We start from the raw sequence: 126,944 nt of genomic DNA, 5'->3' as shown, positions 1-126,944 counted from the left end.
AGTAGTAGAGCGCTTGCCTAGCTGGGTTTGATTCTCAGCACCGCATATAAATAAATTCTATTGACAACCAAAAAATAATTTAAGAAAAGGTAAATAATATTTTTAAAATTCAATAAGAAATTATTAGTGTACTGAAAAGGAGAAAAGTTAGGAAAAAAATTCTTTCCAAATGATTCTTTAAAATACTTTTCATAATTTTGTCTTAAGTGAATTGATAAGAGAAACAGAAAAAGAAAAAGGTCTCCATCCAGAGCTGATTCTCACTATTTCCAACAACAGAGATGATGGCATAGTAGGTTATGGACTCTTACTCACCTATGAAACAGGTAAGCTTTTTCCAAGAGATAAATGGTTCACAACCACAATATTTTGATTTGACTTCAACTGAAAATCAGATTCTTAAGTAAACACACAGAAGAGAAAAATTTGTCTATCTTAAGGGAACCTTTAAGAACTGACCTTGCCTTCCTGCTCAGGCCAGTTTACTGTAGCTTGAATGTGAAAGTGCCAAATGCCTATCTCCATTTTCATTTATGGACATACCAACCCTGATATACCTGTGGACCTCTGCTAGGCCTGGGCTGACCTGGATAAACAGGAGCAGCAGGCCTCAGCTGCACCCAGGTCTCCTAAGGAATCTCTTGCTTATTGGACACCTCCCCATATAGTGCCAAGCCACTGTTGTCCTTCCTAGCCACACACTTCCCATTTGCTGCAAATCCGGAGCTGGAGAAGGCACAGTTGTATAACTGATGTGGATCTTCCTCGCCTCTACTTGAATTTCAGGATCAAAGAAGCTGGCAGTTGTATATGCCACTGAAGTAAAAATAACAAAACTGTTACCAAGGTGTCCTATTGGTGGATTAAATAATGATAATACCATACTACCCTACATAATATTGCACAGAGCAACTCCTGGCAAAACTGGGATTCTTCAGTGTCTAGTCCAAACCGACTTTTTAAAAAACTTGCTTCCGTCAGTAAAAACTTCAATATACAGGTGGTTTCAAAACTATTTAATAACTTAGGAGCCACTGGCCTTAGTGCTTGCTTTCAATGCCTTAGAGCCCAGGCATTAACTATAATTGCTGGCTTATGGTGAGGTCCTAGGGAAATGAGGTGTTCAGAGATAACTTATGGGAGTTATTTCAGACTTTTTTTTTTTTTTTACAATTTTTAAAAATATTATTTTTAGTTGTTGATGGACCTTCATTTTATTCATTTATTTTTATTTATATGCGTTGCTGAAAATTGAACCCAATTCCTCAGCACATGCTAGGCAAGTGCTTTACCACTGAGCCACAAGCCAGCCACTATTTTATTCTAAATTACCAACATAGGCCTTGGATTCTCTTTGAATCATTTCCTTTACTCTACCTGGTCTTGTCTCTGACTGTTTGCATTCTAAATATAGGAGGAATAGGGCAGATTGCCCTAGAGCCTAGGCATTTGTGGTTAGGCAATGTCAAGTGTTATATTTACTGAAATTTCACTGCATCTCTCAGGCATTCATAAACACTCTTAAGACCCACCTTTATACTTTTATTGTGCCTGTGGTGCTGGGGATTGAACCCAGGGCCTTGTGTGTGCCGAGTTTACTCTACCGCTGAGACACCCACCCTGCTCTTATGCTCCTTAATACCTCATTATGTGCTATTTAACTAATTTAAATTTATTGAGTATCCACCATATAGTTGGGGATAAAAAAGGAGAAGCCTGCTACTGTGGCACACATCTATTATAGTGACTGAGGCAGGAGGATTGCAAGTTTGAAGCCAGCTTCAGCAACAGTGAGACCCTGTCTCAAAGTGGTAGTTCACCCCTGGGTTTAATCCCCAGCACTGTAAAAACTGAGTAAAGCAGACCTGGTCATGGTACCAGGGGTTTGGATTTTATACCCCGAACACCAGGAAGCTATTGGGAAACTTTAAGGAGAGTAATAAGATCTGATTTTTACTTTAACCAAGTTGTTCTGACTGCAACGTAGAAAATGAACCGGGATTGAGTGGGAGGGGAAGCATAGAGAGGGAAAGCAGGAAGGATAGTTGGAAAGCAATTGCATCAGCAATTAATCAAAACTGGTTTGGACTGGTCAAGTGCAGTGTTGTGTCTGTGTTCCCAGTGACTCAGGAAGCTGATGCAGGAGCATCCCAAGTTCAAGGCCAGCCTCAGCAATTTAGCAAGATCCTGTCTACAATAAAACAAAAAGGACTGGGGATGTGGCTTAGTGGGAGAGTGCCTCTGCTTCAATAACCAATACTAGCAAAACAAACATGTACGTGTGTGTCTTTTTCTAAGCAAACTTTAAAAATGTAAAAGTCATGTTTAACTAGACTGCAAATATGGTCTGTCATAATCTGGACCAGAATATCAGAAATGGAAATGGGAAGTGGTCAGATTTGCAATTTAAGACTGAGCAATGCTGTTTTACCAAGGAAGAAGCTGAAACCCCAAAATCAATATTATTCAGCCAGCAAATTATAGAAGTGGAAATTCCAGAAAAGTTTTGAATCCAGCATCATATGACTAATGGGATACCTGAAGATAGAAAAGCATTTAGGACAAATGGATGAGGCTTTAAGTGGATTTCAGCTGGGCATGGTGGTACATGCCTATGATCCTAGTGACTCTGGAGGCTGAGGCAGAGGGATCACAATTTCAAGGCCACCCTTAGCAATTTAGCGAGGCCCTAAGCAATTTAGAACATGTCTCGAAAATAAAACTCAGTTGGCTGAGTGCTTGCCTAGCATGGACAAGGCCCTGAGTTCAATCCCAGCACCACACCTAAGTAAATAAATATATAAATAATAAAAAGGAATCCGATGTAACAGTAGGAAAACACCCTGGGTTCAATCCCTAGGATGATCAAAAGGGGGAAAAAAAAGTTCCAGTATTCCCAAAGCAGAACCTGAGCTGGAGACTTAATCTGCCAAATGTTACTAAAATTTCCTTAACAGGTACTATAATGAAGGCACTATAGATCAATATAGGTTCACCTATAGCAGAATTTATACTCTCAGGCCAATTGACTTAGGATCTAGTGAGTGTTCTTTTTCTCCCTCCACAAACCCAGATTTGTAGTAGTGAATGCAGTATAGTGACGTACTTTTGTTGTTTTCTTAAAGATTCGGAATATATATGCGTCTGTGTGTGCGAGTGTGTGTGTGTGTGTTTATTTTCCAGTGCTAGAAATTGAACCTGGAGTTCTGCATATGCTAAACCCACACTGAGTTACACCCACCCAGCCACCTTTGGGTCTTTAATTCAGGCACTTTGTTTTAATCTGCTGGGGATTGAATCCTGAGACCTTGCAGGTGCTAGGCAAGCCCTGTAAAACTAACCTAAATTCATTGCCCAGCAGACCTACTTTCAAAGGAAGGAGAAAGCTATATTATCTAGAGCTGACTGGAACAGGATCATTAGAAATAGTCTGTTTGCCCAGTAAAAGGTGCCCAGTAAAAGAACTGTATTTGCTGGGCTGGAGATATAGTTCAATGGTAGAGCACTTGTCTAGCATGTTCAAGGCCCTGAGTTCCATACTCAATATCCCTGTGTGCCCCCTCCCCAAGACACACACACACACACACACACACACACACACGAATGCTATCACCAGAAGTGGCCCTTTGAACCATGGGTCAAAATAAGCCTTTTTTAAAATAAAATAATTTAAAAAGATGGTAGCCTCCAGAGAGGTCATGGGTGAGAGATGATCATCTTTTCACTGTATTTCCTTTTATAACTTGAATTTTGTGCCAGCTGTCAGTATTATCTATTTATCCCAAACCAAGGAGACTTTTTATTAAAGAAATTTTCAAATATACACAAAAGTAGAATAGGGTAAGTTCTTGGTTACCTATCTTGTATGTATCTTCCCCCATCTCCCCTTCCTCTACCTTTAACCCTTAGGGAGGTTTCAGCACTTCTCTCCCTTCCATTCTAGGGGTGTTTTGCCACTGACTATATCCCAAGCCCTTTTTACTTTTTAGTAAGTCAGGGTCTTAATACATTGCAGAGGCTGGCCTTGGACTTTTGATCTTCTTGCCAAGTCTTTGAAAGAATTTAAGAGTTCTGAGAAACTGCAAAAGTTGATTCTGACAAATTTTGCCATTGTTTTTGTTATTTTCATGGATTAGAAGAATTTAGCTGTATTTTCTCAACCTTTCTTGCTGATGTTGGTTGGAATCATTTAAAGCAGATGCCAGAGATCTTACATTACTTATGTATGCTAAACCCACATTATCACTGAGTTAAACACCCGCCAGCTACTTTTGGGTCTTTAATTCAGGCACTTTAGTTGCTTTATTCTGCTGGGGATTAAACCCCAAGACCTTGTAGGTTCTAGGTAAGCCCTTCATAACATATGTAAAGTCTTATCTGAGGGCTGGGATGTAGCTCAGTGAAGCATTCGCAAAGCCCTGGGTTCGATCCCCAGTTCCAAAAAAGACAAAAAAAAAAAAAAAAAAGAACCCCATCAAAAAAATAAAATAAAATTATAAAGTCTTATCTGAGCTACATTCCCTAACTTCCCTAACCCAGTGTATATATGTCTTGTTCATGCAAATTGAAAACACTGCTTTAAATAAAATAAAACTTTATTTGAGCCAAATATGCAAACCAAGGCTGAGGAATATGAACTCAAGTTAACCTGAGTGACATACATTCTCTGAAGCAGAAAAGGCTGCATAAGTGATTGTTTATAGACAAAGAGCAAGAAACCTGTGATCCCAGCTACTTGGGAGGCTGAGGTAAGATGGTTAAATTCAAGATCAGTCTGGGCAATTTGGGGGAATATGTCTCAAGTCAATCATTTGTGTTCTATAACTGGAATTGTTATCAATAAGATATGTAAAGTTCTATGTTACTTTTTACACTAAGATACAATCTAAATGTATTTTTAAGTTAATGAGAGCCTAATCTGTATAAATGTTTTATTGCAAAACACAAAAGTACTTTGCTACTTTTCTACAAAAGGTTAAAATCTTTCAGTCTTGGGCTGGGGATGTGGCTCAAGCGGTAGCGCGCTCGCCTGGCATGCGTGCGGCCCAGGTTCGATCCTCAGCACCACATACCAACAAAGATGTTGTGTCCGCCGAGAACTGAAAAATGAATATTAAAAAATTCTCTCTCTCTCTCTCTCTCCCTCTCTCTCTCTCTCTCTCTCTCCTCTCTCACTCTCTCTAAAAAAAATAAAATAAAAAAAATAAAAAGAATTAAAAAAAAAGAAAAAATAAAAAAAATTTTTCAGTCTTTCTTTAATTCATGTTTTAGATGTGATATTATATTGTGTTAGTAAATATTTTTGTAAACTTGAGCAACAATTTATGTAGGTTTTATAAAATAATGTCTAAAAAGCAAAGATCAGCTTCAGAACTATAGTACTTAAGGTTTATGAAGAGCCCCGCCTTACCTGAGAAAAGGTTCTGTGTCCCATCTCACTACATGTGAAAATGACTATGAAAGAAGTAGGCTAGATTTCAGTACATTTAAAGTTGTGTCCAAAAGTTGGTTTTTGTCAAGATTACTTGGATCTCAAACAGGGGATATAATGTATAACTCTGCAAAAATTCAAGGTAGCTATTACATGAACTAAATATGTTTTTACTCTTGATAATTTTATTTTGTAGTTTTCTTATAAATGGTCTAAAGATTGCCTGTTAATGTTTTGCAGAGATTTAAGAACACACAACCTGGGTTGATTTAAGATAATGAGTTATCACCTACAGGATAGAGAGAGACATTAAAGCCCAGTACTCTTAATATAAGGCTGTTGAAATTTATTTGCTGGATGTTTAAGATTAAGTTTTAAAATTAAAGTTAAATTAAAAGAGCCAAGAAAACCAATATTTGGCTCTTGCCCTCTGAGTTAGTCTGAATCCAGGGAGCAGGGGACTTCTCCAAAGAGCTTTGCAACTCTGGGCCACATAACCTCCTGATCAGGGAGATTAATGAGCCCACTGGAGAACAGAAAGCCAATCAGTGCATTTGCTATGAAGAGGAGGGTCATCAGAGAAGGGAGACGTCCCTAATGCTTCAGAGGGAAGCCACATGGTCAAGCAAGACCTGGACCCATCTAGCGCAAATGGCACTAGCAGAACTGAGAAGCCGCTCTCAAATTTCCCCAGGAATGACTCCCATTAAAAACTCAGCTGACTGTTAACAATAGATAGAAACAAAAGTCAGTTTGACTGCTTCATCTTAAACACTTAGCAAAGACAGTTAAAACCAAAACACAGCCATTCCTGGACATTTTTTTTTTTTTTTTTTTTAAAGAGAGAGGAGAGAGAGAGAGAGAGAGAGAGAGAGAGAGAGAAAGAGAATTTTCAATATTTATTTTCTAGTTCTCGGCGGACACAACATTCTTGTTGGTGTGTGTTGCTGAGGATTGAACCTGGGCCGCAGGCATGCCAGGCGAGCGCATGGACATTTTAAATAATAATAATAATAATATTTTAAGGTATACACTTTATGTTAGCCTCCCAAAATAAGTAAGACTGGAGGCTACAAAAAAGGATTCTCAGACAGAAATGCCTGATAACTATCAAAAGGAACTGCCAGAGTATTTTTTATTTTAAGGCCTACAGGTATTTCTAACCTACACAGGTAGGCTTGGTGTTTGCTAGTATGATTATCCAGCCCTAAGTAACAAGATTAAAGGTTTCTCTATTAGACACAGAGGTCATACTAGAAAAAAGATTTTGCAAGATCAGATGACATTAAATTATTAAACTGTATCTTAAGAAAAAGGACATCTATAACCCTAAAAGTTAAATGTTGTATTTACATTCCTGGCAATTCTGGCAATGTGACAAATATCCTTAAAAATTTATATGCTCAGATAGAAGCCATGTCCTCACCAACTTTGTCTTGGGAACAATATCTTAGCTCCTGGTTCTCTGTTACTTCCTGGTGGAAAACACTGTTAGTCTCTGTCTTTTGCATCATACTCATTGACATATTCCTGTGCTGTGGCATTTATTGCTGCATCAATCTGGTTCCAGTACTAATGAATTCTTGTTTCTCTTATAGATCACTCATCACTCAAATGGCCCTCCAGCCTATTACTTCTCAATCTGACTTCTATCATGGACCACTTGATAGATCCTATTTTTAAAGGGGACTCCAAACTGCTTGCCCAACATCATCCCCTTTCAGCCTGAAGAAGCCAGAACGATCTTCACCCCCTTTCCTTACAGCAGTAAGGAGTTCCCAAAATTAGAGGGGGGAATGAAGCCAGATTTAAAATTAGGCAGTCAGTATAGTTAGGTAAATCGAGTCTAATATTGAGTGAAATCTAAAATGGAATCTAATATGGAGGCCATGTTGAGAATGAATTTCCGGAAAAGTTGAGCAACTCTTGAAATGTTAATAAAGTCCCAAGAAAAGCCCTAGGCCCAAAGTCCATCCCAAAGAAATGTTAATGAACAGCCCCAGCAGATTTGAAGATAGCCCATCCCAAAGAAGTGTTAATGAAGTCCTTCCTGCCCAGATTACGTCTTTGGCCCACCTGTGTCCCACCCCTTGGCCTTCCAACCTACATTCCATCATTGAAAGAACTATAAAAAGGGGAAACAACTGCACTTCCACAGATTCCACCTCTTGGGTCCCCTTCTTCCTAGGGTGAAGTCTTTTCTGGTGTCCTTTAATAAAGTTATAATTTCTACTCTGACCTTGCCTTGGTGTGCTTCTCTGGTGTTATTCAACATTGGAGAAGCAAGGACTCGTCACCTGACAATAGCAGTAACAATGGGATTACAAGCATGTGCCACTATGCCCGTCTGTATTCTTTAGTATAAAAATGAAATTATAAGGGCTGGGGATATAGCTCAGTTAGAGTGCTTGCCTCGCATGCACAAGGCCTGGGTTCAATTCCCAGCACCACCACCAAAAACAAACAAACAAAGAAATCATAAACCAGGCAGAGGCTCCGGAGGCTGAGGCAGTAGGATCCAGAGTTCAAAGCCAGCCTCAGGGGCTGGGGATGTGGCTAAGTGGTAGCATGCTCGCCTAGAATGTGTGTGGCCCTCAGTACCACACATACAAAGATGTTGTGTCTGACGAAAACTAAAAAAATAAATATTAAAATTCTCTCTCTTCTCTCAAAAAAAAAAAAAAAAAAAAAAAAGCCAGCCTCAGCAAACACAATGTGCTGAGCAACTCAGTGAGACCCTGTCTCTAAATTAAAAATACAAAAAAGGGCTCAGCGGTTGAGTGCCTCTGAGTTCAATCCCTGGTACCAATAAGAAGAAAAAAAAAAAAGAAAAAAATTACACAGGATGCCTGAGTTAACAGTATGTCATGTTCATCAGCAATTCTTTCCTACTGACATCCAGAAATGTGCTGTAGGACTATACCACAATTCACCTATTCAACTATGCAAGGCAATTTGGGTTACCAGTTTTTTTTTTTTTTTTCTTTTTTAATATTTATTTTTTAGTTCTCGGCGGACACAACATCTTTGTTGGTATGTGGTGCTGAGGATCGAACCCGGGCCGCACGCATGCCAGGCGAGCGCGCTACCGCTTGAGCCACATCCCAGCCCCCCAGTTTTTGTTCATTAGGAATTAAGGTGTTATAAACGTTCTTGAAAATTCTTTGGTGGGTATATGGAATTTCTAGGTCGCAGGGTGAGCGTTCTAGCTTTAATTAGAACGATGAAATAAGTTCTCCAAAGTGGTTGTACCATAAGGCTGTTTTTCTCACGTGGCCTCCCGAGGAAATAAAGTAATCTGTAGCACAATTGGTATCAGGTAATGCATGAACACTAATTGTGTGCCTGATTCTGCTACATGTTTTCACGGTGAAACACAAGGACACAAAATTAGCAATTTTAAGCGCCTTGCCCATAATTTGACTCTTGGTAGGGCTGGCCAAATAGCTAAGGTATCCATCTCCGAACAAATATCGTGCTCAATTTTTGGAAAACGGAGTGTTTTTGAAAGCATCCGGGCTGGCTTACGACCTGAAACGTATTAGTACTGTGAAGGGCCGCCCCCATCATTCGTCCTCCGGCAACCAGCTCGAACCTCTCAGCCAAACAAAGAAAGCTCACACTAAGCCGCGTGGGTACTCAGCCAGGCTCTGCCCCTCACCTATGCACATGCGCAACTCCAGCAGTACAGAGTCCGCGGCTCAGGCGCACGTGACGTAGTGCCGTACGCTCGTGCGTGTTGACGTGCGCTCGGTGGCTCATTGGGGAAGATGGCGGCTGCACTTTTGGAGGAGAGGGATTGAGAGGGGAGGAGGAAGGAGACTGGAGAGTAGAGACGTTCCCAACTGTGAAGACGAACGCTTAGCTCGCCGTTAGGAGCTCTGCTCAACGCCAGACGGTGAGTGCAGTGGTGGCGCGGGACCGCTCGCCTGCAGTAGGCGGCGTACTCTCCGCCATTTTCAGGCTTGGCCGTTGCGTGCTTTGGGGGACTGGAGGGGCTCCCGGGGACAGGTTGGAGGAGCTAGGAGGACCAATATCGGGAGGGCTGATTGGGGCAAGTTTGAACCTTTGGGGCGGGGACTGGAGGCTTAAGGCCGGCGAGGAAAGGAGGGCATGGTGAAACTAAGGCCCTGCCTGGGGACCGGTGGCGATGGAGAAGACGTAGGTAAGGCGGGCATGAATAATACGTGATGTTTGGAGGAGGGAAGCGCGTTTAAACTGATATTTTGAACGGGACTGGAAGGAGATGGGCCGGGAGTTGAATGGAGTGTGGTTTGAGTCGTTGGTTGATGAAGATTCAGGAGAAGTTAATGTGCGGACAATAAAACAGCGGAAGGATTCGGTGTTTGTTACAGGGATAAGGGCCCCAGCTTGACAGGCAAAGCCCTGCTTCTTCAGAACGTTTATATTCCTATTTTGTTTGCTTTAGAAAATGCATCCTACGTATGTCCTTTTGGTAACTCCCTGTCTCTAATTTTAAGTTGCTTTTTGGCAACTTATTTACCCTAATTTAAGACCTTAGAAAGCATTCCTGTTTTTGCATTGTTTTGCATTTGAGACAGGGTTTTTCCCTGTGAAGCCCAGGCTGGTCCCCAAACTCGCGATTCTTAGCATCCCGAGTAGCTGGATTATAAGGCGCCTCTGTACCGGCTAGCCTGTTTTAAACAAACAAGCAAACAAACCAAAAGAAAACTAAAATAAATGTTGATATTTGGTTGTAACCCTTGTGGTTAGTGGCTCTTCTGGAGTACGGAGAAGGTATGTTCCTAGGGCATTCAGTGGTTATATCTGTTTAAATCAAATCAGAGGAGTAGAAAGCTTATCACGCATGTTTTAAAGTAGTTTCTACACAGATGTCATTAAGCTAACTGTTCAGGAACTTTGGAAGACTGCATAGAAACAAAAAGCTATGCTGAAAGTCACGCTTCTTGGAAGCATAGGTTTTACGTACACTCTGGAGTTCTATCATTTTATGTTTGTGAACGTGGTGTTGTGGTAGATCTATTTAATTCAAGCAAAACTGCTATTGACCGTTAGTTGAAAGAAAACGTTCCCCTGGTGGCATTTTTCTTTTTCAAATCTTAATTGCATTTGACACCCATCTTTCCCTTTTCTTTTGGCACTGGGGATTGAACGCAGGGACATTTAACCACTGGGCTGCTTCCCCAGCCCTTTTTACATTTAATTTTGTGACAGGGTATAGCTAAGTTGCTTTAAGGCCTCCCTAAGTTGCTGAGGATGTCTTTGAATTTGGGATCCTCCTGCCTCAGTTTCTGGAATGGCTGGGATTACCGGTGGGTGCAGCCATCTTGCCTGGCTGGACACCCATCTTTTAAAAGATACTTTTGCACTTTTAACTGGTCTCCTTACTCAGTAGAAGATTTGAGTTTGTGCTAAGATTTAAGGTTCCTTATTTAGCCTGTTTTCTAGTAATTTAGGGGAAATTTTAATTTTGTATACTCCTGGGAAGAATTTTGGTGGAAAGTTGGCTTAAAACACAGTTGTTTTTTTTTTTTAAAGAGAGAGAGAATTTTTTTAATGTTTATTTTTTAGTTTTGGGCGGATGCAACATCTTTGTTTTGTATGTGGTGCTGAGGATCGAACCTGGGCCGCACGCATGCCAGGCGAGCGCGCTACCGCTTGAGCCACATCCCCAGCCCCTTATTGTTAAGGAAGAATAAATCGTTATGTGTGAAACTAAAGTTCTAAATTATTTTCTTAAATATTTATTTTTATTTTTAGTTGTAGTTGGACATAATACCTTTGTTTTTAAAATTTACTTATTTTTATGTGGTGCTGAGGATCTAGGCAAGCGCTGTATCTCTGAGCCACAATCCCAGCCCAATTCTCTTCTTTAGTTCGTGAAAAATACCAAGTTATCAATTTTGCCATTACAGATTTATCTTGAGCTAAACCTTCAACCATATATATATACACATTTAAAAAATAATTTTTGTAGTTGTAGATACGACATCATGCCTTTATTTTTTATTTTTTAACACTGTGCTAAGGATCAAACTCAGTGCCTCAGATACATGCTAGGCAAGCACTTGCCTTTGAGCTGCAGCCCCAGCCCCTAACCATATTTTTATTAATGACTTAAGGTGCTTATTCAGAGCTTTCTTTGATTAGTAATAAGAAGTCCATGTTCTTTTTCTGTTACTTTTGGAGGAAAATGTTACTTGATTATTGCCAAGCTCAAACTATTTTATATTTCAGAATAAGAAAGTAAAGTTGTAAATAAAGCTTTATAACTACAACAGATATTTAAAAATTTTTTTCACTTATGAATGCATTTATGTAGTCTTTTTGAGGTTACTTAGAAAAATATTTGGAATGTTACAAATATTTTTAGGAAAGATAGTATTACTTAGTTGGGAGTCCCCATGTGAGCAATCTTCATTATAAAAATATTTAACTATCATAAATGTTATTTAAACAAGCATGGGTTCCAAACTTAGTTTTCTACAAAACTTTAAGAATTTCGTATGTGTTGAAACTTGCTGATAAGAAATGTTTTGTTGAAACAGTTACAAGTTTCTTTGTTGCTGAAATATGTTGTGTGACAAGTTGCCTGATGATAGTTTTAATACTTAGAAGTCTTGTCTTTGGCCAGGTGTGCAGGTGCTTGTCTTAATCCCAGAAGCTGGGGAGGCTGAGGCAGGAGGATTGCAAGTTCAAAGCCAGGCTCAGCAAGGCCCTCCCCTACTTAAGTGAGACCCTGTCTCAAAAACAAAAAGGGCTGGGGATGTGGCTCAGTGTTTGAGTGTCCCTGTACCAAAACCGAAAAGTATTGTCTTTTGTTATTATCAGTGGTTTAGATTTAAAAGTTTGCTTTTGAACATGTGTTTTCTTTGGTGACTTTTCTCTCCCCTTTATAAACTATTTATACTAATTCTAGACATAGAAGCTCTTTAGCACTTGACCCATAGAACATGATTCTTGTAGCTCATAAGCATTTTAATAACTTTCTAGTAGAGTTAACTGATTTCATAAAGTTTTTGTTATGCCTTATTTTCATAATTTGATTGCTTGTAAATCCCCAGTGCTGGGTAGCATTGAAAAAAAAGCATAATGGGGGAGGGGTTCTGGCTCAGCGCCAGAGTGCTTGCCTCCCATGCTTAAGGCACTGGGTTCCAGCCTCAGCACCACATAAAAATAAATAAACAAAATAAAACTTTAAAAGAAATAAAGAAAAATCTTTTTTTAAAAAAAGCAAAAAAGCATCATGGATTTCAGTAGCAGCCAACTACCTACTTTTTTCTGTTATTCCTATGGATTGAACCCAGGGCCTCACCCATGCTAAGTGTGAGATTTACTTGTTGAAATCATTTTCAATTTTTGAACATTAACACAAATATCTTTGAAAACTTATTGACAATTTCTTTAGGTAACATATTCCTTTCTCTGTGTTATGAAAGCCTTTTGAATGTATTTCTAATTAATGTGCTTAATGTGCTTTGACTCTGTTCTTTGTGAACTTTTTGTTTTTTGGTAGCCAGGGATTTAACCCAGGGGTGCTTTCCACTGAGCTATGTCCCCAACCTTTTTCTTATTTTTTAATTTTTGACCAGGTTTTTGCTAAGATGGTTAGGGCCTTGCTAAATTGCTGAGGCTGGCCTTGAACTTGGAATTCTCCTGCCTCACCCTCTGGAGTTACTGGGATTACAGACATTCGCCTCTGTGCCTGGCCTTCATGAACATTTTGAAGTCAGGTATCATAGTGACTTTTATTCTTGTATTTTGTATTTTTTATTTTTAAGGAAGATTGCAGGCTCAGCAACTTAGCAAGGCCCTCAGCTACTTAAGTGAGACCCTGCCATTACAAAAATTGAAGGATGAATGAGTTTTCTATAAAAATTCTCCTTGTGATTCTACAGGGATCCACATTTCAAACTGACCTGGTTTATTTCTGATTTATTGCTGTACTTTGACTTTTGCTTAGGCTAATCCTTGTTAATTGTCTCTCTTCTTTCAGACAATTTATTTATATCCTTTTTATTCTTCAAAATCCAGCTAAATCTCATTGCATTTACTTTTCCTTTATTTTTAACTTGTCTCTTTAGTCTAAGGTCTGTGTAAATGCCTTCCGTAGATTTGTGTTCTTACCAGAGTACTTACCATTTTTAGCTGGTCCTTGAATGGGTTAAATGCAAAACTGTACCTCAGACTGAATTTGTTATTAAAGGCACTTAATCTCTTTTCTGTTTGCTGTCCCACTTAGTAGGATATTTTATTTTTTAAGACAGGGTCTCACTAAATTGCCCAGTTGTCCTTGAACTTGTGATCCTTTTGTGAGCCTCCAGAGTAGCTGGAGTTTCTCCAGAGTAGCATACACCACAATGCCCAGTCATAGTAAGATACTTTCTTTGGGGGGGGGGGGGAAGCTGGGGATTGAACCCGGGCATTCAACCACTGAGCCACATCCCTAGCCCTATTTCCTATTTTATTTAGAGACATGATCTCACGGAGTTGCTTAGTGCTTCCCCATTGTTGAGACTGGCTTTGAACTCTTGATCCTCCTGCTTTAGCCTCCCCAGCTGCTGGGATTACAGGCGAGCACCACTGCACCTAGCCTAGTAAGATACTTAAAAAAAAACATTTATTTTAGTTGTAGTTGAACGTAATACCTTCATTTTATTTATTTATTTTTATGTGGTTCTGAGGATTGAACCCAGTGCCTCACACATGCTAGGTGAGCGCTCCATCACTGAGCCACAACCCCAGCCCTAGTAAGATACTTTTAAGGAGCAATTTTTTTCCTTTTTTTTTTTTAAACAAGCATCTGCTTTTTATTTATTTATTTATTTATTTATTGAGAGAGAATTTTTTTTTTTTTTTTTTTAGAAAGAGTGAGAGAGGAGAGAGAGAGAGAATTTTTAATATTTATTTTTTAGTTCTCGGCGGACACAACATCTTTGTTGGTATGTGGTGCTGAGGATCGAACCCGGGCCTCACGTATACCAGGCAAGCGTGCTACCACTTGAGCCACATCCCCAGCCCGAGAGAGAATTTTTTAATATTTATTTTTTAGTTCTCCGTGGACACAACATCTTTGTATGTGGTGCTGAGGATCGAACCCTGGCCGCACGCATGCCAGGCGAGCGCGCTACCGCTTGAGCCACATCCCTAGCCCCATTTTTTCTTTTTTTGTATGTGAAATATTATGGTAACTTTCCAATTTTATGTTATGAAAAATTTCAAACATGTATAAAAATGGATGAATAGTACAATGAACACCCATTACCTTATATTTATATTTAACTGTTAACTAACATTTAGCTCTTTTGCTTTAATTGTATATACCACTCCACCCCCACCATTTGAAATTAAATTCAGATATGCTGATTCTTTTTTTTTTTTTTAATTTATTTTTTTAGTTCTCGGCGGATACAACATCTTTGTTTGTATGTGGTGCTGAGGATCGAATCCGGGCCGCACGCATGCCAGGCAAGCGCGCTACCGCTTGAGCCACATCCCCAGCCCGCTGATTCTTAATTTAAAATCTTTTTTTTTTTTTTTTTTTAGAGAGAATTTTAACATTTTATTTCTTAGTTTTCGGCAGACACAACATCTTTGTTGGTATGTGGTGCTGAGGATCGAACCCGGGCCGCGTGCATGCTAGACGGGCGCGCTACCGCTTGAGCCACATCCCCAGCCCCTTAATTTAAAATCTTAGGAAACATTTCTTTGAGCTAATACTATTTCCTATACATTCATATATTTTTATTTCAAACCACACTCAAACTAAGAACATACATAATCATAATGTCTTTATCAGGTCTGTGGCAATTAGCACTAAATCTGCAGCATCCCTTTTCAGGCTAGGGCTGCTGGGGATTGAACCCAGGGTCTCCAGTATGCTAATCAGGTGATGTATCATTGAGCTACATCTCCAGCTCATATAGCAACATCTTTTTTTGTGTGTGTTTTTAGTTATGGATGGACACAACTTTGTTTATATTTTTATGTGGTGCTGAGATTGAACCCAGTGTCTCACATGCTAACCCCAATCCCCATCTTTTAAAAATATGTTCCAACTGGGTATGGTGAATGACACATGCCTTTAATCCCTGGGAATTGGGAGGCTGAGGCAGGAGGATTGCAAGTTTGAAACAACTTAGTGAGATCTAGTCTCAAAATAAAAAACTAAAAGTACTGGGGATGTGGCCCAGTGGTTAAGCACCCCTTGGTTCAATTCCCAGTACCAAATAAAAATTTAAAAATGTTCCACATCAGTAAGGCAAGGTGAAGTGCACTTGTAGTCTCACCTACTCAAAAACTAAGGCAGAAGATGACTGAACCTAGGAATTTGTGGGCAGCATGGTGTGATGCTGTTTCTTTCTTTCTTTCTTTTTTTTTTTAAAGAGAGAGTGAGAGAGGGAGAGAGAGAATTTTTAATATTTATTTTTTAGTTATCGGCGGACACAACATCGTTGTTTGTATGTGGTGCTGAGGATCGAACCCCCGGGTCGCACGCACGCCAGACAAGCGTGCTACCGCTTGAGCCACATCCCCAGCCCGTGATGCTGTTTCTTTAAAAAAAAAAAAAAAAAAAAGAGCGAGGCGGGGTTCTCTTGAATTTTCCTAGGCAGGCTTGGAACTTGTGTACCTCCTGCCTCAGCCTTATGAGTAGCTGAGATGATGATATAGAAAGGTTTGTTAAATTTAGCTCAGATGTTTTTAGCATTAAAAACTTACAGAGGATGAAGCTCAGATTTAAAGTGTTTGACTAGCAGGTATAAGGCCCTGGGTTCAATGCCTAGTACCACAAAAACAAACAAACTTTCCACAAACAATGAAAACCTTGTAGGTAGCTAGATGTGGTGGCTCACGCCCGCAATCTCAGCTACTGGGGCATTTGGCTCAATGGTAGCATGTCCCTTTGTTGGATCCCCAGTGTCACCACAAAGAAAAAAAAACCTTCACAGGTGATGATATGCAATTTACATTGCATTACATCAGGAAAGATAGAATGTCAGGTTCAACGTCTAGTGATCCCTTAAAAGGTGGCTAGGACTGCCAGTATTTATAGGGCTAAATTTACTTGGTTAATGTGGTGGCCACCAGTTTTCTTCATTGAACAAGTAGATTTTCCCCTTTGCAATTATACTTGATGTGTAGAGTGATAACACCGGCATCATACGAATACCCTGTTCCTCACATTTTTCACCTAATGTCTGATGATTGTTGGCTGAGCCATTTATGTCATTGGGGGTTTTCTAATTCTGTTATTTGCATACACTTATTAGCAGTTTTTTTTTTTTTTTTTTTTTTGCAAAGTAGCTTTTGGGCCTGGGGGCATAACTCAGTTGTAGGCTGAAGTCTTAATGCAGAAAACAAAAACAAAACAAAAAACAACAAAAACACATGAAAGCAGGGAAAGTTTTCTTTTTCTTTGGCAGTGCCCTGGATTCAACTCAGTTCTGCATATACTAGGCAAGTGGTTTATTACTGAGCCACGTCCCCAGATCTCACTCTACATGTGTGTGTTTTTTGTTTTTATTTTATTTTTTGGTACTGGAGATTGAATCTAGGGGCGCTTTACAACTGAGCTACATCTGCAGTCCTGTTTTATTTTTATTTTTTTGGTACTGGGGATTGAACTCAGGGGTACTCCACCACAGAGCCACATCCCTGGCCCTACTTTGTATTTTATTTTGAGACAGGGTCTCACTGAATTGCTTAGGGCCTCACTGAATTGCTTAGGGCCTCAGAGTTCCTGAGGCTGGCTTTGAACTCCTGATCCTCCTACCTTAGCCTCCCAAGCCGCTCTGTTTTATTTTTTGAGACAGGGTAATGCTAAATTGCCTAGGCTGGCCTTGAAGTTATAATCCTCCTGTCACAGACTTCAAGTCTCTGGAACTACAGGTGTGCACTGCCATGCATATATTCTTGATATGAAGCCCTTACCACATATATGATTTATGTATATGTTTTCCCATTTTGTAGGTTGCCTTTCACTATGTTGTGTCATTTGATGGACAAGCTTTTCTTTCTTTTTTGAGATTGGCTCTTACTATGTTTCCCAGGCTGGCCTGGAACTTCTGGACTCGAGTGATCCTTCTGACTTAAAACCTTTTCAATAGCTGGGACTATAGCATGCACCACTACACCTTGGTGATGCACAGGTTTTTAAGTTTGACATGCTCACGTGTGTATGACCCTTGTTTTTTTTAGCTTCATAATGTGTCAAGAAATCATTCCATGTCAGTTTTGAACGACTCCTCCTTTTTTAAAAAATTACAACAGCTTTACCTTTGAGGAACTGCATTTTATCATGTAACATAGTCTGTCGCCTGAGCTCCTATAATGATTCAAATAGAATGTATTTGAAGGTGAAAAGGAGATTTATTGTGCCAACAGGCATAAATGGGCATAAACTCTGAGTTCTAGAGGCTGATCATATAATCTCAGTGGTGGAGCAGGTACTTAGTATGCATGAGACCCAGGGTTCAGTTACTAGCATTTTAAAAAAAAGTGTTCTTGAGCAAATTTATTTATTTATTATTTTTTTAATATTTATTTTTTAGTTATAGGTGGACACAATATCTGTATTTTATATTTATTTGGTGCTGAGGATTGAACCCAGTGCCTCATGAATGCTAGGCGAGCACTGTATCTCTGTGCCACAACCCCAGCTCTTGAGCAGATTTAGACATAGTCACTCAACTATTAATGGAACTCCTCCTGTCTCCCCTGGAGATTTACCACTCGGCTATACTCCAGTCCTTCTTATTTTTGTCTTTTAAGACAGGGTCTTACTAAGTTGCTGAGGTTGGCCTTAATCTTTGGTTCAAGAACTTTTTAAAGATTTTTAGGGCTAGGGTGTTTTCAGAGAAGGGGGGACTTCACTTAGGACAAGCAGGGTTCTTGGCATTCATGATGGGAAAGAATTTCAATATATATCAGTAGAGTCACAGATTTATTTTAAAAATCAAGTAATATGCATTCAGGGGAGAATGCAGACTACCTGGTGGGTGAGAGACATATTTGGGGTTCCTGGCTTTTCTTTTAAAGTATACTTTATGAGGGCTGGACATGAGAAGGTATGTAGGGATGATATCAGTGTAGTGATCTCAGCATGACTTAACAGTTTTCAGAATCCATTATCTGGTTAGTAGATAACATTGGAAAGTTCTCAAAATTATAGGTGTATCAAAATATCATATCTCTTCTTTGCTTTATCTACTTATTGGTGGACTGATTAACAGTGCAAAAGGTAATTAACAATGCTGAGAGCCACAGCCAAGTCGGAATGGCCCCTGGCATTTTGCCAGAAGTAATGGTTGAGAGGTGAGCCGTTAAGATGATGATAATTAAGTTAAGCTGTGTATAATTGCTGTGACTGGATGATGCTGGATTGAAACAGGCTGTGTATTCAATTGTATATAGACTCCTGCTATCCGCCTAGCCTACTACTTTGGAGTTCTCCAGGGGATTCCTGGGGAGTTCCTGTTGGTTGGTTGGTGTAGTTCCAGTGGAGGGAGTTCCGGTTGGTGTGTGGTGTCCCTGAAAGGGCCGCGTGGGTGGCTTTCGGGGATTTCAGAAATAAAGTTTGTTCCTCCTTGAGTGGCTCGTGATTTGTGCCCAGCCAGACTTCGGCATTTCTGCGGCATAACATAAGTCAGTGAATATATGGTAACATACATAATATATGGTGAATATATGGTAATATGTGAGTAACAAGCCTCGGAGAGAGACTGGCTTAGGAAATGATAGCCTTGGAAAAGTATGCTGAACTTTAAATTAAAATTGTATTTCCTGGGACTGGGGTTGTGACTCAGTGGAAGAACACTTGCCTAGTATGTGCGAGGCACTGGGTTCAATTCTCAGTACCAAATATAAATAAATGAATAAAATAAAGGTTCATCAACATCTAAAAAATATTGTAAAAAATTGTATTTCCTTGTGTTGTCTTATGACTCCTTTCTACCTGGTTTTTATTTCTTCTATTCTACCCGAAGAGCATGTGCTTATGTAGGAGACCCTGGGTCAATCCCAGCACCGAAAAAAACGTTATGGTAAAACACACATGCACGACAACTTCTGATCATTGTTCTTTTCAACATATAAAATACACCCCCGCCCCCGTTTTTGGGTACTGGGGATTGAATTTAAGGGCATTGAGCCACATCCCCAGCCCTATTTTGTATTTCATTTAGAGAGAGGGTCTCACTGAGTTGCTTAGCACCTTGATTTTGCTGAGGTTGGCTTTTAACTCCTGATCCACCTGTCTTAGCCTCCAGAGACTGGGATTACAGGTATGTGATACCGTGCCCAATTTAGCTCCTGGTTGTAAGAATGCAGATGTGAAGCAAGGCAGTGGAACACTCCTGTAATCCCAGTTGTTTGGGAGGCTGAGGCAGGAGGATCCCAAAGTTCAAAGCCAGTCTCAGCAATTTAGCAAGGCCGCATGCAACTTAGTAAGATCCTTACTCAAAATAAATAAAAAGGGCTGACAGTGTAGCTCAATGGTTTTAAGTGCCCCTGGGGTTTAATCTTTAGTACCAAAAAGGGAGTGCAGATATGATTTGTTGTTTTCTTTTCATGACTTACTTTTTTTTTATAGACTTCTTTTTCCAGGTGGGTTTCAAACCCTATTTTGATAACTGCAGCTGTTTTTGTTTTATAATAAACTTCCTCTAAACCAGCACAGTGACTCATGCCTATAATCTCCGTGGTTTGGGAGGCTGAGGCAGGAGGCTCACTCTCGAGTTCAAAGCCAGCCTCTGCAACTTAGTGAGGCATTAAGCAACTCAGTGAGACCCTGTTTCTAAATAAAATAAAACATAGGGCTGGAGATGTGGCACAGTGGTTGAGTGCCCCGGGGCTTAATCCCTGGGGACCTCCCAAAAATTAGTAAAAAGAAACTTCTCATTTAAAAAATTTTACATAGTAGTATTTCATCGGTACAGATGTTAGTTGGGGGCTGGGGTTGTGGCTCAGTGGCAGAGCGTTTACCTTGCATGTGTGAGGTACTGGGTTGGATTCTCAGCACCACATAAAAATAAATAAAGGTATTGTGTCGGGTTCTGGGGGATATAGCTCAGTTGATAGAGTGCTTGCCTCACATGCACAAAGCCCCGGTTCAATTCCCAGCACCACACAAAACAAAACAAAAAAGAAAAGGTATTGCGTCTATCTACAGCTAAAAAATATTAAAAAAGAAAAAAGTTAGATATTGTCTAGGTGCCATGACACATGCCTGCGATCCCAACTACTTGGAAAGATGAGACAGGAGGATAGTAAAGTTGAGGCCAGCCTGGGCAACTTAGACCCTGCCTCAGAATAAGTAAGCCTGGCAATGTTGCTCAGTGGTAGAGCACCCCTGGGTTCAATCCTCATTATCCTGACCCAAGGGGGAAAAAAACCCAAAGGAAAACCGAATTAGATATTGAAGGTTCTGATGGTTTTACTAAAGACCTTTAACCAGTTACTTGTGGAAATTCTCTGTACACAATCATAGTTGTTTTTCAGTAGAAGGAGGAAGTTTCTATTAAGTAGGATGCCTAAAAAGAGCTTTAACAAAATTTCAGTTTCATATACAACAGGAGACTCAAACTAATTTTGCATCAGGTCAAATACAGTTTTAAAAAAATAAGCTTTATGAGTTCTTGAACTGAGTTCAAGTAGTTGCACTGAGACATTTGAATTTTTTCCCTTGTTTACATTACTGGGGATTGAACCCAGGGGTGCTCTAGCACTGAGTTTTATCCCCAGCCTTTTTGTTTTCATTTTTTGGTTTTTACCAATTAATGAATGCTGCTTTGAACATGAGTGTACAAGCTTTTATGTGGATATGATGCTTTTTATTCTCCTGAGAATATTTCTAGGAGTAAAATTGTTGGATCACATGGCAATTCTTTAACATTTGAAGAAATTTCAGGCTGTTTTCCCAAGAGGCTGCACCATTTTGCATTCCTACCAGTCCTGTATGAGGGCTCCAATTTGTTTATAAAATCCTAGGTTGAAGGGATGCTCCTGCTTCATCCCCTTGAGTACCTGGGACTACAGATAAGTGTTCCAGTGCACCTGACTTTCATTATGGTTTGTTTATTTATGTATATAGTTTAGAGATTGAACTTGAGGCTTCCTGCATGCTAGCACTTATATATGTCTATATGATGTTAAGCTGTACCTCAACATTCATGGTTTTGATTTGTGTTTTCCTAACAACTAATGGTGATGAACATCTTTTTCATATGTTTATTGGCATTTGTTTATCTTTTTAGACAAGTAACTTCAGACCATTTGCCCATTTAAAAAATTGGATTGTCCTTTAATTATTGAGTTGTAAGAGTTTATTTCATATTTTCAAGTCTCTTATCAAATATATGATTGCAGATATATTCTGTCATTTGTGGATTCTTTTTGCTTGTTTGCTTCTTTTTCCTCTCTTTTTTTCCGGTGTTGTGTAGTATAATGAACCCAGGCCCTTGAGCATGCTAGAGTTTAAGCTCTAACACTGAGCTATACTTTTTTCACCTTTTTATTGGTCATTGAAGTATAAAATTATAATTTTTGTAATGTTTGTATTATCTATTTAAGAATTGTTGATTGTACCTTTGGTGTCATGGAAGGCAGGTTTGCTATATTTAATACAGTTTACAATTGATTACACAGTTGATTTTTGCAGTCAGGAATGTGGATTGTTGGTTATGGATAAAAATACGAGTCCCCCCCCCCTTTTTTTTTCTGGCATTGAGAATCTAACCTAGGGCCTAATAATATAGGCCCATGCTAGGCAAGCACTCTACCATGGACATATATCCTCAGCCCCTAAATATAAATGTGAATTTGACTTTTTGACTAGAAGGCTATAGTGAGTTTGATTTTGTGGTTAGAAAGCTGTAGGCTTTCGTTTTTGGCTCTAATGAAAGGAATTTTCAATAACCATACTAAACCCTAACTAAGGTCAAGAAAAACGTAATGACATGATTTAATGGTGAGGTTTTGATTTACGTTATTTTAAAAATATTTGGTTGACATTGCATAAGCGTTTTTTAAAAATATTTTTTCAGTTGTTAATGTACTTTATTTTGTTTATTTGTATGTGGTGCAGAGAAGCGAACCCAGTGCTTCACATGTGCTAGGCAAGCACTCTACCACTGAGCCACAATCCCAGCCTGCATTGTTCTTTTGATAGCAAGGCAGATTTTTTTTTTTTTTGGTCACTAACTGGGACTGAACCCAGGGATGCAGTACCACTGAGCTACGTGTCTAGTCCTTTTTTTTTTTTTTTAAATTATTTTATTTATTTATTTTTAAATAACTATCCTTTAGAGCATTAAATTTTTTTTTCTACAGTTGTAATCATCTTTTTTAAAGAGAGAGAGGGAGGGAGGGAGAGAGAATTTTTTAACATTTCTTTTTTTCTTTTTCTTTTTTTTTTTAAAGAGAGAGTGTGTGAGAGAGAGAAAGAGAGAGAGAATTTTAATATTTATTTTTTAGTTTTTGGCCGACACAACATCTTTGTTTGTATGTGGTGCTGAGGATTGAACCCGGGCCGCCCGAATGCCAGGCGAGCACGCTACCGCTTGAGCCACATCCCCAGCCCTAGTCCTTTTTATTTTTGAGACAGGGTCTCAATAAGTTGCTGAGGCTGGCCTCAAATTTGAGATATGTCTAGCTTTAGCCTCCTGAGTACTTGGGATTATAGATGTGCCACTGTTCCCTTTTAAGACTTTTTAGAAGGGAATTATCCAATTGTTATGAACAGTATGTGTCATGAGGTAGTTAAAAGGCACCATGGGGTTGGGGTGTAGCTATGTGTACAGCCAAACTTAAGACCTTGAGTTTGATCCTGTACACTGCCCAAAACAAAAAGACGAAACAACAACAACAACAAAAAAAAAACTCAACAAGTATTCTGAAAAATTAGATTTTTAGGTCAATGTGGATAATAGAACTAGAAACTGAGAAATACTGTGTATCGATTGATCTCTTGTGGTACTGTGGATGGAACCTAGGCCTTTATTCATTTATTAAAGCCACTACTGAAGTGCCTTCTGGTTTCCATACTTGCTTTATTTTAAAAGATTGTGGTAAGTATATATAACATAAAATTTTAAATTTTAACAATTTTTCACTATAGATCAGTAGTGTTAATCACATTCACTTTGTTATGCAGTCTGTAGAACTCTTTTGCAACACCGAAACTCTTATTGTTAAACAGGAGCTCCTAGCCTTTGACAGTTACCATTCTATTTTTTTGTCTTATGAATTTGACTGTTCTAGGAATCTCAAGAGGAATGATAACCTTTTGTGACTGGCTTATTTTATTTAAGTTTAATATCTTATTTTATTGGCTTATTAGTTTAATATCCTTTTGTGACTGGCTTATTTTACTTAGTTTAATATGTTTAAGGTTCATCATGAATGTTGTAGCATGTGTCATAATTTCCTTTTTGGTACCAGGGATTGAACCTAGGGTTGCTTAACCACTGAGCCATGTCTCCAGCACGCGTCCCCCCCCCCCCTTTAATATTTATTTATTTTTTCTTTCTTTTTATTTTAATATTTATTTTTTAGTTATTTATTTTTTAGGCGGACACAACATCTTTGTTGGTATGTGGTGCTGAGGATCAAACCCGGGCCGCACGCATGCCAGACGAGCGCACTACCGCTTGAGCCACATCCCCAGCCCTAATATTTATTTTCTAGTTGTAGGTGGACACACAATATCTTTATTTCATCTTTATGTGGTGCTGAGGATTGAACCCAGTGCCTCATAGGTGCTAAGTGAACACTTTACCACTGAGCCACAACTCTAGCCTCCCAGTCCCCTTTTTGTATTTTATTTAGAGACAGGGTCTTGCTGAGTTGCTTAGGGCCTTGCTAAGTTGCTGAAGCTGGCTTTGAACTCAAAGCCACCTGTCCCAGCTTCCTAAATTGCTAGGATTACAGGCGTGTGCCACTGTGCCTGGCAGTCATAATTTCCTTTTTAAGGCTGAATAATATACCATTGTATGTATATGTCATTTTTTTTTTTTATATTGGGAATTAAACCCAGAGGTGCTTTACACATTGAGCTACATTCCCACCCCATTTTACTTTTTATTTTGAATTAGCATCTGACCAAGTTGCTTAGGGCCTTGCTAAGTTACTGGGGCTGATCTTGAACTTGCCATCCTTCTGCCTCAGCCTCTGGAGTCTCTGGGGCATGGACTACCATGCCTGGCATTATGACTTTTTGTTTACCCATTCACCTCTAAGTGTATATTTACATTTAGTTATTTTGTTATTTTAGTTATTTTGAATAATGCTGTGAAAATGCATGTGCAAATACCTTGTGGTGTATCCCCGTTTTCAGTTCTTCTAATATATGTTGAGAATTCTGTGGCATTTTGTACATACTTTGTCTCTTGCCATAGCATGTTATAAATATTTGCGTGTCTGAAGATTTTTTTTTTTTTTAAAGAGAGAGTGAGAGAGGAGAGAGAGAGAGAAAGAGAGAGGATTTTTAATATTTATTTTTTAGTTCTCGGCGGACACAACATCTTTGTTGGTATGTGGTGCTGAGGATCGAACCCGGGCCGCACGCATGCCAGGCGAGTGCGCTACCGCCTGAGCCACATCCCCAGCCCCGTGTCTGAAGATTTTAAGCAAAGGTATAGTGGTGGGAAACTTCAGGGGTAAAGAAATTTAATCAATTCCCCTGAGGGTTACTGTTTCCTCTAAAATTACCCTAGTGTCAACGTTAGTAGGACCCCTTGTGAACAAGCTAGTGGCTTCCATCAAGGACAGAGTTCAGATGATGGTTCTGTGTACGCACTATCAAACTGAGAAGGAGAATCCTACCAAGATGGGGCCTGGGGCTGGGGATGTGGCTTAAGCGGTAGCTCGCTTGCCTGGCATGCGTGCTGCCCGGGTTCGATCCTCAGCACCACGTACAAACAAAGATGTTGTGTCCGCGGATAACTAAAGAATAAATATTAAAATATTCTCTCTCTCTCTCTCTCTCTGTCTCTCTTTAAAAAAAAAAAAAAGATGGGGCCTGCCCATATAGACCCCCAACTGACAGAACCATTATTGGTCCCCAAGTTTCTAGACAAAGAGGGGAATGAGAAACTGATGTGACTCCATTTTTGAAAATAAATAAATAACAGTAACTTCTACCTCATTGCCTGTCCTAAGGAAGGGGAGGTAAGACCCTTGTCCTTGGAAAAACCCACAGAGCCTTTCCAGGCAGGTAAGCCACCCTGCTGAGTTGTTTGTCTGGAAAAAAAAAAAATATAATCAAGCTGTGTGTTGGTGGTATTTGTCTGTAATCCCAGAAATTTGCAAGACAGGCAGGAGGATTGGAGTTCCAGCCAACCTGGGCAATTTAGTGAGACCCCGTCTAAAAAAAAAAAAAAAAATCCAAACCACTCCTGGAACTAAAAGTGATTATAATGGTTTCAGAATACAAGGTAAATATATGGGGCTGGGGATGTGGCTCAAGCTGTAGTGCGCTCGCCTGGCATGTGTGCGGCCCGGGTTTGATCTTCAGCACCACATACAAACAAAGATGTTGTGTCTGCCCATAACTAAAGTAAATAAATAAATATTAAAAAATTCTCTCTCTCTCTCCCTCTCTCACTCTCTCTTTAAAAAAAAAGGTAAATAAGTCAATTTCTTATATATCAGCAGCAGACAATTGTGGTTTAAAACACTGCCATCTACATTGACATTAAAAAATACTTAAGATGTAAATTTAACAATGTGTACAAGAAAACTTCACAAAGAAGATCTAAATAAATGGAGTAATTTTGAATATACATGGATAGGAACATTCAGTGTCAAAATGGTAGTGCTTCCCAACTTATCTGTAGATTTTCATCCCAAACAGCATCCCTGTAAATTGTTTTGTAGATGTTGATAAACAAAGTTCCTTTACTTAGATAAGCATGGTCAATGCCTACTAAATAAATAGTTACTCACAGGATTCTTAGATATTATACAAATATATGAACAGTTTTTAGACATAAAGTTGAATGAATAGTACAGTTAACATTATGTACTTTCCTCCTAGATTCATCTTTAGTTACAATTTTGCTGCATTTGCTTTTTCTCTGTATTAGTTAGAGCTGCTATAATGAAATAACACAAACTGAGTAGTTTAAATAAGGGACATTTATAAGGAACATCTAGTACAATTTGTCTGATAGTGCTAGAGGCTAGGTGTTTGAGAATTGCAGGGATATGTTTTCTCTGAAGGGAGAAAAGAAGGATTAGTTAAAGGATTAGTTTTTGGTAGTTCTTTGACTTGTGTTAACTTAATTCTATTCTTTATATGTGTCCAAGTTTCCCTTTGTACACTGATGACTAGGAGCCACCTTAACCTTGTGTAACCCCATCTTTTTTCATTGTATTTCAAGGACTCTATTTACAGTTGAGATTCTAGGAGTTAGTGCGGCAGTCTGGCTGGGCACAAAATAACCAAGACACCATGAGGCACTTGTAGGTTCAAACAGGAACTCCTTTAATGCCCGAACTCCACTGGCACCCACGCGCACTCCCCGGGAACTCCCTCACCCTTCACCAGGCTCTGTGGAACTCAGGGAGAACTCCAAAGTAGCGGGAGCCGCCCTATTGCCAGAGCCCAGCCGCACCGCAGGGGTCTATGTACAATTGAATACACAGCCCGTTTCAATCCAGCATCATCCAGTCACAGCAATTATACACAGCTTAACTTAATTATCATCATCTTAATGGCTCACCGGCATCACCTCTCAACCATTACTTCTGGCAAAATGCCAGGGGCCATTCCAACTTGTTGAGAGCTGTGGCTCTCAACAAGTTAGGACTTCAGCATGTGAATTTTGATATGATATAATTCAACCATAACAATCATTATAAAACTGTCTCTATGTACTCCCACAACCCAAACACACAATAGTCTTTAACCATTTGAAATTAAATGCAGGGGCTGGCATTGTGGCTCAGTGGTAGAGCTCTCTACTAGCAAGCATGAGGCCCTGGGTTCAATCCTCAGCACCACATACAAACAAATAAAGGTATTGTGTCCATATAACTAAAAAATAAATATTTTTAAAAAATTAAATGCAAATATAGTGACACACAACCTGAATACTTCAGAATGTAGTGTCTTATCTAAAAATCTTAACAGTAATTCCTAAGTATTATATATAATATTATATAATATCTGGTTCACATTCAAAGGGTATTTGATAGTTGATTTATTCAAACCAGGATCTAATCAGAGTTCATGTGTTCATTTAGTTTTGTATTTTTGGTCTTCAATAACTTAGAACAATGTTTTGTTGTTTTGTTTATATATATACACATACATACACACACACTTTTTGAAGAGTTTTGTAAGGGTCTGGCGAAGCGTCGGAGAAAGAGACCACCAAGAGACCACTCATGCAATTGGCAGAAGGGGATTTATTGAACCAGCATGCTGGGGCTCCGTGCCCACTCAAGAAAGGAGAGCAGCCCAGAGTCCCGGGCAGGGGTTGAGCAGTGCTTAAGTACACTTTTTGGGGAGGGAGGAAGCTTTGCACACATCAGGACAAATCATCATGAGGCAGGAAAATCAAACAACAACTCTTAGACATGATTAGTACATTCATTGGCGGGAACAGGCTAGGCAGGGGTGATTGGTCATTTCTAAGCGGGGTACACATTCAAACTGATTGGTTTTGGGGCCTGGATGCTTACGTGCCGGGCTACACAGAGTCCTAAGTTATTAAACAATCAGATGGCCAGTAGGGCATTGTCTTAACTGCCCCAGGAATTTAACCCAGGCTTTGCAGTTTAGAAGCAGGTTTACAATGCCTGGTCCTTTACATTTTAACTCAGGCTTTGCAGCTTAGAAACTTTAGCCTTTCAGTTTCAACAATTTGTCTTGCAGATTATTCTTACATATTCTAGATATCCTTGATTGTTTTTAAGTTGTTAATTTTTTTTTAGTTGTCCATGGACCTTTTATTTATTTATTTATATGCAATGCTGGGAATCAAACCCAGTGCTTCACACATGCTAAGCAAGCGTTCTACCAGTGAACCACAACCGCAGCCCTAAATTGTTCTTTTTTTTCTTTTTTTTTTTTTAGAGAGAATTTTTAATATTTATTTTTAGTTCTCGGCGGACACAACATCTTTGTTGGTATGTGGTGCTGAGGATCGAACCCGGGTCGCACGCATACCAGGCGAGCGCGCTACCGCTTGAGCCACATCCCCAGCCCCTAAATTGTTCTTTTTAAGAAAAAAATTAAAAAAATTTTTTTTTTTATGGTAGTGCTGAGGATCAAACCCAGTGCCTCACGCGTGCTAGGCAAGTGCTCTACCACCGAGCCACAACCCCAACCCTCTGTTTTCTTGTCTTCTGTTTTCCCTATAAATTGAAGTTGGGAGACATTTATAGGAAAAAGAAAAGATAAAAGAACAATTTAGGGGCTGGTTGGGACTAGACGTGTTTGAATCAGATAAAAAATTTTTGACAAGAATATGTCATACTGGTGGTGTAGCTTAGCATGTGGGAGTCCCTTGGTTTAGTTCCTGACAGCAAAAAATAATTAAATAAATAAGGAATATATAATAAATGATGTGAAGTTATTTTGTAGTGTTTCATATCAGGAGGTATACAATGTCAAGTTTTTCCACTATTGATGACTCTTAAATTAGGTATGGTGGTAACAGCTTTCACCACTGTTTCCTTTTCAAATTAGCAAATTGAGGAGTAACTCTTTGAATCATTTGATAATCCTGCCTTGAGCTATCAATTATTTGGTAGGTATTGATGATACGTTAGGTTTTATTTATTTTGTTTTTGCCTTTCTCGGGTGTCGGAAGTGGTGGAGTACTGGAGATTGAACAGAGGGTAATTAGCTATATCCACAGACTATTATTTATTTTTTTTTTTTTTAAGTTTTTGAGACAGGGTCTTGCCAGGTTGCTGAAACTGATCTTGATTTGGTAATCATCAACCTCCCAATCCCTGGTATTACAAGTGTGTGTCACTGTGCCTGGCTCCCCAGTCCCTTTTTATTTTGAGAGAAGGTCTTGTGATATTGCCCAGTCTGGCATTAGCCTTCCTAATAGCTGGGATTACCTTGTATACCATTGGGACCAGCTCAATTCAAAGGCTTTTTAATTCTGTAGTTAGTTTTCCACTAGTTCTAGGACTGTGACTCAAGTGATGCTACTGAACATATACTCCACGGATATTAGTATCACCTTTGGAATATCTTAGGAATGTATCTTTTCAGGTCTTCCTTAAGGTCTGCTAAATAAAGTCTTTAGAGATGAGGCCCAGGAATCATAGTTTAACTACCTCTCAGGTGATTCTTAAGTGTATCAGTTTGAGGTACACTAGTTTGAGAAGAACTGCAGACTCCTGCTCCGCCCCACTTTATTTAGTCCATTCTAAACTGGAAGTTTGCTATAAATAATTCACCAATTCCACTTTTGTTTTTAAGAGACCCTTTATTTTTATATAAGTTAGATAATAGATCTTGTCTTTACATCTCTTCTGAGAACAGATTCTTAAAAGAACTTTGAAGATTTTGTTTTTCTTTTTATGTTTTTTGAGCTAGAGATTGAACCCAGCACTTTATGTCTGTATGTACATGCTCTACCATTGAGCTACACTGCCCTAGCTTCCTCCCCTTTCTTTAAATAAAAGATCTCTTGTACTTCTTAGTTTCATACTTATAATTTTCATTTTGCTGATGTATCTGGATTCAGAAGCAGAAGCAGACCATTCTGTTTTCTGTTTAGTTTATCATTTAAGCCTATCCATCCAAATTCTGGGTATTGGATAATATTTAAATAAATGAATTACTATTGCTTTTCTTGTCTTGCATTTTTTAGACTTGCCCATTGGAGAAGTATTGCAAATAAGTCTTAGTGCTTCTTAGACCTGACTTGGGACTAGTTGAAACTGTCGTTTGCTATTTTTATCCAACAGTGGTAATACATAAGTCTTTTTTTTTTTTTTTTAATTTTTGGATACTGGAGCTTGAAGTCGGGGATACTTCGACCACTGAGCCACATCCCCAGCCCTGGTTTGTATTTTATTTAGAGACAGGGTCTCTCTGAGTTGCTTAGTGGCTCCCTTTTGCTGAGGCTGGCTTTGAACTCGCTATCCTCCTCCCTCAGCCTCCCTAGTCTCCAGGATTACAGGCGTGTGCCACTGTGCATGGCAAGTCATGTATTTTTTTGTTTTGTTTCTTGAGATGGCATCGTCTGTGTTTTGCCTAGGCTGGTCTTGTACTTGTGGTTCAACTGTTCTTTCTGTTTCAGTCTCCCTGAGTAGTTGGGTCTGTAGGTGTGCTCAGGCCTCTCTCCCTCCCTTCCTCTCTCCCTCCCCCTCCCCTCCCCTCCCCTCCCCTCCCCTCCCCTCCCCCTCCCCTCCCCCTCCCCCTCCCCCTCCCCCTCCCCCTCCCCTCCCCTCCCCCTCCCCTCCCCCTCCCCCTCCCCTCCCCTCCCCTCCCCTCCCCCTCCCCTCCCCTCCCCCTCCCCTCCCCTCCCCCTCCCCCTCTCCCTCTCCCTCTCCCTCTCCCTCTTGATACTGGGGATTGAATTCAGGGGCACGCAACAACTGAGTCACACCTCCAGCCCTATTTTCTGTCTTATTTAGAGAGAGAGTCTGACTGAGTTGTTTAGCACTTCTCTTTTGCTGATGCTGGCTTTGAACTCTGTCTCAGCCTCCTGGAGCCATTGGGATTACAGCTCCTCTCTTGCTCTTGTTCTTACTTTTTTTTTTTTTTGAGGTGGTGGGGGTCAAACCCAGGAGTGTGTGGTCCCACTGAACTACACACTCAACCCCATGCCACATCTCCTTTTTTAAAATATTTTTTTAGTTGTAGATGGGCACAATACCTTTATTTATTTGTTCTTATTTACCTACCCAGTGCCTCATGCATGCTGAGCATGACTCAGGCCCCTGCATGTCACACCTCTTGATGGACTGATAAGTTTGTTTCACTAATTGTCTCTGTTATGTTTGTTCAAGAGTATGAACAACATACTCTGTATTTTAATTAGATTATCCTGAAATACTCTTATTGATTTGGTTAAAAACCTTAGCTTATTCCTTGTCATGTAGAAGCACAAACATTGCTATTCTGTCAGCAAATATTTTGTCTGTTGGACTCTCCACCATATAATTACTGTTCTTTTCTTTGTAATTAAATTAATAAGTATTGTGGGGGAGGTACTTGGGAACTGTGTTCTCAAACTTTTGCCCACTTATTTTTTTGGTATGGGGGATTGAACCTAGGGACCCTTAGCCACTGAGCCACATCCCCAGCCCTTTTTTTGTATTTTGTTTAGAGACAGTGTCTTACTGAGTTGCTTTGGGCCTCACTAAGTTGCTGAGGCTGCTTTTAAACTTGGGATCTTCCTGCCTCAGCCTATAGATGTACAGGCATGCACCACTGTGCCCAGCTGCCCTAAAATCTTAACATTAATTGGATGAGCCTGCTTGCAGCAATTTTTGAGTATTCCAAGAATGATTTCTGTTAGCATATATTTTAAAACACGTTTGTAAAAATTTTAATGTATGCTAGGATCTGTGCGAGGCGTGGGGAAATATAGATTCAAAACATTCAGTTTCTGCTGATAGGGATTTTATAGTTTCCACAAAAGTCATAGTTTTTACCAGTGTGATACTGCTTTGCTAGGATTTTACATGCTATAATTAAGGCTTATTTATAAGCAGTTTTACAAAGATATGTTTTGTAAAACTGCTTATAAATAAGCCTTAATTTACAAAAATAATTCGGAATTTTGTTATAAGACTGTACCAACAAAGGGTAGTAGGGATATGTGACAAGGTTAGTTTTAGAAATTTTTTGGGTTTTGTTTTGCAATACTAGGTATCCAACCCAGGGCCTCATGCATGTCAGTCAAGTGCTTTACAATTGAGTTACTATATCCCTACTCCTGAAAAAGTTCTATTTATTTATTTGGCATTGGGGGTTGAACCCAGGGGTGCTAAATCACTGAGCCACATCCCCAGGCCTTTTTCTTTGTTTTGATACTGGGTCTTGCTAGTTGCTTAGGGCCTCACCAAGTTGCTGAGGCTGGCCTTCGAATTTGTGATCCTCCTGCCTTAGCTTCCTGAGCCACTGGGATTATAGATTATTATTACCATGCCCAGCTGGAAAAGCATTTTTAAAAACAGATAAACAGTGGGATGCAGTGGTGTACAGCTATAATACCACCTTTTTGGGAGGCAGAGGCTGGAGCATTGAAAATTGAGACCAGCCCGTGCAATTTAGCGAGGCACTGTATCAAGATAAAATTAAATGAAAAAGGGCTGGGGAATGTAGCTGAGTGGTAGGACACTTGCCTAGGATGCCTGAGTCCCTAGGATCAATCCCTGGTATCACACAAGAAAAAAATACAAAATGAAACAACCCAGAAAAATACCATATCCTAATTCACTATAAAAACAATCCATATTTATTGCGACAACTTGGGGAAAAAAGAGAGCAGAAAGATTTTGCCATAATTCTCCACTCTTAATTTTTCACTATATTCCTTTTAATTTTTTGACTTATGCAGACAAGTACACATTTCTTTTTATTTATTTTCTTTTTTTTTTAATATTTATTTAGCTGTAGATGAACACAGAGTATTTTTATTTATTTTTATGTGGTGCTGAGGATTGAACCCAGTGCCTCACACATGCAAGGCAAGCACTTTACCACTGAGCTACAGCCTCAGTCCCTTTTTATTTATTTTCGATGATAAGATATGCCCACCAGGGGGCTGGGGATGTGGCTCAAGCGGTATCCCGCTCGCCTGGCATGCGTGCGGCCCGGGTTCGATCCTCAGCACCACATACCAACAAAGATGTTGTGTCCGCCGAAAACTAAAAAATAAATATTAAAAATTCTCTTAAAAAAAAGATATGCCCACCATGCTGGGTATGGTGGCATATGTCTGTAATCCATATGTCTGTTATCTTGGGAGACTGAGTATCGCAAATTCAAAGCCAGCCTCAACAATTTAGTGAGACCCTAAGCAACTCAGCAAGACCCAGTATCTAACCAAATATAAAAAAAGGGTGGAGAATGTGCCTCAGCAGTAATGCATCCCTGGGTTCAATCTCTAATACCAAAAAAGCAAAAGAAAAAAAAGAAAAAGAAAACAATAACTTACTTGGTATACTATATGAAAATGGAATTCTTCATTAGTGTACAAATGATAAATATTCATGAGAATGTAGAATAAGATGCATGCTTGCATATTCTATTTCTAAGTTCCTTAGATTAAAAAATGAAGAAAAATTCATATATCCTTTAATACCAGATACTCAGGAGGCTGAGACAGAAGAATCACAGTTCCAGGCTGTGCCCTGTTTTAAAGAGGACCAGGAATGTAGCTCAGTAGTAGAGCACTTGCCTAGCATACATGAGGCCCAGGTTCTAGGTCTGGTACTGTCCTTCCCAGTTTCAGAGGTTTTAGTCCATAGATGGCCAACTCCTTCCTCAGGGCCTGAATAAGGTAGGACATCATGGCTGAAGAATGTGGTGAAGGAAAGTAGCGCTGGTCATGATACCAGGATACAGAGAGAAAAGAGTTTCTAATTTTTGTTTGTTTTTTAAAAAATATTTTTAGCTGTAGATGGTTACAATATCTTTATTTTTTTATGTGGTGCTGAGAATTGAACCCAGTCCCTCACACATGCTAGGCAAGTGCTATGCCAGTGAGCCACAACCCCAGCACTAATTTGTAAATAGTTATTTTACAATCTGACTTTTTTCACTTACCATTGTTTAAAAATTTATAAGCATTTTTAATGATTATGTAAAAATCAAAATACATAGTGGTTTATGATCTAGAAATACTGAAGTAGTTTATTTAGTCAGTCTCCAGTGGTTGCTTATGCTCATGAACAGAACTCAAAGACCTTTTTGCAAAACAGAAGTTTTTAGATTATCTCTGGATCTCTGCTCAGTCTTTGGATGGTTTTTGGTAAGTTTATACATAGGTTAAGGTACTTCTGGAAATCACAGCCAGTTGTACCATGGTATATAAATTTTTGCCATTTAGCAAAAATTTCTTGAATGTCAAAAGATTTTAAGTCATTACCATTCTGTACTTGTGCTCTACAAATCTTTATTTATTTATTTATTTATTCATTTATTTATTTATTGAGAGAGAGAGAATTTTTTAATATTTATTTTTTTTAGTTTTCGGCGGACACAACATCTTTGTATGTGGTGCTGAATATAGAACCCGGGCCACACGCATGTCAGGCGAGCGCGCTACCGCTTGAGCCACATCCCCAGTCCTACAAATTTTAAATATTAAGCTATATTAAAGGTCCCGATCCTGTTCCCTCATTTTAGAGATTGAGGAAACAAAGAACCAGAGTTGTCAAAAATTTTCTTCAGTGTGGCAGAGAACCAGGGCTTTGAGCTTTAAGTAAAGCCTTAGATTCCCTCCTTTGCATTTCTTTGTATTCCAGTGATGTTAGGCTGTGTCCCCTTCTTTTGTTGCTTGGGGTTCTGTGGAGGAGTCAGGTGTAGTAAGTAGTAAAGAGTGGTCCAGCCATGTTCTCTATCTTGAACTTAATTCTAGAATAAGACTTGATGAAGGGGTTCTTCTGCTGAAGGGATTTTTTTAAATATTTATTTTTTAGCTGTAGTTGGATACAGTACCTTTATGAAGGAGGTTTTTTTTTTTTTTTGAATTTTTTAATATTTATTTTCTAGTTTTTGGCAGACACAACATCTTTGTTTGTATGTGGTGCTAAGGATCGAACCCGGGCCGCACGCATGCCAGGCGAGCGCGCTACCGCTTGAGCCACATCCCCAGCCCCTATTAAGGAGTTTTAAAAGAGAAAATTCTTGAAGATCTATCCAATTCTATTATTATTACTTGTGGATAGGAAGTACTGTCAAATCCAGTTAATTCTTGTTATTCCTAGCACTAAATTCTATAATGTCACTGTGAACATTTTTTGTAGAAAGGGTTTCATCATGCTGCCTACTGTGACCTTGGAATACTGCCCTGCCTCCCCAGTAGCTGGGACCACACAGTGCCACCATGCTTTCTTTTTCTTTCCCTCCCTCTCCCCCCTCACTCTCCCTTCCTTTCCTTCTTTCTTTTTTTTCTTTCTTAGCCTTGAGCTAAAGGGCACTCAACCACTGAGCCATATCCCAACCCTATTTTATATTTTATTTAGAGACAGGGTCTTTCTGAGTTGCTTAGCTCCTCAAAGTTGCTGAGGCGGAGACAAGATCCTCCTGTCTCAGCCTCCTGAGCTACTGGGATTACAGGTGCCCAGCATCCCCATGCTTTCTTAATGTGAACAGTGAATTAGCAAATGTTTCCCTCTTAGGGAAAATAGAGGGTTAGATTGCTGCAAGCTTCTAGTAACAAGAATATATAACCTTGTTGGGCTGGGACTGTGGCTTAGTGGCAGAGTGCTTGCCTTGCATATGTGAGGCACTAGGTTTGATTCTCAGCACCAACTATCAATAAATAAAATAAAGGTCCATTGACAACTAAAAAATATTAAAAAAATAAGACATTGTTTGTGTGTGCTTGTGTTTAAAGATACCTTATTTACTGTATATTATTGATCCATTAATATTGAACTCATGCTTAACAGCACTTTAACTCATGCCTGAACCAAGCTTATCTAACACACATATTTTATCCATAAAGCACATCACAGCCTTGTTGCTCTTGGTAATATTAGTATTTTAGCAGTAGCTGGGAGGGGCTTTTTAAAAAGCAAAATCACCAAGAAAAAAAAGATACACATTAGACTGCAAAAAGGATATTGTTTACAGAAAAAAGACCTGAAACAAGAAGGTGAAATGTTGTCTTGGTTGACCACTGACTTAGGCTCTGAGCAGCTCAAAGTTTTCACTGCTTTAGTAGATACTTGTGAACATGTGCTTTGTGTGGCAGAATGACTGCTCAAAAACACTGTGAGTGTTGATCTTAGAGTGACAGTTCAATTTTACTAGCAAGGAAAAAAATCTGTAAATTTAGAATCTGTGAATACTTAGGATCCACTGCCACTTGATCATAGAGAAACAATAAAGTAATTTTACTGTTAAACTTTTTTTTTTTTTTTAAGAGAGAGTGAGAGAGGAGAGAGAAAGAGAGAGAGTTTTTAATATTTATTTTTAGTTCTCGGCGGACACAACATCTTTGTTGGTATGTGGTGCTGAGGATCGAACCCGGGCCGCATGCATGACAGGCAAGCGCGCTACCGCCTGAGCCACATCCCCAGCCCACTGTTAAACTTTTAAAAAATATTTATTTGTTTATTTTTTAGTTGTAGTTGGACACAATACCTTTATTTATTTATTTTTATTTGGTGCTGAGGATCGAACCCCAGGCCTCGAACTTGCTAGGTGAGTGCTGTACTGCTGAGCCACAATCCCAGCTCTAAACTTTTTTTTTTTAAACATGAGAATTAAACAGATGCTTCATAAAATATACAGATGGACCAATAAACATGGAAAGGTGCTCAACCTCCTTTGGAATCAAAGATGTACAACTTATATCTTTAATTATTCTCTACAACAGCGTAACTAAAATTCAAGACTCGTAATAGCAATAAAATAAAGAATTTTTAGCAGTATTATTTTCATCATTGTGAATGAGAATTATTCCAAAGTCCTTCAGACATAATAAAATATAAATAATGTTATACTCATTGAGGGAATATTATATATTATATAGAGTGGTTAAAAAAACCTGTATCTGCATGCAATAACACTGGTAGGTCTAACCATTTTTGCTTGTGAATTCCAGAAGTATAAGAAGTCTGTTTTTAAAATTCAAAATCCAAACCTACTTTGAGCCTAATCAGATAAGAGACAAATGACAAAGACCTTATTTCAGATTGGTTCACCAAACCAGTGTACAAAAGAGGGCAGGGCTATACTAAGTGGTAAAACATGGAGCTCATGCTTAGCATGTGTAAGGCTCTGGGTGCACTTTCTATGTGGGTGCGATCACTATCCCTCTCTCCCTCCTTTGCCCCCCCCCCCCCCAAGTCCTCTCCCTGACCACACTCTCACACAGGAACATGAGAAGACAGTGCATGTAGTGATAGGAGTAAAATGATTTAAAAAAAATGGAAAATAATAAACATTCAGTCTTCTTGGTAAATCAAGAAAACTAAAAAGCAAAAGAAGAGATAATATATGTATATGTTTTAACCTGATAGCAATAGAGCAGATTCTTTGACTTTAACAGTTCTTCTTATTTATGATGGAAACATGGTTTTTCAGAAAAAGCTTTATGTACATAGTTCTATTTGATATTTTAGTAGGATATGGTTGAAAACAATTCAAATGTTTAACAAGGGAACATTAAATATGTTAAATCTAATTTGTGGAATATTTAGGAAGCTGTTTAAAACATTGCAAAGATTTGTACAATATGGAAATTTCCTTAAGCTGTACAAATATACATATAATTCACCATTGCAGATACAGTTAGCTAGTGGTGGCACAATATATTTTTTCTTTTCTTTATTTTCCCTGGTAACTTTGTCTTTTAAGTCAATAAACTCATGTTTACTTGCTGGCACTAAAACCTTACACAAAATACACTCAAGTGGCAAGCAGTTATAGTGCAAGGGCTTGTAGGGCAATCCAGATTTACTGAAATACCTGATGCTGAGTTATCCAAAATTGCACAATTAAAACATTTAGTTTACATTTGGCCACCTCAAAGGTGTTGTAACATTGATTCATTAGTTTAAGTACTGTGGCTCCCTGTTGAGTAGATCCAGTCTTTATACCCAAACTTTTAAGCATTTAAGCAACAATGCATTATTAAATAAAACAGCAGTGGTTATTGCGAGTTAGGTATTTTGATCAATTACATGATTAAAATTACCTTTTTTTTTGTACCCAGGAATTGAACAGGGGCACTTAACCACTGAGCCACACATAGCCTCATCCCCTTTTATATTTTATTTAGAGATAGGTTCTCACTAAGTTGCTTAAGGCTTTGCTAAATTGCTGAGGCTGGTTTGAACTCCCAATCCTCCTGTGCTGTATTACAGAAAACCTTTTAGAATGGAAATCTGTTATCTGCTTTAATACTTATTGGTGTTATTTTAATAAGAAAGAAAAGAAAACCTGAATAGTCTTTTCTCTCCTTGAGATGATGTCTTTCTGTGTTGCCCAGGTGGCCTCTAAATCCTGTGCTCAAGTGATCCTAACAGAGAATTACAGAAAGGTGACTTTTATTTGATTTGGCAACCACCCAGTAATGCATAAGTGGTTTATACTGGAACTGCTGGCCACACCAGCAGCCTCATAAGTAGCTGGGATAATAGGCATGTGCCACCATACCTGGCCTGTGATAAAAATTCATAGGAACTAGCAATAAAAGAGATTTTTGTTTTTTTGGCCTGAAAAGAGCACTTAAAAAAATTTGATAGCTATTACCATATAAGAACAAAACAAAACAAGAAAGAAATAAAATTGTCCCTGTTTACATATAATTGTCTTTGTAGAAAAATTGCAAGAAATCTGTAAGAAAGCTTCTAGAATTAATATGTGAGTTTAGCAAGGTTGTAGTGAATATGGACAATATGTAAGAATTAATTGCAGGGCTGGGGATGTGGCTCAAGCGGTAGCTCGCTCGCCTAGCATGCGTGCTGCCCGGGTTCGATCCTCAGCACCACATACAAACGAAGATGTGTCCGCCGAGAACTAAGAAAAAATAAATAAATGTTAAAATTCTCTCTCTCTCTCTCTGTCCCCCTCTCTCTCTCACTCTCTCTTTAAAAAAAAAAAAAAAAGAATTAATTGCAGCTGGGCGTGGTGTTGCATACCTGTAATCCCAGTGATTAGGGAAGCTGAGGCAGGAAGATCACAAGTTTGAGGCCAGCCTCAGCAATTTATTGAGGCCCTAAGCAACTTAGGCCCTGTCTTAAAAAATAAAAAGGATTGGGGGGGTGTGATGTAGTTACTAAGCACCCCTGGATTCAGTCCCCACTACAAAAACAAAAACCAGAAAAAGAATCTTGAAGTAATATTCTCTCGAAATAAAACATTTCTGGCTAACGAGTGGCATTTGTGGCCGATTCTTTAGGTATTAACATCATCTCATATGCAACCTGGTATTATTAAAAAAAAAAAGAATTAATTCCATCTCTGTGTACTGGCAATGAACAGTAGATCTAGAAGTAAGAAAAAAAAAAAAAACAGAACTGCAGATATAGCTCAGTGGTACAGTGCTTGCCTATATGTACGATGTCCTAGATTTGATTCCTAGTGCTACAAAGCGGAAAACTTTAGGTATACAGCTGACAAAATGTACAAAGGATTTAAAACATTGATGAAAGAAATAAGAGAAATCCTAAATAATTGTATAAGTTGTTTGTAAAAATGATGTAATATGTCAGAAAAATGAAGATCGCTGAGACACTGTTTTTTTTCTTTTTTCTTTTTTTTTTTTTGTGGTACCAGGGTTGAATCAAGGGGTGCTTAACCACTGAAACACTTACCAACCTTTTTATTTCTTATTTCTTTAAATTTTTGATAAATTTTTGATACAGGGTCTCACTAAGTTGCTTAGGTAAGCCTTGCTAAATTGCTGAGGCTGGCTTTGAACTTGGAAAATATCTTTTTAGCTTTGACTTCAATAAAGGTTTGTTTGTTTTTTAAAATGCTACCTGGGATTGAACCCAGGGATGCTAAACCACTGAGCCTCAACCCCAGCCCTTTTTATGTTTTATTTAGAGATGGGGTCTCTGAGTTGCTTAGGACCTTGCTAAGTTGCTGAGTCTGTCTTTGAACACAAAATCCTCCTGCCGGGCTGGGGATGTGGCTCAAGTGGTAGCACGCTCGCCTGGAATGCCTGCAGCCCGGGTTCGATCCTCAGCACCACATACCAACAAAGATGTGTCCGCCGAGAACTAAAAAAATAAATATTAAAAATTCTCTCTCTCCCTCTCCTCTCTCACTCTCTCTTTAAAAAAAAAAAAAAAAAAAAATCCTCCTGCCTCAGCATCCTGAGCCCCTGGGATTACATTACAGCATGTTCCACTGGCTGAAGATTTTTTTTTTTTAAAGAGATAATTAAAAGCACAAAATAACAAATTGATACATTGGAGTTCATCAAGATTAAAAATATCTGCTCTTCAGGATTGGCATGGAATGCTTGCTTAGCATACATAAAGCCCTGGCTTCTATCCCCAGCATGCACACAAAGCAAAACAACACAACAACAACAACAACAACAAACCAAACCAAATAAAAAAACTCTGCGCTTTAAAAGATACCAAGAAGAAACTGGGCATGGTAGTATAGGCCTGTAAACCCAGCCACTTGAGAGACTTGAGGCAGGAGGATGGCAAGTTCCAGTAAACACTTAGAAGATACACAATGTTACCTGAGTCTATGGAAAGATACCCAATATTGTATGTTATTAGGGAATTGCAAAATGAAACAACAGGCATGTTGTTTAGTGATACCCTGTTTCAAAATGAAAAATAAAAAAAGAAATTGGGGATGTGGCTCAGTGGTTAAACACCCCTGTGTTCAATCCCTCGTACATAAGTGGGGGAAGAAAAGATACCAAGAAGAGAATGAAAGAAGTGACAGACTGAGAGAAAATATTTGGAAATCACATACCTGACAAAGGGCAGATTACAGATAGAAATTAAAAACTCAACGATAAGAAAATAACAGGCCAGGCTCAGTGGCTCATGCCTGTAATCTCAGAGGCTCAGGGGGCATCGAGGATCTCAAGTTCAAACTCAGCCTCAGCAAATTATTGAGGCCCTAAGCAACATAGCAAGACCCTGTCTCTAAAGTACAAAAAAGGACTGAGGGTATGGCTCAGTGGTTGACTGCCCATGGGGGTTCCATTCCTGGTACAAAGAAAGCAACTCAGTAAAAAATTTGCAGAAGATTTTTGCCAAAAAACATATCCAGAAAGCAAATCAACACAAGAAAAGTTGCAAAAGAATGTGTGACTTTCTTTCTTTTTTTTTCTTGAGGTTCATTTTTTTTTTTTTTAGAGAGAGACAGAATTTTTTAAGAAAAATATTTATTTTTCAGTTTTTCAGCATCTTTGTTTGTATGTGGTGCTGAGGATTGAACCCGGACCGCACGCATGCCAGGCAAGTGCGCTACTGCTTGAGCCATATCCCCAGCCCGAATGTGTGACTTTCTTAAGTCATCAGGGAAATACAAAATGAAACCATGATGAGATCATTACTTGCCTATTAGAAAGGCCAAGAAACAAACAATGCTCTCCTCCCCAGAATGGACAATACCAGTTATTAGGTAACTGGAATTTTCAATTCCAGCTTGGCAGATTTCCATAAGATTAAACATGGAATTTATATGACCTAACAGTTTGAATCCTAGATTTTTCCCTGAGAGATTTATCCCAAACATTACTAAGAGATGTACCCAATACATTTACACCAAAATTAATCTCTTTGCATGTATGTATTTTGTTTTAAAAATATTTATTTTTCAATTGTAGTTGGACACAATACCTTTATTATTCAACAGTTTAATGAATCAATTATCTAGTTAATTTTTAAAAAATTTGTATTTTAGTTGTAGATGAACACATGCCTTTATTTAATTTATTTTATATGGTGCTGAGAATTGAATCCAGTGCCTCACACATACTAAGCAAGCTACAGCCCCAGCCCAATTAATTTATTTTTGACTGGAGATTGAACTCAGGGGTGCTTTCCCACTGAGCTGCACCCCAGTTTGTTCTTTTTTAAAATATTTTTTTAGTTGTAGATGGACACAATACCTGTATTTAATGTATTTATTTTATGTGGTACTGGGGATCGAACTCAGGGCTTCACACATGCGAGGCAAGTGCTCTACCACTGAGTCACAACCCCAGCCCCACCCCAGTTTTTTAAAAAAAATTTGAGACAGTACCTCACTAAGTTGCTGAGGCTAGCCTTGTACTTGGCAGTCCTGCCTCAAACTCCCGGGTTGCTGGGATTATAGGTGTGCATCACCATGGGCAGCACACACCAAAATCTATACACTAATGTTTATAGTAATTTTGTTGAAATTGCAAGACAGTGCAAATATTCTAAATGTCCCTGGTAAATAAATAATAAACTGTGGTAGCTCCACTGCATTCAGCAATAAAAGAAGGGATTTTGGGGGCAGGGCTACTGGAGATTGAACCCAGATATGTTTTACCACTGATCTATAGCCCCAGCTTTTTTTTTTTTTTTAATTTTAAAACAGGATCTCACTAAGTTGTGCTAACTTGCTGAAGCTGACATAGTACTTGCTATTCTCTTCCTCAGCCTCCTGAGCTGCTGGGGTTACAGGTATGTGCCAACCATCTGGCAAGAAAGGAATTATTATTAACAACATTGTGCTAAATGAAAAATGCTAATCTCAAAAGGCTACAGTATGCCGGGCTTGGTGGTGCATGCCTGTAATCCCAGTGGCTCGGGAGGCTGAGGCAGGAAAATCCAGAGTTTAGTGCCAGCCTTAGCAAAAGTGAGATGCTAAATAAAATACAAAATAGGGCTGGGGGTGTGGCTCAATGGTTGAATATCTCTGAGTTCAATCCCCAGTGCCCAACAAAACAAAACAAAACAAAAGGATGCAGTATGTGTGGTTTTATTTGTATGATATTTGATAAAAACAAACTTGATGGTAGGGAACAGGTTAGTGGTTGCTAGAGTTTAGGAATAGTCGTAGGAGATACTTTTCTGTTGAGTTATACCCCAGCCCTATTTATTTATTTATTTATTTTAGCTACACACGACATTATAATGATCTTGGCAATTCATACATTTGAATCATTGGGGTATAATTTCTCATTTTTTCTGATTGTAAGGATTGCAGAATCACACTGTTATACATACAGCTCAATATACATACACCTATATACATACAGCAATCATAATGTCTATTCTATTCTGCTGCCCTTCCTGTCCTTTTTATTTTTTTGAGACAGTGTCTTGCCACATTGCTGAGGCTGGTATCAAACTTTGTGATGCTCCTGCCTGGCTTCCTAAGAGTTAAGATTACAGGTGTGTGTCACCACCCTTGGCTTCTGTTCTGTATCTTTATTGTGGTTGTTCCATGATACTGTACAATTATCAAAATATACATGCACCTAGACATGAACTTAAAAGTGAATTTTATTACATATAAATTTAAATATTACTCAAGATTATGAACAGGCAAGCTATTATATGCAAGGAATGCTTAAAAATAGTCAGGTGCAGGGCTGGGGATATAGCTCAGTTGATAGAATGCTTGCTTCACATGCACAGGGCCCTGGGTTCAATCCCCAGCACCACACACAAAAAAAGTCAGGTGCAGCTGGGCGTGGTGGCACATGAGTGTAATCCCAGAGGCTCAGGAGGCTGAGTCAGGAGGATCCTGAGTTCAAAGCCAGGCTCAGCAATGGTGAGGCACTTAGCAACTCAGTGAGACCCTGTCTCTAAATAAAATACAAAATAGGGCTGGGAATGTGGCTTGGTAGTTGAGTGCCCTGAGTTCAATTTCTGGCGCACTCCCTCCACCCCCACCCCCCAAAAATCAGGTACTATGACACATAACTGTAAATCCAGCTAGCTACTCAGAAATGCTGAGGTAGGAGTTCACAAGTTCAAGGACAGTTTGACAGTTTACTGAGACAGACTCAAAATAAAAAGGGGTGGGGATGTAGATCAGTGGTAGAGTGTCCCTTGGTTTAAAATACAGGAAAGAAGCAAAGGAAAAAACTCTTTTGAACAATAAGAAAACAAATAACAAATAATACATGTCTGTATTTCCAGCAACTCAGGAGGCTGAGGCAGGAGAACCACAAGTTCAAAGCTAGCCTCAGTTACTTAGCCAGGCCCTAAGCAACTTATCAGGACTCTGTCTCAAAAACAAACAAGCAGGGCTGGGGATGTGCCTCAAGTGGTAGCGCGCTCCCCTGGCATGCATGTGGCCTGGGTTCAATCCTCAGCACCACATGTTAAAAAAAAAAAAAAAAGATGTTGTGTCCGCTGAAAAACCAAAAAGTAAATATTAAAATCCCCTCCCCCCTCTCTCCCTCCCTCCCCCCTCCCCCCTTAAAACAAGCAAAGAAAAACCAAAAACCAAAAAAAGGGTGAGGGGCGTTAGGTATGGCTCAATGGCTAAACATATCTTGGTCCAGTTCTCAGTCGAAAAGAAAGAAAAAGAAAGCAAATAAGTTGGTTGTAAAATGGATAAAGATTGAGTAAACACTTTTTTTAAGACAATTATTTTGCTTTGTTTATTTTTTTAAAGAGAGAGAGAGAGAGAGAGAGAGAGAGAATTTTTCAGTATTTATTTTCTAGTTTTCTGCGGACACAACATCTTCATTTGTATGTGGTGCTGAGGATTGAACCTGGGTCGCATGCATGCCAGGCAAGTACGCTACCACTTGAGCCACATCTCCAGCCCGAGTAAACACTTAGAAGATACACAATGTTACCTGAGTCTATGGAAAGATACCCAATATTGTATGTTATTAGGGAATTGCAAAATGAAACAACAGGCATGTAAAAGCCTGTAAGGTTAAATAAAATCTGAAGTACTGGCCACACCAAATCCTGTCAGTTATAAAGAGCAACACAAACCTTTACTTATTGCTTGTGAAAATGTAAAATGGTACAGCCATTTTGGAACACAATTTGGCAGTTTTTTTTTTTTTGTGGGGGGAGGGGGGAACATAACTGAGCATACTCACCATATGGTAGTAACTGTGTTTTTGGTATTTACCTAAAGGAGTTAAAAATAGCCTTCATACAGAAACCAGCACATGAATGTTTATAGCAGCTTGATTCATAACTGCCAGAACTTAGAAATAACCAAAAGGCCTTTCAGAGCTGTGTGTGGTGCTGCACACCTGTAATACCAAGGTGGAAGGATGGCAAGTTTGATGCCAGCATTGGCAGCTTATTGGCTCAAAGCAAATGGGCTGGGGTTGCTGCTCAGTGGTCGAGTGCTTGCCTAGCATGTATAAATTCTTTTGTTCAATCTGTAGTATTGCTGAAAAGCGAAAAAAGTCCTTTAGTAATTTAATGGATGAACAAATTCTGTCATATCCATAACATTGTAAAAGCCTAGAATCCTGGAGGAACCTTAAGAGCATAAGGCTAAGTGAAAGAAGCCAATCTGAAAAGGCTGCATACTGAATAGTTTTAATCCTATGGCTTTTTGGAAAGGGCAAAACTATGGAAACTGAAAAGTAGCCAGAGGTTTGGTGGAGGGAAGGAGGATAAACAGGTAGGGTGCGCAGGATTTAGTCTCCTCTCCTCTTACATACAGAAGAATTCTCCGTGGTAGTTGCCTTCATTTTCTTCTTCTTCATCATCATCATCATCATCATCATCATCATCATCTTCGTCTCCTCTTCTTCCTTTTTTTTTTTCCTCCTCCTCTTCTCCTTCTCTTCCTATTCCTCTTGTGCTGGGGATGGAATCTAGGGCCTCACACACATTAGGCAGGAGGTCTGTCTCTGATCTATACCCCCAGCTCTTTTACACAGGATTTTTAGAGCAGTGAATCTATGCTGTGTGATATCTTGTATGATATAGTAGATATATAGCATTATATACTTGTTAAAACTCAAGGAATGCACACCATGAGTGAACTGTAATGCACATTATGGATGCTGGGTGATAAACAATATATCAGTGTTGGTTCATGGATGATAACATGCACTACTCATGCAGGGATGTCTATTTTTTTGGGGAGAGTATATGGGAACTCTACTTTCTGCTCAGTTTTGCTATGAACCTAAAACTGCTCTAAAACATAGTCTTATGTTAAAAAAAAAAAAAGAAAGAAAAGAATGATAAATTATGTCATTTAGACCTGTTTGCATGACAAACATTTTTCTTGAAAATAAATGAAAGGATTCCATTGCTTCAAGGGAAACAACTGTCAGTATCTGCAGTTATTAAAAAAAAAAGTGAATTTTCAAGATTAGAGTTTTAGAAAGCTTGTTTCTGTCATTGTAAAGTTGATGTTCATAATAATTAATACATTTTATGATGAGTCTAGTGGTGGCTTTAGTCAAGATGATTGTATTTTATAAGAAATGTGCATAGTGGCACATGACACGCCTCTAATCGCAGTGGCTGGGGAGGCTGAGGCAGAAGGATCACGAGTTCAAAGCCAGCTTCAGCTAAAGCGAGAGGCTAAACAACTCAGTAGATCCTGTTTCTAAATGAAATACAAAATAGAGCTGGGGATGTGGCTCAATCCCAAGCTCAATCCCCAGTACCATAAATGAATGAATGAATGAATGAATAAGATGTGACCACAATTGAATGATAAGCGTAATTCTCAGAAATTAGTAAATAATAAATGCATTATGTGGGCTGGGGATGTGGCTCAAGCGGTAGTGCGCTTGCCTGGCATGCGTGTGGCCCGGGTTCGATTCTTAGCACCACATACAAACAAAGATGTTGTGTCCACCCATAACTAAAAAATAAATATTAAAAAAAAATAAAAAATAAATGCATTATGTTACAAAATCATGAGTGGGTAAAAAAGTTCTATTCAAATTATAAGATAAAGTAGTGTATTTTAATGTAACTATAAAAAGTTTATTAATAGGCTGGCGATGTGGCTCAAGCAGTAGCGCGCTTGCCTGGCATGCCTGTGGCCCGGGTTCGATCCTCAGCACCACGTACAAACTAAGATTTTATGTCTGCCGAAAACTAAAAATAAATAAATAAATAAATAAATAAATAAATATTAAAATTCTCTCTCTTTCTCAAAAAAAGCTTGTTAATAGAATTTCAGATGATATGATGTAGTTAATGTTTAATAATTATCACTTGTCAAGTTTTTTTTTTGAATAGCAAAGAGTTTCTACAATAACTTTACCACTGAGCCACATCCCTAGCCTTTTTTGTATTTTATGTCAGGACAGGGTCTCACTGAGTTACTTAGGGCCTCGATAAGTTGATGAGGCTTGTTTGAACTAGCAGTCTGAGCCACTGGGATTACAGGTGTGTACCACCATACCTGGCTTCGTATAGTTTTATGTGTCACAAATAATATTGCCAGTGGTGAAGCCAGTTGCGAGAAGGTAGCTGTTTTTAATTGAAGTAGATCTTAAAACATTTCACAAAAATGTGAAAAATAATGCTGATTTAATTGTTTTTAGGGAAGGGAAGATAGTCACTATAAGATTAAAATGGACTTACTATAAAAATTATAAAATGAATCAGTAACAATTTTATTTATTAACCATCGTTTTTTGAACTCAGTGTCACTTTATCACTGAGCTACATCCCCAGGGTTTTTTTTTTTTTTTTTTTTTTGGTACCAGGATTGAACTCAGGGGTACCCAACCACTGAGCCATATCCCTGGCCCTATTTTATATTTTATTTAGAGACAGGATCATGAGTTGGTTAGCACCTTGCTTTTGCTGAGGCTGGCTTTGAACTCAAAATCCTCCTGCCTCAGCTTCCCCAGCTGCTGGGAGGCCTGAATTACTGAGGCTGACCTTGAATTTGAGTCTCTTGCCTGAACTTCCTGAGTCTCTGGTGGTTCCAGGTGCATGCTACCATGCCCTGCTTATTACAATTTTAATTACTAATATGGCAAATATCTATAAATACCACAGTAAGCAAAAATTCGGCAGGGATTTTCAATTTTTAAGGGTGAAGGGAGCCTGGCTAGGATTATATCTCAGTAGTAGAGCACTTGCCTACCTTACTGGGGGCCCTGACTTCCAGGCCCCATCTTCACCCCCACTGGTGGGGGGGGGAAGAAGGGGGACCTAAGATGATACAAGTTTAATGACTTACTCTCATAGGGAAACTCTTTCAGAAGTAACCTAAAGTACTTAATCCAGAGGTTCCCAATTTTTTTTGCACTTTAAAATCACTTTGGAAGTCTTTAAAAAGTATCTGCTGCCCAGTTCATACCCCTTGTCATTAAATCAGAATGAAAATGGCTTGCTTTATTTACTTATTTATTAGATTGTGGTTTGATTGCAACTTGTAGCAAAATTTGGAGACTGCTGGCTTTGACTCAGACTTTTATGTTTGCATTTTTATTCCTGATTTTGGAGGTGACTTTATGGTTTAATTACCTTATTTAGAAAATATTACATAGTTTTTATCTGGTTTTTGCTGAGGCAAATTCAGAAATCCCTTGAGAATTAATTTGTCACTTTTTTTTTTAAACCTCTCAGCTACCTGTCCAGCCTCCCAGCCTCCTTTGCCCAGTTTTTATTGGCTAAAACAGGTGTTAAAATACAATCCAGTTAAGAAAAATAGTGTAAGATGGAAAACCTTGCTTTGCATGCTAATGAAAGGGAATAAAACCATACCCAGTAATCCACTGAAAACTGTTGGTGGTACAGATTTCTCTATTACAGAATTGCACTTGAAATACTGAGTTGTTACTTATATTTAAGAAGTCTGATTTATTATAAGTTGAGCTTTTGAAATGGCACATTAAAGTCATTGTTAAAGCCCAAGTTCAAAGTAACATGCAGAATATTGACATTCATTTGATGTACATATTATACAGACTTCCTTCAGTTTTACTTGTACTCGCTTGTATGTGTGCATACAGTTCTGTAGTTTTATCATATGGATTATATGTTCTGATTTGTTTTATTGTATATTTGTGTATCTGTTACCATAGTCTAGTTTAACAGTTCATTACTACAAGAGATCTTTTGTAACCACACCTGTGTACCATTTCTGACTCCTGGTGACCACTAGTCCTTCCCCCATTTCTGCCATTTCTTCATTTCATAAATGTCATATAAATGAAAGCATATGACTTTTGCATAGATTCATGTATCTACTATCACGATCAAGATATAGAATTGTAAAAACTTTTAAAGACTTAAACAGCTTCCTTGTTGTCATTTAAAAGACTAAATATTCTACTAATTTTTTCAGCCTCTATATTATTAAATGTTTGTACTTTGAAGAGAAAAAAATATTGATCATTTTGTTACTGGCCTAGTCCTAGTCATGTAGATCCCTCAATGTTCAGTGATATATTAGGCATCAGATTTCTTTTAGGAAAAAAATTTTAAAAAATCTCTTTTAGGTTAGATTCTCAGGCCAGAACCTAATGTACTGGAGATAATCTAAAACAGAGGTTCCTAGGCTGAGGTTCTAAAACTGGGGGCCAGGAATTTAATGTTAGTGTGAATGTCAAAACTTTCATCATTATTTTTTAAAAATATTATTTAGTTGTCAATGGATCTTTATTTTGTTTATTTATATGTGGTGCTGAAAATTTATATGTGGTGCTGAAAATCGAACCCAGTGCCTCACATAGGCAAGTTCGGTATCACTGAGCCACAACCACAGTCCAACTTTCATTGTTTTTAAGAGCACTACAGTGATTGTATTTGTTATCCTAGCAAGTTAATAAACTACTAATCTGGGCTGGGGTTGTGGCTCAGTGGCAGAGAGCTTGCCTCTCACATGTGAGGCACTGGGTTTGATCCTCAGCACCACACAAAAATTATATATATATATAAATAAAGATGTTGTCCATGTATAACTAAAAAATACTAAAAAAAATAAACTACGAATCTGCTTTCAGTTAAAACTCTGTTATCTTAGTTTTAGAAAACAAGCTTACTTGTGTTGACCAGATGCTTTGATTAGTAGAAATTTTGGATTTGATAACTGGTGTCATAGTTACTATGGGCTAGGCACTGTGCCCATACTAGATAGAGGTTATATGTGGTTTTCTTTGGCTTATTAATGTACAGTGGTAGCAGAAATTAAGAACAGTTCTTTTCTTTCAAATGTGCACTATTCATATATTCTATTTTTTTTAATCTTCAAGGTTGCTTGTCAACCCTTTTGATTTTAAGAACCACCAATAGGATATAATTTTTGGTTTAAAGAAAAATTGCTACTTTATACTTCAGGCCTGTTTATGATCCTTCAGGGTGTGGGGTTTTTGGCTTTGTTTTGTTTTTGAAGCCAGAGCCTCATCTCTAACCTCAATTTACTTGAAAGCTCATTGTACTAAATTGTATGAAGCAGTTAATAAGTTGATTTTGGATCACATTTGTGGAATTAGTTGATTTTTAGCTAGGTCATTTTACTATAAGAAATATACCGTATTCCTGTTTTTAGTTGGAGTGTATTCTAGCTCTAGTATATTTTGAAGTCAGATATTGTGATGCCTACAGCATTGCTTTGGCTTCTCTGGGTCTTTTATTCAAATAAATTTTAGGACTTTTTTTGTTATAGTTCTGTAATAATGTCATTGGTATTTTGATGGGAATTACATTGAATCTCTATATTGCTTTTGGCAGTATGGCCATTTTAACAGCATTAATTCTGCCTGTCCGTCAACATGGAAGATCTTTTCATTTTCTTGTGTCTTTTTCTAGTTTGAATTATCTTTGTTAAGAATACTTTCCTATTCAATCTAAGTTATCCCCAAAGTTGAGGTTTTGTTAGTCCTTGTATGTAGGTTTTGTTACCTTAACTAGATGTTTAGGTTCTATAAATGAGTGAATTGTTTAGCATTTTCTAAAATGTGAAAGTTGTCATGACTTTTTTTGAGGTGGCAGTGGTGCTTGTTTTTGATACTGGGAATTTAACCCAGGGGCACTTTTCCACTGAGCCATATCCCCAGCTCCCCGCCCCCCCTTTTGAGATAGGGTCTTGCTAAGTTTCTAAGGCTGGTCTTGAACGTGTGATCCTTCTATCTTAGCTTCTTGAGTTGTTGGGATTACATGCGTGTGCCGCTGTGCCCAGCTGTCCTAACTTTTCTTTTAAGAAAAGCATTTACATTTTTGCCCATCCAGTTTTATATTCAACTGTAAATCATAGTATATGACTGTGACTGTAAAAAGAAAAAAAAAGGTACTTTGTGAGTAGTTGGGACTAGAAGCAAAATTATAATGCAGACGTGGACTTGAGCACACGATCATGGATAATTAAGTGTGTTTTCCAATTTGTTCAGTAGATTAGTCACTAGATTGCCTAAAGGAATAAGTATTTCATACAAAACAGTATCTTTGAGTGAAAAGAGTCCTTGAGGTTATCTATAGTAGCCTCAGTTTTACAAATTTGCCCCATAACTTAATGGTTTGCACGGTGTGGAGCTGAAGCATATAAAGCATATATGAAGCCTGATCACTGTATGGTGAGGTGGTTTGTTTTTGTTTAATTTAGGGGTGACTCTTCATTTGAAATGCAATTGTATTTTTTTCTTTTCTTCATGCCGAATCTATTTCTGGAATACAAGTAGTACTTGGGTATTTAGGGAAAAGTTTTTCTGTATATGTTTATGTATTTATTTTTATGTGGTGCCCAGAATCTAACCTAGTGTCTCACACGAGCTAGGCAAGTGCTCTACCACTGAGCTACGATCCCAGCCCTCAAGAAAAAGTTAAAGGCCTTTTTTTTAGTACAGTTTTTCTGGTGGTGGTGGTGGGGGTCAGTACTGGGGATTGAATCCAGGAGCACTGAGCCACATCCCCAGCCCTATATATAGAGACAGGGTCTCACTGAGTTCTTAGTGCCTTGCTATCGCCGAAGCTGGCTTTGAACTCATAATCCTCCTGTCTCAGCTTCCTTAGTCACTGGGATTACAGGTGGGCACCACCTTGCCTGGCTCAATGCAAGTTTTACTCAACAAATTGTTTTGCATTTGACCTCAGTCATTTTCCTCATATTTGTACAGAAGAGGTTTTAATTGTATCTCTGTTTTATACCTAGTAACTGTTTTCAAATGTATAAGTGGTCTCTGCCACTCATTTCATATTTATTTTAAGTAGATTGATTGAAAAGTAAAGAAGATATATGTTATAAAAGGGGGAAAATCATTAAAAAATGTGCATTTAAAAATGTTTTCATGGGCTGAGGATGTTGCTCAGTGGTAGTGCTTGCCTAGCAAGTGCAAGGCCCTGGGTTTGATCCTTAGTACTTGCTGGAAGGAGATTGCTGATATTGAATGAAAGTACTTTTTTCCTGTCCTAGTGTACTAGAAGGAAAACATCACCATGGCCACAGAAATTGGTTCTCCTCCTCGTTTTTTCCACATGCCACGGTTCCAACACCAGGCACCTCGACAACTGTTTTATAAGCGACCTGACTTTGCACAGCAGCAAGCAATGCAGCAGCTTACCTTTGATGGAAAACGAATGAGAAAAGCTGTAAACCGAAAAACCATAGACTACAATCCATCCGTAATTAAGTATTTGGAGGTAAGATAACCAAATTTTGGTTTCTTGAAAGTTGCCTGAATGTAGAGAAGTAAGTATACTTGTATTGCTTGAATTAGTTGGGTGAACTGGAATTTCAGACGAAGCCACATAAAAAGGGCCTCACTTTACCTCAATTCACTTTTTTTTTTTTTTTTGAGAGAGAGAGAGAGAGAGAGAGAGAGAGAGAGAGAGAATTTTTAATATTTATTTTTTAGTTCTCGGCAGACACAACATCTTTGTTGGTATGTGGTGCTGAGGATCGAACCCGGGCCGAACGCATGCCAGGCGAGCGCACTACTGCTTGAGCCACATCCCCAGCCCTCAATTCACTTTTTAAAAAATTGGTGCATGAGTAATCTTTTGCAAAATTATTTAAGGTAGAACTTCACTTTAGAAATTGACTTTGTTCTCAGACTGGGGTTGTGGCCAAGTGGTAGAGTGTTCGCCTAGTATGCATGAGTCACTGGGTTGCATCCTCAGCACCACTTAAATATAAAGATATGATAAATATTGAGTTTGTTCTCAAAGTTCATAACAGATCAAAATAAGGTACTTTAATATTCAGGCCAACCTTAAAGCATTTGTTAAACCTCCAGTGTATATGAAATAATAAGAGACTTCTAGTTGTAAAAAGGACTCTAATTAAGGTTGAGATCCTATTATAGGGTGGAAGCAACTCTGAGATGGTAAATAAAAGCAAGGTAGGGGTCAGCCTAAACTTCTATCAGCCCTACTTTTTTTCTTATTCTTTATTTTCCTTAACTTTCTAACATTACTGTTAATATTGATTAGTTTTTGGTCTGCTCTGGATTCTGTTTTAGAAAATAACTTTTTTGGGGGCTGGGGATGTGGCTCAAGTGGTAGCGCGCTCGCCTGGCATGCGTGTGGCCCGGGTTCGATCCTCAGCACCACATACCAACAAAGATGTTGTGTCTGCCGAGAACTTAAAAAAAAAATATTAAAAATTCTCTCTCTCTCTCCCTCCCCCCCCCCCCAAAAAAAAAGAAAATAACTTTTTTTTTTTTTTTTTGGTGGTTCTGGGATTGAACCCATGGCCTCATACATGCTAGGCAAGCACTCTGCCACTGAGCTACACCCCCAGCCCTTAGAAAATAACATTTTTTGTTTTCTCCTCATTTAATATACCTTACATTTTGTTAATAATTAATTTCACATTGATAATGAGACCTATACTTATTAACTGATCTGTTTGTTTATTTTAACAGAATAGAATATGGCAAAGAGACCAGAGAGATATGAGGGCAATTCAGCCTGATGCAGGTTATTATAATGATGTAAGTATAAGACAGGTCATATAAGCTGAATAAAAATTTCTTTGCTTTGACATTTAAGCCTAAAAATAGGTGAATTCAAGTTCACAATGTTCTTTTCTTTCTGCATTTTTATAATTATACTAAAAGGTTTCTGAAAGGGTAATGTAACACATTTGTATGAATCATGGATTATATTTTGTCTCTATTTAAATATTTCTTTTATTAAAAGACATGATGGATGAACTGTTGATTTGGGATGTAAAGCACTGTTCAACAAAATATTGAACCAAAAGTCTTGTAATAGGAAAGTTAATTTAAGACTTGAAACTTAAAATTTCGAAATTTTAAACTTTAAACCAGTGTGAACATGTTTAATGGGGTTGACTTTAAGGAGTAATCAAGAACATCTGATAATCTGTGATGGGTTTTGTTTAATAATAACTGGTGTTTACCCTCCCATATCTCACTTTTCTTCTTTTAATTAACACAAACTAGTTATATTACAATAGTGGGGTTTTTCTGAGTACCAGGGATTGAGCTCAGGGGGTGCTCAACCACTGTGTAGCCACATCCCCAGTCCTTTTTTGAACTTTATTTAGAGACAAGGTCTCACTGAGTTGGTTAGTGCCTCCCATTTGCTGAGGCTGGCTTCGAACTCACAATCTTCCTTTTATTACAATAGTTTTTAAAAAGTCTTGTAGTCCTGAATTCATCCTTTACCCTCCCCTCCCACCTCTTCTTTCCCAAAAGTGTTTTACCACTGAGTTGCACCTCCAACTCATTTTATTTTTTAAATTTTGAGACAGGGTCCCCCTAAGTTGCCCAGGCTGCCCTAAGATTTGTGATCCTTTTGCCTCTCGGGCATTTGGAATTAAATGTGTGAGCCACCAAGCCTGCTCTGAATTTTAGATGCTGAAATTACCTTGCCATGGCATGGTTTCTGCCCTGAGTGTAATCAGGACTTCTGAAAACACAGTTTTCTTGTTTTGCAGCTGGTTCCACCTATAGGAATGTTAAATAATCCTATGAATGCAGTAACAACAAAATTTGTTCGGACATCAACAAATAAAGTAAAGTGTCCAGTATTTGTTGTCAGGGTAAGTATTCTGTTGGATATTTATTTATGTTTTGAAAAATTAATCCTGTGTTAGTCTGCGAATGTATTTGACAAAACAAAAATCAAACATTAACTTAAATGTGGGTCTGGGATAATAATTAGTTTATTTTACATAAATTTTATCTTGAAATAATTATTTATCCAAAGTGTCCACATTTAGTAAACTGACTTTTCAGTTTCAATTGTTTTTCTTCATATTGCAGTTTCCTTAGATATAAAGTTACAGACTTATCCTTCAATAAGAATGCTTTTGTTACTTTAGAAAAGCAGCACCCCGAGTAAATGAAAAATCCCTAGGTGTTAATAGTTACAAGGAAGGAAAATGCATGAATGTAACTGAAGAATTGTGTGGTTCATACTTGTCAGCTCCATGAAGGAATATAGTAGATGCTCAATACACTTTCACTGGAAAAAAATTAAAAAAAAAATTATTTTGTAGTTGTAGATGGACAGCATACCTTTATTTTATTTGTTTATTTTATGTGGTGCTGAGGATTGAACCCAGTGCCTCACACATACAAGGCAAGTGCTCTGCCACTGAGCTACAGCCCCAACAACGAAATTTTAAAATATAGTTTTACAGTCAGTCATTAATTCACATGGCTTAAAAATTTAAAATTTTGAGGGATTTGTAGTAAAACATTTTCTCATCTCCATTTTCCAGGCATTCAGTTAATATTCCTGTAGATGATAGCATAATAATATTCTTTGTATTTTGATTATTCCATTTCCTAAAAATGTACTTGTTGATTAGCTGTATTCAGAGTTGTACAATGATTAATAGTCAACATTGAGCAAACAACAATTGAAAAATAAAGTACGGGCGGGGGGAGAAGAAAAAAGAGTCATGACAGACATTAATGGCAAATTAAAAGAATAAGCAGATTTGATATAAGAGGTGTGCAGATAGAAAGGAGACCTGGGAGGGATTGAAAGATGCTATTTTGAGCTACATAGAAATTGTTGCAGTTGGTCTTAAGCCTCCTATTTGCTTTAGATACCATTATTATATCATTAAAGATCATTTTTGTGTAAGTAGAACCAACTAGTATATAGTATTTTTTTTTATCAAGAGATTTGGTCAGTGGGTTGTACTGTACAGCTAATTTTAATATCCTTCTTTTAAAAAGAAAATACAGAAAACCATCTTGAAATAAAATTCAAGCAGCCTAAAGATATTAAGAAATGAACACTGCAGTTTCTGTATCTAAAGTTTAGTTGTAAGCATTGTTGACTGATAGTAATGGGAAAGTAGGCAGATTTCATTCATAATAATCATAAATCTTGATTTATGATTTATATAGATAAGCAATAAAACCTCAAATTGTCACATATTTGTGTAATCTACCAAATAGTGTTCATTTTATGTATTTTGTCTTGCTATTTCTATAGGTTTACTTCTATTTTTCAAGTCCTTGACATACTTTTTGTTTTAAAAAATAGGATTGTTATTTTGAGATTTTATTTATTTACATCCTGTAAGGAAAATTAGTTTGTAATCCATTGTATAGACTGGGAAAAACAAAACAAAAAGAACATTGTGAATGTTTTGAGTTATGTAGCTCATCACAGATTTGGTTCAGTATGCATATTGTAAATTAAAACATTTGTAATATTAGTTGTGGTTTTAATGGTTTGGGAGTAGATCAGCATAAGATTTGGCACTGTGAATGGCAGAGAGCTTAACCCAATATTTTGAGTATGTTTATTTGTAGAAGACATTTGGTACCCTTAACTTGGTACTTACTATTATCTTGTTATTTAAAAAAAAAAATTTTTTTTAAAAATAAAATCTTGATAACTTTCTGCCTGCATTAGTTGTGTAGCAGTTCTAAGACATCAACTCTTTCATTAGTTGTTGAATTTTTTTGGTGACCAACAACCTTATTTATGTTAATCTACTATGTAGCCTAGGAATATGGTGCATTTTATTTTGAAATGCTTTTTAGAGTACATAGGTGCTTGTAATTTAGTGTGTATTTGTTTCTTCATAATGTACTTTCCCCGCATGGTGTCAATACAGATTCTTTTCTGACAAAATACTTGCTTATAAATGGAGCTCCACTAAGTGAAAGTATTGTCAACTTAATATTGATTACTTGATGTGTTAAAAAAAAAAAAAAAAACCTTTGTAAATTAAAAAAAAAAAAAATGAGTGAAGTTGCCCATGTGTAACCTGTCATTTTTTTCCTCCTCCACAGTGGACTCCAGAAGGAAGACGGTTGGTCACTGGAGCTTCTAGTGGAGAGTTCACATTGTGGAATGGACTCACTTTCAATTTTGAAACAATATTACAGGTAATACTAATCAGTTGGTAGCTCATGCTGTGGTACTGTAAGGAATCTGAGATTGGCACTTACTCGCATTGTGAAAGTTTACAGTTGGATGATTTATTGCTGAGTTAATACATGCTCCTATAAGCCTTTGGTCATATGTTATTTGAGATAGTAACTTACAGATATTTTCTTTTTTCCCAGGCTCATGATAGCCCAGTGAGGGCCATGACTTGGTCACATAATGACATGTGGATGTTGACAGCAGACCATGGAGGATATGTGAAATATTGGCAGTCGAACATGAACAACGTCAAGATGTTCCAGGCACATAAGGAGGCGATTAGAGAGGCCAGGTTTATACACAATATACCATTTTCTGTAGTCCCTATTGTCATGGTTAAATTATTCTCTAAGTGTATTCTGGGTGCAGAGATGCATGGGCTCTGTCAGATTCTGGGAAACTTTCTGCACCCTATAAACACAATATTTTTCCTTGTTTTCACACATTCACCATTTTGCTGGCACCTTTCTGAAGTAGTGTTGTCCTGGTATCAGCCTTTGCAATATGTTAGAGATGTATTGTCTGCCGCATTTTGCACTGGTTTTCTCTTTTCATTTATGGTTAATAATGTGTATACGTTATTCCTTTTTATTATCTACTGTGTAAGACAAGAATATTTCATTCCAAATAAAGAATTCAGTCTTTAATCATACAACTGAATAAAATCTAAAGCCTTCAGAAAACACCTTCAGAATTCACACAAATTACAAGAAAAAAAGGCTTAAGTGAAGACCTGGTTGGCTTGGCTATGCCATGACTTCAAAAGCGAAGTATAGGACTATAAACCCTCACAGATAACTCTCTGGATGTGGCAAACATTAATGGGTTAATGAATGGGTTCTTCAAGCTTTGCAGCTCTAAGCAGACCTTTGTCAAGAAGACTCTAGGACCTTTTCTTCTGATTCTCTGTTAACATCAGCTGTGCAAATGTATAATAAGTGGAGTTTAATATTTTCAGTGAGTTGTATGTTTTACATATCAATGAGATATGTATAGTAAAACTGGGGGAAAAAGTTACAAAAAGAAGCCTGAAGAATTGCTGCAGCCTCAGAATAAAGTTAAGCAGCATTCTTTAAGGTTGTGCCACCTATGTGTGAGAGGAGGTTGACTCTATGGAAACACCATCCACTGCAGTCACTTGTTTCTATTTTCAGAATCACAAAAATTGTTGGATATATGTGCTTCTGCTTTATAGATTTGACCTTAGTGTCATGCCCATAATTCGAGTTTTCCCAGTTGGTCCTTTCTTTAAGATTCAGAAGTTCAAGGGAATTCTTAGAGTTGAGATCAACTCGATGGTCTTTCACTACTGGGAAGTAAAACTGGCTTCCTTTTTTGCAACAGATTCTTTGGCTTTAAACACAAATTTGAATGTCCCTATTTTAAAGTTTTCCTCCAAGGGTACAACATTCATTTGCTAGCTTGGCAGGAAGATGTGAACATTTTTCCACAGCTCTTTTAAATAAACGAGAAACATTGTATGTAGGAATGTTTACAATTTGATCTTTAGTAGCTTGCTCTTAAGTTTATCATTCCACAAAGTGTCTGAGACAGAAACTGATATGATTTTTTTGAACAGTATTCCTGTGTGATTTAAATGACTATATGCAGGAATATTGTACAAATATTGAGTTTCAACACTTAAAACAGCTCCCTTTGTTTTGCTGGTATGGTTGGAAATACGCTAAGAGGAGCATGGGTAGCATTAGGACAATACACTGCTAAAATTATGTGAATATTGATGATTGAAAACTGAAACAACTACTCAGTTGAAGTCTTCTTTTGATGAGATGCGTGTGTTGTCAACATTCTCTTTAAGGGCTTCTTCACTGGATACTTCCTTTCCTTTTTATAATGCAGCACAGTGTTTTTATTTTTCCCTGTCTGAGAAGCACAGATAATCTGTTAAATGCTGACTTCTTTCCCCTGCTGTGTGTCTTCACGTAACAGTTTCTCACCCACGGATAATAAATTTGCTACATGCTCTGATGACGGCACTGTTAGAATCTGGGACTTTCTTCGTTGCCATGAGGAAAGAATTCTCCGAGGTATGTGTACTAACAGTACTGATTAGAATATTTAAATAGGGAAGGCATTTGTGGTTAAATCATCACAATACCACAATAACAGCTTACATCTCCATTCAAGTTTTTCACATGTACACCATCTTAGTCAGGCTCTTTAAAGAAACCCAAACTCACTTTCTCTAGTTCACAAACATTTTATAGATTTTTACTACTAATATCTTTGAATTCTTTCAGCTTTAAATTAAATACAAGAGTCCCCTCTCTATCATTTCTACCATTACTTGCTTGGTTGTGTGTGTGTTTTTTTCCTCCCAGTACTGGAAAGTGAATCCAAGACCTTATACATGCTATTCAAGTATTTTACCATTGATATACAGCCCCAGCCCACCTTGCTTGACTTTATGCCTCTTTTAGGGCTGTATTCCTTTTCTTGTCTTGTACTGAAGATAACTTTCTCAACATACTCACACTGTAGTCTTGTTCTTTCTTTTTCCTTTTCCCTCAGTACTAAGAAGTTAACCCCCAGGGGCACTCAGAACTGAACTGCATCCCTTAACCCTTTTTATTTTTTATGTAGCTGGAATTAAAGGCATGCACCACTGTACTTTCATCTCCTGGAAGTCTTATTGCAAAAATAAATTAGCCCCCAAAAGAGAGGTCTCAACAACTACACTTCTCAGTGTTGATTTATTTAGCGGAACATATATTTGTATGACATTGCCCATATGTAGATTGGGAAGGATTGCTTATTTACATTTATTGATTCCATAATTACAATAAACATATATGAATTGCTTTTACCCTATAAAAATATATATTTTCACCTGGGCCATTTTTCATTACTTTGTTAGTTTACTGGACTTTATAAAGTGGGACTTTTGTTAACAGTTTGCCAATGCCAAAATATTAGCATTTCATCAACATCATTTATATGAGTTCAGTAGTATTAGAGTTAGGGAATTATCTGTTACATATATGCAGTACAAACATCACAACAACAGTATTATCCTTCCAATTAAATCCTGTTAGTTTATTCTTTCCTAAAAAGGTAGTATTTTCAATTGCTTAGTTTAAATCCATACTGACCATATCCATGATTTCGGTGTGCCACAAAAGTAACATCTTCCTCTGATACATAATTGCCGAGTAGGAGAATAGGTGTTACAGATACTGGGTGTTAGGAAATTCCTATTCAAGAGATTCCCCTTTATGTTAAAGAGGCAGCAGAGTTAGTTGTCTTGATGGATTCATAAGTTTTTTTTTTTTAAACAACTTTTCGAGCTTTATTTGCAACATATGATAATGATTTCTAGATAAGAAAAGGACCTTAGTGATATTTTAACCCATATTCTGAGCCAGTGTTTTTGATCCCATTTACCTTTACTTTCCTGGCTTTGCATATTTGTATAGATTCATCCACAGGACTGTGTTACTATAGCTAGCATAAGGATATGGAACCTATCATATGCTCATGTGTATGATAGGTATGTGCCCATCACGTACTCAGCATGAATGTCATTTTATTGTATAACTTGAGAACAAGATGGATTATTTAAAGTCATCTCTTCTGAGTTATATTGTGGATGAGCTCCATGACCCAGAAGGTTTAAAGTGACATGTTGATAGTAAAATGGTTCAGATTCAGAGCTAGAATCTTTTGTCACTTAATTCTATCTTAATGCCATACTAATGTATATTTTCTTACTGTTACTTAACAATAACTCTTAGATGTTATAAAGAAATAAGACAAACAACATTTTCTACGTTTTGAATGTCTTTAGAAGTATAGAGGTAATAATTCTGTTTAATATAATTCTAAGGGATCAGAGCAGTTAATTTTATAATGGACTATTCTGACAGGTCTGATCTGAAGGTCCTCTGCTTTTACCAAAGTAGAAAATCTATTATATGATAACATTTTTCAGTTTTTTATGCCAGTGAAAAGTTATTCAATTTTGCAGCTGTTTTAAAATAGTGCTTAAGAATTTTCCCCTGAAATTTAGAGTATATTGGAAATATTAGCTAGTAATTAAAAATTTTCAGATTTTATTTCAGGTAAATTTAGATACAAGTTAAGAGGATACTGAATGATTACCTATTATAATATTTAGTGTAACTTAAAATATACTAATGTCTATATTAAAAGAGTGTTCAGTTTTGTATATAAGGACCCTTCCTTCTTTCCTTCTTTTCTTATTTGGTGTTACTAGGGATTGAACCCAGGGCCTTGTACATGCTAGGCAAGCTCTCTGTAGCTATTTTGCCAGCCAGCACCCATTTTCTCCTACATGCCTTTAAAAAAAAATAATTTTTTAGTTGTTAATGGACATTTATTTATTTATTTGTTTACCTACCTACCTACTTACTTACTTACTTATTTACTTATTTATATGTGAGGCTGAGTACCCAGGGCCTCACACATGGTAGGCAAGTGCTTATTGATGTCTTGCTTCCTTGAACAAAATATTCTACTGGCTTTATAATCATAATTGTTTGTTAATACCTCAAGGAGTGAGACAAATATGAATATACTAAACTAAGTTGATTGTATCATCAAATAGTTCTGATACCAAGTCTGCTGTAGAAGAGTTAGTAGAGTCCAGTTATCCATTTTCTTTCTTTCCTCCCATTTGTAAATTTTACAAATCTAAGAGATTTGCTGTCCTCCACTTGGTGGATTGGGAATCAGAGGGATGGTAGATATATAGTTGTCTCAAGGATGGCATGAAACTATTCAAATAAAGTTAGAGGAGAACTCTACTTAGCTCTACTTGGATAAAGAAAATTGGATCAAAGTCAAATAGTGACTGGGTGTTCTAACCTTTTGAAGTGTTAGCTTTCCAATATTAAGGGTGATGCTTGTTGTCCACATAGATTTTAGCATCTGGCAGGCAAGCATATCCTTTGCATTGTTCATTTGTACATCAGGCCCTAACTTTTAGGGTTAAGTATTTTAAAAATTCAAGAACACTCAAAGGGAGTTTTGGATTTATATAGTACAGCACTTTTTTTTTTATCACATACTTATGTTTTCTGCATCATCCGTAAAAACCAGTCTTGTACTTAAAAAAAAAAAAAAAACACACAAAAGAACAATTTGAGTGACATAGTATTCACAACCTCATACACCCCCCTCTTGGTTTTAGACAGCTCTAATTTTCAGAATGTTCTTCTCTTATATCAGAAATCAGCCTCTCACAACTTGTCTTGCCTTTGGAATACCAAAAAAAAAAAAAAAAAAGAAAAAGAAAGAATGAATCACACAGTCTCTTTTACAAGGAGCAGCACATGAAGCATTCAAATATAGCAGTCATGTCTTCTGTGCTGTATTTCAGCTTTAAGCATACAGTGTTCTTATACCAGAGCCATGGTTCCCATACTTTTGAGCTCAGAATTTACCATTGCTTTATAGTGTCATTTCTGAGATTGTTCTTAACACTTTTTGGAAAAGGAGGAAGTTATACAAGAGAAAAGTAATGTTTTCTATGTTTTAAAATGGACATAGTTGTATTGTTGAGAGATTTGCTATGCAAAAGGATTTGTTGGTTGATTTACAGATTGAAAAAAATAGACATTTATGAAATTGAATACACTGCAGCATGAGAACACCATGTGTATGTCCAGCACTATAGACACATGTGTAAATCACCAGAGTTTGCACATATTTGTCCTTCTCTCCTCCCACCCTCCCTCCCCCCATATAAATTAAGGCAGTCAGTTTGTGGACTGGGATTCAGAAACATAGGTTACTGATATTTGTGCATTTGTAATAGCATCATTAGACTATATACTTAGATATTATGAGCATATACTATATGCAAACTCTCTAGATAGAAGATTTTTTTGTATGGTATGGACCCCCCCACACACACTTCTTAAAGTTTTATAGGTAAAGTAAGAAATTATCACTAAGTTTGAAGATGTTGGATAAACATGGGAGAAGAGTTATGTTAGAGGTACACTGTTGCCAACTTAGGAGGGAAGCAGATCACTTCCTGCTAGAAGGTTGAAAATATGGAATCAGAATACTGAAAGCATTTTTTTTTTTTGCCAATTTAAAATACTATTTTATTTAAGGCATTGCATTTTCACTCAACTGTAAAGTGCGATGTTTTACTTCCTTTCTCTGTGCACATATTCCATATTCAAGTAGTGAGAGGGCCCGGTAATTTACCATAGCAGCTCAACTTTAAAACTGCCACGGAATGAGAGGCATTACACTCTTAAGAGTTTATACTTTTACCCACTTCCTGTTTGTGTGTTGGAATTGGGGGTGGGGGTTTGTTTTCAGTGCTGGGGATTGAACCCAGAGCCATGCTATTAGTGTGCTAGGCAAATGTTCTACCACTGACCTACATTCAGTGTTTTAAAAGGAATGTCAGCATGGATTTAGTGTCTCCCTGAGCTGTACCGACAGAATTATGAAATAAAAATTTTAATGGGGAAGAGAAGGTATGGGGCAGAGGGAACTGATTATGTCTTCCATTTAATAGTCTTCTATAAACCTGTCCATATAGGTTTAGAACATAGGACATACTTACTACGAAAACATTAAACCACAGTGAACTGTTCAAACTGCAAATGGGCTATAGGTATTTATTTGCTAGTTTATGTAAATACACTGAAGGACTTATTCAGGAGGTAAGGTTTGTTTTCATTTTTGAAATGTAGCACAGAGAAGAAACGAAGCCTGAGTACTCACTACACAGCTTAAAAAGTCTCTCTGCGCCCCTTCCTGATTATACTTGACTGTGATTTTTACTAAATAGGATAAATTCTGCTATAGAGATCTTTTGGTTCAGCAGTATGTTTTTGAACTGTTTAAAGTTACTTTCACACAACCTCCGTGTACTGAGAAACTGTGGTTGCTTTTCATTGGAAATAATTTTATTTATTGAAGTACTTATTTTTATAAGATCTTACAAAACATTCTCTTTAAGGTAAAAAACAAAAATTCTCTGCTTCCTTTAAAGTTTGGGTCATAGCAGAATAGCTCCATCCACAGACATGTCGCTTTTTAATATTAAAAGCATTTCAGGTACATCTCATTTAATCATACAGACAACCATGTGGATCCATTTTACATATAGAGACCTGTTTTCTTATCTGTAGTTCCTTATTTTGAGGAAGAGTTTATGTGACTCTTTCTTCTCTGCTCTCCTGAAAAGATTGGATCGTATTTGTGGTAGGTTCTCTTATGTAAATAATTACCTGGGTGTGTTATGGGGAGAAAGGCTTAAAATAGCTTCTAAAACCTTTGAGGAAATTGGTGTGGTAGGGTCCTGAAATATTTTGTATTACATTCATGTTTTTATAGGAATTGTTTTAAATTTTTATGTTGGGCTTTGTTTTTTCCATCTCTGGGCTTACTTAAAATCTGGTATATAATATGCCAAAAATGTGTTGAAGAGAAATATGTGGTTTTCTTGGGATCGCAGAGATGCCTGCTGCTACCATAGGATCCAGTGTTTTAATTAAGAGTTAGGAGCCAGTACCAGATACTGTTTTTTTTATAAAATAGTTAATTTTAATTGGGTTTATATGATAGCAGAATGCATTTTAATTCATGTACACAATTGCAGCACAACTTTTCATTTCTCTGGTTGTACGTCATGTAATATACATAAGTGCAGTCATACATTTACCTAGGATAATGATGTTTATCACATGCCACCATCTTTCCTGTCCCCATGCACCTTCCCCTTTTCTTCCTCTCCTTTCCCCAAAGTTCCTCCATTTTTCCCATGCCCCCCCCCCCATTTTGATATAAGGATTTTACTTTTGTGATAGCAACAAAATTCTGATTAATAATTGAAGCGGTTTTCAGCAAGAGCCTTTAGAGGTTCGCATCTATTAAATATCCTGTGGTCATCGTCTTCATTTTGACCAATTAGTTACCTTGTTATAGGTTCCTGATTGTTTTTAAAGTTGAAACTCTGACCTTTGGGAAGACTGATAAAATATATTAGGTAATATATACCGTGTGCTGGCTTTTTCATTTTTAATGGGTAGAGGAGCCTTTTATAAAATATATAATTAGAATATAGTAGGGTAGGGCTGGGGATGTGGCTCAAGCGGTAGCACGCTCGCCTGGCATGCGTGCGGCCCGGGTTCGATCCTCAGCACCACATACCAACAAGAATGTTGTGTCTGCCGAGAACTAGAAAATAAATATTGAAAATTCTATCTCTCTCTCTCTCTCTCCCTCTCTCTCTCTCTAAAAAAAAAAAAAATACTTCACCATAAACCCCACAAAAAAAAAAAAAAGAATATAGTAGGGTAAAAAATAAAGGTAAAAAATAGAGGAAGTGAAGTAATAAAATGAATGCTGTTTTTTTATTCAGTCACATTTTCCCCTCACTGAAAAAATTTTTTTTGGTGCCAGAGATTGCACATGCTAGGCTGGCACTCTATCACTGAGCTACACTTCTAGCCCTTCATGGTTTTTAGTACTGAATCAAAACAAACAAAAATTCAGCAATGCCTAAAAAGTACTTATAGTATGTGGTACTTTCAAAAAAGATGTGCACACACATAAGCACACACACACACAAAGACACATACAATAAAAAAGCTCTGAGAAAAAAATAGTCTTTTCATAATGCTCCCTAAGGCACATTAGTGCTTCCATTGAGATACAGTGGTTTGAAGTAAGTCATGCTAAAGTAGTTCTGTTTTATGGGATAACTGGAGGTGTCAAGGATAAAGTAGCTTGACCACAGCCAATCTTAAACTAATGAATAGATCATGAGGGAGGAATGTGGTTTTGTAGCTGCATAAGTGAAGGGTCATTTCCAAAGTAAGTCTCCACTGGATGTTTCTTTCCTGTGAGGCAAGTATACAGAGAGTGTGGTAAGATTCTTTTCTTGGCTATTGTGTGACATTTGTATAAATCTAAATGCCTTCCTTTGCATATTTATAACAAGCAAAAATTTACTAGTTTTCAGGATTTGAGAAGATTTCTTAATATTAAATTTAATGAATAGAAATTTAAAAACATAAAATGTAAAATTTAGGTATAAACGCAGAGTCCTGCATTTCAGTTTTTAACCACAGTTTAAGTCTGGCTTATTAGAGAGCATATTAAAACAATACTGGGTTTTAGATAATTGTTGTGGGCTCTTTTCTCCATTTAGTAGAAATAGGTGTTTAGAATAGTAAGGTTCATTTTTGAGGTGAGTTGATTAGAATGGGGAAGGATCTGGAAACCATGAGGAACAGTAAAGGGAAGTTTAGCATTCAATTTGGTCAAAATAGACTTCAGATTATTTTCAGATTTAAAGGGTTTGTATAGGTCTGGAACATGGAAGGATGCAGAAAATACAGGACATCATGCTTGGATGTAATTGTTTTCCTATAGAAAGAGAATGAACTGTTCTGTGAAATTGTGCCATGATTAGCTTATTGAAGTCATTACCTTTTTGGATGGGTAATTTGAATTAGGCTGTCTGTTAACACTAGTTTTGTTTTAGGGACCACCAATACCTGAATGTCAAGCATGTGGACACATTTATTACAGTAGATTAAATGGATAAGATTAGGGAGTTGTGGCCACCTTCTCTTTGTTGAAATATAAGATAACATTATTAACTCTTATTCTTCAAAATATAGTGAATGTGAGCCTCAAAATCCTAGTCTTTTTTTTTTTTAAAGAGAGAGGAGAGAGAGAGAGAGAGAATTTTTAATATTTATTTTTTAGTTCTCGGCGGACACAACATCTTTGTTGGTATGTGGTGCTGAGGATCGAACCCGGGTCGCACGCATGCCAGGTGAGCGTGCTACCGCTTGAGCCACATCCCCAGCCCCAAATCCTAGTCTTTAAAAATTTTTAAATATTTATATTTTAATCATTTATCTTAAATTTATTGCATAATATATTTATACACTTTTTTATTTAGAGAGACAGAGAAATTTTTTTTTATTGGTTGTTCAAAACCTTACAAAGCTCTTGACATATCATATTTCATACATTAGCTTCAAGTGGGTTATGAACTCCCATTTTTACCCCAAATACAGGTTGCAGAATCACATCGGTTACACATCCACATTTTTACATAATGCCATACTAGTAACTGTTGTATTCTGCTACCTTTCCTATCCTCTACTATCCTCCCTCTCCTCCCATCCCCTCCCCTCCCCTTCCTTTTTCTCTCTCTACCCCATCTACTGTAATTCATTTCTCTCCTTGTTTATTTTCCCATTCCCCTCACAACCTCTTATATGTAATTTTGTATAACAATGAGGGTCTCCATTTCTATGCAATTCCCCTTTGAGAGACACAATATCTTTTATTTTATGTGGTGCTGAGGATCGAACCCGGGCCACACGCATGCCAGGCAAGCGTGCTACCGCTTGAGCCACATCCCCAGCCCCTTATACACATTTATATAGCTATCTAACCACCTCTAGAGAAGATGTAGAATATCTTAAGTAACCCAAAGATTCCTTCATGCCCTTTTCCCACTCTAACATTTTATTAGGTAGTTTCCTTAGAATGAAAGATTTTTTTCATTAAATTATTTTTCATTTCTCTCTGTTGTTCTCCAAGTTGATTTTGTGTGGTCTGACCAAGGGATGCCAACAAATTAGGATGATATTAAAATTAAAGAATGGGGCTGGGCTGTGGTTCAGTGGCATAGTGCTTGCCGTGCACATTTGGCACTGGATCCAATCCGTAGACCACATAAAAAGAAATAAGTGTATTCTGTCCACTACAAACAAGCTTTAAAAAAAATAATAACATTTTTTAGTTTAATGATTTTTTAATTTAAATCCTGGTTCCTTCTTGAAGTCATATGGCATAGTATGCAGTTTTAAATATCTTTTTTGTAGGCCGTAAATGTTAAGTAAGTACTTCTAAGGTTTGGTTATTAATACTTCATAATTTTTTCTAATGGTGTAATCAGATCTTGTTTTTTCTTTTTTTTAGTACGAGGTATTGAACTTGGGGGACACTCGACCACTGAGTCACATCCCTAGCTCTATTTTGTATTTTATTTACAGATAGGGTCTCACTGAGTTGATTAGTGCTACTGGGATTACCATGTCTGGCTAATCACATCATTTTGTTTTCAGAAATTTATATAGACTATATCATGTACTTTATTATTGTTATTATTTTTGGTACCAGGGATTGAACCTAGAGGTGCTTAACCAGTGAGCCACATCCCACGAGTGTGGGATCCCTATGGATTGGATCCAGATTTTATTTAGAGACAGGGTCTCACTGAGTTACTTTAGCACCTTGTTAAGTTTGCTGAGGCTGGCTTTGAACTCATGATCCTCTTGCCTCAGCCTTTCAGCCCCTGGGATTACAGGCATGTACCACCATGCCTAGCATGTACATCTTTTTTTCAAGTGTATTATCAGTCTGACTTTTGAGGATATTATTAGTCTCACAGTTTGAATACTTTTTAAAAGTTTTTTGTTATATATGACAGCAGAATGTATTACAATTCATATTACACATATAGAGCACAATTTTTCATATCTCTGGTTGTACACAAAATAGAGTCACACCATTTGTGTCTTCCTACATGTACTTAGAGTAATGATATCTATCTCATTCTACCATTTTTCCTACCCCCATGCTCCCTCCCTTCCCCTTTGCCCTATCTAGAGTTCATCTAATTCTCCCATATTCCCCCACCCAACCCCATTATGAATTAGTATTCTTAGAGAAACATTCTGCATTTGTTTTTTTGGGATTGGCTAACTTCACTTAGCATGATATTCTCCAACTTCATTTACCTGCAAATGCCATGATTTTACTCTCTTTTAATGCTGAAAAATACTCCATTGTGTACATATACCACATTTTCTTTATTCATTCATCTAAAGGGCACCTAGGTTGGTTCCACAATTTAGCTATTGTGAATTGTGCTGCTATAAACATTGATGTGGCTGTGTCCCTGTAGCATGTTGTTTTTAAGTTCTTTGGGTTTAGACCAAGGAGTGGGATAGCTGGGTCAAAAGGTGGTTCCATTCCCAGTTTTCCAATGATTACAGTTTGAATATTTTTTATGTGAATGTAAATTACCAAAGATCTTCTGGGTCAAGATGAAATATTTATTTAAACAGATTCAAGAATATTTATTAGGCATTTTATTTGGTTTATTCAGTTCTAGCAGAGGAATCACTAAGTCAATTGTTACAAAAGACCTTAATGAAGTTGGACACAGTGGTGCACACTAGTCTCAAATATTTGGGAAGGAGAATTGTAAGTCTGAAGTCAGTCTGGGTGAACTTAGCAACACTCTGTCTCAAAATTTTAAAAAAGTAGCTCAGGTGTAGCTCAGTGATAAAGAATGTGCCTAGCATACATGAGTCTGTGGGTTTCATCCTTAGTACTGCAGAAAACAAGAAACCCTTTAAAATTGATTTGTGGGGTTTTGTGTTGTTTTGATACTGGTAATTGAATGTAGATTGCTTTATCACTAAGCCACATTCGCATCCCTTTTTATTTTATATTTTGAGACAGGTTCTTACTAAGTTGCCAAGGCTGCCTTGAACTCCTGTCTCAGCCTCCTGAGGAGCTGGGATTACAGGCGTGAGCCACTGTGCTCTGCCAGAATTGTTTTTTAAAAAATTAATTTATTTAATTTTTTGATGGGGATGTGGTACTGGGGATTAAGCTCAGGGGCATTTGGCCACTGAGCCAAATCCCCAGCCCTATTTTGTATTTTTATTAGAGACAGGGTCTCACTGAGTTGCTAGCGCCTTGCTTTTGCTGAGGCTGGGTTTGAACTTGCAATCCTCCACTGGGATTACTGGCGTGTACCACAGTGCCTGGTTTATTTAATTTTTATGTGGTGCTGAGGATTGAACCTAGTACTTCACACATACTGGGCAAGCATTATACCACTGAGGCACATCACAGCCCTAAATATAGTTTTTGACTTTTCGTCTTAGACTTTTAAACAGTTTGAAATAAGATTATACTTAAAATTTTTTTTCTCTTAGTTGTTGATAGATCTTTATTTTATTTATATGTGGTGCTGAGAATCGAACTCAGTGCCTCACACATGCCAGGCAAATGTGCTACTGTTGAGCCACAGTTCCAGCCCATGATTATGTGTTTTTTATTTAGGAAGCATGTATTAGAAATTAAACCCAGTGAAATGGGAAAAATTTGAAAGACAGTGTGAAGGAAGAGAGTTGCAGTCTTTGATAATAGAAGCAGGCTGAGAACTGTCATTGTTACAAATGGCAAAGTTTATCATTTTTTTAAATTTAGTCTTTTTAAAAAATATTTTATTAGCTGTAGTTGGTCACAATACCTTTATTTTTATGTGGTGCTGAGGATCGAACCCAGCGCCTCACTTGTGCTAGGCGAATGCTCTACCGCTGAGCCACAACCTCATCCCCTAAATGTAGTCTTTAGGGAGAGAATATATGCAACATTATATTGTAGTGTCTCCATCATAATATTAGAATCACATTTGAATTAAATGTGCCAAATTAAATATGTGTGAAATAATTCTACATTTCTAAAATTTAAAAATTGAGAGATTTAGAGGTGAGATTGAATTTAGTAGAAGGCTCGGTTTTCCTGTTAGTTTACTTGTAGTAGCTTAATGCAAGTACAGCTGAAAGAAAGAAACATTTTAAAATGGATCTTATGAATACTAGACCTTAATACCCTAATTCACCATATAGGATAAGTGAGACCCACCACTTCCTTTTCGCATCATGAGTTACACAGACGTTATTTGTATAAATATCTTCTTTTGAACAAACTTGTAAACATTTTTTTTTCAACTGGTTTTCATTACATCAAAGTCAGGGTTTTGAACTTAATGAAAGCATCAGAACATGAGTTTAAATCATTTCTCCTTCTGCTTGTTTAAGTTACCAAGTCTTCATGATCCATAAAAATTTAGTGGTAATGGCAATCTTAACAAGAGACATCAGCTTGTAATATATGCAACTCCAATAAAGGGGAGTGAAGGTGACAGTTTTCTGTCTCAGCCCAAACTCCCATATGTGTCAGTTCTTGAAAAATGAAACGTTGAAGACAGCATTTGGGATCTTAGACTGAAGCTCCAAACTCATCTCTCTCAAGGCCTGGGAAGGAAGCATAAGGATTTTGGCACAACAGGCTCATAATTTTTAACCAGTGCTCCCATACCCTAGGAGTGAAACCTTTCTGTTGTTTGAGAGGTAGGAAATGGTGATTTTTTTTTTCTGTACCTCCACCCCTAGGCTTTTAAAAGCTCATCTTAGAGTTTGCAAAATGTGTTTTTGGCCTTTTTGTTTTTCAAATAGAGAGGCCTTCTTTTGGATTACCATTTCCCTGAGCGTTAAAACCTCCAGGGTTGTGGTTTTTTTTTTTTTTTTGGTGCTGGTGATTGAATCCAGATTGTCACTAAGCAAGTGCCCTCCCAGTGAGCTAAGTTCATAGCCCTAGACCTCTAGGTTCCCCCCTGCTGTGTGTGTATGTGTGTGTGTATAAAACAAATAGTTATGAATTGAATATCTTTAAAAAGTCTGTGTGTATGATTGATATATTTTTGTAGGAATAATCAAGAAGTATAGTTTATTAGTTTCCTGTGTACTTGGCTTCATTGATATGAGCCTGTGTAATATCAACTGCTTGTTTGTTTATGTATGTCTGTCTGTATCTATCTATCTATCTATCTATCTATCTATCTATCTATCTATCTATCTATGAGATGGAATCTCACTGTGTTTCCCAGCTGATTTTGAACTCTGAGGCTCAAGCACTCTTGCCTTAGCTTCCTGAGTGCTTGGACTGTAGAAACACAGCTCTGCTCCTAAGTCTAAAATGTGTATTTTTGGCCAAATGCTTGCTTAGTGTCTATAATAGACTAAATTTGTATTATAGAAACTTGGTATTTGGGCTAAGTTAGCATTTTGGTTTTTGTACCTCTGTCTAGATGTTATTGATACTTATAGAGGTAACATTGAGCCAGGAATACAGTGTAATCCCGGTGGCTGGGGAGACTGAGTCAGGAGGATTTTGAATTCAAGCAATTTAGCAAGGTCTTAAGCAACTCAGTGAGACCCTGCCTCTAAGGAAAATACGCAAAAGGGCTGGGAATGTGACTCCATGGTTAAACATCCCTGGGTTCAACTCCTGATACCAAAAAAAAAAAAAAGAGAGAGAGAGAGAGAGAGAGAGAGAGAGAGAGAGAGAGAGAGAAAGAAATAACATTGAAGTGCCGAATGAGAGATTTGCATGTTTAAAATATCGGGGTGAGGGCTTAGGTTGTCCCTCAGTGGTATAGCACTTGCCTCACACATTTTAGGCACAGGATTCCATTCTCAGCACTCCATACAAATAAATGAATAAAATAAGGGTCCATCAACACTTAAAAAAAAAAAAAAATCAGGGGTTGGGGGTGTTCCTCAGTAATAGAGTGGTTACTTAGTATGTGCAAGGTCTTGTGTGTTTTAGTTCTTAGCAACAATAGCAACAATAAAAATCGTTCAATGAAAAAAAAAAACAAAAAAAAAACAAAAAGAAAAAAAATCGTTCAATGAAAGAGTATCGATACTTCATTTTCTTCTCAAAGCTAACATATTATCCAAATATTTCAGTATTTAAGGTGATCACTTTAATTTTTTGTCTTACCTTGTGATTTTCAGTAACACTTTTATGCTTCTTCTGAATGATTCATAATGTTTAGTATGGTATTGACATTAAAATCAAAATGGAAGATGAATAGTATATCAGAATCATCCAGAGGGCTGGGATTGTGGCTTAGAGGTAGAGCTCTCACCTAGTACACATGAAGCACTGGGTTTGATCCTTAGCACCACATAAAATAAAGATTGTGTGTCCACCTATAACTAAAAACTAAATATTAAAAAATCATCTAGAGGGGCTGGAGATGTGGCTCAGGCGGTAGCGCGCTTGCCTGGCATGCGTGCGGCCCGGGTTTGATCCTCAGTACCACATATAAACAAAGATGTTGTGTCCACTGAAATCTAAAGAATAAATGTTAAACAAAAATTCTCTCTCTCTCTCTCTCTCTCTCTCTCTCTCTCTCACACACTCACACACACACACACACACACACACACACACAAAATCATCTAGCACTACTCTCCTTGTGAATTATGAGACGTATATTAATAAGCCAAGTTTTTTAAAAACCATGTTTTAGAGTCATTTTGTAAGTCTAGAATATGTAGTCAAACTTTATTCTACCATTAGTATACACTAATGTCAATATCCTTTAGCAAAAGACAACCAGGAATACACTTGAAAAGGTTGATTTTATTACTCATTGCAGCAAATAACATAGACCATAGGAAACCACAGAGTGTTTCAATATTAGGGTTTATAAAGAATCTGTTATAGGATATGGGCTTTTAACTGGGTAATTTGGGGATGGCCTAAGGGAGTAGAGAGTTTGTATTGGGAGCTCTCAGAAAACAGAGGCTCTATGATTGGGTATCAATAAGCCTTATAAGGTGAGGCCAGACTAGAGTTAGGATAAAATTTTAATTGATAAAGAACTAGCTGCTATTTGGTAATTGGGGAGTTCAAATTCTGTGGGTTGTGCGGTTACTTTAAAGTCTTTCTTTATCATGATCTCAGTATGACTACATTTGATTTCAGAAGTTCAATGAGATTGTCCAACAGGAGAAAGTGATTAAACTGTAAATGTCAAATCAGTATGTAATAACTATGCGACTTGGCTGTGAACATAAAGGTTGGTTTTAAGAGGTTGGAAGTTTTTTTCCTTTCTCAAAAATAAATTCATTGGTCTCTTACTAAGTAGACTGGCCAAGATTAGTAGGAGTAACATGTTGGATATATATATAGATTGGAATGAACTGCAACAATGCTGATAGTTAATGTTCTTACAAAACAGTGAGGTGGCCTATCATCCAGCGGAAGCCTTATTTCAGCTGGCTATGAGAAGTTTAGTTGTCAGAATATGAACACGTTCTTCTTAAAAAATAAGATGAATTAGTTTTCCTGCATTAACCTCTGTTCCTCCTAGTGTTTACCCCGCTAAGATTAATGTCTAAGAATTAGTTTTTAGAGTTGTTTAGAATAAGGTGTAAAGAATTAGCTTTAAGAGTTGTTTCTTTCATATGTTATATATTTTAGTTATAGGTGGACACAATATCTTTATTTTTATGTGGGGCTGAGGATCGAGCCCGGTGTGTCATGCACGCGAGATGAGCACTCTCCCTCTGAGCCACAATCCCAGACCCAAGAGTTGTTTCTTTATAGTTGGGTAGAGTCACCTGTTCATTTTCTATGTGGTCTAAAATAATATAAAATATTAGAAAAATTTAAATGCCATCAAGATATGAACTGGCAAATACCTTACAATAATAATTGTAAAATTCTTTATAAACTGTAAGGATAAATGTAGGCAAAGAAAGAAACATTTTCCCCCACTTCTTGGTGCTAGGAATTGTATTCAGGGTCTTCCTTAAATGCACATGCTGGGCGAGCATTCTACCACTGAGCTACACCCCTAACCTGAAAGAACCTTATTTTTACAATTTCACTCTTTATTAATTTATTTATTTGTAGTTGTAGATGGAAAGAATGCCTTGATTTTGTTGTTACGTAGTGCTAAGGATCGAAGTCAGTTCCTCACATGTGGTAGGCACATCCTCTGCTACTGAGCCACAACCCTTGCCTCTACAATTTCACTCCTAAGTTCACTTGTGTGCATCAAAGATCACAGAAGGGATTTTAATGTTTATTCTTGTTTTTTTTTTTTTTCTCTTTCTCTCTCCTCTCTCTCTTTTTTTTTTTTTTTGAGAGAGAGAATTTTTTAAATATTTATTTATTTTTTTTTTAAAGTTATTGGCGGACACAACATCTTTGTTGGTATGTGGTGCTGAGGATCGAACCCGGGCCGCATGCATGCCAGGCGAGTGCGCTACCGCTTGAGCCACATCCCCAGCCCCTGTTTATTCTTATATTCAGATTATTTGTATGTTCTGTGCCCCACAAGTTGCCACTCTTAGGATTGGTGGGAGTGGAATGGGATATCCATTCCGTTCTTCATGAGCAGTGCAAATGACAACTGGAGATAGAAGTATTCAGATTATCACATGTGTTAATTTCACACAACCTGTATTCTAAAATATGCACTGCATAATTGTATTATAGGATAGAAAAGACTATCCCTATGATTAGTGAGATCATTTTGTTTTTGTGACTTTAGAAGTGGTAAATGGGCTAGAGGTTGTGGCTCAATGTAGTGTGCTTGCCTAAAATGAACGTTCAAGACCATGGACTCACTTCTTAACACTGCAAAGAATAAAGTTATTAAAATAAATATGAAAAAGGTAAATTTAAAAAGATCACGTATTTATTGAGCATTTGCTCATGTAAGTCTGTTGAAGTCCTAAAACATAGAGTACTTAAGATGAGTGCATTGTCACACACCTGTCATCCCAGCAGCTTGGAAGGCTGAGGTAGGAGGATGGGGAATTCAAAGCCAGCTCAGCAACTTAGTGAGAGGTTAACCAACTCAGACCCTGTCTCTAAATAAAACATAAGAAAGGGCCAAGAATGAGGCTCAGTGGTTAAGTGCCTCTGGGTTCAATCCCTGATACTAAGAACAAAACAAAAAAACATGGATGTCTTCAAAACAAATTTGTTTTCTAGCAAATTCCTGAGATAGGCTTCTTCCATTTAATCTTTACCTTGGATGATAGATTGGGGCTTTCTTTTTTTTTTTAGCACTGAATCTCTTTTTGTATGAGAGAGAGAGAGAGAGAGAGAGAGAGTGTGTGTGTGTGTGTGTGAGAGAGAGTGTGTATTTATTTAAGTTGTAAGTAGATATAATACCTTTATTTAATTTTTATGTGGTGCTGTGAATCGAACCTAATGCCTCATGTGGGCTAGGTGAACACTCTACCACTCAGCCCCAGCCCCAAAAGCTGGGTAAGTTTTAAAACAAAAAAGTTTGGTTTGTAGGTAAGCATTAATCATGAGTTTTCATTAAAAGACTAGAACACATTTGGGTAGTGTCACATGATTAGGGCATTCAACGTATCTAGTTATGTTAGATGGGCAAGAAGTTAGGCTTCTTAGAGTTGTACCATAGTTTTGTTATTGATTTACAGAGTTTCCCCAAGGAATAATATTGTTAATGGTTTGTCATTGAAATCCTCCCTATCCCACCACCCCTGGGTACCAGGGATTGAACTCATGGCACTCAACCACTGAGCAGCATCCCCAGTCTTATTCTGTATTTTATTTAGAGACAGGGTCTCACTGAGTTGCTTAGAGCCTCACTTTTGCTGAGGCTTTGAACTCATAATCCTCTTATCTCAGCCTCTCATTGAAATCTTAATCTCTTACACACTCTCTCTCTTTTCTCCTTTCTTATACTAGCAGTTGAACCCAGAATTGTTTTACCACTGAGCTACATTCCCAGCCCTTTTTATTTTTTCTTTCAGTCTCCTGCCCCATACTCCTGAGGTGCTGGGTTTACAAGCAGCATGCACCACTGTGCCCAGTTTCATAGTTTCGTTCCTTTGCTCTCCTCTCCTTCTTTCTTAGTTTCTTTTTATAAGTACTTTTAAAGCTTTTAACAATTTATTTAGATTATGAAAACTGCTTTCCTTTAATTCAAGCAGTATAACCGTAAAATAGTGTTGATTTGGAACGAAGTAAGAATGTAAACTTAGCAGATCAAGATTTTTCTCCTAATGACTATTCCACAGTGAAAAATGTGTTGATTTTAGGTTGTATTTTGTTTTTATCTTTTGTGGTATTGAGGTTGAGGCCTCACACATGCTAGACTAACACTCTACCTCTGAGCTTACAATATCAGCTTGTTTTAGGCTTAAAACACTGTGTAATTATCACCTAAAGTTTTATTTACTAAGCACAGTACATAATTTTACATGGAAAAGGCATTAGTGTATTCCAGACTTACTACAGATTTCAGGATTGGTAGGGAAATTATTACATGATCATTTTTGTCTGTCTAAATTATATGTGTTTGCCAGAATATATCAGAATACTTTTTCATATAGTCCAGACACACAGGGGTGAGAATATAGTTCAGTGATCAAGATCTTGAGTTTGATCCCCAGCACTGCAAAAACAAAACTAAACAAGAAAGGAAAAAAATAGGTACAAAGTTTTGTAGTATTTCCTTGGTTAAAGTGGGTTGATAACAAATTTTGTATTTTGAAATGAAAACTGTTTGAGCGGAAACCCACTTTGATGACCCCACTGGTCCTATCATCTAATGTAAAGTATACATTTACATTTATGTTTTTCTCTTCTTTTTTGTTGCTAGATATTAAACCCAAAACCTGTGCATGCTAAGCATGCCCCCTACCACTGAGCTACTCCTGCAACCCTTATGTGTTTTTTATGTAACTCAACCAGTTTACTATATCTTTTCATAGTCAGAGATGAATGAAGTATATTCCTTCTGTCTTTTTCTTTGTGTACAAAAGAAAGGATAAACTAATTGACATGTTGTTACCATGTTGCTACCTTTAAAATTGAGTATAGTGTAACTAATTACTGTTTTCAGTGGCTAAATGGCAAGGGAAAATAAAATCTTAATATTGTGCTCTTCTTGTTCAAAATTCTAGGTACATAATTTATGCTTGGCAATCTTTGTTCTTCCTCTGGGATATTTTAGCAGTACTCGTCTGAAAGTCAACAGTTGGCTTTGAATCCTAGCTTTTTAACTGGGCAAATTTTCCGTTTGTCCTCTCATTTATAAAGTAGGCTAATGATACCTACTTTACAGAGCTGTTGCGAAGTTATAAACATGCAGAGAAGACACTTACACAGTGTAGGGTGAACCAGGTATGTTTTATATGTCAAGGAAAGGTACAAAAAAGGCAGGACCAATTAAGAAATATATATTATAGTTAATTTAAGAGGAAGTTGGAATTATTAGGAAAAGTGCTGAAGGTTTTATTTAAAGGAGGAGGTTATTGAACCAAGAGTTTAGATGACATATGATTATCCTATTTAGTAGTGATTATTAGGTTTACAAGTATCATCCAGAGCTGGCGGTTTGGCTCAGTGGTAGAGCACTTGCCTAGCATGTGCAAGGCCCTGGGTTCCATCCCCAGCACCGCCCAAAGGGGGGAAAAATAGAGATGTCATTGATAAAATTAATTGTATTGTAAGCCACACTTAAATAAATAACATTGTATTGAAATGAACTATGACTTATTTTTTTAAATGTTCTTCACGTAAATTCTTATACAAGCTCCACTATCATCTGAGAACCACAGGCTTACTGGAAAATTTTCACTCCTCACATTCTCCATGAATCTGTCCCAATGTTTGTTGCTTGCTCACTTGCTTATATATTTGAATTTTTTCTGGGAACCACTAGCTGATTGTTTTGAGGTCTAGTTAAGTAAACTCACATTTGGTGGATTTATTTTATACTGAGTTACACAATAGATTTATAGCATAATATTCTTACCATTGCTTCATTTTTATAGGTTTACAATGTCTTAAAAACATGAAGGCCAAAAATAGTGATATATCTTTGTGGTGTGAGTTGTTTATTTGAACAAGTTGGATTAAAATCAAATATTCATTGTTATGAATATTTATAAAACTTTGGTTACATTATATATCCTCATGTAGTCTATTTTTCTTTAGTCTTTGGTTTCCTCCTTTTATCCTTGCCGTTTCAAAATGTCTAGTGAAAGAAAAATCATTCTTGAAGCACAATGAAAGGTGAGAAGCCTTCAATCTGCTGTAATGCTTTGATTTTATGTTCAGTGTGATGACTGAAGATGAGAAGTTCATACCAGAAACTGGGAACTTCGTGGCCCACATATGTCGACGTCACACTGTTCCCCAAAGCAGAGTGTCATTGCTGCTACATATATCTGGTTAGCCAGCATTTTCTCATTGAGAAGAATTGATAGCATGACTATGTGATTCTTCTCTGCAGGCCTGGCTAAAGAAATGTTTACTCTGATCATAGGTATACACAAATATGTTCTTCAGAATGCAACAACCATGCCATTAAAGTCCACCCTCAGTATGTATTTTACAAAAGTGTTCCCACTGCCTCAATAGATTTATTTTGATCTTTCCCTGTCTTGTTCTGTGATAGGGAAGATGACAGATGATGAATATAAAGGCAGGCTGACTGGAAAACAATTACTGACCTATATGGTGATCTTACTTACAACCTGGCTTCAAATAGCAGCATCATTCCTTGACCAACAAAGGTGAAGACCAAATGAAACACTCAGATGCATTTTTTCCATCAGTCACGCATGTCAACAGTATATTCTATGTGTAACATGGAAGTAAGAATTGGAGAGTTTTAAGGTGGATTCACACTGTGTCATCCGAAAGGCTGTGATCAACATTGTTGGGGGATTGAAGGGGTGGAAAGGTAAGGAAAGGATTGGGTTGGACCAACATACAAGTTTTTTTCTTGAGAATTTCTACCTTTTTTTTTTTTTTTTTTTTTGGGTTCTGGGTTTGAACCCAGGGGCACTCAACCACTGAGCCACATCCCCAGCCCTGTTTTATATTTTATTTAGAGACAGGGTCTCTCACTGAGTTGCTTAGTGTTTCACCAGTGCTGAGACTGGCTTTGAACTTGGGATCCTCCTGTCTCGGCCTCAAGAGCCACTGGGATTACAGGCTTTTGCCACTACGCCTGGCAGAATTTCTGCCTTTTAACAAAGGTAATTAATGTTGATTTAAAAGTTCACACAATTAAAATAAAAGTCAATATTTTCCCCACCCCTTTCCCAGTCTCACATCCAGAGGTAAGCATCATTCTACTAAGTTTTTTTTGGTATCTTTCCAGAATTCCTATGTACATACAAAACTATTTTTAAAAATTATGACAAAAAGGGGATTATACTGCACATGTTCTATTTGCTTTTTCTTACTACATGCTATATGTCATGGTCATCTTTTTGTATAATTACTCCCCAGCCTTTTTGATGGTTCAGTAACATTTCTTAGCACAATTTATTTAACCATTCCTCATTAATAGGTATTTAGGATTTGCAAAATATTTTTGCCAAGACCAAAGTTGTGCACTAAACTTCCTTGTAGCGTCGTATTTGTGTCCACATGTAAAATTTTCCTTTATTGTAGACTTTTGACAATAAATTCAGTGAACCAAAGGGTCTGAACACTTAAAAATTTGGAAGATGAGTTGTTCTCACTGTTCCAGAAATATTAACAATGAAGTTTTAAGAAAGCTACTGTTTTAGGGAATTTTTTAACCTTTTAAAAGCCTAATCTTAATTTTAAAAAAATTACAAGTAATAAACATTGTAAAGTCTTGTCTCTGACACCACAGAGGGGTGGAATTTGAAATGTAAAAAATCTGTCAATCCTTTATCTGTCAATTTCCTTATCTTTTATTGTGATTACCATCAGACCTGTAAACGATATACTTCCCTATTTTCTTGTTGCCTGGCACAGTATATCTGTTTCTTGCTATGCAAGGTGAGGAGTTTAATGGTCTTATACCGCCAGCCATGCTTGTAGTTATTTCAGTTTGGGGGGGGGTCACCAATTTTAGGCAGTATTTCACCACTTACCATGAGGTTTCAGAAGGAAACACGTGCCACTTAGCATTTTACCACTTTTCTGCTTTATAACTGCCTTTACTTACATACATTGTCAAAGGTTTTAGGATATTTTTCTTCTATTCTACAACTATAATTATCTTATTTTCTTTTTTTATTTTTAAATTTTAATTTGTTATATATGACAGCAGAATGTATTACAATTCATATCACACAGAGCACAATTTTTCATATCTCTGGTTGTACACAAAGTAGAGTCAACACCATTCGTATCTTCATACATATACTTAGGGTAACGATGTCCCTCCCCTTTTCCCTATCCAGAGTTCATCTGATCTCCCATGCCCCCTCCCCCAAACCACATGGTGAATCAGCATCCTTAAATCAGAAAACATTCAGCATTTGGTATCTTATGTTCTTGAAGAAACAAAAACCAAAAATAAAAGTTTTCTTCTATGAAGGATACTTTAATCACTGAACAAAGAAGTACAATCAGGTCCTAGAGAGGGAATGATAATCTTGTGGCAGTTGAAACAAAGGTGAAGTCAAGATCAAGTAAGAGTCTGTTTTTCTTAAGTCTTGCTCTATCAGCTGTTGACATGATGACACAATTTATTTTGATGTAGTTTTTTTTTTTTTCACCTTAATTTCACTAAATCCTTTGTCCTGGAAGAGTGTTAGATTTTTTAAATTTTGCAATTTGAATAAATGGTTTTTTTTTTTTAAAGGCATCATCAAGTTCTCAAACTTATGGCCTTATTTTGGACTGTTTTCTATACTTCAGTCATTCTGGGATTTCTTGGCTTCTTCCAAGTCCACTCATTTTTGCAGTTCAGTTAGAAAACATTTTCAAAAAGTTTTCTCAAAACTGGTGCTTGGGAGGTCAATTTCAAAATTATTTTGTCTGGAAATGTCTTCAGTGTTTTGCCATCAAACTTAAACTGCCTCCTGGTTTTTCTGGGGAGTGAATTCTTGATTTGAAGTCCTTTTTCCCTCAGAACTTTGAAAGCTTCTGATTGTCTTCCAGCAGTTTGTCTGTCAAGAAGTCACATGTGGACCTAATTTTCCTGGTTTTCCTATGTGAATGTTTAAATGATCTCTTTGTTTCCATGGATGACGACTTTTTTTTTTTTTAAGAGTAGGTCCTAGATGCAAATATTATAAAATATATTTTTCTTGGCATTGTTTAATCTGCAGTCATTGTTTTTCATTCATTCTTTGTTTCCCATTTCTCTATGGAACTCATAGATTCTCAACTATATTGTTGGGTGTCTAGGTACTGTCTACCCTTTGTTACTTGTGTTACTTTTTTCTTCCATATTCAAGAGATTTCTAATTTATCTTCCAGAATACTAATTTAGTCTTTAGTCATGCCCAATCTGTTATTTATCCCTTCTTATGAATTTTTTATATTATCAACTGCATGTTTAATTTCTAAGAACTAATGGTTCTTTGTTTTGTTTGTTTGTAGTGGCCTGTTCTTTTGTTAATGTGCCCCCTTCTGTACCCAGTCTGGCCTCAAACTTGTGATCTTCCTCCTTTAGCCTTTGGAGTAGCTGGGATTACAGTCATGAACAACACCTGGCTTTTTTTTTTTTTTTTAAATAATAATTTTAGCCCTTAATTCTTTGCATAGTGACTTAAGAATGTAGCTCAGTGGAAGAGCTCTTGCTTAGCATACATGAGGCCCTGGGTTTGATCTCTAGCACTGGACAGAGGAAGTAGGTAAATTGAAGTGTTTGTGTGTATATTGTTTGGTTTGATGTCCTGTTCCTATTTGTTTTTATCGAGGCCACTTAAACTGTTTCTTTTTCCTGATCTTTCCCTTACTTGCTATTTTCTCAAATCTCCAGTGATCCACATATTTGACTAGTAGTTTGTTTTGGTTAATATTTGCATTTATTTTGCAGGTATACTTAAATGTCTACTTATATAAAAGTCTGCTCTTCTGGATGATAGATCTCCTAGACACGTGTGTGTGTGTGTGTGTGTGTGTGTGTGTGTGTGTGTGTGTGTGTGTAGTGAGGATGGGGAAGGGCAACCTTGGAATAAATTGCTAAAGTAAGTGGGTTGTATTCTGAGGCAGAGTGCCCTAGTTTGTTCCAAACTGCATTCTCTTTCACCCTTCCCTTTCTCTCCTCCTCTCTCCTTTCTGTTTTCCTACTTCTTTCTTTTTTTCTTTTTTTTTTCCCCATCTTTCAGGGTCATAGTGTGGCATTCCTGTAAGCTCCCCCCACCCCACTTATTTTTGCTTTATTAATAAAACAGTTGTCTGGCTGTAACTGAGGTCACTTGTTCTATATATAAATGGCTCACATTTGAGTTGAAAGTTTTTAAAAATTAAAACAATTTTTTTTTTTTGGTCAAGGTACATGAATTTTGGAAATAAGGCCATCCTCTGCAAACCTTTGAAAGCAAGAATGAGCCTGATTGTGACTTGATTCCAAAGCCCAGTCCCTTTTCACATTTGTGACCTTGAAACACTTCCCTCTTGATGTTGTCTTTCCATTATTTTTCCATTTCTGAAGAAATCTCAAATATTAAAATTTAATCATATACTTAAGTTTGAGGCAATCCATGGCATTGGAGTATTTGGAGGTAAGTCATTAACTGAAAGACAGTTTGCTAAACTTAGTACTTTCCTTTGAGGTTTTTCCCCCCCTAGAAATGCATTTATATTCTTCAGAAATAGAGAAAATACGAAGAAAATTGTCAAATTTTCATACCCTAAATCAGAAGTATTGGAATCATGTTCTCAGTGGGGGATGGCATTTTAGTCCAGTAGAATGTATCTTTACATCAAAAGTATTATCAGTCTTTATTTTATGTGTGTATATATGTGTTTGTGGCACTGGGGATTGAAACCAGTGCCTTGCTCATGCTAGGCAAACCCTCTTTCAATGAACTACATTGCCAGTGTCCTTTCTTAAGTTATTTAAAATACAATGAAGGTAACAGTGGCCTCTAATTTTAGGTTTTCCAGCTTTGAGATATAATGGACATTATATCAAGTCTAATGCTTGAGTTGGATGTTGGTAATTGGAACTCACTGTCTTTGATACATGGGTCACTTTGCAAACTGAAATTTAAGTCTTACAAAATCTTACTTTGTATAAGATTTCTCAAGTTGAGCCATTTTCTGCCTGCCTTATTATATTCAAAGTGGTAGCAGTTATTGCTGAATAACTAAGTCTGTCTGCCTGGTGAGCTCTTTCAGGGCAGAGGTTGGATCAAAGTGGAAGGTTTTGTTTATCAATTGTTCAGAATGTATTCTGGAGCCAGGTGCAGTGGGGTGGGGTGAGGGTTACTATAGTCCCAGCTACTTAGTAGGCAGAGGTAGGAGGATCGCTTGAGCCCACTTTGAGACTAACTTGGGCAACAAAGCAAGACTCTTGTCTAAAAAAAAAAAAAGTACTAGACATGATCCCAAATGCTTCACATATTTCATCTAATTCCCGAAATAATCCAGTAATTGAGTAGTAATCTCCACTTTACATATAAAAGTATTAAAGGTTAGGTAAATTACATGAGAAAACCAGTAAGTGATACCTGGTTTATTAATAATTATTACATGAACTCTGAACCCTATATCAATTGGACTTAAATTGTATTAACATGTTCTTTTCTAGATTCCAGTGGAACTGATTTGATTTGATACTGTACTTGCATTCCTATTGGACAAAGCTAATGTCATCTGGGTTATTGCCTTTCATAGTAGGTTGTGAATGCGAATCAGAATTCTTATGATTCATGTCCTTTTTTCCCCCCATTATTGGGGAGTAAACCCAGGCCTACCTACCACTGAGCTACTTTCCCAGCCCTTTTTAAGGGCTCATTAAGTTGCCTAGGGTGGCCTTGAATTTGCCATCCTACTGTCTTAGCCTCCCAAGTCACTGGGATTACACATGCACTACCAAGTTCGGGTTTTTCAGATGCTTTTCTCATGGTTAGACTTGGGTTATGGATCTTTGGGACAGAAGGTAAAAATATCATTTTTAACACATTGTATCAAGGGTATATACTACCAGCATGATTTGGTATTTACCTTCACCTGCTTGAAGTAGTGTTTGTCAGATTTCCCTAGCCTAACACTATTTTTCCTTCCTTCTCTGGACTGTACTTTTTGAAATGAAATTATGATGCACTGCCCACACTTAGCAGGTTGAGAAATAATCTACCTCCCTCAGGATATAGTAGTGACATTAAGCTGCATGGGATTTTTATGCATGGGAGATTTGACTCTTCACCCCCACTTATTTATGCAATTTTTTCTTTTTGGTACCAGGTATTGAATTCAGGGGCACTTTACCACAGAGCCACATCCCTAGTGCTTTTTTTTTTTTCCCCCTCCACTTTTTTATTTTGAGACAGGTTCTTAGTTGCTTAGGGCCTTCCTAAGTTGTTGAGGCTGGCTTTGAACTTGTGATCCTCCTACCTCAACCTCCTGAGTTGCTGGGATTATAGGTGTGTACCACCATGTCTGATTTATGCAGTTATTTAAATCAGTAGGGCTTAAGTATGTAGTTATTTTGTTGAGATACACTATTGATATTAAGGAAATTAATTAGTATAATCATCTCCCAGTTCAGGTTTTTCTCAGTTATCGGATTTCTTCTTTGAAACAGAAATGAGTGTATTTGTCAAAATTCCATTAGAGGGTATCTCGTCCCAGATTACTCATTTATAAACCAAAACAAACAAACAAACAAAAAATCTAGTGATAGCTGTAAATTGCAGTCTCTTAGGAATCATGTGATAGACACTTACCCCCAATCAAATTTAAGGATTCATGTAACCTTATTCTGATGTAGGTACATTTTTGTCACTGCCATTGTTACCTTTCTTTCAAGATGTGTGTAGCAGTATTAGGTGGAAAAGATTACAGGGAGTCACATTTACCAAAAATGTGCAAATATGCCCAAGAAGATTTTGGCAAAACAAATTCCAAGTACAGTGGATGCTATAAATGGCTATGATTGCCATGGGGTTAATTAAATACTTCTTCTTTGGCTAGGATTATTTGTTACTTTCATTTACATAAACTTTAAACTTAAAAGAAATGTAGTCATTTTTTCGCCAACTGAAAATGAACCTGTTCACCTTTTTAATTTGCTTTCAGGAGGAAGGTTTATCCCAGGAAGTTTTGGTATAGCATTTGAAATTTCCTTCTTGGTTCTGTTTTTTTCTTCCTTATTAGAGGATTCAGTCATGGTTTCTCTTGGCTCAGCTTATCCACTGACATTAATAACTATTACTAATGTGGCATAGGTACAGTTCTTTCTGGTAATCTTATTGCCAGGCTTCTATCAATCTTATAAATGTTTTTTTTTGGGGGGTTTCATAATTTTTTAGTTTTTCAAATGATGATTATATGCTTCTTTTCTTGACTCTGTATGTTATTACCGAGATGTGAGTCATGTCTATAAAAATGTTTACTGGACAACATTTGACTATTGAATTATACACATGTGCACATACAAACTCAACCAATGCATCTCCTTGTATCCTTTCTTCTAAAGAACTTTGTGCTTTTTCCTGAATGCCTGCGTTTGGGACAAAAATATCTGCCATCTCAGACAAATGGCTGAAGTGTCTTATGATATTAGTATTACCATCTAGGAATCAGAAGAGAACAACAGCAGTGAAGTTGAGAATATTTGTTACATTCCTTCCCTTTAAGCTGCTATCCAAATAGCCTTTAAAATTAAAATGATTTCAACTTTTAAACAGCTATCACAGGAAAATTTGCTTTGGCACAAAACACTGCAAAATTGCTTCTTCTTGGTCATTGTAAGTGAAAAATACAGAGGACTGATACATTTTAAATACTGTCAGGCAGTAATATGGAAAAGTATTACAGGTTTTCTTATTGTATCAATCTTACTGTATTTCTCCATAATCCTGAAGGTTTTTCTAAAAGCGGTCTTTAAAATTTACTCAGATGGAAATTGTTCTTTTTCCTGTTTATACCTTCCCCTCATGTTATTGTATAAAGATCTAAGCAGTCCTCCATGTAAGTTTCAGCATTACTTATGCCTGTATGTTCCTTGACTCACATATATATTTCAGCATACATTCATAAGAATTTGTTCACTTTGATGCTTAAAGTACTTAAATAGTTTTACGGCATTATCTTATGCTTTGTATGCTTAATTTCAGTTTCTAACCTACTTGACAGTTTGTTTTAGGCCAGCCCTTGTCAATTTTCCATGTACATGGTAGAAGTCAACAAATCATTTTAACTTATTATGCAAATTAAATGTGGAATTTAAGTAGGAATATTGGCAAGTTTATAATGCAAGTATCTCTTTTTTTTCCATTGAGTTTGCAGTGTTAACGTTTGCATATTGCTTGCTTTTCTGACATCTCAAGATTTTTACAACTTGGAAAACACTTCTGTGCTACCTACCCCTCATTTCTAATTTGTTTTCGAAGAAAACATTTCTGAATTTGTTTTCGAAGAAATACACGTTACAAGTGTGGTTGAAGGCCCCTTGGTGTTTCTCTCCCTAGTCCCTTCTTTTTTCTTACTCAGAGGTGTCCAGTCCCTGAATTGAGGTTCATCATTGTCAAACATACAGAGCTAGTGTTTCACATTTGCCGAATCAGTCTCCTAATAAACAGAAGTAATCTGAGAAATGATTAAATTCTCCCACAGAATTATAATATATATTGCAAGCATCAAAGGCTCTCAGACTTGGGGGGGATGAAACTCGTCCATTTAAAAAATTCAGCATTGACCAATCTACTTGATCACCAAAACCCTTCACCCACGATTTTGTGTGCTGTTGTTGCTTGGAACACTTTGAACACTGCTAGAGTTGTACCCATTCTGGAATTGATGTAGCATTGAATTTTGTAGTTTTTCACTAATATAACTTTCTAGATTGGAATGACAAAGATTCTAATAGTAGTCACTCACATTTGATGTTAATTATGAAATCATGATGAAAACCTTTGAAAGGTGAGATCTTTTCAAAAAAAGGTAAAATGCTCATAAATCGCACATTTATTGATGGATGAACAAGTTACACTCCTTAATTTTTTCAATTCTTGAGTTCTTTGATCTTCTAAACTGTCTTGCTATGGACCTTGGCTTTACTTACCCCTTTGCCTTAAATTTATCTGTTTATGTTTTTGTGGCCAAAAGTAGCCTGAGTTTGCTGTTAATGTTTAACACATTTTCTTGAGTGGCAGTTCTTAAACTGTTAATATTGTACAAGATGATACTTGAATTCTTTGTTTGCTTTTTCCTTCCTGTATTAGAACATCTTGGTGCTTTTTATGAGTTATGTATAAAAGAAATTTTTCTTAACATTTGTTCATATAATGACCTGATCCAGGAAAATAAAATGGGAAAATGGACACTATTTCTGACCTTCAAATAAAACTTATTTATTGGTTTTCAGACTTTTCACCGAGCCTTGGGTCATATGCATTGTCTTAGGGCAGAGTTGTGCCGTGTGACAGGTCCTTTAGGATCTGATGAGGCTGTGGAAGAGGGGTGAAATCCTGGGAAAATGCACAGGGACACAAAATTTGCATACAGTTTCACAAAAGCCAGGGAACCTCCTCCTCTAAAGGAAGCCTCACAAAACAGTTCTTTCCCTTACTCACCACACTCCACTTTGTGCTTCTGGGATAGGTAATAAAGAGCAGGAAATTTCCACTATCTACAAAAGTAAGTCTAGCACATCTGTTTACCAAAATATCTAAAGCCTAGAACATTTATTGTATTGTTCTTATAATTTAAGGGTTAATTAAGGTGAGTCTGTTTTGTTTTCCTTAAATCTTTTAAGCACACGAATGAATTTTTCATTAGTTGGGAAGATCATCTTGTTTACACTCTGCACTTCACTTATTTCAGGCATGATTTTGTAGCATATTTTAAAGTGGGGGGATTTTTCTATCTTGTGGAACAGCCTCAAAAATTTACATTTAAAAAATAAGTTTCAGTTTTAATTCAGAAACCTTTTAAATTATTAACTATCTTGGGAAAGTTAATGTTCCAGGGCCACATAATCCCACAGATGTTACCCCAGAGTTCAGCCCTTGTTATATTTGGTGACTACATTTCGGAGGTTGGCACTCATACAGGAACCTAATAAATGTTGGTATCATGCACACTTATTTTGAATTAATGAATGAGTGGAGGAGTACATAAATGAATGTGTGAAAGAATGATCAAGTGGAATAAATGAAATCATTTACTTCCTATTTAACTGTAAACTTTAGTGCACAGTTAGTGGTTGCTTTTGCAAGTGATTTGTTCAACACTATCTCTAGCCTGTTAGACACAGTTAATACCCAAACCTGTGTCACATGTCTCCAAGAGATACCAAATTGATAATTATGCTGGTAGGACCCTGAGGAAAAGTTTAGCTAGCTGACTTTGTACAAAGAAATGGTACAGAATTCATGGACCTCAAGGCTTGACCCCTAAACATAACCCAGTGTGGTTAGATTAATCTGTAATTTCTTTTGGTGGACTTAGGTAACAGACACTGGCCTTCATAATCAATCCAGTTACTTATTTTAAAAGAAAAAAAAAGTTATTTTAAAAGAAGTAATTCTTGGTTGTATATTTATTTTTAGATTTTTATCCTTAACTAGCTTTGAGAGATGAGAACAAATGTCACAGAGTCTCCTCAGTTACAGTTGAGCAAGTTGAAGTTGATTTAGAATTTCAACAACCAGTTGGAACTATTGTGCCTCTTCATTTGGATATTACATTTAGTAAGGTGAAGGATTGAATCAGAAAGAAGAAAACACGTGCCAACTCCTACCACAGGTTAACCCTTCTAGGTTGCAGTGTTTTATAGGTCTTTTCTAGCTCTGGTATAATTAAAGATAACTTTTTTTGTTGCTAGTTTTCATTGTGTAGCTGAGATAGTGAATAAAAATAATATGACTATGGAAACTTAAAGAGAAACTTTGATTAAGGCTGATAATTATCTTAAGAGTCCTTTTTGTGAGGATGGGAATATTCTGTTACCTGATCTGTTCATTGTGCTAGCCACTAGTCACATGTAACTTGAGTACTTGACTAGTATGAGTGAGGAACTAAACTTTTAACTTTAAATAATTACATGTAGCTAAGAGCTACCACATTGGATCATGCAGGTTAAGTTCCTAAATATTTGTGTTCAAAGGGAATTCCACACATAGATTTATGTCAGTCTAGTTCTTTATATAATGATTGACAACTGGAATTTCTAAATTTAATAAATTTACAATTGTACTCTAGTCTAATCATAGGAATCTTTCTTCAAGGATATCCTCTGTTTATAGTTGCAGTCCAGAATGTATAAGGTTATGACCTTTCCCAGTCATCCTGGATTCTTTACTTGGTAACCATGTGCCTATATTACTGGCTTCTTAAAAGTTCTGCCATCCTTTTGAGGATCATCTGTGTACACTATGGCCTACTTGTAGATTATTGTCAGTCCCCTCTTGGGCCAAACTTTGTCCCTGTAGTAGGGACAAAGTAGTAGGCTTTGTAGTGCTAGAGCAAGTTTAGTGTTGTTCAGAGTCTGACCTTTATTTTTTACATGTTTGATTCTGATAAATTTTATTAAATTCCATTTTAAAAAATAGTCCTTTGTTGGCGAGAAGTTTTTTGTCCTAAAAACTTCAACCATTAGCAAGATATTTTTAGTCTGAGACTGCTCTATCACTAAGCTATAAAAACAGTTACCATCTGAATGAATTCAGCATTGGATATACTCCATTCTTGGAATTTTCATGTTTGGGGTTCACAGTGAGCACTGTTCAAATTTTAGTGTTGAGGCATTCTTCATGGGTGATGTTTGAAATTGATAGACCATGTGTTTGGTACTCAGTCATTTTTTCTATCAGATATTAACTTACATAAGATCATTTTTTATACGTGACTTGCCAGTTCACAAATATCTTCGAAACTTGATTCAGCTGTGTTGACCTGAGGTCTGTCATTGAAAATTCTGCAGCCCTGCTGAGGATCTGAAGCACATCTTCCTGGGACTACAGGTGCTGGTTAGCTCTGTATTGCAGAGCAAAGTCAATAATTGATTTTTGAGTAGGGGAGACCAAAGGCAATGGTCATTAAATAAATAATAAAAGCATATGAAACATAAAGCAGCACAGAAATAGTAGTAAATGCCTTCTTACTCCCTTACTGTTTCTTCTCTCTAATATGTTATTACCATTTAAGTTTTCTGTTATACACATGGGATAAAAATACCTTGGTTTTCTGTCTGTATTATTTTTTTTTTTACAAGACAGGCTTATTGAGATATCATTTACTAAGATACAGAAAATTTCCAGCACCCCGGAAGGTACCTATTTCTGCCTCAGTTTTAATAACCATATTATATTCATTATGTCAGTTTAATTTTCCTTAGTAACCCCTCATTAATTCATATTTAGATTATTTCCAGTCTTGGTGATTCAAACACAGTGCAGTAAATATCTTTGAACATAAATTCTGGTATGCTTTTCAGTTACAGCATGAATTTCTATCCGACGATTTATAGGATCTAAGATTTTGGTAGCTACAGCCAAATGGCCTCCCCCCAAAATATTTAGCAATTTACTTTCCAACCAGTTACAAATGAGAGTACCTCTTACTCTCTCTAACACCAAGGGACACCACACATGATTTTTGTAATTTGGTAGGGAAAGTACGAACTGGCAAAATTAACTTGCATTTTTTTGGTTTTTCTCATATTAAAAAAATACCAAAAGGTTAAGACACAAACCACAATATCGCACTAGAGGAAATATGAATAGAAACACTTTTATGTTTCTACTAGCCCAATATAATTTTCACTTTTGTTTATCTGCATCTGCAATTTTATAATCGTGTATTTTTATAACCATCCTCTCAACATATTAATCCATGTGTTGTTGTGCATGTGTTGTTCCATTTGTTTTTAGTGTACATTTATTTTACTTTTAGTTTGCTTTTTAAAAGTATTTTGATAGTTATTCATGTATCTTTATTTATTTATATGTGGTGCTGAGAATTGAACCCAGTGCCTCACACATGTTATAGGCAAATGCTTTACCATTGAGGTACAACCCCAACTTTTAGTTGCTTTTATTTCATGGATTTTATGAGCTTTTTTCTTTGTTTTTCATTTTAATAGATATATGATTATTTAATATTTGAGTTATGGCAAGTTTTATCTGTCTTTATACTTAAAAAATTGGTTGCCTAGTTTTCGCTATTATAAACAAGGCTTCAGATACTAGCATATGAAAGTTTTCCCTCCTCCATCCCTCCCTTGCCACCACCTCTTTTTCCCTCCTCTTCTTCCTCTTTTTAATATATTTTTTTTAGTTGTAGATGGACACATAGCTTTATTTATTTATTTGTCAGTGGACCTTTATTTATTTTTATGTGGTGCTAAAGATCGAACCCAGTGCCTCACACATGTGAGGCAAGTGCTCTACCACTGAGCTACAGCCCAGGCCCTGCCCCCTTTTTAATTAAAAGAGGCCTGGTTTTGCTATTTCCTAAGCTGGTCTTGAACTGCTGGACTCAAATGATCTGTGTATCTCAGTCTCCGAGGTAGCTGCAAGTACAGGTGTGAACCATTACACCTGCATGTATGCAAGTTTTAAAAATTATGTTCTTAGGATGTGTTTCCTACTAGTCTTACTTTTCTTGACCTAAATGTATTGTATCAGCATTGGCATGGCATGGTAGCTTTTTATATTTGAAATAGTTTTTGTCAGTGCAGAAGAAGTTTATTTCAATTTTTTCCTCCCTGAAGGAAACAGTTACATATCAATTTGCTTCTATGGTAGCTTAAACTATTTTTTTTTAATTTTAAAAGTTTTTTTTAAAAAGTATAAAAGATTTCACACCTACTTTCCCAAGGTAATTTCCTGTTACTTAATTCAGTTTTTGATTGAAATTTTCTCCCAGTAGGTTATGTGTTTTAAAATTTAAAACTTACAAAATAGTATATATGTTGAGTATCCTTTATCTGAAATGCTTATAAACAGAAGTGTTTCAAATTTCTTTTTCTTCCTTCCTTACAACCCCCCCCCCACCATTTTGGAATGTTTGCATATATGTAATGAGATATCTTGGGGATAGGTCCTAGGCTAAACACAAAATTTATTTTTATTTTATACACACCTTATACATATAGCCTGAAGATATATTTTTTTAAAATATTTATTTATTTATTTTTAGTTCTCGGCGGACACAACATCTTTGTTCGTATGTGGTGCTGAGGATCGAACCCGGGCCGCACACATGCCAGGCGAGCGTGCTACCGCTTGAGCCACATCCCCAGCCCCAGCCTGAAGATATTTTTATACAATTTTTTTGTGTGTGTGTACACCAGGGATTGAATCCAGTGGTGCTCAACCATTGAGCCACATCCCCAGCCCCCCTTTTTTAAAATTTTGAGACAGGGTCTTGCTAAGTTGCTTAGGGCCTTGCTAAATTGCTGAGGCTGGCCTTCAACTTGCAGTTGTCCTACCTCAGCCTCCCAAGTGACTGGGATTGCAGGCTCGCACCATCATGCCTTTTAATAATTTCTCCACACTAAGTTTTGTAGTATGAAGTTTTATGCCTAAGGCATTGTTTGAGATTTTGAAGCATTTTGGAGTTTGGATTAGGAATGTTCAATTTGTATAGTGAAATCTTTCTTACCTTTTTTCCCCAAGCCTTCCTGTTTCCCTCTCTTGGAGGCCGTTAGTAGGAGATTCTTGTGCATACTTTAAGATACATTTTATGCATTTTCGAACAAGTGTTAGTTTGTTCTTTGTGTGGACGTGTGACCCTTTTGAAGCCACAAATGTTAGTATATTGCACATATTTTATTTTATTTTTTATTTTGTAGTTGGACAGAATACCTTTATTTTATTCATTTATTTTTATATGGTGCTGAGGATTGAACCCAGAGCTTCGCACGTGCTAGGAGAACGCTCTACCGATGAGCCACAACCCCAGCCCTGCACATATTTTCTTAGGTGACTTTATTTGTACTTAATTTTTAAAAATATAGATGATACAGGCACAAGGCTCAGAAATAAAACAGTGAATACAAAGGCTGAAGAATGAATAATCTCTCTCCCAATTTTCTATCTGCTAAGTACCATCCTTTAGGAGTCTTTGTGCAGATAGAAGCAAATAGGAAAGTACATGTTGTTGTCAACCCTTTCCCCTTTTGCAACTCTGAAACTGACCTTTTTATGTCTAAAAAGGCAATTAGTCCTTAAGAGCAGAGACTCTGGAACTAGCTTTCTACATTCAACTCCCTGAATTTATTTTGTAATACATTCAAAATATATTAGAAATGTGCATATATCCTGAGTGCTTCCCTCATGCAGATTTCTGCTCTGCCACCTATCACCTGTGTGATCAAGAACCAGTTCTTTCATCTGTGTTGTAAAGTATTCATTGTAAAACTATGAGTTAGCATATTGGAGATTCTTCATTTAATATAGTACCATATGTAAACATATGTTTTCTAGTATGATTTAAGAATAGTGACCAAAAGTAATACTTGAGAATCAATACCTATTAGTTTGACTTATATCTATGATGTGGATGGGTGTGAGTATATTCATGGCATTCTGTCCTTGTTTCAATTTTGCCCAAATAAATTATAGAGAAATTCAGAAAACAAAGCAACCAAAATATATTTTATATGTTTTTATAGTTTGATAGTGTTTTAATTTTTACATATGCTTTACACTAAGTAGGTATACTTTCTCTATGTAATAAAGATATTCCAGAAAAGGCAAAGGTAGAATTGAGTCCAAAGAGTATATTTTTTACATAGTGCATCATCATTAGAAAGTGCTTTCTCATACATTTGCCAGAAATTCCAATTTGTTTGGTTAAGATTCATATAGTGCTGGGCACAGTGGTGTATGCCTGTAATCCCAGTGGCTCAGAAGACTGAGACCGGAGGATTGCGAATTTAAAGCCAGCCTCAGCAAAAGCACGGTGCTAAGCAACTCAGTGAGACCTTATCTCTAAATTTTAAAAAAAAGATAGAGCTGGGGATATAGCTCAGTAGTTGAGTGCCCCTGAGTTTAATCCCAGGTATCCTTTGCCCCCCCCCAAAAAAATGTGTACATAGCTATACACCTTATTCATAAAGTGGGCCATAAAGGTTTTTTTGTTTTTTATTTATTTATTTATTTATATCTGATGCTGAGGATTGAACCCAGTGCCTCACACATGCTAAGGCAAGCTCTCTATCACTGAGCTACAACCCCAGTCCTGCCATAAAGGTTTTAAATTCCTCGATCACATCTTTTCAGTGTTAGATTGGTAATAATATTAAAGATTTTTAAGGCAAGGAAGGGGCCAGAAGGACCGAATTGTGTTTCTGTTTCAATTTTTCCATCTTTTGTTTTTAATAAAATATCTGGCAACAGCAAAACCTGCCGTCCCTTTTCCCATCCTCAGCTTCACCCTCATGGAATGGGAGTTAGGAAATAGGTTTCTCGAAGTAGAGCACTTGCCTAGCATTTGTGAGATACTGAGTTCAATCTTCAGCACCATAAGGGAAAAAGAAAAAGTTCATGGAAGAAAATCTAAAGACACAAGGAAAAGGAATCTCTATAATACCACCTCCCAGCTTTATGGTATTTGTTTACGACTGGGTATCTAATCTTCTTGCTATTTTTCTCTGCACAGATATACACATGCAATCACTTATGTTGTTGAATTGTTTGCCTTTTACAGTAAGAATATACACTAATTTGTTGAAAAATAAATTTAGTATAATGGATGTTTTAATCACTTTATTAAATCATCCATGAGATCATTTGTAATAGGTGCATCATATTCCTTAGAGTACATGTGCCATGCTGCAAGTATTTCCTTGTAGAAAAATCCCTTTGGACATCCATTATTTCCTGACAATAGAATCTTCCAAACTGTTCTCCGTATGATTAGCCCACCCCTCCGTGCTTGCCAGTGTGGGCTATTGTGTTGGGATAAGCCTAGCCCTATGTGAGATGTGTTTCTCCTTTTCTGAACGGGTATAGATCGCTTCCACTTCCTGGAGACCATCTCTTCCTTCTGTTTCCCTTTGTATCTTTTATTCAAAATTTTTTCCTTCCATCTAAAATTTTCTGAAGCTGTTTCATATGTGTTCTTACTTTTCACCTGCCTCCCGTGCATCTGCTTCATAAATCCCTACTCCCAGCTTTTTTTTTTTCCTTTGGGGTGTGTGTGTATGTGCACGTGCACATGCGTGTGTGTAAATGTTTTGCTAGGGATTGAACTCAGGTCTTGGTGTATGCAAGGCAAGTCTCTGCCAGTGAGCTACATTCCCTTTTAAATTTTCAGATAGGCTCTTGCTAAATTGCCCAGGCTGGCCTTGAACTTTTGATCCTCCTGCTTTAGCCTCCTGATTTGTAAAATATTAAGACTATACTACACCATGTTTTTTTTAAAAAACAATACTTATTTCTTTGTTAATCCTGATTTTCACATTTGTAATATTTTAGTAACTCAATTTATTGTGATTACATGTTAATCTACATATGAATTTGGCACAAATAATTTTTCTCCTGTACTTCAATAAATAAGTAAAAAGCTGGAATACTTTTTCCTCTCCTCATTCTATGTACCAAGGAGTTTTGAACTATAACAAATACCACAAAGTAGGAAAACCAAAGTTTGCTATTTGTGGGCTTGAGGGGTGCAACTTCCAAAAGGACTTGGCTCACCTGCCAGCAAGTAGGCTGGGAGATATACTTAGTTTCAGGAGGAGGGGACTGGTTTTTGTGCATCCTAGCATGAGAAGAAAGCTTGATGTATCTATCAAAAGACTTCCAGACACAGACCAAAGAGTCTTTTAAAAAAAATTTAGGTTGACTGAGCAATGAGATCAAGACATTTAATACATTTCTCTACTTCCGTTAAATTACAATGAAGTCCTGCTTGAATGCACAAGATTGAAGAGGTTTTATCCTAACTTGTTTCAACAGGGCATGGTGCTGATGTGAAATGTGTAGACTGGCATCCAACCAAAGGGTTAGTTGTTTCAGGAAGTAAAGATAGTCAACAGCCAATCAAGTTCTGGGATCCCAAGACTGGACAGAGTCTTGCAACACTGTAAGTGATAGGAGCCCCACCTTATTCCCCCAACAGAGGGGAACAAAGCAGCCTATATTCTTTAACTTTTAGCTTTCTCTTCTTATATATTCCTGTAAACGTGGTTTAGATACCAGATGGACTTGGATCTGTAGACTTTTTATTAATTATGTTTTGTCCATAAATCCCTAATGAAATATGCTTGATATTTGTTCTGCCACATATGCCTAAATTTAATTTGGTGAGCTTAGCGGGGGAGCAGGAAGAGGAAATCATTATTACCGTTTTTTCTCACTGTCCATCCTCATCAGAGTACCTTTTGGCACTGTATAAAGTTGATGTATGTGCCTCTTAGAGGTCATAGCTCAGCCTTCTCCATATAATCTATTTATACAGAAGATCCTCCTTACCCCCCCCCCACCGCCGAGTAAAATAAAAGAATAAGCTAACTTTTTGAGCTAACTTGCATTTTTTCCCTCTCATGCTTACAATGCAACTTCATAATACAATTTTTTTCTTTGAATTCTTTGTAAATGTTCACAGTTCTATGAATATGTTCACCTTTTTGGCTGAACTCTGCATCCTGTTCCTTCATTTGGAAAGTAAACCACCCCCAAGTGAATTGGTTAGAGCAAGGCTGCCTTATTGCATATTCTAGTGGCAGTGACCAATGCTGCATCTTGTGACTGATGTCCCTTCAAGTTGTACATTGCACAGGCCTTAAGGCATTGTCTTTAGTTCAAATTAACCTTCACATTATTCAGTGCCTATTTTTATGCTTTGTCGTAATAAGAAGAATGTCATTAACCTTTTAAAATTGAATGACCTTTACTGAATATTGGTTTATGTATTCCAAATGCTTACCCTGATTCACAGATAAAACTTTCCTGTACAATTGAAGCTCTGCTGCTATTTTATCTGGGTAGTGAGAGCAGCACTTTGGTAATGGATATTACTTCTGTTGACCTAATTCTTTCAAGTGTGCTTTGATGTTATATTCTTATTACATTACCCCATATTGTTATATGCTTATTACTTCTAGGCCACACCTCTTGCTATCTTGATCCATGGTGCTTTCAACCAAAATGGTCATTATATTGATTGATGCTTGTTTTTGAATTCCGACCATTATTTTCTTGGTGCTCTGTTTCTAGTCATGCCCATAAAAACACTGTAATGGAAGTGAAATTAAACCTCAATGGCAATTGGCTACTCACGGCATCACGTGATCATCTCTGTAAACTTTTTGACATCCGAAACCTGAAAGAAGAGCTTCAAGTCTTCCGTGGTCATAAGAAAGAAGCCACAGGTCCGTGACTGTTATGCTTGATTTTTTTATGACTGCTACCTGTAGCATTCACAGACCCAAACAATTTTGTCTTTTCCCTTGTTTCTGTTTTACAGCAGTGGCCTGGCATCCTGTGCACGAAGGGCTTTTTGCCAGTGGAGGATCAGATGGTTCTTTGTTATTCTGGCATGTTGGGTGTGTAACGTTTATGTATGTATGCAAGGGCTGGGGATGTAGCTCAGTGGTAGAGCTCGTGCAGCACCGCAAAAGAAAGAAGTATCACACAAAATTATTATATTTTTCATGGATAAAAGTGGCATTTGGGGCTGGGGCTATAGCTTAGTGGCAGAGCCTTTGTTTAGGATGCACAGGGCATTGGGTTCGATCCTCAGCATGCATAAAAATAAACAAAATAAAGGCGTTCTGTCCATCTACAACTACAAAAACAATTTTTAGCAACAAAAGTGGCATTTTATTCTAGAAGTTAGGGATTTGGTGGTTCAGGACTTTGGACACGGCACAGCAGGGATGGTTCCTCTGCTTCTTTGTGTTTGAAGCCCCTGCTGGGATGACATGAAGGCCAGGCTGTACTTGGGCACTGTGTACTAGAGTACATGGCCTCTCTGTGATAGAGGCTTCTGGAAGTATGAGCTCTTGGAGAAAGAGTGTATTCAGAGACTCAGGTAGAAAGTGGGTGATCTTTTCTGGTCTCTGAATCATACACTGTAAATTTTGCCACATTCTGTTGATTATCAGTAAGTCCAGGAAACAGTATATTTCTATGAAGAGAGCACTTGAATGTGTAAAGTTTCCTATTTTTTCTGAGTGTTAGTATGTACTGTATTAGCCTGCCTGCAGTTTTAAATTCTGTAAATCCAGCTTAGAATAAAAAATGTAGCACTTCTACTTTTGGCTGTGGAAGTTGTTAAGGGAGAATGAAATAGCATTCTCAGTCTCTTATTGGTAAAATAATTTTTGAAGCATTTACCCTTCTGCTTCTTTTGTCTTTGAATAAAAGAAGGTATTTTTGATGACAAGTCAGTACCTCTGAAACATCTAGAATTGACTAGATTTAAAGTAACAGGCATTGATAGCTTTGTTTTAAGGCTAAAAGAAAATTAGACTTTCTTCATTAACTTTTGTGAAAAGGACTTCTTTCTTTGTGCTGTTACAGAGTAGAGAAGGAAGTGGGTGGGATGGAGATGGCCCATGAAGGAATGATCTGGAGTCTGGCTTGGCATCCTCTTGGACATATTCTCTGCTCAGGCTCAAATGACCACACTAGGTAAGCTTTATAGTGAAAACATCTAGGGATTATTGTACTTATAGAGCAGTGAGAAATAAATATTACATGTTTATTTTCGTTTATTGATGGATGTACTAATTTGTATTTCAACTTGTCTTTAAAACATTTTTATAGTGTTTTATAAATATTTTTGTTGCAATATGGAGATTGTATATTGTACATGACTTTGGTTGTTTGAATCAATTTTTTGCCTTATTAAAATTTTTGTTTTGCCTTCTTATTAAAAATTTTTTTTCCCATATTTTAAAGTTTGAGAAGGAAAGAATTGTAAAAAATCTGTTGTGTGTACCAAGGAACTGGTATATACCACACTATTAATTTTCCATAACAACACTGAAACTATGTTCCTTCTCTCTTCCCATTACTTTTATTTTTTTATTAATTTTTAAATTTGTTTTAATTAGTTAAACATGATAGTAGAATGCATTTATGCATTTTGATATATCATACATAGATGGGATATAATTTCTCATTTTTCTGAGTGTACATGTTGCAGAATCATATTGGTCATGCAGTCATATATATACATAAAGTAATAGTGTCTGTTTCATTCTACTATCTTTCCTATCCCCACATCCCCTCTCCACCTACCCCCCCTTCACTTCCCTCTACCTAATCTAAGGTAACGCAATTCTTCTCTAATGTCCCCTGCCTTATTATGAATTAACAGCCGCCTATTAGAGAAAACATTCGGCCTTTTTAACTTAGCATGATATTCTCCAACTCCATCTATTTACTGGCGAATGCCATAATTTCACTCTTCTTTAAAGCTGAGTAATATTCCATTGAGTATATATATCTCATTTTCTTTATTCATTTATCTATTGAAGGACACCTAAGTTCCAAAGTTTAGCTGTTGGGAATTGAGCTGCTATAAACATTGACGTGGCTGCATTACTGTAGTATGCTGATTTTAAGTCCTTTGGGCCATTACTTTTATTTTGACAGCAAATTCTGGACTCGAAACCGACCAGGTGATAAAATGCGAGATCGGTATAATCTAAACCTATTACCTGGAATGTCTGAAGATGGAGTAGAATATGGTGAGGCTTGTATATTCATATTTGAAATGTTGATATTCTGTTATAACAGTGTTAGTATTGGCAATATTATGCAAAACTGACTTTAATATTTATTGGATTATAAATCACCAGAGGCATGATCTATTTTTATAAAGTATTAATTTTTATTGGCCACTGCTTTCATACAATCTCTGTTTACAAATGAGTATATTATTCTTTGTAGATGACCTTGAACCTAACAGCCTGGCAGTGATTCCAGGGATGGGAATACCAGAACAACTAAAATTAGCTATGGAACAGGAGCAGATGGGTAAGAGTAGTTACAGTAGTTGCGTTCATTTATTATAAAATTTTTGTGGCCCTTTTTTCTTATCTTCAAGACTATTTGTATTGAATGTCACATGATATATGTTGAGAAATGCTGATAAAAGTGATGCAAATTGCATAGTATTTAAAATCTTCCAAAAATATGTTCATTGATCAGGTGGCCAATTACTTTCATTTAAGGGGCTAACTACTTCTCTTTGTGGTTATAGGGAAGGATGAATCGAACGAAATTGAAATGACAATTCCAGGTTTAGATTGGGGAATGGAGGAGGTGATGCAAAAGGATCAGAAAAAAGTACCTCAGAAGAAAGTTCCTTATGCAAAACCTATTCCTGCTCAGTTCCAGCAGGTAACTAACTAAAAATGACCCCTTCCTCACCCACTTTCTCATTGTGAAATTGTGGTTAGTTTGTTTAATTGACATTGAAAATTAGGTCTCTCTTGGATCATCTCATCTATGGAACGTGTTTGTGTACTGTGGACTCTTCTCCTTCACATATTCCTATATTCCCAAACTTAGTTCTCATCTGCTGCCTTGCAGAGTTACTTTGTTTACCATGAATCTTCTCTCATTCTTTTTTCCTCATCTACCTATTTTACTAAGTTGTCAGGAATAAGAGGTGTGGGTCAGAAAGTATATTGACTATTTTCTCTATTGTCTGTCTTACATGTCTTGTGCTTTGCAATGTGCCCTTTTGAAGAGAATGGCAAGCTTTTCTTTTTTGAGAACAGGTCTTGCTACATTGCCCAGGCTAGTCTTAAACTCTTGGGCTCAAGCAGTCCTCCTGCCTCAGCCCCCTGAGTGGTGGAACTATAGTTGCAGGCCCCAATACCTAGCTAAGCTTTTCATTCTTACTAACTGGGATCTTTCAGTTTTTATCATCTTGGTAATTTCCATCTAGTAATGCACTGGTCTTATTCCATTCCTGAGTCACTAAGAATTTGCATTAGAAATAAGAACAGTTTAGCAGGTTGGGTTGAGCAGATGACATCACAGAATGGTTTTCTCATCCTATTATTATAATTTTCATATTTGAGTATATTTTAATGCTTCTTTTCCAAGGCCTGGATGCAAAATAAAGTTCCAATCCCTGCTCCAAATGAGGTGCTGAATGACAGAAAAGAGGACATTAAATTGGAAGAGAAGAAAAAAACACAAGCGGAAATTGAGCAAGAAATGGCCACGTTACAGTATACCAATCCACAGCTTTTGGAGGTGTGTGAAGCTTTTTATTGAGGTGCTAGGTGATCTAAGAAAGCAGTGACAAATGTTTTTATTGATGTGCTCTTAAAGAAAGGGAAGGGTCTCAGGTGGGTCTGACAAGCTCCGTGATTTCTTACTGCTGTATTAGGAAGCTAGTTTCTAAAAGAATCCTTTTTCTTAGACTTTTAAAACCATCAGTGAGGAACAAGTACACCCAAGTTAAATACACCTTTTTAACAGAAAAGATAAGGACAACATGATTTTAATTTGGATTCTTTTATTTACTGTAGGTAAACGAATTTTTCCTTTTTTTTCAACTGGCAGTACAGATGGCTCGTTCTTACTTTCCCACCTATGACAGCTATCAGGATGACAAAACAGTAATAAATTATTGGGCTTTTCCTGCTCAAGATAAATATAAATAATCCTAAAAGGAAGTAGTCTGAGGGAGACTGCAGCCTCAATACTGGATCATCATGAGTGGCCTCTGGACATTTGAGTGTTGCAGTGGACTCTGGTTACCACTGGGCCATTAAGAAGTTAAGAAGTTTGTATATTTTAAGGCTTCCTTGATGAAGTACTTGATAGCAGTATTGTCATCTTGGAGGGTTCTGGCTTAATTCTTTTTTCTTTCTTTCTTTCTAGCAACTTAAAATTGAAAGACTTGCGCAGAAACAGGCTGAGCAAATTCAGCCCCCTCCCTCATCTGGCACTCCTCTCCTTGGACCCCAGCCCTTTCCAGGACAAGGTCCAATGTCTCAGATTCCTCAAGGTTTTCAGCAGCCCCATCCATCTCAGCAGATGCCAATGAACATGGCTCAGATGGGGCCTCCAGGTCCACAGGGACAGTTTAGACCCCCTGGACCTCAGGGACAAATGGGACCACAAGGTCCTCCACTGCATCAGGGAGGTGGGGGGCCACAAGGATTCATGGGACCACAAGGGCCCCAGGGCCCACCCCAGGGGCTACCAAGGCCTCAGGACATGCATGGGCCCCAAGGAATGCAGAGGCACCCTGGACCTCATGGCCCTTTGGGACCTCAGGGGCCACCTGGACCACAGGGTAGTTCTGGTCCTCAAGGTCATATGGGTCCTCAGGGTCCACCAGGCCCACAAGGTCACATAGGACCTCAAGGTCCACCTGGTCCCCAGGGCCACTTAGGCCCACAGGGGCCTCCTGGTACTCAAGGAATGCAGGGACCACCTGGTCCCAGAGGAATGCAAGGACCTCCGCATCCTCATGGAATACAAGGTGGGCCAGGGTCTCAAGGAATCCAAGGTCCTGTTTCTCAGGGGCCTCTGATGGGATTGAATCCAAGAGGAATGCAGGGGCCTCCAGGTCCCCGAGAGAATCAAGGTCCTGCTCCCCAAGGGATGATGATGGGCCATCCACCTCAAGAGATGAGAGGACCTCACCCTCCAAGTGGACTGCTGGGACATGGCCCTCAGGAAATGAGAGGTCCTCAGGAGATGAGAGGCATGCAGGGGCCTCCACCTCAAGGATCAATGCTGGGCCCTCCCCAGGAACTTCGAGGTCCTCCAGGCTCACAAGGTCAGCAGGGGCCGCCCCAGGGCTCTTTGGGACCTCCACCCCAGGGTGGCATGCAAGGGCCCCCTGGACCTCAGGGACAGCAGAACCCGGCAAGAGGGCCACATCCATCTCAAGGGCCAATACCATTCCAGCAGCAGAAAACACCTCTGTTAGGTGATGGGCCCCGCGCCCCCTTCAATCAGGTACTATTTATTTCTAACTTGTAGGCATTAATAACACATTGGGAAAATATACTCTGCACTTGAAGCAGTATTGCTGAGAACAGTGAAAAGTAGTCAGAGCTAGGTGTAGCCATTTCTCTGCAAGTGATGGTGGTGTAAAATAATAGCATCCTGGCTAAAGAAGGAAGTAATGTCTGAAGAATTAGGATATACTAGAGATTATTCAAGAAAAGATCAACTTTGAATTGAATACAGTTTATTGTCCCAGGGAACCCAGAGCTATGGCTTTGAGGAGGAGACATGTTATGTTGTACATATCTCAGGTTGTCCTGCTCCGCTTTTTGCATTCTTTACTTTGTAGCCCAGAGTTCCATGGGCCTGCAAGCAACCAACCCATGCCTGACCTGTCTTCCTGCTTTTCTTTTAAAGAAAGTGTGGGATATTTATATACTGTAGACTGTGTATCTCACTATTTTTATCTTAGTGAATGCTTTCACAGATCTACAGTTCCAGAATGGACCATTCCAAAATGGTGACCCTTTGGATGAAATTCTGTTCAAGTTGTTTGCAGCTCTTTTTCTTATTTTTGGTACCAGGGATTGAACCCAGGGGCACTTAGCCACTGAACCATATCCCCAGCCCTTTTTAATATTTTATTTAGAAACAGGGTCTCCCTGAATTTCTTAGGGCCTCACTAAGTTGCTGAGACTGGCTTGAACTCAGAATTCTTCTGCCTCAGCCAGCCTCTGGCACCACTACACCCATCTGTTTTCAGCTTTCATATTAAAGTATTTACAGGGAAGTGTATTTCTGTAAATATTTTCTTGGTCCATTTTCAAGAGCTCTTATATTTTGTTTTGTTTTTTTCTTTTTGGAATAGGGGATTGAACCCAGAGGTATGTTACCATTGAGTTACATTCCCAGCCCTTTTTGTTTTTTTTATTTTAAAACAGGGTTTCACTAAGTTACTGAGGGCGTCATTAAGTTACTGAGGCTGATCTTGAATTTGTGATCTTCCTGTCTCAGCTGGGATTATAAGCATGCACCACTGTGCCTGGCAAGGAGGACTGCTTTTGTCAACCGCATTTTATTTCTCATTTGCTGATGAGAAATGAGGAGAGTTGTGAGGAGAGTTGCTTGGGGAATATTATAAATCTGCTTGGCGTGAATGGATTCAATACTGTTTGGCTATGTGCATTCTGAAGCTCTTAGTCTGAAGGCATTATTTGGAGCAGACAACTAGGTTTTGTCCCTGAAGTCAGATATGGGAAAAAAGTGAGCGAGCTAATGTTGACTCCCCGAGTTGTCATTGGAAGCCACTGAATTACCAGGGAGAGGGGATGTTACAGATACTTCATGTAGGAAATGTGGTCATTTTTTTTCCTTCAAACATCACTGAGAATCTATAATCTAAAGATAGCCATCAGATTTATTGAACTAGGTAAATAAATAAATTATATGGTATTATTCAGATCTTCCAGAACTTAAAAATGTCAGATTTTTATTAGGCATTTTTCAGAATTTAGGATGAGTTCAATAAAAATCTAAGATTGCAATATGACCTAAATTGCCCTAAAACTTGATGTTTTTAAAATTCATTGAGTATTTGTGTGTGTGTATGTAACATTTACTTTCTAGGTTATTTTCCTTTTTTTTTTTTTTTTTTTTTTGATGGTCAATTAACAGTTTTCATTTAGAAGGATTTTAAAAAATGAAATTTAACTAGTATATTATGACTGAAATTATAAACATGTCAGATTTAAGAGGATAGGCCCAAATTTCTGGAATAGTTCAGTAAGAGTTTTCATTGTCCATATATTAAGATTTTTATATGTGAAAAGCATGGCAATTCTAAAATTTTAGTTGACCTATAGAACTGGTAGAGTGAATCAGAAGATTTGACATTGGTATAGGTATTTCAAATCTCAGAAGTTGCCTGATCAAAAATCTTTGCTTATATTTTTCATATGCTGAAATCTGTTTTTCTTCACTTTGACTAGGCCAATTATTTAAACCAGTTGTTTCCGTGGTCTAATTTAGTGGACTTGCTTTCAAGGCTTTTAAGTAGCAGCATGAAAGATGTTAATTAGAGCTGTCCTGGGCCAAAAGTGGGCAGGCAATGAAGCAGTATACTAATTACTGGCATTCCGTTACTGATGGCCATTTTTTTTTTTTTGACAATGAATATTTTTTTATTTGTTGATTTTAGATGTACTTGACAGTAGAGTATCTTTTGACATATTATATGTACATGGAGTACAACCCATTCCAATTAGGATCCCATTCTTATGATTGTACATGATGTGGAGTTATACTGGTAGTGTATTCATATATGAGCAAAGGAAAGTTATGTCTGATTCATTTTCCTTTCCCTTCATTCCCCTTTGTCTAATCCAATGAACTTCTATTCTTCCCCTTTTCACCCTCCCTTGTTTGGGGTAAGCATTCACATATCAGAGAGAACATTTGGCTTTTGTTTTTTTGGGGGACTGGCTTATTTCACTTAGCATGATAGTCTCCAGCTCTATCCATTTACTTGCAAATACCATAATTTCATTCTTTATGGCTGAGTAATATTCTATTGTATGTGTGTGTGTCACATTTTCTTTATCCGTCCATCTGATGAAGGACACCTAGGTTGGTTCCATAGTTTAGCTATTGTGAATTGAGCTGCTATAAACATTGATGTGGCTGCATCACTGTAGTATGCTGATTTTAGGTCCTTTGGTATAAACAGAGGAGTGGGATAACTGGGCCAAATTATGGTTCCCTTTCAAGTTTTCTAAGGAATCTCTATACTGCTTTTCATAATGCAGTTTACAATCCTACCAGCAATGTGTGAGTGAACCTTTTCCCCCACATCCTTGCCAACATTTATTGTTACTAGTATTTTTTTTATTTATTTTTTGGTGGTGCTGGGGATTGAAGCCAGGGCTTTGTGCGTGCAAGACAGCATTCTACCAGCTGAGCTATCCCCAGCCTCTAATGTCCATTTTTAACTGCCAGCGATAGCCCTCCTAGTAGGGCTGCTAGTAGATTGGGACCTGAAAGCAATTTTGCTATTAGTTTTTTTGAAACTGTGCTTTCATAGTGGGTTCAGTCACTAAATGGTTTTTTTTTTTTTTTTTTAAATGAAGGAATGACTAGGTGTATTTTTATTTACTTATGTATTTGTTTTGTCAAGAGACTTGATCCATGGGGCTGGGGTTGTGGTTCAGTGGTAGAGTGCTTGCCTGGCACCTGTGAGGCACTGGGTTCGATCCTCAGCACCACATAAATTTAAATAAATAAATTGTGTCCATCTACAACTAAAAAAAATAAAAAAGAGACTTGATCCAAGGTTATTGGGCTAGGCAATCAGATATGGCTAGATAAAAATAGAGAATATTAGGACTAGGGACAAGGTGGGATTGAGCTCCAAATCATAAGCAATGAGACTATGAAAATAAGAGCTGCAGGTCTGTATCAAACAGAAGCTGGAGGAACCAAATGAATCCAGCATGATGGATGAAGGTGCTGTACCTAGCATGAGCAGTAGGTGTTGAGCAATGGGGTTGTTGGAGAGCAGAGATAAGAGGAAAGCAAAAGAGAAGCCAGGAAGAATGCCTTTCTAATATGTGTATTCCTAGGGTAGGAGAGCCCAGTCCTGATGTTACTTAGACATTCCTTACTTTCTGTCACAGGTAGGATTTATGGGTGTCACAGCAGAATTTGATTGTCCTGGCAGATTGGTAGACCTTTACTTTTGCCAGAAGTTAAGAAGACCTTTTCAGAGTGGTGTATTGTTTTCTAACTTTCCATTAAAGTTCTTACTTGGCATTACAAAAAACAAACAAACAAACAAACAAAAAAAACTGGCTCTAAATAAACCTGTTAGCAGGTTTAAAATACAAGTGCTTTCTTTTATTACGGCATGAAAAGTATCTTCTTTCTCCCATTTTAGGGACAATTTTATTCTAGTGTCACTAAATATTTAGTGCTGCAGGCTTTGGGGCAACCTAGTATTTTTATCTTGTTACATGATAATGCATTTGAAGCACATTCCCATGATTTCACATTCCCACTTTGAAAACATCTTTTCAGGAAGGACAAAGTACAGGCCCCCCGCCCCTCATACCAGGCTTAGGACAACAGGGAGCACAAGGTCGCATCCCCCCTCTGAACCCCGGACAAGGACCTGGCCCTAACAAAGGTAAATATCTGCTTGGCTGAATAAGAGATTGTTTTCTACATCTAGCATATACATTTTATAGTTAATAGATGTTTTTGTTTGTAAGTAATTAATAGAATGGTCTTTTGAACTGCTGGGGGAAATAAGGGTATGGCCATTTCAGATAATAGCTGTATCTTATGTTGTTTTTATATGTGTGTTTAGTTAGGCAACAATGCTGGCCAAAGGATCTGAGTTCCTCATCACCAGATGCTGGTGGTGTCACCACCGGACAGGTTTTGGCAGGAACATGTGTGCTGTAGGCTGGCCTGTCCCCTGCCTGGAGTGGAAGTGGCTCCTGAGCTCATGAAATGCAAGTGCACATTCATCATCCTCAAGAGCTCAACTGTTTCTACTTAATTTTTTTGTCAGGGTAAAGGAGTCAGGATTTTAACAGTGTTTATCACCCCAAATTATGTCTTATGGTAAATTCTTTAACTATTTTCATTGTCCTATACCATTTGAAAAGAAGAAAGCGATGTATTATGTGTGGTGCCTCAGGTTGTTGATATATAAAGTGAAGGGATGAGAATTGTCAGCAATAGCTGTGGGGCTTATGAGCTGATCCCCAAAACTGAAAGAGGTATGCCAGCACCAATGGCCCTGGTTGGGCTGACCTACTGCATGTTGCACCCTTTCACCCCACCACCTCAGAGCTGGAGGGCAAAATGGGGCAGTTCTGTTAAGAGAGTTGGGGTTAGGGATGATACTGAGGAGTGTGGACCAAGGGCAGTTAGGAAACAGAATTTTATCAGATTAAGAGAAGTCTTTGTTGGCATTTGTAGCCCTGGAACTTTGGAAATTTAGAGCTCAGCCTTGAGTTTTTGTGAGATTCAGAGGTAGGATAGGGTGAGGTCAAGGAATTGGAGAGTGTTTATTTCTAACTCATTACATGAAAGTGGTAGTGGAGGATATTCAGGAGAGAGGTGACTCCTAGGGAGAGAATGAAAACACTGAGAGCCATCTCTGAGACTTGGGGACCCTAAGAAAGTCTAATCCCCCAAATACTGTCATCCACAAACTGAGAGCTGCTTCTCTTCCTTTCCCTACCCTGTGTCTGTCTCCACTAGTCTCCTTCTCCTTGCTCTTCCCCTTTCTCTCTACTCTTCCCACCCCCACACCCCCTTTTCCTCCTCTTTCTCTTCCCAGGGACCAAAGGTTGAAGGGAGAGCTGAGAAAGTGGCCCTTCCATCCCCTACTGGATTAACCTCCATTGCCACCCATCGCCAGTGCCACATCCCTTCTTATTTGTAGTGGTGGGTTTCTTTTCTTGGAAGCAGGGTACTTTAAACAAGTAGAGGTAATGGGGGGATTAATAATCATAGGTAAGTCCAAATGGGAACATTTGCAGCTTTCTCATACCAGAGGAAGGCCATGTCTAATAAGTTGAGGTAACATCAAGTCAGAGAAGGCCTTAGCTGCAGGAACACACAGAATTGAGTTTCCTGTATTCCAGAGGGAAGTGGATCAAAGATATTTGCAAACTGACTGAACAGAGAGCACCTTAGGAAAGGGCTTGCCTCAGCATGGAGAAGACAGACAAGGGAAAGAAGGGACAGACTGAGCTAAAGAGAGACTCTTTCTAATGGCATATTTTTATACTGAGATGTTTAAGCTTTTATTCATGTTGAACGGTGAGGAAGAATTGAAATGACCAAGAAAAAGTGAAAGGGAGGGAGATTGCAAAGAATTACTGTGTTACACTGAGAGGGTCATCTTATTGCCAGCGAACATCAGTAAAAAGCATGAGTTGGGCAAGTAGAAGGATTTCATTCTTAAACTTAAGGTTTGAATTGTTTTTCCTATACATATGTTTAAACCTGGGGCCTTATACACGCTAGGCAAGTGCTCCACCAGTAAACTATATCCCCAGTTCATAAAAACTTAATTGTTTTAGCAGAGTGCTTGCCTCGCATGGATGAGGCCCTGTGTTTTCTTGCAGGCCCTAGTACTGCAAGGAAAAAAAAACACTCTTGTTTCAGAAGCAAGAATCTCTTTGCTACCTCCTTTTAAAAAATGTTTTATTTAAATTGTATGTTGGCAGAAAGTAGGTGTACATTTGCAGTGGCTACTGTAGTTAGCTCAGTAGACAGAAAAACAGTTCCTTCAGAATCAGGAGATAGACTAATTTAACCAGTACATATTCATTTCATTGGACTTTCCCTTTTTTATTAAGCTCTGCTCCCCCACTCCTCCCTTGCTGGAAGTCAAACCCAGAGTCTGGCGTGTGCTAGGTAGGTGCTATCTTTAGTGGATTCCCAAACTCTGCCTTCAAAGAATGGTGCTAATATTGTAAATGAGGGACATTTTTGCTAAAATGGGGCGGAAAAGGTGTTCTTGTAAATTCAAACAAGCACAGCAAAGCTGTGTGGTCACCAGGCAGTTATTAGAGGTGCCCATGGTTCCATGAACCTCAAAGAGCAATGTGTTGAGATTTCTCATATTAATGAAGGGATCAAGTTAAATGAGTCAGGGATTAAAGGGGTGGAATTTTGGGTGGTAGCAGTGTAGACCTGGAAACTTATAATGACCTTGGTAGCTTTCTGAAGTACAAAGGAGTAATTACTTTTCTCTGATGTGCCCTCTTGAGTGTGGAGCCACTGACCCTAATGAAATCATTGAAAGAATAGGTATGGGGAAGGGAAGCTCATTCTCAGGTTCCGGAGGCTCTCTCAGATGTTTTCTAGTATATACTGGGAGGTAGATACTGCTGGTCTCATTTGATATTGTTTGCCTGAGGTCAATCTACTTAGCTACTGAGAGGTGAAGCTGAATTCTGTACCCAAAGCCCATGGACTTTCCATTATATGGTGCCTCAGGGATACTGTCTTCTAAGTACGCTGAGAACCCAGAGGGAAAACATTCTAATACATCCTGAAACCTCGAGATGCTGCAGGTCAGACCTGTGTTGGCAGGCTTTCTGGATGTCATGGTAATGGTCAGCTTTGTTTCCTTCAGGTGACTCCCGTGGCCCTCCAAACCATCACCTAGGCCCGATGTCAGAGAGGCGGCATGAGCAGAGTGGTGGCCCTGAGCATGGGCCTGAGAGAGGGCCTTTTCGGGGTGGCCAGGACTGCAGGGGTCCCCCTGACAGGCGTGGCCCTCACCCTGACTTCCCTGATGACTTCAGCAGACCTGACGACTTCCACCCCGACAAGCGCTTTGGCCACCGCTTACGTGAATTTGAGGGGCGAGGAGGACCTTTGCCACAGGAAGAGAAATGGAGGCGAGGGGGCCCTGGGCCTCCGTTTCCTCCTGATCACAGGGAATTCAGCGAGGGAGATGGCCGGGGTGCTGCCCGAGGCCCTCCAGGGGCATGGGAAGGCCGCAGACCTGGAGAGGAGCGCTTCCCTCGGGAGCCTGAGGACCCACGTTTTCGAGGGCGCAGAGAAGAAAGGTGGGACACATACTGCACAAGTCCACCGCCTCTTCCCTGGGGCCTTTTATCAGTTCTCTCCACAAAGGTGTCTTTCCTCTTTCACTGGGCGAGAATACTACACTGGTTACTAATCCTGTCTTCTCTAGGTTTTGCATTTAGGCTTAAACAACATTATGCTTTGTGCTTTTGTTTTTTTTAGTCTTTACAGTTTAGAGATCTTTCTCTTTATATATTTTTTAAAATTCTTTTTTAAAAAGAGATGGTGATCAGTATACTATGAGAGGGTCTTGGATCTGTATAAATTTCCAGGTTCACATTGATTAAATGATGAAATGAGAGCCAGATACCTAAATTGAGACTGTGAAATAGATGCAATTCTTATGAAATTGCTAAGTTAAATGGAACTGAAAAGTAAACTTCCTGTTAAGCTTAGATCCGGCTTGAATAACCTTGTAGATGATAAAAGGAATAGAAAAAAAAAACAAAACAAGAATTGGGATAATCTCAAGTAAGACTCAGAATAATCAGTGATGATGTTGAATTTTGCTCTGTGTCAGGCACTGTCACTTCATCTGATTGGTACATGGAATCCATGAGCTAGGTGTTACTTTGAGCATCCTAAACAAGGGATCAGACAGAATCAGGCGGGGCTAGACTTTCTGGGTCTTGTAAGTGTGAAGGTTGAGAGTCAGGCCTCTGTGTCCAGCAATTCTGTCTCTACTGTCCTTCAGGCATTGTCCCTTGTCCTCTTACTCTGTGGCGTTTTGTTTTCTTTTTGTGCACAGTAGCCAGTGGTGCTTTTATCACTGAGCTATATCCCAAATCCTTTTCATTTTATAAGTTTGAGATGGAGTCTCACTAAGTTGTCCAGGCTGGCCTCAAACTTTTTATCCTCCTGCCTCAGCCTTCTGAGTTGCTGGGATTATAAGTGTACACCACTGTGAAGTATTGGCCACCTTCATGCTTTGGGGATATGTTAGAAAAGAATTGCTGATAATAATTTGGCCAGGAAGGGTAAAATAGCAAGGGCTAAGGGAAACAGCTATTGGGTTAAAACAAACAAACAAACAAACTTTTTTTTTGTGGTGGTGGGGTGTGGACCTGGGATTGAACTGAAGGGCACTTAACCACTGAGCCACATCCCCAGTCTTTTTGTATTTTATTTTGAGACAGGGTCTCAATGAGTTGCCTGTGCCCTCACTAAATTGCTGAGGCTGGCTTTGAACTCGTGATTATACCTGTAATCCCAGTCTCCTGAGCCTCTGGGATTACAGGTGTGTACCACTGCATCTGGCCCTTTTTAAAAATAATATTCTCTTTGAAATAAGAACTTGGCATCTGCATAACTTCCATGATTTCTTGACTTTCTGATCTTGGCCAGAATTTCACATTATTATTTTTTTGCTCAATTTATGTCATATTTCTTCTGTCAGTGACAGACCCACAACCTATACCCTTTCACAGCTTTGTGCTGCTCTTCAAACATGCCAGATATGTTCCTACCCCCAGATTTCTGTACTAACTCTTCCCTATTCCAGGAACACACTTCAGATATTTGTGGTTTACTTCAGGTTTCTGCCCACCTTTATATTTCATTGTAACTCATGGCACTGCTTGACATTAAGTCATACACACTTTGTCCTCCAATATCTGAGGGGTATTGGTTTCCCGATGCATGCCATTTACATCCTTCCAAATACTTTTAAATCATTTCTAGATTGCTTCTAATACCTAATACAATATAAGTACTGTGTAAATAGTTGCTGTATATTTATTTAAGGATCAATAACAAGAAAAAGTGGTCTGTAGATATTTAGTATAGACACAATTTTTTTTTTAATTGCAGTATATGATTTGTTTAATCCCAGTTGTGGATACAGAGGGTGGAATGTATTTCTTTATTGCATGTTTCTCCTGTAAGCACATCAACTTCCCACTATCTCCTCAGCCCCTAGAGCAGTAGTGGCAGCATGATGTAGGTGCTCAGTGATCATCTTCAATAAATGGACCTGTTTGTTAATCAGGAGAGTGATTTGAGTTGGTCAGTCCATTAGAATGTATATTTTTCTGCTTTGACTACCATAACAAAATACCACAGGCTGTGTGGCTTACATGGCAGGAATTATTTTCTCACATTTCTGGAGCCTGGAAGTTTTAGATCAAGGTGCAGTAGGGTTGGTTTCTGGTTAGAGTCCTCTTCCTGACTTGGAATCTCACATATCTTCACATTAGGGGGTTGGGGAGCTCTGACTTTTATCTCTCCTTATGAGCGTTCTATTCCCATTACCAGGGCTCCACACACATCATTTGATACAGATGTAATTACTTCCAAATACCATCATGCTGGGGATGAGAGCTTCAGCATATGAATTTTGTGGGAACAAATATTTAATCCACAACAGAAGGTATTTTCTGGTAAGGGGAATTAGACCCTCTGAATCCCTTTGTAACTAGGGCAATGGTACAGCAGATGCCTACACATAAGAAGAATCCTGCTGAATTTCAAGGAAACAATGCCCCTACTGTGACTTGTTTTAGCCCACTTACCTCTCCTCATCTTGTCTAGTCACATCCTCACCCTGGTTTATTATCTTTGCCAGTGTCCTAGGCACACCTTCAGGAAGCATGATTTGGTAAAGTCAACTCAGGCCAAAAAGGTTATTAAAAACAAAGCTGGAGGGAAAGGTGGAGGGCAAGAGAAAGCTGCTCCCTCGCCTTTTATTTTTTTTAAATTTGAGATGGAGGTGGATCTCAAAAGTTGCTGGGGCTGACCTTGAATTTATAATCCTCCTACCTCAGCCTCTGGAGTCACTGGGATCATGGGCATGCTCCACAGTGCCTGTCTCTAGAGAAACCTCTTTTAAGCAGAGTGCCAGGGATCAACTGAGGAGTAATGGAATTAGAAAATCACCTCTGTTAGGAACAATCAGTGTCATAACTGATATAAGCAAGGATCGGCATTGGGTGTCAAGACCTTTGGGGAAAAGATTGTGGGGAAGCAAGATCACCCCACAGATTACTTATCAATTGCAAAGGAGAAGATGTACCTTTGTAGCAACAAAATCTGGTTGCCACCACACCTTTGCATTATCAACAAGGAGACAAACTGGTATCCTGAGGTCTAAGCAGCCATTGCCAAAAGTGTATAACCTGGATCTAGTCATGAGAAAATAATCAGGTAGATTCAGATTGTGGGGTGTTCTATAAAACATCTGGACAGACCCTCACAAACCCCTAGGTCATTAAAGACAAGATATCGGAGACAAAATTAGAGGAGATCAAAGAGACATGACTACTAAAATAACAATGTGTAGTCATGACTGAATTCTACTGAGAAACAATTGGCTCTAATTGATGTTTTGGGGACAGCTGGGGAAGTTACATTTGGACTGTATGTTAAATAATATCACATATTACTGAGAATGACAATGATATTATGGTTAGGCAGAAGAAAGTTCCTGCTCTTGAAAGAAACACTGAAGTATTTAGAGTTGAAGCATCATGTAGTTGGCCTCTGATTTTCAGACGGTTTAGAAAACACATTTGTAAGTAGACAATATAAAGCACCCATAGCAAAATGATGAATCTAGGTAAAGGGTCTATGTGTGTTCATTGGACTATTTCAACTTTACTGTTAGTATGGAAACTTTAAAAGCAAAAGATAACTGAATGGAAACGAAATAACTGAATGGATAAGATAACTGAATGGAAAAGAAAGAGCAGAAGGCATGGTTGAAAGGAGGCCACACACAGGGAGGACAGCACATGCAGACAGGCCTGTGCCCAGCTCCTTCCAGCCCTTTCGGCAGTGACTGTGACCTCTCTTGGTATTCTTGCACACCTTTTTCTGGTTGCAGGTCACTTTCTCTGTTCTCCCCTAGGCTTCCTTATAACCTTTCTGCTTCAGCAGTATTCTCAGCCAATTCTCCCAATTGCAAGGTTCCTGAGAGTAAAAGGAAAGTTGTCCACCCACTAGGGCACCAGATTGCTAGCCAACCAGTTCATGGGCCATCTGAAGCCCAGGTGCCCCCTGCATGCCAGTCAACAGTAGACTGGGGCCACTGGGACAGCTCATGTCAGTTGGGCCTGCCCCAGGTGGAGGCTGTGGACAGGTTACAGAGCACACACTCTGAACCATGTGCAGGACAGTTGGCTAGCATAATCTGCACCCCCTTTTTCCTGATTATATAAGTAACACATGTTCATCATAAAAACACAGATGATCACTAGGCACAGTGGGAGGAGGCTGAGCCCAGGTGTTGGAGACCAACCTAGGCAACATAGTAAGACCCCGTCTCAAAAATGTAGATGATAATGAAAAGCACTTGGGAGGCAGTGACAGAGAGCCTGGGCTGAGCATCCAGACTGTCTTGAATTCATATCATAGCCTTTATTTCCTGTGTGTCCCTAAATGACTTTAGTTCTCTGGGCCTTAGTGTGCTCATCAGAAGAACAGAGCCAGAGGAGAGGCACCACAGTGGTTGTTGTCAGGAGGAACTGCAACCAAGTAATACGTGGAAGGCACTTGGTATGACATAGGCACCTACGAAGTGCCGATCACTCTTACTATTCCTAAAAGCAACCTGAAGTAACCCCACATTCTGCAATGTTTTTTTCCTGTCTGCTTTGGCCTCTGATATTAGGATTTGTAAAATGAATATTTTAAAAAAATATGCTTGCAATTTGTTTTTCTCCCCACTGATGTTGTATATAACACATCTCCAACATACGTAGAGGGTATTCCAGGAGATGGATGTTCTGTTTTTTCTTTATAGCTTCAGAAGAGGAGCACCCCCAAGACATGAGGGTCGTGCCCCACCCAGAGGAAGGGATGGTTTTCCTGGTCCTGAAGACTTTGGTCCAGAGGAGAATTTTGATGCCTCTGATGAGGCAGCCAGAGCACGAGATCTCAGAGGCCGAGGTCGAGGTGCCCCACGAGGTGAGCAGTGTGGAGGACACCTGGTCTGGAGGGACAGGTGGTTGTGAGCACAGCTGGACAGTCTGTGAGCACAGTATTGTTTGCTCTGCTTTGTAGGAGGAAGGAAAGGTTTACTTCCCACCCCTGACGAGTTCCCTCGCTTTGAAGGAGGACGGAAGCCAGACTCCTGGGATGGAAACCGAGAGCCAGGTGGGGAAGAAGTGCTTGTTGAATGTCTCGGGCTTACACTAGACCAACAGTTCACAAAGTGGGGCCCAGGAGCCCTCCACATCCTGTCTTTTCCAACTTGCATCTCCATGGTGGCCGAGTTGCCTTCCTGTCTTTCCAACACGACATTTTATCTTAGTAGATAGAATGTAGAAGTATTGGGAGAATCCAGCCTTTTTTCTCTTAAGCCAAACAGGAAAGGGACTTGTTTAAATATAAAATAATACCACTCTTTTCACTGAGTTTTCTTGTTTTGGAGAATAAAGTTAAATGAATTGAAAATTGGTTTTAATTGCTAACACTGTAAATATAAGTCTCATTAAGGGAATCTGTTTGGGTCCCTCAACAGTTTTTAAGATTGTAGGATGTTCTGAGGCTAAACATCTGAGAATCACTTACCTGAACTATATTTTCCTTCAGGTGCATTGATTTCTAATCTTGGCCTTTCTTATGTAGTTATGGTGTGACTTACACCTGGCCTATTAAGCATATGTTTCCTGTGTGAAACGAATGGTGGTTCTCAAGTTCCTCTGTGTCTTCTGTGGTATCATTTCCATCGGCTTTTGGTCACAGCTTACTATAATGTCATTATCAGATTCTTAGCCTCATGGATCTATGTTCTTATTTCAGGACCAGGTCATGAACATTTCCGTGATGCTCCCCGCCCTGATCATCCCCCTCATGACGGTCATTCCCCAGCCAGCAGAGAGCGCTCTTCTTCTCTACAAGGCATGGACATGGCATCCCTGCCACCCCGAAAGCGCCCCTGGCATGATGGGCCAGGCACTTCTGAGCACAGAGAGATGGAGGCCCCAGGGGGCCCTTCTGAGGACCGAGGAGGCAAAGGTAAAGAGAGGCTAGTGATTCCAGTTCAGGAGTTGCAGTGGGAGGGAGGCCTGGTCTGTGCCTGTCCCATGTACTCCTCCTAGGGTACCTCGGGTCTGTTCTCCATTCTGACCTCTGGGGCTAGGCTCTGAGGAGGCATATGCTCCCAAATGTGGTGCAGATGAAGGTTTGCTTGGGTTCACATCACAGATGGATGGAGCAGCCTCTGGTGACTGCAAACTCAATCCTGCAGTCTCTGGTTACTTCTGGGAATCTCTGGTTTGTCACGGTTTCCACTTCAGCTCTTTGCTGAAGGGTCTCCACACTCTCCCTCTGCCAGACTTGCTTTCTGGAGACTCCTCATCTGATTGGCCTCCACTCATGCCTGCTTGGAGCCCTCATGTGTGTCCTCAGCAGAAGGGGATGAGTTATCCTCTTCCAGCTTCAGTGTTGCTTTTTTCAGCTTGAGCCAGAGAGGACATCGCTTACGCTCAAATCACAAGACTTGGAGGAACATGGCCTGCAGGAGGTTTTTCCAGGACGGCAACAGATTCTCTTTACACCTCAAAACATTGAATCTTTATCTTAAAGAAGGTGGTGATATCTTAAGCCAGGAGCAGTAGTTATGGAATGTTAACCACAAGTCTGGCTTCAGGTTGAGCTGGGCAGTGGCATATGTGGTGTGGTTTGGGAAAGACAGCTGCTTAGTGTCCTAACATCATGTGCTTCCTGCCCCAAGTTCATTTGCCTTATGTTTGCAGTCCCCCCATTACAAAGTTCTGCCTTCTTTCTTTTCTTTTCCTTTCTTTTCTTTCCTTTCCTTTCCCTTCCTTCCTTTCCCTCCCTTCCTTCCTCCCTTCCTTCCTCCCTCCCTCCCTCCCTCCCATTTTTTGGTGCTGGGTTTTGAACCCAGTGACACTTAGTCTCTGAGCCACATTCCCAGACTTGTTTTGTATTTTATTTAGAGATGGGGTCTCGCTGATTTGTTTTAGCACCTTGCTAAATTGTTGAGGCTAGATTTGAACTTGTGATCCTCCTGCCTCAGCCTTCAGAGCTGCTGGAATTATAAGTGTGCGCCACTGTGTCTGGCTGCCTTTTGTTCTTGACAGTTGTTTGGGTCTTCTCAGAGCAAAACCCTCAGAAATTACTTATATAGCCAAGTGTAGTGGTGCATCTGTCAATCCCAGCAGCTTGGGAGGCTTGACACAGGAGGATCGCAAATTCAAATCCAGCCTCAGCAATTTAGTGAACTTAGTGGGGTCCTAAGCAACTCAGTGAGACCCTGTCTTTCAATAAAATACAAAAAAGGGCTAGGGATGTTCAGTGGTTAAGGCCCCTTGGTTCTACCCCTGGTAACCCCACCCCCACCCGCCCAAAATACAATGAGTCATGTATCACCAGATCTTGCCCACTCAAATAGATATCTTGTTACTAGTCTTGGATGAATTCTTGGGCACTCAGGACATCTTTGCATGTTCCCTGGCTAAGGACATGTAGCTGGTGTGGAAATGATATACATGATGGCATCTCTGCCCAGCTACCCTCCAGTCAGCCTGTGCTGCTTTGTGAGAAGAGAAGCCATAATATTTGGTCAGCTCCCTTGATCTTGCATCTCAGCTACATTCAGCTTCTGTTCAAAATTTCAAGATAAAGTTGGCATTAGTGATCTGAGAGCACATTATGGGAGAGATGGGACCAAATACTATCATTTCATGAGAAAAGTTTTTTTAAAGACAATTTTAGGGCTGGAGTTGTGGCTCATTGGTAGAGCACTTATCTGGCATGCATGAATGAGGCCCTGGATTCTGCCCTCAGCACTGTATATAAATAAATAAATAAACAAACAAATAAATAATCAATCCATTGACAACTTAAAAATATATTAAAAAAGAGAGAAAATTTTAATAATACCTAACATTTTTGTGTCTGAGTCTGAAACAAGCCCATCCCTAGGAGAAATAATTTTGAGAGGCAGTGTTTTTCTTTTTATTTTTCAAGAAACATTCTATTTTATAAACTGTGTAAAAGGAAGCCAAAGCACCAAATGTTATGGGACAATCAGAGTCAACGCTGAGTCTAGCTGGAATCTTGTTATTAAGAGCAGCAGTGGTTTGTGTATCTTAGTTGCTTCCAGAGTTTAGTCACTACTTTTGAAACCTTTCCTCAAACACCCCAATGCACAAGAGAGTGAAGATACACTTCCCATAGTTTGGGCACCTGGCCCAGTGTATTATGAATTTCCCTGGGGTGCTCCATACTTATCTCTTGGCTTCCTGTCATCTGCAGCACAGCTTTGGGGGACCGTGGCCTCGAGCCAGGATGGGATGAAGTAGTGGTCAGGAAGAGGCAGAGGCATATCCATTAGACATTCCTGAAGTGGTCCACTGTCATTATACAGTGAAGTTTGTGCTAGAGTTATTGATAAGCAATCTCTAATGTAAAAAGTCACGTTTGATATCAATGTTTCATTTCAGGCCGAGGAGGCCCGGGACCTTCTCAGAGAGTGCCAAAATCTGGGCGTTCCAGCTCTTTGGATGGAGACCACCATGATGGATACCATAGAGACGAACCTTTTGGGGGTCCTCCAGGCAGTGGCACCCCTTCTCGAGGGGGCCGGAGTGGCAGTAACTGGGGTAGAGGGAGCAACATGAACTCTGGCCCACCAAGGCGAGGTGCTTCAAGGGGTGGTGGAAGGGGTCGGTAGAAGTGGGTACTAGGCCTCTCTGGACAGTATTTAAGAACTTGTGGACTTACCAAGTGAAACACAAGGAAGCCCGCACTATTGTAGCCCTGAACTCTTCTGGGGTAGCTGAGTCCCAGGAGCTCCTCATGAGGTCTTCAAGATGAAGAGACTGCTGCCAGCTACCCAGAGTAGCTAGACTTGTTTTGTCCTGTCCACCCTCATTGCCCTAACTCCCAAGTTGTTTTTGTGAAGATAAAGCTGGAATCTTTTTTTTTTATTTTTAAAGTGTCACGAGACATGGAACACCTCCACAACTTTAAGTTCATGTCCAATTGGAAATTTGTTTCTATATATGTACAGTTTGTCAGAGAAAAAAACATTAAGTTGTTTTTGTATGAATACAGAATGTGATTTACGCAAGAATTAACAGAAAACCAGTCGTGAAGTGCTTGCCTTAAGGAAATCTTTGGTTTCCGTTGTATCTAATCTGCTGAGGGTCATACAGTTATTACTGATGTAAATGAGGAGACTTGAGACTTGAGGGAACAGGTAGGTTATCTAATTTCATTTGTGAACTTGGTGCTTTTTAACATTCTATCTGAATATTCTTTCATACCATTTTTATTGTACAGTGAGGAATACTTTAATGTAGTTCAAAAGCCTCAGACATGCTCTGACAGATGGAAAATTATACTCAAGAACAAAATCTGGCTGTCCAACTATGGGCTCTTGGGTACATCTCCCGGTAACCACACTTTAGATTTGAATTGCTCTGTTTTGATGAGAAAAACCTGGGTTTAAGTTAGAGGTTAACTACATACATCCTTTTGAAAACTTTAAAGCCATTTCACACACTTAAGCTGAGAAGGAAGGGACTGAAATATCTGTTTTGCAAAACCTTAATTCTTCCATACTAGCTTTGTGGAAATACCAGTGTTTAAAGGAGAGAATAGTTTTTAGAGTAAGCTAAAACGTTCTTGTCAATGGTGAATTCCTGTCATGTATTTAAGAAATGTTTGGTTTAATTTGGATTGAAAGTCAAAAATTCAGTTAGACCACTTGTTATGCTGGTGATTTTATAGTAAACTTTTTATTACTAAAAGGGCAGTCCTGTAGCTGTCTTAACATCATTATATTGCCAGCTTCAGTTTGGCAATGGAGACAGACAGGTGTACTTGGCAGGCTTAATAGTGCTGGAGTCTCAGTGGTTGCTCAGGAAAGGGACACTGACATAGTTGGATAGCATACAGAAATAGGAACTGGCTGTATTAGTGGGAAAAATGATAAAGGCCAAGTTTTTTCTGTGGTGTGAGAAAAATGTCAAGTACATTTTTGGGTTATTACAACCTAAAGATTCCAAGTAAATAATTCTCATTTTACTTCAAAATTAAAAACATTTACCCACACCCTACTATTAACACACTATTAGGAGAATCAGCATTGCTTTAGGTTTATGGATATTCTTTATTTGTCCTCCACTTGTATAGCATTAGTAAAAGAAATCATAATCAAATTCCAGGAAGCTAAAAGGATCCAAAGACCAAATCCTCATAGAAATTAGGTTCCCTTCCTTCATGTGGAATTATTAGCATTTAGAGTTTAACTTTATAACTGGTTCCTGGGAAAGCAGATACCCAGATCACATTTTGAGAATGAATTTAGAGAAAAACAGAAATCTCTACATTATACATTTATTAAAATACTCAGAAATATAGTATGTATGGCATTTTAAAACATCATTGTCCAAATAAATACAAGATAAGGTGCTTTGAAAACAAGATTTTCAATGAATTGGGAAAATGCTGGACATTTTTGGTTTTTTGCTGTACTAGGGATCCACCCAGGGCCTCGGGCATGCTGGGCAAGCTTTCTACCACTGAGCTACATCCCCAGTTCTTTTTATTTTATTTTGAGACAGGATTTAGCTAAGTTGTCTAGGCTGACCCTGAATTTGGGATTCTCCTGCCTCAGCCTCCCAAATAGCTGAGATTACAGGCATGTGTCACTGTGTCAGGCTGAAAACAAGAATTTTTAAAATCCTGGCTTAAGAACTATATAAAAATATGTCAAACACTAAAATCCTCAGCCATGCATATTCTAGAGAAATTTAAAACTAGAATAGAAATTTAACTAGGGGACTAGAAAGAGCACTCAATGGCACAAGTCTTTCCCATTGTAAAAATAACTTACTCCTGAAAACTTGAATGTACCTTTTTGAGGTAGACAACCCTATTTATTAATAGGGGAGGAGGCAGTATTAGCAAGTACTAAGCGGGGTGGTAGCTCACAAGCCCACCTGTGGATGTTGGTCACTTCAGTCAGTATCATATCTTGGGGAAGGGCTCAGGACATTATCAGGACAGAAAAATGTACATTTGGGGACTGGAGGAAGAAGCAGTGCTCTTCTGCTGCTTGACACAATATGTTAGGGCAACACTGGAATCTGGTCCCCCCAAAAACAATTATTTTCAAACTGCGCAAGCCAGGGCAACTTTTTAGTGCATTTGGTGGTTATCAACTTTGGCTGAAATGGAATCATCAGAGGAGCTTTAATGTCAATGCCTGATCCCACCTCCAGAGATTCTGAATGAATTTATTTAAAGTGTTGCTCTTCAAGTAATTCTGATGTGCCAGTTAAGTGTAAGAACCATTGGCACAGAACTTTTAAATTCTAAATATATTTTACTAGTTTATAGTTAATGGTAAAACCTGTAGTTTTTCTGGACCCCTGCTTTCTGGCAATAAATTTAGTAGGAAAAAGTAACCACTGAACCTAAGACAAAGTATATATGAAAAGCATTTTACACTGTGTTAGGACCATCATGGAAATTGTAAACTACAGGCTAGGATTATAGCTCAGAGGTCCAGCACTTGCCTAGCACATGTGAGGCACTGGTTTCTATCCTCAGCACCACATAAAAATAAATAAAAGTACTGTGTACATCTACAACTTAAAGGAAAAGACAAATAAACTGTAAACTGCTTTAAAAATGAAATACAATTAGAAGTGATAGTCTGCAGAAATCCATAATTTCCAACAAATATGGGAATTCTAAAAGTAGAATTACCTTCCTGTTCCCAGGATTTGCTAGCCCAGTTCTGCACTGAGACCTCTCCAAGGTTTACCAGCATCTTCCTGGATACCAGGCAACTTGGGGCAGAAAATGTCTCTTTTTTTCCCCTACTTTCATATCTAATTCAGGACGAATTTTCCTTTAATGTTACATAAGGCAACAAATTTACAATTTCTCTTAAAACAGTTCACCTCGGTTTTTTCCTTAACTAATTACTTTTTTAAATCCAGTGGTTAAATGTAATGCTTAGATTACATTAGATTACTCTTCTGAGATTCATTTACACTGAAGACTGAGGGAAAATAATTTCCAAGTCTTAGGTACAGCCACCCCCCCCCCAAAAAAAAGCTATTGTAGCTCAACATCTACCACTGGATTTAAAAAAAAAATGACAAAATAAAAAGTTAAGCCTGAGAAAAACCACAAAAACAACTAATGCAAAGAGCCATTCCGTTTTTACTCAGCTCAATCTAAAATCACAGTGCAAAAAGAACTTCTAAGAGCAGCTTCACAGCACCAATTCCACGACAAAACTTCCTTTTCAGAGCACATGCTACTCAGGATAGCACGAAACGGTGAGATCAGGACCACCGGAAACCGCTGGTGTCGCAGCTTGAAACAGCTGCTAAAGGTTTACACTCGCCAGCACCGTCTGGACGACGCCTTCGCCCTAAGCGGCAGGTGTCATTAGGACGTTCTGCGGTGGTAGAGTCCGGGAGTGGACGGGTGCAGTCTTTGGCTCGGCAGGCGCCGGGTTCTGGGAAGGTTCTGCGTCGTTCCCTGACGGCGCAGGTCCAGGACTCACACCGGCAGCGCATTAGCTAGGCCTGCGCGGCGGCCCAAGCGACCGAGCGCCAGGCGCAGCGCGGTGCCACCGCCCCACGGCAGCAGGCTAGCCAACCAGGCCAGTAGGGCGGCCACCTGCGCGCAGGCGCCCAGCGCAGTGAGCGGCGTACTGCGCAGACCCATTGCCGCGTACAGAGTGGCTCCCAGCGCGGCCGCGTAGACCAGCGCGGGCCTCGACGGCGTCTCCTCGCAGCGTAGCAGACGTCCGCACGCCGCCCCGCCTCGCAGTATCGCGCCGCCTGCGAGAGCCAGCACCGAGCCCAACGACCAGAGCAGCGCGAATTTGCGCGCGCGCAGCAGCAGCACTGGCGCGTAGAGTGCCGCCAGACAGAAGCAGAGCGCGGCCAGTAGCAGACAGGCTCCACCCGCAGCCAGCTGCTGGCCGCGCGTCACGCTCGGCAGGCACGCCTGGCTCGCCGCCGCCGGCTCCGTGTGACTTCGCGGCCACGTCCACCGCAGGCCAGCGCGGCCAAGCCACGCTCCCGTCGGTCCGACCCCTGCCGCAGGCTCTTCAGCAGTCTCCGAAGCGAGTAGCTGCTCCGCTTCCGCCGGCCTGCCCGCTTTGCTCTGCGACAGGTAGTCCTGCAGCTGGCGGTGGAGGTCTGCCATCTCCGACGGGACGGCGACGGAGAGGAGCGCTGTCACGCGCTTCCTGCTTTCCTCGTTTGCGGCAGCAGTGGCTTGGCCAGATGGCGGCGGTTGGTGGACTCTGCGGAAGGGGCGGGGCCTGTAGCGCGCGTGGCCGGTGGCGCGCGTGGCCGTGCAGGGCAGTCTCTGTGCAGACTGGAGCAGTCTCGAGGTCTGGTCTGCTGGCCCGCCCCGCACCTCTTGCCAGTCGTTCTCTCAGTGCCTGAACCGGTTCTTTGGATTGTAGCCGCTGGACGAGTCCTGGCAGCATTAAATGTTGGGGTGTGTGGCACACAAGGTACCCTTCTGGAAATACTGTCCAGACTGTCAATGGCTACATGGGCTGCTATACTGTGGTATGGAGGGATCTCGTTTCTTACTGCAGCACGCACATCTAGTTATCTCAAAATAAAGTTTTAAAAACGTTTAGACCCACAGAACTAATTTGGTTTCTTTGGGAACCAGGTCACAGTTGATAAATGAACGGTTAACACCCACCTCGACCTTGCTTGTCTTCTGGTCTTGGTTTGGGCCAGAGGCCTGGCAAGATCCTCGACCTCTCTACATCCCATGTGCAAGATGTGGTGGTTCCTCTGCCTCATACCTGGTTTGGGTCTTCAGTGCCTCAGCCCCATCTCCTGACTGATCGCTTGCTTGGTCAGTCCCCTGTGTTCTGCAACTTTTCTCATAACATCTTGGAGTGTTCCTTACACCCAGGCCACACCCTCCGGCCTCCTAGGCCTGCTGCTTTTTGATACCTTCTGCTACTTCTTTTAAACTTAGGTGTACTTTCTGAAAGCAAATACAAAAAGAAAAAGGGATGCAGAACTCAACAGATCGTCGATGCTCTATTAAGCAATGGAGGAGCACATTTTCTCTTTTTTTAAATATTTATTTTTTAGTTTTTTTAGGTGGACATAATATCTTTATTTTGTTTTTATGTGGTGCTGAGAATCGAACCCAGTGTCCCTTGCATGCTAGGCAAGTGCGCTACCACTTGAGCCACATCCCCAGCCCCAGAGGGGCACATTTTTCAAGGGGAAAATGGAGATGGGATACAACAGGGCGCTGAGTAAATTTTATAGGGTTTCGCAGGGCCAGGTCACAGGAAGAATTTTGTCTATTCATAAAGTGGTGGACTCATTTAGGACAGGGCGAGTAGGGAGAAGTAGGTAAGGGAAGTTCCCTGGGACCTGTTCTTTTACTGGGGACAGCAAGTTCAGCTATAGGTGGGGTCCACCTACGAGTCCCTTCAGAGCTTGCCCCATTTGCCTTTCCTGCATTCCCTCTGGCTGAGGCCTGAACTTCTAGTGTATTCTACCGCATTGACAAAAGCTCCAGTTCATCACAGACATCACCCCACACACCTGGCAGGAGGGTACTTAGGGGAACAGTTGTAGGTAAAGAAAATTCCCTGGGGTCTATTTTTCCATAGCCCTCACTTTCTGTGTTCACTATTTCCAAGTTGCAATAGTCTTTGTTCACAGCTTTGCCAGCTCCTTGAGGACAGGGTCTGTTGTCATTGTTCGTTTCCTAGGACCTGACAAGTGTGCTAGGAAACAACTGTCAATTTTAGTGCAGTAAATGCCTGAAAGACTTTGAAGATGCTTCCTGAATCCATTGATTGGAAAACCCAACCTAATTTGTAGACGTTTTAAATGACTGTTGTAAATTTGTGATATGATGCCTGGAGGTCCCCTGCTTTCCCACTCCAGGAGTCCCCAGGGTGGGCCATACTTGTGTGTTTCCCGAATTTTCTAAGGTAGTAGACTGTGTAACTTCAGAGTAATTAATTCTGTTTGTCTCAGGACAAATGTGCAGAACAGGTAAGTTATCCAGTAGTTTTTTCTTTTGTAGATCTTTGGCTTATTTGCTCCCCAAGACCATTCTTTTCCTGCCCTCTCTGTATTGAGCTGGTGGGGAAGGAGAAGGAGAGAGAACTATTTTTTGCCCACCTCGGGACCAACAGCATGCTGAATACAGGCTGTACCACTGAGCTACATCCCCAGCTCATTTTAATTGTGTTTTGCTCAAAATATGTATTATCAGCGAGGTATATTTTGAGGTGACATGTTCTAGTTACCTACAAGGGCATTTTGGGCTGTTGCTATGTCCAAAGCTCTTGGCATTTAGTTGCAGAGTCCTGGGCACAGCATCGGGAACTGGTGAAGCTCGCACACTTGGGTGGAGCAAGCGCTAATTCCCCACAAGGGGCGCTGGAGAGCAGCCCAACCAGCCGGCTCTGCTTGCCCTCCGGCACTACTTTAATCCCGGCTCTCTCCCTGCGAGGTCTCCTTAAACTTCCTGGAAACTGAGGAAACAGACCACCTCGAACAGGAGTGTTGGATGCCTAGCCGAGGGCTCATCCCAGTTTTTTCTCTCTATTCGCTGAGGCT

At 38.5% G+C, this 126,944-nt stretch overlaps 2 protein-coding genes across 7 annotated transcripts; one reads left to right on the top strand and one right to left on the bottom strand.

Moving 5' to 3' along the window:
• Positions 1-9,186: 9,186 nt before the first annotated feature.
• On the top strand, positions 9,187-121,098 carry Wdr33 (WD repeat domain 33). Of its 6 annotated transcripts, XM_026388145.2 has the most exons (22): positions 9,187-9,329; positions 52,347-52,573; positions 53,800-53,868; positions 54,840-54,944; positions 57,166-57,261; positions 57,442-57,593; positions 59,252-59,349; positions 96,793-96,919; positions 98,053-98,207; positions 98,303-98,381; positions 99,361-99,471; positions 100,441-100,535; positions 100,738-100,824; positions 101,051-101,190; positions 101,905-102,057; positions 102,691-103,779; positions 107,842-107,950; positions 110,927-111,365; positions 116,123-116,286; positions 116,383-116,475; positions 117,124-117,339; positions 119,793-121,098. In XM_026388145.2, exons 2-22 carry the CDS (start codon positions 52,370-52,372, stop codon positions 120,020-120,022), a joined length of 4,011 nt encoding a protein of 1,336 aa, XP_026243930.1. In that variant the 5' UTR covers positions 9,187-9,329; positions 52,347-52,369; the 3' UTR covers positions 120,023-121,098. The 6 variants fall into 6 exon arrangements, with proteins under 6 accessions (XP_026243930.1, XP_026243939.1, XP_077658499.1 ...); XM_026388154.2 differs by lacking the exon at positions 110,927-111,365; XM_077802373.1 differs by lacking the exons at positions 116,123-116,286; positions 116,383-116,475; positions 117,124-117,339; positions 119,793-121,098 and adding an exon at positions 115,784-115,894.
• A 92-nt stretch (positions 121,099-121,190) lies between these two features.
• Sft2d3 (SFT2 domain containing 3) lies at positions 121,191-124,933 on the bottom strand. The gene has a single exon (XM_026388826.2). It carries the CDS (start codon positions 124,528-124,530, stop codon positions 123,877-123,879), a length of 654 nt encoding a protein of 217 aa, XP_026244611.2. The 5' UTR covers positions 124,531-124,933; the 3' UTR covers positions 121,191-123,876.
• Positions 124,934-126,944: the final 2,011 nt, after the last annotated feature.

This window comes from Urocitellus parryii, chromosome 1 (assembly GCF_045843805.1).
Source record: "Urocitellus parryii isolate mUroPar1 chromosome 1, mUroPar1.hap1, whole genome shotgun sequence".
Lineage (NCBI taxonomy): Eukaryota > Metazoa > Chordata > Mammalia > Rodentia > Sciuridae > Urocitellus > Urocitellus parryii.
The sequence above is the reverse complement of the archived record's forward strand: the minus strand, read 5'-3'. Positions and strand labels throughout refer to the sequence as shown.

Excerpts from the sequence above, each read along its gene's own strand:
- Sft2d3 (XM_026388826.2), bottom strand. The coding sequence starts at position 124,530 with ATGGCAGACCTCCACCGCCAGCTGCAGGACTACCTGTCGCAGAGCAAA.
- Wdr33 (XM_026388145.2), top strand. The coding sequence starts at position 52,370 with ATGGCCACAGAAATTGGTTCTCCTCCTCGTTTTTTCCACATGCCACGG. Across the intron at positions 53,869-54,839 it reads ATGCAGGTTATTATAATGAT|CTGGTTCCACCTATAGGAAT; the intron begins GTAAGTATAAGA and ends CTTGTTTTGCAG. Across the intron at positions 98,382-99,360 it reads TTGTTATTCTGGCATGTTGG|AGTAGAGAAGGAAGTGGGTG; the intron begins GTGTGTAACGTT and ends GTGCTGTTACAG.